Source organism: Astyanax mexicanus, chromosome 9 (genome assembly GCF_023375975.1).
Source record: "Astyanax mexicanus isolate ESR-SI-001 chromosome 9, AstMex3_surface, whole genome shotgun sequence".
Classification (NCBI taxonomy): Eukaryota; Metazoa; Chordata; class Actinopteri; order Characiformes; family Acestrorhamphidae; genus Astyanax; species Astyanax mexicanus.
This window is the reverse complement of record NC_064416.1, coordinates 37,531,489-37,675,667: the sequence shown is the minus strand read 5'-3', so window position 1 is coordinate 37,675,667 and position 144,179 is coordinate 37,531,489. Positions and strand designations below refer to the sequence as shown.

The following is a 144,179-nucleotide window of genomic DNA, read 5'->3' as shown; positions in this document are numbered from 1 at the left end:
GCCAGCAGAGGCAACAGAATAACCAGGCTTGTTGACCAGAATATATATATATATATATATATATATATATATATATATATATATATATATATATATATATATATATATATATATATATATGGATTTAGCAGCTTTTCATTGGCCATTAAATACCATTTAAGACCAGCTTAGACCATCTGAAACAAGTTACCAGCAAAAACTGGTCTTGAACTGGATTTATTTTAGCAGGGAAATGTTGTGTTGGTGAACACCTTTGGTTTGAGGCAAGTGTTTGATGATTCAGGTCTCTAAGTGGTATTGTTTGTGTGTGTGTGTGTGTGTGTGTGTGTGTGTACTCCCTCTCATCTCGTCTTTCTCTGTCTGATAGAAAGACCTAATGGAGCTGAAATGTCTCTCTGGTTTTTGATTCCTCCTGCACACACACACACACTTGAATTTACACAGTAATGTTCCACCTGCCTCTCACACTGCCGCTCTTGACCTTACTGTACACCTGTGGCTCTATTGCGGTGCTGAACACACTGAAATCTCTCTCTGTCTCTCTCTCTCTCTCTCTTTCTCTCTCTCTCTGCAGCACTAAGTGTCTCTCCATCACTCTGAGCGGCAGCAACAAGCTCCAACACTCCCACGCATCCTTTTCAACAGCGGCGCCCTAAATAAAAGCTCGGATCGATCCAGCGGGCCCGGAGCCGTGTGCAGAGACGGATAAAAACAACAGGAGATCTGCTGAACATCCTTCTGGGCTTCCTTTCAGCACAGACGATTTGAAACCTCCCACGATACAGCAGCTGGACCACTTTTACACTTTCTGATGTTCTGAATAGGTGGGCTGTTGCCTGCAGTGCTGCTGTTATCAGGCAAATTAAACACACATCACAGATCAGCTGAATTCCGTGCACTGTCAAAAGTTCAGCTGCGCTGCCATGGAGAACAAAACTCCCGAAGTAAAATATTTGTGTCAAAATCTACTTCAGTAAAAGTAAAATTACCTATTTTAAAAACGACTTTAAAAATAAAAAAAAATACTCATAAAATCTACTCAATTACAGTAATGTGAGTAAATGTAATTTGTTACTTTCCACCTCTGGTCTTTACTGCAGCTGTCTTCAGTTGTTGCTGGTTTGTTGGTCTTTCTACCTTTAGTTTTGTCTTAAATAGGTGAAAAGCTGCTCGATCGGGTTCAGATCTAGTGACTGACTCTTCAACTGCAGAATATTCCACTTCTTTACCTTAAAAAACTCAAAGGTTGCTTACTTAGTATGTTTTGGTCATAGTCCATCTCTCCAAAGAAGTGTCGTCCAGTCAACCTTGCTGCGTTTGGTTGAATTTGTACAGAAAGTAAATACCTGTTCACTTCAGAATTCATTTCATCTGTTTTTTTAACATCATCAATAAACACTAGACATCCAGTGCACAAATGCAAATTCCACAACTGGAATCAGCTCCAGACCTTTTACCTGCTTAACTGATGATGGATTAATGAGGCAATAGACCAGGGGTGTCCAAACTACAGCCCGCGGGCCATTTGCGGCCCGTTTCCTTTTTTGGAGTGGCCCGCGAGGTATTTTAGAAATAGAATGAAAGTTGACCTGCTGTTAAGCAGGTTTTTATACTGTGAGATTCAAGCGGCTAGAGTGAAGTTTTAGCGCAGAAAAACAGGGCAAAAGAGTCTAAAGGTGGAGAGGGTGCGCATTTCTAGTGCAGAAAAACGGGCCAAAGAGTCTAAAGGTGGAGAGGGTGCGCATTTCTAGCGCAAAAAACGTGCCAAAGAGTCTAAAAGCAGAGAGAGTGCGCAGTTTTACCACAGAAAAGGGCAAATGAGTCTAAAAGTTGCCGTAATTAAGGAGTTTAATATTAAGAGACATCATGAAATGAAACATCAATTTGAAAAATCTTAGTTTACACAACACTGTCAAAGATAAAGAGATTAAGTCAAGTAAAATGGTGTGTAAATGAAATAATCAGGAAAAATGTATTATTTAAAGTGGTATTTTTCATTATTTGTTTTATTACAGAGTGTGGCCCGTGACTTCAAATATATTTCTCCTTCTGGCCCCCAACAAAAAAAGTTTGGACACCCCTGCAATTGACCATCCAATCTATAAAATATCTTTAATTAGAGTTAATTATTCTGAATACTTTTTAAGCCCCCGAAATGATGAGATTTTGTAGAAAAATGATTATATCCTGTAAATGCTTCATCACTTCATGATCATTTACATACTGAAGTGCTATGGTTTTTGACATGTAGCTTTGTCGGTGTAGCTATGCTGTAAAATGTTGCTTTCCAATGAAAAAACGTGTATCTTAAAAACAGCAGCTTTACAGGAGAGAAATAAAACAAAGTCAAAATATATATATATATATATATTTTATTTTTATTTTGTAGTTAGTTAGACTGACTTAGTTTGACTAACATTGCCTTTCTAGTCTTTTAGGGGCAGTTTTACAGACAGGGATTAAGCCCAGAGTGCACCCGGCTCTTAAAGGAAATGGCATGTGTGTGACACACTGATTGGTTTATTTCACGTTACAACCAAAACACACCAATGATTAGTTAATAAGAGATTTTATACATTCCTTTTGCGCATACTTTTCAAGTACGTACTGTACTCAAGGAGCAGTTTTTGCATTTTTAGGAAACAAAAGACACTCTGACACGCCCTAAATCAAGCTGAGCGGTTAACTGCTTCCCTACAGATCTCTAAAATTAGGCTAAAACTACAGTTTAGAAAATAGGTGGCATGACCAGGCTACCCTCTGACCCTCTCTCTAGCACAGCACTTCTCCTGCCCTCATCAGTCTCATTTCCTCCCTCCTCTCTCATCCTGTTCCCTTCCCCTCAGAGAAAAAGAGAAGTAGCTACTCTTCATTGCACCCAGCCCTGAGCACTCACACTGACCCCACTGTGACCTCTGAAGGAACTCCAGGTTAAAAAACAGCCACCCCAATGCAGCGTAAACGACTGCACAAAAACACCTCCACGGCGGTGATAAACGTGACATGCATTTCTATACTTTGTAAATTTAGAAATATGCTAAATGAGCTTCACTGTGTGGACAAAAATGTTGGGACATCTGTTCATTCATTGTCATCATTTTTTCCCCAAAATCAAAATGATTAAAAATGAGTTTATGCTGCTTTTGTTGGAGTAACTGTCTCTACTTTCTAGGAAAAGCTTTCTACTAAATTTTGAAGCATTGCCATGGAGATTTGATTGGTTCAGGCAAAACATATGCATTACTACACTGTAAAAAACAGAGGTATGATATAAGTACTTAAAGATACACTCTTCATAATTGTACATGATCAGATTTGTTCCCTTTGAAATACAAAGTGTTTTCCAACAGCAAAAAGTACAGATTTGTACCATTTAACCAGCCAAAAGGTACATTCAGTATTCTGTATCACTGCACTGATAAACTATATGTATATTTTAATTGCACATTTTTCATTTGAAAGCCAGACAATTTTGGGTCATCAAGTTCTTGACACATATTCAGTTAATGATAAAGTTATAATCTTTATAACAATAAACATGGGTACAAAAAAGGACTTTCACTGAAAGGCACTTTTTTGTACCTCAATATAAGATACAGCCCCAGCGACAAGCTTTATACTCTTTTAAGTACAAATCTGTACTTACTTTTCTTAGTGTGTAAGGTCTGGATGTTACCCCCAACTCCCCAACTCATCCAATAGGTATTGAATGGAGCACCATCATCAATCCAGCACAGTTCCATTGCTCTACAGCTCAATACTGGGGGCCTTTATACCCCTGATAGCTGCTGGCCAAAACATTTGCAAAAAAAAATGGCTCTGAATTGTTTTTCTCATGTGGATGTTAAGAAATCATTTGGAGGTAATGTGTGGGGTAGGAGTCATTTAGTCTACATTAAACACAGAAGATAAATGTCGCCCAAATCTGGTAATTTTTTTAACGCCATATGTGACACAGTTGTGTCGTTTGTGTGGCTGTGTAAACAAAAAAAAAACAGACTGAATCTGACATTTTTCATTCATATTGAATTTTGGTCAATATGTGGTACTGAAATCCTATACATATGCAATTAACGGCAATGTGACAGTGTCTGAATGGCGTTCACAACTTTTAGGTCAAACAGTGGAAAAAATGACTGCAAGGAGAACAGAAAGTTACTGTGAGTTGACAGGAAAATAGACATTCGCGCTGATTTGAGGACTTAAGTAGTGGAAAACGAGATAACAGACCTCACAAACATTTGGACTGTGTTTCTTCTAATAATATTAGAATGCTTGTGTCACAGCCACTGATGTCAATAATGTGTTCCTTAGTAACTTAGTTACTTAGTACCACCATACTCTAATCTGATTTTTTTATTTTTTTTTAGTAACGAGTAATCGAGTAATCTACTTTTTCCAATCCAGTAATCAGATTAAAGTTACTTATCCAAGTCACTGTGCATTATTATTTTTCTTATTTTCTTAGTAAAAAGACGTATTTGCATCTCAGGGAGTGTTGTCTGCCTATGCAGCAAATAAATCATGTTTTCAGCAGGAGGATGACTGATGTGAACCACGTTTTCACTTAAAATCCTTTCATTTTACCAGTCAGGTTGTAAGAAGCAGTAAAGCCACTTTGCCAAAGTACAGAGTTATTAAGGAAATTCAGTTTAGTTCACCAGCACTGAGACTGGAGCAGTATTAGCATTAGCCACTAACTGTGCTAAGTGCTAGCTCTTTTGCCGTTCAGAGGTGAGGTTTATCGGCCTGTAGCCTGCTGCTAACCCTGGATAGCACTGCTGGAGCAGCATTAGCATAAACTCCTAATTAATCAGTAATCAGAAATTACTGCTAACTAATCAGTGAGAGAAATTCGATTAAATTAGAAGGTAGATTTGCCATCACTGGTTATGCAGTGTTCCTAATGAACTGGCCAAATGTGGCTAATTTCTGGTCTATTTTCATACATAAGGTGCACCGGATTATAAGGCGCACTATGCAACATTAGTAAGGATACCTACATCGATGTGAGCAAGGGTGTCGCCATGTTTCCCTTCTAATGGGGAAGCTGGGGGAAGTTAACAAAACTGTAATTCTTAAAAAAAACATTTTCTTTCAAACAAGTGCTGGATGTTAATCTACACAGATTTCTCTTCTGAAAACTGTTTATTTGGGTGAGTAAATCGATTATGTGTATTAACTTTTAATTTCTTTTTGGTATACTTTATTTAAAAAGTATCACAGAAGAACACAACACACATGCTTACAATATCAATATGCAAAGAGATATAAATTGGCACCAGAGCATCTAAAAAATACAGAAAAGAGGAAAAAAGGATAGGAAGAGGAAACAGGCCAACATACGCATTACAAAGAAGTGGTGACATGTCACATGAAGTATTAGATATCAAAGTGAGACTGGTATAAAACTAGGACCCTTCCAGATTATTAAGAAATGCTCCCCAAACACTCTGGAACCGTTTTAGAGACACTGCAACGTGACCTGTCCGCTTGTATGATAAATAACATTTAATTTAACCACGTCTTGCCACTGGGGACTTCCATGATAGAAATATGACTTTTTTAGCTGCAACCATACCCGCCAGTAGAGCTTGCTGTTGTGCAAATGAGAAAGAAACAGAGCTTTCAAAATAGCCGAAGATAGCAATTTTGTAATCTGGGACAATGTCCACATTTAAAGCTTCTGAAAACCACTTGAAGATATCAACCCAGTAGTCATGTAACACGGGGCAGGACCAAACTAGATGTGACAAGTAACCTTCAGAAGTTTGACAACGTTGATTCTTTTGGTTTAACTGAAAAAGAGGGTCTATTTTTTTAACATAGTGTCTGAGCTGCAAATATCGAAAGAAGTGAGAAAGCTTAGATTTCTAATATTTTGTCTAAGGATGAGTTTTTAGTAAAGTTTTTCCACCCGTTAACTGTAGTAGTAGCAGATGTAAATGCTGCCCGATAGTGATAGACGTAGCTTGTTGAAACGCAGGCTACAGTCAATATACTCTACTCTGAATGGCGCAAGAGCTAGCGCTGTGTTTAACGGCTAATGCTAATGCTGCTGCACCCAGCCTTAGTGCTGGAGAAACTTCACTGAAAACTCACCTTTATAACCCTTTACGTCAGCATAGTGGCTTTACTGCTACTTACGACCTGACTGGTAGAATTCATACATACGGCGAACCTGATTATTAGACACACTCTCCATTTTTTTAAGTGCACCTTACAGTCCAAAACATACAGTATCCTCAGTTAGAATTAATCATATAGTATTAGACACTATATATTTAATACTGTAACTGCAGTGTAAGAACTCAATGTAAACAGACCAGAATGTTAGATAGTGTGTAGGTGCCGTGCTGCTGTGGTACTGCTAGTAGATGAACCATTTGCAAGAAATTCCTCTGTTCTCAGTTCAGCTTTCATCTGCCGCCGCCCGTAAAGTTCATGACATCTTTACTGCCATGAACTTTGACCTGGAAGAAAGGTCAGCACCCTGAGCCTACACAGTACATCAGACATGCTTCAAGTGAAGTGATCAGAGTGTGTGCATTTGTGTGTGTGTTTAAGTAAGAACAGGAATGAGGTGAGAATGACGTGAACTTGATAACCCTCATCAGCTGTCTTCCTTGTGCCTTTCAGAGTTTGACCATGAGTTTATCAAACAGGTCATCCACCTATCCACCTATCAGAGCAGCAGCATGTGGGCATGCGTACACTCTTTATCAGCTGAATATATCAGAGCACACGCCATCACTGAAGCTCCTCAGAACCGGCAGAACAAGGAAATACAGTCAGAATAAATATGCTTTCATTTCCCCTGCGTTTCATCCTTTAACCTTATCAGATCTCAGGTACAGAAATCGTCGGCTCTCGGTTTCAGTCCTTTAATGAAGGAATGAAGGAAAGAATGAAGGTTATGAATTGATTACAGTGAGGTGAACTGATTGTGATTACAGAATACAAATGAATAGAATATCTTTATTTTCCAGTCACAGGAGTGAATGCCAGTAACAGTTTAGAAACCTTGTACAAAATTAAGTAAAGCTGCCTGAGATTGACTAGTACATGTTTTGAAATACTTAAATACACATGTTATTAGATTAAAAAAAATATGTTTAATTTCGAAGAGTTTCGGTGGAATGGGCCATTTACATAAAAAAATAACAGTGACTCAAACAAACTAGATACAAGTAAATAAAGTGAGTTTTGACAAAACTGTTATGTTGGGGCGGCACTTCAAAGTAGCTAAGTTACTTTTTAAAGGGGTAATCAGCAATCAGATTACTTTTTCAAAGTAACTATGCCATCACTGGATGTCATAACCCACCATAGAAATAATAATATTTCAGGAGATAGTAATGTGTCACAAATGATTGTGTAGAAATTACATAAGTAGTAAATAAAATTTATTAGTGTTATAAAATGTGTCATAAATCCCAATTCATGTTTAATGAGTCACTAATGAAAACTACATTTATATGAGGAAAGTAGTGTACAATGAGAAGAGTGTATGAGTGATGTGTGTTCATTTTGCACGCTGAGAAGATCTGCTAACCCCGGCCATGCTGAAGTCCTTCCCCTGCTTTCCTCTCTCCAGCTGTTTCCAGAGAAAGCTTCGCTTGACCTCCACTGTCCCGCTCAGAGCTGAAATCTTCAGCCCACATCTGTGATGGTGAAACAGCAGCGTTCACTCCTACAGGGACATGAAATAGCCTGTTTTGCAACACTGTACGGATCTTGTGTCATCTGTTGAAACACTTATTTGAGCCTAAGCCATGAGCTGAGCAGAGTTCAGAACAGGCCGAAAGACTGACTGCTGTGACTTGAGCACAACCTCACTCACAAGATAACACCTCACAACTTATACAGGTGTGGGTGTCTTAATGTTTCCTACTGCTGTCCCATGACTTTTAGTAGACATTTTAGTATAAAACAATTAACTTTAACTTTAATTCCCAAATAATGGAACATGCTACATGCTTGTTTTGCGTGTGCAGGTCTAGGGGTATGTGTCTTTTGCGCGTTTCGCGTTCTTTAAGGCCTGCGTTTGGTGCCCTAATGATACCCAAAAAGACACAGAGACACGTCCTAAATTGACGTCTTTCCTATAGATTGCTAAAATAGGGCCCCAATTAAATCCCCCCCTTCTAATAAATGCATTCACCTATCTTGACCCCGCCCTATAAATTGTCATTTTGAGCCCGAACCCGAAATCAAAGCCCGAAATCTGTTCAGAATGATGTTAATTAACATTGCAACACTTAAGAAACATAGACCTATTATTTAAGAAGAATGCTTATTAAGAACAGATCTCCGAAAGATTAAAACATGAACAAAGCGAATAATGATCACAGGCTTAAAGCTCCACTAGGTAGGATTAAGATTTTGTGTTTGTGGGCCCCTCCTACAGTTGTAGAGTGTAATAAATGTTTCAGGCGGATTAGTTTCTCTTTCTGGTTTTCTGGCTTTTACAGACATATTCGATCTCTTTCCAGCTTCTGCCAGAGTGTCTGTATGTTAGTTTGTAAAAAATGAGCCAGTAGTCCTTGTAGAACTGTTAGAACTAAAGGTCGAAAAGCAGGTCGCAGTTCTCGCGAGCGTTGGTCGCAGCCGCCTCGGAAAACTGGTCTGGTTTGATCTCAGAGGACACAGTCCTATGTCTATAACATATTTAAACAATACTAATATGATCACTAATTCATTCATACTTTTTACATTAGAAACTGTTTTCATGCTTTTGATGGTTAATAAAAAATCACCAGTAAATAAAATGTACTGTACTGTAATGTTATAAGTTCAATATTAAAATGTACCTTTTGTAATTTGTAATACCTGATATTATTATTTTATTTGCCCTTTTTACAGTTTTACCATTTTTATTATTTTTTATTTATTATTTTTTTTACCATTATTACCATTTTTATTTTATATTATTTCTTATCTCAATTGCTAATTTTACTTTACTTTTACTGTTTTTTTCCTTTTCCATTTTTCCTTTTTATTCTGATTACCTCTCTGTATGTACAGCACTTTGAGCTGCATTTTAATGTATAAAAGATGTTTCATAAAGAAAGTTTATTATTATTATTATTATTATTAATAATAATAATAATAATAATAATAATAATAATAATAATAATAATAATAATAATAATAATATTATTATTAAATTTTATTTGGTAAAACCAATTACAATAACAGAACAGTGTTTTTTTTTACTAATGTCTCAATTAATTATTATTATTTACAGGATTCTTAGGCATTAAAATTGAGTAATGTTAAATAATGTGTTAACTAGTGTTAATGAATAATTGGTTGAGATATTACTTAAACATTAACCAATGTTTATTACTGTCAGTATTGTAAATTGATGCTTCCTGATTGTAAAATGTATTGTTGTATTTAATTATTCTGTGTTTTTTCAGTGTAAGATCTATTGAGCAGCTGCTTCAGCCTGGGGGTCCGGCTTAGGCCTGAGGGGTGTTATGTGGGGTGTGGGGTTGCTGGTCGGGTTTGGGAGGGTAATTAAAGTGGGGGTAAGAGGATTGTAGGCACAGTAATTAGTTTGCCTGAGACGGTTCACAGCAGCGTTCACAGCAGGGCTTCTTCTCACGCTATGAGCCGCCATGACAGTGAGGTCAGTGTGAGCCAGTGTGCTGAGAGTGGACATGCTGGTGAGGGCCAGCGTCGCCCAGAAAACCAGCTAATCAGCTAATCACTTTCAGGTTAAAAGGGGAATTTTATTGTTAGTCTTAACCACACAGAACTGGTGTGTAACGTTTGCTTCGTTAGGTCTGAACTGAAGTTGAGAAGCTAACAAGTAATGGGAGTGATGTTACACCACTTAACAAAAATCAATGTTCAGTTAGTCAAATCTGCTGTAATCTCTAACCAGCAGGATTAAAAAAGACCAAATGAAGAAAAGACTGTGATCTTATCAACTACTAGTCTTCTAAATGAGGTTGTGATGTCATAAAGGATAATTCAACCAAGGTAATGTGTATAAATATATATGACAACATAAAGCGTCACTGAAGTAGATATTCTAAATAGTATTGCGATGTCATAAACAATAATTTAACCAAGCTAATGTGTATAAATATATGACATCATAAAGTAATATTAAAATAGGATATTCTAAATAGTATTGCGATGTCATAAAAGATAACTTAACAAAGGTAATGTGTATAAATATAAGACATCATAAAGCACCACTGAAGTAGGATATTCTTAATGAGATTGTGATGTCATAAACAATAATTTAACCAAGGTAATTTGTATAAATATATGACATCATAAAGTAATATTAAAGTAGGATATTCTAAATAGTATTGCAATGTCATAAACGATAACTTAACAAAGGTAATGTGTATATAAATGTAGTCATAAAGCACTTTTTAAAGGAGAACTCTGGTGTTGAAATTGACTTTTGCTGTAGTAAAACATGATAAAGAGTACTAACCCATGTTGAATAGCCCACCTCCATTCTCCCACAGCTTTCCGAGATCCAGTAATTTTATTCCGTTTGTCCAAACATGCTTTAGAATTAATTTTATGGGGCATATTTTGCCCCTGCAGAAAAATATTTTTTTACATCGTTATTCAGGCTCAAAGTAGCTCCACACCTTATTGGTAGAATCCAGAGAGCCCTGATATTTAAAATGAGGCATTAGAAACTTTATAAGTGCACAAGAAATATATTAAAAACTACTTTGAGCCTGGATAACTGTGTAAGAAATGATTTATCTGCAGGGAAAAAATATGCCCCATATAATTTATTCTAAAGCATGTTTAGACAAACTGTAAATAATTACTGGATCTCGAAAAGCTGCGGGAAAACGGAAGTGGGCTATTCAACAAAGGTAAGTACTTTTTATCATGTTTTACTACAACAAAAGTCCATTTTACTTCATTTTATTTAAGTAAATGACATTAATTGAAGTACTATTAAAATAGGCTAATCTGAATGAGAAGTTAGATAATGACTGTGATTCAGTTTAGGATATAAACGATTCAGTTACTGCTGTAAATGATTCAATGTTTACGTTTGATATAAAAAAATGATAAAATAAATTTAACAAATGATTCAGCATTGATTTCAAATGACTTATTAATATAAGAGATCCAGTCAACACTATTTATGATTCAATCTACTGTAAATGATTTAATATATGTTACAAATCGTCGCTGTCCTATAAAAAACACTTATCTTCAAAACAGCAACTTTACAGGAGAGAGAAAAAACCTTGTAAACTTTCAATGGAAGTCAATGTAAAAAGAGTTTATTTCAGGTCATTTTCTATTGGTCCGTTCATCAAAAAGTTTGGCACAGTGTAAGGGACAGTTTGTCTGTTAAAATTATGTAGTAAACTAAAAATCAACAAAAATGGAGATCATAGGACAGCGACAAAATGATCCAGTAGCTGCTACAAAATATTTGATACTGGCAATAATAAGTGATTCATTATCTGTTATAAATGTTTTAATAACTAATATAAATGACGTGGTATATATTATAAGTATTTCAGTAACTGATGTAAATGATTCAGTAATGGATGTATTTGGAGGGTGAGGAATGGAAGCATGGGGTCACAGACAGGCATTTAGACTTTAAAGGGTTAAATATGTGGGTCATCTGAGGACACTCACTGTCTCACAGCTTCAGCTCAATCCTACAGACACGAGTTTCAGAACTTCAGACACTACGAGTACATAATCAGCCCAGCATCTGAGAGAACATCTGCCGAACTGCTCACTGAACTGAAGCTGTGAGCAGAGCAGCTGATCTGAATGCACAGTGTGTGTGTAGAGTGTGTGTAGAGTGTTGTGTGTGTGTGTGTTGGAGGGGTTACACACTCTTACTGTACACACACAAAGACAGTGTTGTGCTGTTGTGATGGTAAATGCTCGACCTCACGCACAGCAGTGTGAGAAACAGAGGAACCTACTGTTAGTCTCCCTCTCTCTCTCTCTCTCTCTCTCTCTCTCTCTCTCTCACACACACACACACACACACACAGTAACACCCACTCTTGGCTCTGACAGTCTAAACATATTCCCTGCTCTCAGATTACTGAGCAACTGAAAGTGCTGAAAGTGAAAAGGTAAAACACACACACACACACACACACACAAAATAACATAAATAACATACCTACGAAGATACACAGAACTAAACATATAAACACATACAGACAAAAATACACACATACAAGCTACACAAAACAAACCACACATATAACCCCAACACATTGTTTGTGTGAAACGCATACACACAACCAATGTACACAAACCATGCAGACAAATATACACATAAACACAATATTACACAGTAGTACAAACCTCACACACACACACACACACACCCACACACACTAAATTTTAAAAATATAGTCTTGAGCTCACAATCTTACTACACACATTAGAGTTAAGCAAGTAAGAGAGAGAAAGAACATAATAATAGATAAATAATAGAGACAGAGAGAAAAAGGGGGGCCAAGAAAGGGGGAAAGAGAGATGAATAGAGGAAAAGAGAGAGAGAGAAGGAAATAGATAAAAAGAGGAAGAGAGAGAGAGGAAGAGGGAAAGAGACAGTGAGGGAGAGGAAGAGAGGGGGCAGAGGGAGAGGAAAAGAGAGGGGTAAAAGAGATAAATAGAGGAAGAGAGAGGAAGATATAGAAGAAGAAGAGAGGGAGAGGAAGAGAGGGGGTCACAGAGAAAAAGAAAATAGAGGGGGAAAGAGATACATAGGAAAAGAGAGAGAGGAAGATATAGAGAAAGAGATGTAAAGAGAGAGACAGTGAGAGATAGAGAAAGAGATAGAGGGGGGATAGATAAACGGGAACAAGAGATGAAAAGAGGAAAAGAGAGAGAGACAAAAAAAACAGAGGGACAGAGAAAGGAAGAGGGAAAGTGATGGTGATAGAGAGGAAGAGAGGGAGTGACAGAGAGGAAGAACAAGAGAGAGAAAAAATAGAGGGGAAAAAAGATAAACATTGGAAGAGAGCAAAAGATATAGAAGAAGAGAGAGAGAGAGGGACAGTGAGAGAGATAAAGACAGGGAGAGAGGATAAGGGAAAGAGACAGTGAGAGGAAGAGTGGGGTTGACAGAGAGGAAGAACGGGGGAGAGGAAAAGAGATAAATAGAAGAAGAGAGAGAGGAAGATATAGCAGAAGAGAGGGAGAGAGAGACAATAAGACAGAGTGGTAGATAGGGAGAGACAGAGGGGGTGACAGAGAGGAAGAACGAGAGAGAGGAAAAGAGATAAATAGAGGAAGAGAGAAAGAAAGATATAGAAGAGGAGAGAATGAGAGACAGTAAGACAGAGAGATAGAGACAGTGAAACACAGAGAGAAAGGAAAAGAAAGAGAAAGAGAGAGAGAGAGTGAAATAGAGGAAGAGAGAAAGATTGAGTGAGAGTGAGAGATGAGAGACGAGTGTGAATAGCTTCTTACAGTGGTTTGTGTGGTTGACCTTTCAGAGTATTTGATCATAATGACCTCAGACTTGTGCAGGTTGTTTGTCACATTGGATAATGTGTCTCTTGATCCTTAATATAAAGAGATTTTATTCATTTGTATATATATTTTTTACAATATTTTCCTATATATGCAGGTCTGTACAGGTCTGTACCCAGTCATTTCCGATTTGCACTTCACGGATCTGACTGAGTGGTTGTTAGTTGTAAGTGCACCCCCTGCTGGATGGTTACCTGTGGTGCAGCGTGGGTGTGTGTGTGGCAGGGGGGGCGTACTGATACCCTGAGGGGCTGCTCCTGCAGTGTGAAGCCCACGACACACACACACACACCTACAGACTCTGAATGTCAACCAGTGCAGGCAATTCAACACATCACTAAAAAAAAGAAAAAAGATTGAGAGAGAGAGAGAGAGAGAGAGAGAGAGAGAGTGAATGCTCAGTGAAGTCTGACACTGCGGAAACAAAATGACATAATCGTCCTGTTGACCAGCTAGAGTGTAGAATGTGTGATGTTACCCCGGGGTCAGCGCACTGAAATGAGTGGAAGGAAAGGTTGCATGGTTAGATCTGGAGTGATGGTCAGTGCATGTTAAACTATGTGTTACCATACAAATACATTTTTACTGTATAAAATGTTCAAGTAAGTTAATATTTAAGTTTGGTGATCTATGATATTTAGGGATTGCTCATTTCATTTTATAAAGTGATAACTTGCGGACATTTCCCATATATTAACCCAAAAGAACCCACGGTGAAGCTGTCCCAAGCTGTCCCTTCAAAGCTGTGTAAAACTATTTACAGCACTTCATCCATCATTTTAAATCATGATGCTCCTAAGTGAAGCTCCTGAAAGCATCACTACATGACAGGGTGCCAATGTGAGTTCTTTCATTTACTGTATTTATAGAGTGTAGGTGTGATGGATTAGAGCTGGAGACAACACTAGTTGATGTTAGTAGATGTTAGTAGATGTTAAAAGTGTATTTTTTTTTCTGCAGGTCTTTTCCAACCATTCAAACGCTTTAATTAAATGTTTTAGTTCATATAACTAGTTCTGACCTGATTTCTAGAGTAAGATGTTAAAATAAAAGAATGATTTTTTTTTGTGGTGTCATTTGTTACATCAGGATTTTTATCTTAAAATATTTAATCATGTGCCCACGATAAGCCAGGAGGCAGGCTATGCGGAGTCTATGTATATATATATATATGTGTCATTATCAGTACAATGATGGCGGTGCACGGAGCTGAAAGATAGCGCTACGGGATGTAAACAGTGGTTTTTAATAAGCTTCTTGTGCACTTTTTTAAGTTATTGATGCCTCGTTTTAAATTTCAGGGGTCCTCGGATTCTAGCAAGGAGGTGTGGAGCTACTAGAGTACAAAATTACCAAATCTCAGAAAGCTGTGGGAGGACGGAGGTGGGATATTCAACAAAGTACATAATGTTTGACTACACCCAAAGTTCTCCTTTAAGGTGGATTGATAGGCAAGTAAAAAAGCACAAAATGATCATATCTTCTAGTACGCTAAGTCTGGGAAGTGTGACGTCAAACTACGCCGCACTAGGGAACACTGAGGATGTTCTCACTGTGGCAGGCCCTGCAGTCTCACACTTCCACACAAACGTCTCAGATTCCCACAGTCATTACTCCTCCATCCCACCGACTCCATCTGCCGAGCGCCGGGCCGAGACGCTGCTGCACTGCCCCCTGTTCTCCACAGGAAGTGAGGGGGGCCGGGTGAGAATGGCGTAAAATAAAAGTGGGAGAAGGAGCGGCGGAGGGCATTCAGCTGCGTGGGAAGAGAACAAGAGCGAGAGGAGACAGACAATGTGGGAGTGAGAAACACAGAAAGAGAGAGAGAGAGATAGAGAGAGAGAGAGAGATAGAGAACAATCCAGTGCTCAGGAACAGCAACAGTACCTGCATTCTTTATGATAGACCTAAATGGCAGGTTTACTTCCATCACAGACAGGTGACTCATAGGAGAGATAGAGAGAGACAGCGGAAGATAGAAAGAGAGAGATAGAGAGAACGAAGGAGAGAGAGATGGGGGAGGGAAATGACTCACTCTCTTCTCCTCTCCCCTGAGTGAAGGAGGCTTGTTCCGCTCTTTCTTTTCTGACAGGTGATAAACCCCCCAGTGTCTGTCACGCAGACCAACATCTAAACATTCCCACTACAGCACACTGAAGCAGCGCAATCATATTATATACTCACTACTACAGGAGCAGTTCACCACTTTTAAAACTTCACCAGCATAAAACTGTGCACCGCTAGGCCTCGTTCACACAGCAGCCCTCCTCACAATGTTCAGACACCCAAAGCCCAGAAATAAAAGAGCAGATTTCATCAGACCAGTCACTGCGCCAGATCTCCTTCAGTGACTGGCAGAAGCCCCACCCACGGCATCTACTATTGGCTGATGCATGTGTGTTTTGTGAAAAGGTCAAAAGGTCATCTCTGGGGATATATGTATAAATAGACAATAGTGCATATTTTTGGTGAACTTTAGACAAGTGGATGGAAGGATAGATAGACAGACAAACAGATGGACATGGACAGAGTGACAGACAGCCAGATACACAGACAGACAGAGAGACACAGAGAGATAGACAGATGGATGGACAGACAGCCAGATAGATAGATAGATAGATAGATAGATAGATAGATAGATAGATAGATAGATAGATAGATAGATAGATAGAATATATAAACAGACAGCCAGATACACAGACAGACAGAGAGACACAGAGAGATAGACAGATGGATGGACAGACAGATAGACAGATAGATAGATAGATAGATAGATAGATAGATAGATAGATAGATAGATAGATAGATAGATAGATAGATAGATAGATTATATAAACAGACAGCCAGATACACAGACAGACAGAGAGACACAGAGAGATAGACAGATAGATAGATAGATAGATAGATAGATAGATAGATAGATAGATAGATAGATAGATAGATAGATAGATAGATAGAATATATAAACAGACAGACAGATACACAGACAGACAGAGAGACACAGATAGATAGACAGATGGATGGACAGACAGCCAGATAAATAAATAGATAAACTGATGAATAGACAAACAGACGGACTGACAGGCAGATAGATAGATAGATAGATAGATAGATAGATAGATAGATAGATAGATAGATAGATAGATAGATAGATAGATAGATAGATAGATAGATAGATAGATAGATAGATAGACAAGCAAACAGATAGATAGACAGATAATACTTTTGCATTTTCTACTATGATTTGTATTTCCTTCTTAGTAGCCCCCTCTCCTCCTTCTGATTTATTAGCTCCACCTGCAGGATGAAGGTGGTGCAGATTAATTCTAGCCCATATGAAACCTCTTCAGTGCTGCTATTCAATATTTTACTAAAACATCTATTCTCACATTCTGCCTGATCTGGCAATCATATGCAGAGGCATTTCTTTAATTAGGCAAACCTAGGCATTTGCCTAGGGCCTCGACCAAATCTGTCCTCCATAGGGGCCCCCAAATCTGACCATCCCAGCTACAGTAAATACACCAAAAACAATGTTAATTTGTTACTTATGTAAAGTAAAGAAAAAAAAAAAACATTTCTATTAAAAAACAGAAATATCAGTAGAATACCGAATTAATGTCTAAATACTAATTGTCCAAACACACATACCCCCCTCCATTGCTTTCATTGAACTAGTCCATAATATGATGACGTAGCAACGTGGCACACGACGTGACTTCAAAGCAAAACAGCGGGAACCGTACGAGACTAGAGTGACAGCTGTCACAGTGAAAATGAAGCGTTATGAGTTATGAAAGTGGTTCTGCTAAAGATTATACAAGGACGAGGACGTGAATCACTTATCTAACCAGCCTTTATTGATACCATCTAGAGGACACATGACAACATTACACTCAACTGATTCTAAACAGGATGACAGAAATCCCAGTCAAAAGTTTCTACAGCCAGTCCAGACAGAAACATGGGCCAGGTAAAAAAAAATCCCATTGACTTTTATGTTTGAAACTATTGTAGAAATCTAAAATTTAGTTTTTGGATTAATTTGATTTTTCTGATCCCAAATAGCAAGGATATGATTTTAAATGTTCAAAAAATCCTATACAAAGACCCAAATCCCAGATAGCTAGGAGAAATTTTAAAATGTGCACCAACAAAAGTCCCGGTCTCAGGAGGTTAAATAAGGATTCCAATATTGTTTAGGACACTTATTCACTTAATGCTATATCGCTAAGCCTTACATGTATATGTCCTGTTTGATATCCTCTTACTGGTCACTGACTCACACTTCCCCTCGCCTGACTTCCTGGATGTCCCGTATTTCACTTCCATTTCAGAGGCCTGGCTCAGTGCGGCGCCCCGGGCTGTTATCTCAGTCGTATTAGCCCCCTGCGCTGAGGTCAGTCTGGACACATCAAAGCACAGCTTCCTCGCTGTTTCCTGGAAAAACGCTGAAGGCATTGCTTCCTGCTGTACGGAAGAGTGTGAATCAGAGGAATATGAACACTCTTCTACTTCCTCTCTCTGAGTCTTCATGAGGAAGATGAGCACCAGTGAGGTCCTCTGTTTTAGCCTCCTGGTCCATGCAGTGCCGGTTAAGTGTTCACCAAGCTAATCAAGAGAACGTTATAAGCAGAGGTGGAAAGTAACTAATTACATTTACTCACATTACTGTAATTGAGTAGATTTTATGAGTAATTTGTAATTTTTTAAGTAGTTTTTAAATTAGGTAAGTTTACTTTTACTCAAGTTCATTTTGACACAAGTAATTTACTTCACTACTTTGGAATACTTCCTGTTACTGAGTAAAAAATGAAATGCTGGGGAAAAAAAATCTTGTTCGAATAAAAAAAAATTTGAGTTTTGTTCTCCATGGCAGCGCAGCTGAACTTTTCCCAGCAGTGTTTATTACAGTTAGCGGGAGAGACGCTGTGTAAATCAGCTGTGTAGTCTGGGGTCTGTGTGCACGGCTCGGGGAACCAATGTTCTGTCGAGTTATGCTACCAATCGATATGTGCTTTACGGCACTGCGCATGCACACACCAACAGTTTTTTTTTTGTATGATTTCATGTTTTTAATGATAATTCCTTAAGTTTTTATTGGAAACATTAAACAATCTGCTTGAATGTTAAACAAACATGTAAATAGCAGTTAAATCATAGCAATGGCAAGTTAAAAATACTAATGGACTGTAAAACTATAAAATTACAGTTTATAGTCGCCTATATGATCTAACTTTTTAACAGTAAAGAAAAAAAAGGGATCATAGAAAATTATGTCACTTGTTCTTGAAAAATGTTTTATGGGGTGGTCTGAACTAATACTGCCTGAAAGGTCCAAATTATTTAATTTAATAATTATTTAATTCATGATTTGTACTTTTTTACATCAAATAAATAAACGCAACTTTTAATCAAAGTAAATTTTAAATTGAGTACTTTTTTACTTTTACTAGAATTTTAGCAAAGTAAAGGTACTTTTACTTAATTACAATTTTTCGGTACTTTTTCCACCTCTGGTTATAAGAACATTGGCAAAATTTTGAAACGTTACAAAAATAATGTTCCAGCAATTTTCTGAAAACTTTGAAAAATAATGTTTCCAGCTAGATGAATACTAACGTTATCACAACATTAAAAGTAACATTCCCTAAACTAAAAATTAAAACATTGACACAACTGATGTTGCCGCGAAATTACCAGACGGTTTAAAAATGTTAAATAAAAATGTTTCATAAACATCCAGAATACTTGCAATTTTGAAAGTTCTAAGTAGGCCTGTCACAATGAGAATTTTTGTGACCGATATATTGTCCCAGAAATTTTTGTGATACACGAGATTTTAAGACTATTAAATGCCCCTGACATAATGATAACAAAATAGCATAAGAAAGTAATTATACATGTTTTAAAGACAGCAAAAATATAAATAATAATTTATTATAATTAGTTTGGGAATTATATTCTTATTTGTTCACCTACATTAGTCCACACTGTGTGTATGGAGTCACAGTTATTGAAGCATGACTGGCTAAAATAAAATTGTTCACTGTTATATGTGTGAACAAAAAAAATATCAAAAATGATTGAGGTAATGTTTATTTATTGTACGATAAATCGATATTGCAATTAGTGTGACAGACCTAGTTCTAAGAATGTTCACTGTAACATTCAGAAAACTTTCTATTAACCAAAAATTGTTAGCTAGGCAGACCTGGGTATTGGGAGGTACCTTTGGAGGATTTTCCTTTATGTTTCATATTTTCCATGTTTTACAAGAATTGAGAGGATGTCATTTCCATGAGAAAACCAAAACCAGTCACAATTCATTGCTGCATAAACATTTCCTGCATTTATTTTTGTAACATCACAGAATTTTTGGCAGCTTAGTATACAGTAGTTAAAAAAAAAGACAGATGGAATTTTAAAAATTTAGTGGTAGAGTAATTTTCAAATGTTTTTTAAAGGCTTTTCACAAGGTTTAGGAGTGTGTTTATGTTCATTTTTCACCATTCTCTCAGAAGCACATTTGTGAGGTCAGACACTGATGTTGGACAATAAGGCTTGGCTCACAGTCTCTGCTTCACTTCTAATTTTAGTTCAATCAGGATGAGGTCAGGACTCTGTGCTGGCCAGTCAAGTTCTTCCACACCATCCTCATACTGATATCTTGGTATTCCTTGTAAAAGAAAAGTGTATTAAGTATATTTTTTGAAAAGTATACTTAACATGGAAAAGTACATACTTTTTAAAATTAAAATATATACTTAAATACCTATAATACATACTAAATGCACATTTTTGGAACAACTTACAGCAACTTAAGTATATTTCAGTTGTAATTAAGCTATATTTAAACACAACACAAAAGCATTAAATTGTGCTTTTAAGTGTTTTATTTTGTACAACTTCTGCGAACTTAGGTAGATTTAAGTATGTGTGTAAAACACCTTTTTTAATACACTTATAGTACATTTTTGTAAATGTACTACTTTGCGTATTGATGCACATATTGTGTACACCTTGATTGCTACTGTGAAATAAATACACTAAAGTACATTTTAAGCATTAAGTATTTAATGCCACTATGTATATTTTTTCTGTCCACACAATGTATAAGTTAAAGCAAAAAGTAGGACTTTACAAGTCTTTACCTAATTTGAACATACTTTTAATGCTCTTATAGTAAGTATACTTTCTTTTAACAAGGGATGCTGAAGCCCAACCAAGCTCAACTCCTAAAAAAACAAAACTTGGCACACTTAATGCAGTCAGACAACAACCATTCCCCTGGCAACCTCCAAACCCAGACTTTGTCCATCAGATTGCTTCTTCTCCAGATGGAGAAGCATGATTCTTCGCTCAAGAGAACATGCATCCACTGCATTGCAGTTGGTGATGTAAGGCATGGAGACAGTTGACCGGCCATGGAGACCCATTCCATGAAGCTCTCCATGAACATCTTGAAAGCCGCTTGAAATATGGAGTCTGCAGAGATTAAATCTGCAGAAACTTGGGTATGTGATTTTGAGAGAGCTGTCATTCCCAGTCACTTTCACTGTGTTATAATATCACTGACAGTTGGCTGTGGAATATTTGGTGGAATATATGAGGAAATTTCAGGTTATGCATCCTATTACAGTTCACTAAGCTATGAGTCACTATGAGTGACCCATTCTTTTACTAATGTTTGTAGAAGCAGTCTGAATGACTAGCTGCTTGGTTTTATACACCTATGACCATGGAAGTGATTGGAACACCTCAGAGTAAATGCTTTTCGCAATATATTTCAGCTGGCACAGCAGCTATGAATGAATTCCTCTGAGAGTTTTGGAAAACTTTAAAATGTTATGATGACACCTGACCTTAAGAAAACAAGATGTTCTTCAAGATGGGAGCTGAAGTACTACAAATGCGTTTCTCATTGGGCCGAGATGAGGATGCAGGAGACGCTGTTGAAAGGTCAGGACTGCAATGGGAATCTGTACAGCTGGATAGAAACACAAATCAAACAGCAATATGGTCAAAGATCTTCCTCTCTATCTCTCTGTATATCTACTGTATATCCTTCCTGCAAAAATTTAGCTATTGAAGAAGGCCACCTTGATGCTTATGATGACTACTCTGCGTTAGACTGCTTGAATTGTTAAAAAGGTTGGAACAGACCTGCAGAAGTCTTATCTTAAGCTCTAATCCAGCACACATATATTCTGTGTATTAGGTCACACGATCACACATGTAGGGGGTTAAGAGTAAAGGTGGCTGAAAACTTTGCATGTCACACTTTTTTATTACATTTTTATTTGATGAAAAATTTTTAAAACATCTATCACACAATTATGTGCTACTTTGTGTTGGTGTATCACTTTGTGGTTGTAAGGTGACAAAGTGAAACAGCTCAAGGGATATGAATTCCTTTGCAAGCCAAAATCATAGAAAGTGGAACACTAGCAGAGCTCTTTCAATGGATGTAAAAGAAGCTTTAAAATTTGGTCATGTTCAATGTCCGGCATGACCAACCTCACCAAGATGCTTAACCAGCATGACCATAAAGACCAAGCAGTCCAGCCTATATCAGCCAATCAAGCCTGTCCATGCTGGTGGTTATGCATACACATACTGGTTGACCAAATCCAGTTACCAGCAGAAACCATAGAAACCGTGTGTTAAAATGTGTTGTGTGTGTGCTGCAACATCTGAATGTTGAAGGAATGTCACCATCACACAAACAGCCCAGCACACTCTCATTGATCTGTTTAACTGAGTCATTAGCATTCACATCAGCTAGTAAAAGTACAATAATGACTTAAGGGAAGCTAATTAGTGGAATTGGATTTTTTTGGTGCACAGTAGGGCCTAGATTTCAAATTAGGATCCCAAATTAAAGTCACTCTGCAGGCTTTACATGGACTGCTTAACAGCAATGTGCATCTAATCAAAAAGTTTGAAATGCAGAAGTGGACATAGCTAAAACAATAGTGGTCAGTTATCTGTAATTTTGTATATTTTTACAAACAGAGGGCCATGTCTTACACCATGCCAATGTTGATGGGCATGATGGTCTCGAAATGTGGTGTATTCAGGTTAATTTATGGTGTATTACTATCTTGGCAATGGTAAACACAAGTGCGCTGACTGAAATGAACCTAGGCAGAAATTATCAGTCAGGCGTTCATTGCTATCTTGGCAGTTAATTGTTAACAGGTGCATCCCCAACACACATACACTTACTGCTTATTACGCACACATGGACATACATGGAATATAATCAAGAGGAAGATGGAGGATCACAAGTTTTCAAGCCAAGCTGAACTGCTTAAATTCTCGCCAGGAGAGGCATAAAGTAGCGTGTATGACTGGTGGAGGAGAACATGCCAAGATGAATGAAAACTGTGATTAAAAACCAGGGTTATTCCAACAAATATTGATTTCTGAACTCCTAAAACTTTATGAATATGAACTTTTTTCTTTACATTATTTGAGGTCTGAAAGCTCTGCATCTTTTATGTTTTTTCAGTTTTTTTAATTTTCTGCAAATACATGACAAATATCTAAATGACAATATTTTCATTTGGAAATATTCTGTTGTTCATAGAATAAAACAACAATGTTAATTTTACTCAAACTTCTACCTATAAACAGCAAAATGAGATAAACTGATTCAGAAACTGAAGTTGTCTCTTCATTTTTTCCAGAGCTGTATATGAACACCAGTCCAGGCTTTGAAGAATGAAACAAAGAAACGGGAAGTCTTCTCATTGTTCGTTTGTTTGATCATTTGTCCCAACCAGACCACAAAGACCACCACTACCTCCTCCAGGCCAGTGACATCATGCTTCTCACATAGGTGTGGACTGGTCAACAGGTGTGCATCCCCACCCCCAAGCCATTTCTCTGAACAGTGAGAGGACAGTAGTACAAAGACAGGGTGACCCAGGTCATGACCCACTGCTGCTGTAGGCCTCTACTGTGATCTGAGAAGACGGTGGACAGCAGTGGTTTTAAAGGGAATAAATAAATGAAGGAGTGACTGGAATTGATTAATGAATGTGTGAGGAGCTGGTCTCATTCTACTGGATTTGTCCAGTCTAAGGCCTGCGTCCTTCGGGGAGCTGACCTTTGACCTCTGTGGGGATCTGAGGCCATGTAAGCTGGTGTGAGGAATGTAGTGTTGTTTGAATGCGTTGTGTACTCAGCGTAAAAGCGCGGCATTCCACAGTTCCAGGAAAGAATACAGTTGGATTCCTCTTCCTTTTTTGATGGACACTCAACTATCTCACCAGTACACACACACACACAAACACAGAGCTGCGGGTTCCATTCAGAAAAATAAAAGAAAAGTTCTGGTGTTGCTAGGCAACTTTAACACGCACCTCATCTCACAACAACGAAATTCTTTAAAAGAAAAGAAATGCTCCCAAAAAAACAGACCAGTGGATGTGAGGGAGTTTTTCCATGCCTCTGTAGCCACTATCACCGAGGTGCTTACTCATAAGAGGCTTGAACCCGTGTCTCTGTAAAGCTGCTTTGTGACAACATTTGTTGTAAAAAGTTCTACCGTATGTTTCGCACTATAAGGCGCACTTAAAATCCTTTAATTTTCCCAAAAATCGCCAGTGTGTCTTATAATCCGGTGCTCCTTATGTATGAATTTTACCAGTCAGGTTGTAAGGAGCAGTAAAGCCACTCCACTAAAGTACAGTGCTATACTGGAGTGTTAGTTTAGTTCTCCAGCACTGAGACTGGAGCAGTATTAGCATTAGCCGCTAACTGCGCTAAGCGCTAGCTCTTTCACCGTTCAAAGGTGAGTATTATAGGCCTGTGGCCTGCTGCTAACCCTGGCTATCACTGCTGGAGCAGCATTATCATTAGCCACTTCCCGTGCTAAGTGCTAGCTCTGTCACCATTTATAGATGAGTATTATCGGCCTGTAGTCTGCACATTTACCCTGTTAAAACAAGCTACATAGGACGAACCGCTACCAAAACACTCACAGTTCCTCACTGAAGCGCTTTTGGGCAGCATTATCTGGAAACCTAAGCTTAATCTAAATAAACAGAAGTGCTTTACTTACCCAAATAAATAGTTTTCAGAAGAGAAATATGTGTAGATTAACATCCAGCACTCGTTTGACTTTAAAAGAAAATGTTTTTTTTCAAGAATTACAGTTTTGTTAACTTAGCTTAGCTTTACTGAATTAGAAGGAAAACATATAGACACCCCTGTTCCTTACTAGTGCCACATAATACACCTTATAATCCATTGCGCCTTACAGTATGAAAAATGCAGGTACATAAATCAATTTAAATTTAAATTTGAATTTGAATCTACAAGGATGTTGTAGTCCAGAGGAAGTGCTCAAAAAGACAAACAAGAAGTCATAAAGTAGTACGGTTCTATGAAAGTAAATTATTCCTAGCTGTTTTGAAGCCTTTCTATTGGTAGAGTTTAAATCCTTTGCCCAAGCCCGTCCCGAAGCCCAACCCAAACCAAAGACTCACTGTGTTTCTTAGACTCTATTGGGTCCAAATTGCCTGTAACTGTTCTCCTGGTGATTCCTCCCTTTCTGATCTAGTATACAAATGGAATTTGAAGTCAGTTGAATTAGCGACAGTCAGTCCTCTAATTATTCATTCACTTTATTCTTGGGGGAATAAACAAGATTCTCTTGGGCACAGAGAGTTCCTTTATCCCAAAACTCAGGGTTTCCCCAGAATTTTGCAAGGAGATAACGTATTACCACTTACAAAATAAACTTGCGAAAGATGATTTTAAAAAAGGAATTATTTGTTTGGAACATTGATATAAAGATGAAGAATTTGGGTCTTTTGGAAGTTTGGATCAATAATAAAGTTTTCTTTGTAATTTACTTTTAATAAATATGGTTTATATGGCAGACATAGCTTGAGGGCATGTTTTTGCCTGTATAGTTAAGTATAACTTGCCACTTTGGGCCTGTTTTTCTAGATAAGCCTTGTAAATAAACTGGAATGTGGCCCCCGACCATTTTTATTGGGAATTTCTGCAATGGTAGCTTCATTCTACTGACTAAACTTGGGGGATGGGTAGCACTGGGTTGTCTGAAAATAAAAGAGAAAGTGTGTGTGTGTGTGTGTGTGTGTGTGTGTGAGCTGAGCTATCAGACAATTCCATTTAGTGCTCAGTTGTCAATTAACAAAGGAGACACAATATAATTATCTCCAGCTCTCCAGGACGGGTGCCTGGAGGGGCTAATTGCAATCACAGAGACAGACAGGGACCCCCAAAGGCCAGACTGGACCCAGTCACAACATTAGTTAGCACATAGATAGATAGAGGGGAATTTTTTGTTATTTAACCTAAAATTGTATGTTTAATTTGAAGGGTGGAACAGACATGAACTTGTAGTTGCTCTTTCAGTAAAGCATTATTTTCTATTCTTAACAACTAACTAAAACCTGGTCAGGCTGTTGCTGGTATCTATAGTCAGTATTATATCCAGGCATTAATTTATGCCTATTTAGGCTATTGGGAAATGCAGAGATTCTGAGAAATCTTAGCCTTCCATTTATTTATTTTTTATTTATTTTATTTTTTGGCTTTGGATCGCAAAAAAAATAGTCTAGGGTTTGGGGTGGTAGTGGATTTAGGCCCAATCCCATTGCACCCTAGGCCCTTCCACTTACCCCTACCCCTTCTTTTCAAGTGGAAGGGGTGAAATCCTCCCCCTAAGAGTTGGGACAAACCTCCAAGCACCTTATACGTCATAAGGAGCACTAAAGTTCAGTAACCAAGCTGCTGCTGGTTAACTAGTTAACTTAAGGGTTTTATTGTATGTCTTCAGAAAGAGGGGACATGGTGCAGAATTAAGCATTATTGTCCATTCCTTGATTCCTCTGTGATTGGGAGCTGAAATTAGCTTTGATTAGCTTTTATTTTACTTTATTTTTCCATTCCGCCTTAAATGCTGCAGCCCCTGCCTTCTGTTGCACCATTTAAGGTGGAATGGGAAAGTTAGCTAGCTAGCTATCTACTTAGAGAAACTACAAGAGATATTTTTTATGTTTGTTATGAAGAATTCAGCCATAAATCATTGAGAATACACATTAAACTATGGTAATATAGTGCTAATCATCACTTTTAACCAGGGAAATACTCACATTTGTGGGTTTCTTTGGTCACTTGTTCCGCCATCTTACCAGTGACTAAAAAAATCTTTGTATAAAGGGCTAACAAGCACTATTCCTTCCCCTAACTTACCCCTCCAGCCTAACAAGAATCAAGACACCCTACCCCTTGACGTGCTTTCGCAAAACAGAGGGGTAGGGGTAAGTGGTAGGGCCAAGGGGTGAAATGGGATTGGGCCATAGAGTGGTGTCTGAAATGCAGAAATGCCCCACGGTAGGCCAATTCATCTTACCATAGTGAGGATTACTGTGATGATGTGTTTCTCTCACTATCTCTCTCTCTCTCTCCCTCTCACTCAGGCTGTGGTAGGGGCCAAGGAGACGTTCCCCTGTTACTTGCTGCTTTTAAAACGCAGAGCCGCCAATCACTGTCAGAACGTACAGAGGGAGACTGATTGCAGTAGTCAGAGGAGCAGGGCATAAAAACAACAATAGAGGAGTGATGAAACAAATCTATAGGCTTACATCAATATGTGTGTGTGTGTGTGTGTGTGTGTGTGTGATGGAGGCAGAGAGGTGTGACCGGAAGAGAGAGAACAGAAGGTTGAAGTGTAGTTTAATATATAGAAGAAGAACCTCACTTTGATAAAGTTTTTCAAAACTTTGTATAGAAAGGGCAGGGCAGACGAAGCACACATACACACACACACACACACACACACACACAGCTGGTAGTTCACTATAAGGACAGGAATATTGGGACAGCTGCACATTCATTGTTTCCAAAATCGATAGTATTAGGATGCTATGAGGATTTGGTTGTAATCAGCAATAAGACTTTTAGTACTGCCAGCATAGTGGATTATCACTTCCCCACCTCATCCCAAAAGTATAGGATGAAGCACCATCATTCCAGAGGACACAGTTCTACCAGTAAGACTCCAGAGGCAAGATTCATTTCGGTAGTATTAACAATGTATTATATGTAGGAGGCAGGGGTGGAGCCAACCCCTGGGAAGTTGGCAAGACCAAACTGGATGCAGTATGAATGGGATGCAGAATAAGGTTTCAGGGTGGCATAAGGGCTTCTAAAATTAGCATATTTACCCTAGTGTGTTTTCTTGGTGAGATTGCATGCACCTAACTATGACCCCTGTACCATGACTGTTCTGTACTAATCCATAGGGTTGGGCGGTATTGAAGTTTTTCATTCCATCATACCATCCTCAGATTATATGGCAGTATACGGTATTACTGGGGGGGGGGGGGGGTGTGGGGGGAATCTGAGGATGGTATGATGGTATGAAAATCTTCAATACCGCCCAACCCTATGCATGGTGTGGTTTTTTTACTCGGGTGCGGAGAGCTCATCCACAAGTTGGAATGATTTGTCCTGTAGGAAAACGCAAGGGGTTCTGCGGGGGTCAGATTTCGGCAGCACTCTGCAGCGTGGTCCGCGGTATTACTTATATTTACAGCATAAATTCAGGGTGCAACAATACCTGACAATCCAGATCTGTTATTGGTTACTGTCAGGGATACATGCAGTATACCTACAAAATACATGCATTACTCAGATTTCTGCATTTCTGTGCATGATGTAATCACATGATGATTTTCAGTGCTGACCTGTGTGAATAAACAGCAGCTTTACAGTGAAATAGACTAATACATCATGTTCCACACCATGTGACACGCAATAAGCCAAACAATGGCTGCTTATAATTAATGTCTTATTCAGCGGTGGCCTCCAGACGCTCTGACTTTACCAAGTGGAGTTAACAACACACGCTGTTCATGCAAAAAGAGGGAGAGAGAGAGAGATAATAAGAATAAAGAAGCTACTCGGTCGTTTGAGGATAAAGACGATGACAAATTGTGTTTTTCTGGCCGGAGGGCGAATGTTGCACGTTGGAAGACGATAACTAAATCTGAACCTGGAGCAAACGGCAAATCCCTCCTTAATACTGCCATTTTCAAAAGTAACCTAAGATTACACTCTCTGCGGATATTAAAAAAAAAAAACGCCTTGTTTATATATTTACCTGTGTGGGCACCTGTTATTTATAGTGGGTTTGTTTTGCTCTGCAATGTTTTATAATTTGCATCCCTCCTTTTTATCTTCTCTTTATGGTTGTGCATTGTTTTTGTGTTATATTACTTTTATATATTTTCTTCATTATAATTGCTGTAGCATGAATATAAAAATGAATGAGCTATTTCCTGTGTGATAGTGAAAATGGGATTTAGGGAAAAGAAGGCTAACAAAACCTTTATTAGTTTGAGGAATGTGCTCTGACTAAGGAACAAGTGTGTGTGTGTGTGTGTGTGTGTGTGCTTGTCTTTACAAAAACTGCCAGTCCATCTAATTGCTCATATGGCCTTGAACACAGCCCATTTGTTTTCCTCATGAGCTTGTTAGCAGCAGATCTTAGCGGGGCGTGACAGTAAACATATACATACTCTCTCTCTCTCTCTCTGTGTGTGGAAATACACTCAGTTAAAGCCAGTCTAAAATATTAAACCTGTGTGGGTGTGTTTACTGTACAACTTTTTAGAATAACACAAATAATGTCTGTATACAAGATCATAATGACAAATATCCAATTAGATGGAACAACATTGTGATGTCTTAATTGCCACTGTCATGTTATAATGTCACTGCATTGTGATGTCACACTAGAACTCTGTTGTGATGTCATAATGGAACTCTACTGTGATGTCATAATGGAACTCCACTGTGGTGTCATACAAAAATGCTGTTATAAAGTCACAATAGAACTCCACGGTGGTGTCATATAAACCTGTTGTGATATCACAATGGAACTTTACTGTGATGTCATAATGAAGCTCCACTGTAATGCCATACTAGAACTCTGTTGTGATGCCATAATGGAACTCTACTGTGATGTCATAATGAAGCTCCACTGTAATGTCATACTAGAACTCTGTTGTGATGCCATAATGGAACTTCACTGTGATGTCATAATGAAACTCCACTGTGATGTCATACTAGAAATCTTTTGTGATGTCATAATGGAACTCCACTGTGGTGTTATACTAAAACTCTGTTGTGATGTCATACTCCTCTGGGGTGTCATAATAGAACTCCACTGTGGTGTCATAGTAGAACTTCACTGTGGTGTCATAATGGCACTCCATTGTCTTCATGGCTTTGCACTGTGATGTCATTCTAGAACTCTGCTGTGATGTGATAATGGAACGCCACTGTGGTGTCATAATGGCACTTCACTGTGATGTCATATTGGTACTCCATTGTGATGCCATTCTATAACTCTCTTGAGATGTCATAATGTAACTTCACTGTGATGTCATAATGGCACGCCATTGTAATGCCATAAAGAAACTCCACTGTGATACCATAATGGCACTCTATTGTGATGTCATACTAGCTAGCACTCCATTGTCATGCCAAAATGACACTCCACTGTGTTGTCATAATTGATCTCCATTGTGATGTCATACTAGCTAGCAGTCCATTTTGATGCCATAATGACACTCCACTGTGATGTCATAATAAAACGTCATTGTGGCACTATAGAACTAAATACCTTATAGCAACACCTTAGCAACCAACACTTACATCACAGCAACAGTGCTGCAGTCACAGCCTCTTTATCTGAAGATGACTGATCTGCAGGTAAAAGCGAGGGCTCTCTGACTCAGAGGCTGCGCCGGGGCGAGGCAGGGCAGCAGTAATTATTACCCACACTTCTTTGGGCTCTGATGAGGGTTTGAGGCAGGCAGAAAGGTGGTGAAATGAACTGAACCTGGCCAACTTATTTGCATCCACTTTCCCCGGCAGCCCACGCGCTGGATAAGAGCGAGATGCTCTCGGTACGGAGGACACAGTGTCTTAATGCGCCGTGACTCACCACTGCTGCGGTTTGGATCCGCTCTCCGCAGGCTGCCGCTTGGCTCAGACACCCAGAGTGCTGCGCTATATTTGAAGGACCTCTGAGCCTCCCCCAGAAAAGCACCTTTGAGAGCGCGGCTACAGTTAGACTGTGTAGGAGGGAGTGTGAAGTGTGTATTTCCCTCAGGCATGCAGGCCTTTGCTCAGAAACACACACACACACACACACACACATGAAGGCCCTCAGTCCGATACTAGTCAAAAGTTTGGATGCGCCTACTCATGAAAATGCTTTTTTAAAAATATAATTTATTTATTCTTACAGTGCTGTAAAATAAGAGCGAACGTATAAAACATGAAATAACACATATAGAGTTACAGTATAGACAGTGGTGCTTAAAACTTACTTAGAATCTTTTTTGGATCGGCCCCGCGAGGTATTTTAGAAATAGAATGAAAGTTGGCCCGCTGTTAAGCAGGTTTTTATAATGTGAGATTCAAAGTTTGAACGCTAGGTGTCAGAAACGGGCCAAAGAGTCTAAAAGCGGAGAGGGTGCGCATTTCTAGCGCAGAAAAATGGGGCAAAGAGTCTAAAAGCGGAGAGTGCGCATTTCTAGCACAGAACAACAGGGCAAAGAGCCTAAAAGTGGAGAGAGTGCGCATTTCTAGCGCAGAAAAACGGGGCAAAGAGTCTAATAGTGGAGAGAGTGCGCATTTCTAGCACAGAACAACAGGGCAAAGAGTCTAAAAGTGGAGAGAGTGCGCATTTCTAGCGCAGAAAAACGGGCCAAAGAGTCTAATAGTGGAGAGAGTGCGCATTTCTAGCACAGAACAACAGGGCAAAGAGTCTAATAGTGGAGAGAGTGCGCATTTCTAGCGCAGAACAACAGGGCAAAGAGTCTAAAAGTGGAGAGAGTGCGCATTTCTAGCGCAGAAAAACGGGCCAAAGAGTCTAAAAGCGGAGAGGGTGTGCATTTCTAATGCAGAAAAACGGGCCAAAGAGTCTAAAAGCGGAGAGAGTTCGCATTTCTAGTGCAGAAAAACGGGCCAAAGAGTCTAAAAGTTGCCGTAATTAAGGAGTTAAATATTAAGAGACATCATGAAATTAAACATCAATTTTAAAAATCTTAGTTTACACAACACTGTCAAAGATAAAGAGATTAAGTCAAGTAAAATGGTGTGTAAATGAAAGTAATCAGGAAAAAAAGTATTATTTAAAGTGGTATATTTCATTATTTGTTTTATTACAGAGTCTGTGGCCCGTGACTTCAAATATATTTCTCCTTCTGGCTCCCAACAAAAAGAGTTTGGACACCCCTGCTCTAAAACATCCTTAGCTTATCCTAAAAGTAAATAAAGAGAACCCAGTTAAACAAATGAGACAAAATATTTTACTTGTTCATGTTTTTATTAAGGAAAATTATCCAATACTACATATTTTTGAGTGGCAAAAGTGTGTGAACCTCTGCTTTCAGTATCTGGTCTGAGTCCTCCACCCTTTGCATCAATGACTGATCTAAATGTTTCCAGTAACTGTTGATCAGTCCTTTATTTCATTTTTTCTGTACATAACAGACTCAAGTCTCAAGTTTCCACACATTAACTGCTTCCTTCAGGCCCTTCCACAACAATTCCGAGGGTTAAGGTTAAGGACTTTGACTCATTCCAAAACATTAGGTCATTGTCTTGCTGCATGACCCACCTTCTCTGATATAATTCAGAATTCACGCTTCCATTTATGAAGGCAAGCCGTACTGGCACAAATGCAGCAAAACAGCCCCAAAGCATGACCCTACCACCACCATGTTTCACAGATGGGATAAAGTTCTTATGCTGGAATGCAGTGTTTTCCTTTCTCAAAACTGAACGCTTTTCATTTCAATAATAAAAAAAGGTTTCCCCAAGTCCCTTCTCTCCATTCCTCCTGCTTCTTCCAGAGTTAGAGAAGAGGTGTAGCAGACATTTCTGGGCTGAGAGAGAGTGGTGTGTGTGTAAGGCAGTGATGGGAGAAGAAATGTAGAGAGAAATAATGATGCCTGCCACTCAACTGAACTGTTAGTTTTGTAGGCTTTATTGGTTTGATGGATCTTATCATTGGTTTTAGCACCATCCAGTGGTAACAGTGAAAAAGTACACTGCAAAGTCATTGAGTCATTACCAAAATATTGTCTCTTGTCCCTCAAAACTTAAAATACTTTATTTATTTGACCTATCTATCGTGTATAAGCCTTCAGACTACACAGAAAGAATATTTTCCAGCTTAGTCACATTATATCCTGTTATTGGAAAGCTGAATGGCATTTGATGAAAACACGGTTCACCTAGAGATACACACATGTGGAATTGTTCATGGGAACCTTGTTCTGTTTCAAAGATACACAAGTTTTATAAAATTATCTTAATTACCCTCATTTTTACCGCAACATATTGGACAACTTAAGCTTGTATTAAAAAGTATTAAAAAGAGAAATATTAAGTGACATTAATACTTAATGATAACCATGCTGCAGGCAAGTCTTTAGGCAAAATAACAATAAGAAGATTGTGGTTTCACTGAAAGGAATTTAGATGTTAAAATAGCTTGATATCCTCATTTTCTGAGGGTGAATCAGAGACTTAAAAAGAGAACTAAATGGCTGAATAATATTGATTCTAGTTCATATTCAGTACTAGGTTATTGTTTATGAGGTTGTTTGTACTGTTTATTGAACCATAAGTATTGTCTTAAATGTGATTCTTTAATTATTTTTTAAATGTTAATGATGACATTACCCTGCTGTTTTTAATAGACTGAGCCATTGGTTTAAAAGAGACAGTTTGAACACTCATATGGGCTTTTAAGTGTTTTTGCTTGTCATGGTGGTGGTGGTATGCAAGGACAGGAGAAAGTAAATCTTAAATAAAAGGTAGGGGGACATTGGATGGTTGTAACATCTTAAATTTCTCCAATGAGAAGTACAAATCTGTAGTTATTGCACTCACTGTGCACATGTGCAATTATACTGTCCTCTTTCAAACAAAAAGGAGCCACACTTAAAACTCTGAGAAAGTGATCACTAAATGTGTTTTTTTTTTTTTTACTTTTCTATAAGATGTATTTAGATTCTGTCTTAAGATGAAATATTTAGGAATCCAAACTAGTTCCTTGTTTTTAAATCGCTGTTTTACAAGCTAAAAATATAAATGACTAACCTTTGTTAAATTAGCAGAGGGGATTTTTTTTATTTTTTTTTACATAAGGTTAAATTATGGGTGCTGATACTGGGATAGTTGTAACACCTGAACCAAGTAGTGACTTTTATTTATAGATTTTAAAAGCAAATATCAATATAAATCAGTTCATTTGTATGGAAATAAATTGGTTAATGGAACGCTCACTGTTCCCTTGCATTGCATGATCATTAAATGCTGTTGGATAAATGAAACAATATCTATTAGGCCTACATAAACTAGTGGACTACAGCATGGAGTCCTCCTCTTGGGAATTTTGACTTGATTTTATATTTCAACTTTTTTTTTTTGAGGCTGTGAATTCTATCCATTAAATAATTTGAATAATCAATCTTTTAATTTTGAGTATTTGTTTAATTATATTTCAGACATGTTACAGCCATCCCTGTACACTGGGAGTAGACACTGTAGTTATTGCATTAATGTTTATATGGTAAATTGACTATTCCAGTGTCAATGTTTTTTATTTATTGGAGAAATTAATGTTACAAGGGTCCCTGGTCTTCCCTATTGTTAGTGTATGTATGAAATTTAAACAACTATGCTGTAGGCAAAAAAAAAGTTATTAATGGATTGTTTGATAATTCACCCTGCTATAGACTAGTGCTGTGTCCAGAGGAGTTTTCTGAGAAGAGAATTAGTGATTGCAACATTTGGGATTTTGGGAGATCAAGTACAATTTTGAGTTATTATAATTAATATAATTATAATCTGACTGGCAATCAGGAACTTTCTGTTGGTCTTGATGTTTAAAATCATCCCATGCTGATGCAGACCGATGTCTATTTTAATCCTTTCATTTTCACAAATGCTAATGTTAAATAGGCAATATATAACAAAGCAATTCAATGTGAGATTTTTCCTCAATTAAAAAAGTTTCAATGACTCTTCTCAAAGTGTGGTTATGAGATTAGAGGAGACTTTTCAGTTCTTATCTGGGGAGAAAACATAACTCCAGTGTCGAAAGAGTACTAGTACACTGCAATGTCATTGATTTGTTGACAGAATACTGTGCCTTTTGTCTCAGAACCTAAATACTTTATTTGATATGTTTAAGCCTTCAGACTACACAGGAAGAATATTTTCCAATGTAGTCACATTATATCCTGTCATGCATGTGACCACCTTGTTATGGCAAGCTGAACAGCATTTAAAGAAACAAAGGCTATGCTCACATTATCAGGCTGAAGTGACTCAAATCAGATTTTTTGCTCAATGTGGTTTAGATCTGATTTTTTTTTCTGGCTGCAAAAAAAAAAAATCCATTTCCCTTTGTAACGCAACAATTCGTCTCTCAGTTGGTGAAGACGTTTATACACGCATCAACGTGCACGTGTGGTGTTTCCGGGACTGATTCATTCACATTATATCCAAAACGCTTACATTTGTGAATGAGAACCTTCAAAATAAGCACAGTAACATCAGCCTGAAATGTCATTTCTTCAACTGATCTACTTTTATGTTGCTTTGGCGGCGGTTGATGGGTGAGGGGTGGTTCTACGCAGGTTTCCTTATTGTGAAATCACAATAAAAGATATCCAAACCGTTCACAGAATCATAGGCTTTGACATCAACTGATTAAGTGTTTAAAGAAGCATTTGAGACCCTTGTGAAAATACAAAAGCATCATACAACAGGTGCATTTAAAGAAACAAGTATCATGGAAAAGTTACTTTCAGTAATTCAGTTCAAAATGTGCAACACATTATAAAAGATGTATTATACACAGTGATCTATTTTAAGCGTTTATTTCTTTTATTGTTTATTATGCTTACAGCTAGTATAAACTTGCAAAATTCACTGATGGTCAGTGACTGTTGATTTTGTATTTTATTTGAAAAAAAAAAAAGGAGTTTGGAGGAAGAGTGGAGACAGTCCAAGCTGCTTGAGGTCTCGTGTAAAGTTCTTGTATTATAGCAAGTCCAAAATCAGTGCAGTGTTCTCCTGAAAAATCTTACAGCACTCCTCTGCTGACAACTTACGGAAAAAAAAAAAAAAAAAAAAAAAAAAAAATTAATATCACTAATAATAAAGTAACTTTGCATTGATATTTAATTTTTTTGGAGATGTACATGTACATGTGGATTACACATCTAGGTTACTGGGTGGTAAATGTGTTTCTGTGAAATGGTTTGTATGTGGTTTTAGTTTGGTCACAGGTGGTATATGATCTAAAAGGTTTAATAACCACCAACAGAGATACAAACATGTAGAATAGTTAATGGGAATCTTGTTCTGTTTCAAAGATACGTTATAAATTACCCTGATATTTTCCACAACAAATTGGACAAAGTAAGCTTTAGGTATTAAGTAAGAGAAATATTAAGTGAAGTTAATATTCAATGATAAATATGCAGCAAGTGTCTCCAGGCCCTTGAAATTAACAATAAGATTGTCAGAATCACTGATAAAGGTTGCATAAATAATACAGATGTTGAAATGGCTTGACAGTTTCAGTAAAATAGCCAAATGAATCATTAGCATAGATTTGAAATATATATTTTAAGCTCTTTGTGACGGGCCACTAAGATTCAAACACTTATGTAAACATGAGCTGCTGGAGGATTTAACTACTAATCACATGTATAGTTAAAATATAAATAAAAATCACCATATTATGTTATATTATATTATATTATATTATATTATATATTATATAATATATCAGACCATGTTAAAGACTAATTCAGCCACAGTGATTTAAAGATCACCCTAAATTTATTGTTAAATATTAAATTCCTCTTCAATTACTTCTTAAAAACCTAAACAGTTAAAGACCATTGGTTAAATTACACAATTTAAATGTTTTACAATAAAACAGTTTTTAGTTCTAGGAATGCACACTGGTAAAAGAAGAGTCAGACTATAAAATAGAACAGTTTTAACAGTTTTATTGAGCTCACCAGAACTGTTTTACTGCTTTCTTCATATTTTCTTTAGGAATCACATCAGCAGTGCAGATCAGTATGTGCTGGTTTTAAAAGAAAAACAGGTCTACTGAACATGACTTTATACACATGCATGGAATTCTGGGTAATGGAACGTACTACTTGGTACATTTCTTGGGGGTAAACCAGAGACTTTAAACGAGAACTAAATGGCTGAATAGTATTGATTCTAGTTTATATTCAGTACTAGTATGTTGTCTATGAGATTATCTGTACTGTTAGTAGAACCCAAAGTATCGTCTTAAATGTGATTCTTTAAAACTTTAAAAGTGTTAATGGTGATATTACCCTGCCATTTCAAATAGACTGAGCCATTGGTTTAAAAGAGGCTGTTTGAACTCTGTTATGGGTTTTTATGTTTTTAATTTGTGATGTTGGAGGTGGTTTTACCCAAAAACAGGAAGTGTTAAATATTAGAAAATAAAAAAAGGTAGGGGAGACATGGAATGGTTGTGAAACATTGAGTTTCTTTAATATTTTGTTTGATTATTTATTTGATTAATTATGTATATTTTACACATGTTGCGACCATCCCTGTACACTGGGAGTAGACACTGTAGTTGATACATTGAAGTTTATAATATAGTAAATTTAGTAATGGCAAAACGGGGCTTTCTGAAGTACTAAAGTCTTTTTCCTAACTGTATTGAAAAAAAGGTTCATTACTTGAAGCTTTGTAACACAGTGGACATTAGCTGCATCTGGTGGCCAAAACCTGAAAGTGCTTTGTTTAGTGTATCTTTTTTTTTTTTTTAAACAGTTTTTAAAATTGTTCCAGTGCGTTAACATGACATTTGAGTTTTAAATAAAAACTGATAAAATGAAATGGTAGAATACTTTGATGTCTGGATATGTTAATACATTACACCGTAATCTATTTTAAATGTATATATAATGCACTTAGAATGTATTTTGATAAGGCACAGTGGAGAAAGTACACTTCTAAACTACACTACTTATTTCCCGTCACCATGTCATTTATCTGTTAATATATACCAAATTCTAAAATTATATTCATTATTATTATTTACATCCTCACAAGCAGAATTTGTAACATGTTTACATGCATCATAAGTCCATTGCCTGTTTTGACATTGGCAAGGCTCATGTAGATTTTATGCATGGGGTATATAAAAGAGAGAATTTCTCATTGTCTCTCTCTGTATCGCGTTCAGTGTGTAAGCACCTTAATCATTGCAGCCCTAATGTAAAGCTTAAATAAATTCAGATTTACTCAACACTAAATCATAATGGGTTGCACAACACAAACTGTAGGAGCTAGTAGCTACTGTCAAAGTTTACACCAAACTGGCTGGTTTGGAATGTCTTAAATGACAGGATTCACTTTCCCCGTTAGGTTTGTTATTTAATAAACTTGCCTTGCTTTTAGGGCTGTGCAGTGGTGTTTCCTTTTACATTTAATTTCAATTTCTTTTCTTTTTTTACTTATTTTTTATGAATAGTAAGCAGGTCTCTTCATCTTTTAAATGCCGAAATTACGTTAAACCAAATAACTAGAGATGGAACGATCGATCGGCAGTGTATCGGTATCGGCCGATTTTCAGCCAAAATACGGTATCGGCGATCGGCAGATATTCTTCTGATTTTAGCCGATCTGATTCAGGAGTTTAGGGTTAAGCAGTTTATCAGAGCTGTGTGGGGATGTCCGGTGAAACAGCTCGCTTACAGGAAGCTACAGTACCTCATCCAACCACTAGTCGGAGCTGCAGCAGTAGAACAAGCCCCGCTGTCTTTACTCAGTCAGAGCTACAGACTCAGCTCAGCCAGTCTGGAGCGTGTTTTTTTTTTTTATACAGTTTTCTTAAATTAATCTGTGTATGAAATAAAGGTTTTAACCCCACTAACCGGATAATACAGCTCTTTACAGTTCATCTTTCAGCCCAAGCAGCTAACAGCAGCAGTTTAGAGCAGCCGTCACGGAGTCACTACTCGGATTACATTAAAAACAGGTTAGTTAGTTAGCGCGCTGCTAACCTCATGATATTTATAACTACGGAGTTTAGTGGACACACCACGGCTGCAAGGTTAGACTGTTGAAGGCTACTGAAGACTATTAAAGGCTATTAGAGGTTATTGAAAGGGTTATTGGGGGCAGAAATCAGTAAAGGCTGGTTAGATAAGTGATTCACGTCCTCGTCCTTTGCTGGTGAAACTGTGAATAGCACTGTCACAGTGATGTTTATTAACGTCATTAAAACGGATTTTGTCTTATAAATATTTACACATAACTTATATCTCTCCTAAAAAGCGTTTATTTTGGTCAGTAACACTCTTGTGTTTATTTACTATCAGTGTAAATTACCAGTGTTTACTTTGGCATGGATGTAATTAGAGGAAACACGTCGTGTGGCACATTGTCCACATCATACTATGGACTAGTCCAATGCAAGCAATGGAGGGGGGTATGTGTGTTTGGACAATTAGTATTTAGACATTAATTCGGTATTCTACTGATATTTCTGTTGTTTTTTAATAGAAATATGTTTTTTTTCTTTACTTTACATAAGTAACAAATTAACATTGTTTTTGGTGTATTTACTGTAGCTGGGATGGTCAGATTTTGGGGCCCCTATGGAGGACAGATTTGGTCGAGGCCCTAGGCAAGTGCCTAGGTTTGCCTAATTAAACAACGGCCTCTGTCTGTGAGTTTACTGCACTGCTTTAAATGAATACTGTCAGAATTAAATACTTAGTAGTTCAATGGTTTGGGTCCGCATTGGACAACGTCTGTGGTCCGCCTGTTAGTGATCCCTGCTCTACAGCATCTGTAGATCTGTATCTGTCTCTCACCCTCAAAATTAAGCTCTGATTCTGCACTTGGACGAAAGTTTTTCTGTGGTCGTGTGAGTTCACGTCATGTGTTTTCTGCCGCGGTACCGCTTGCCGCGAGGTCAAAGTTGAACCGTGTTGAACTTTGACCGCGGTGAGCGCGGTGTGGTTATGGGCGGGGAAACGCGCTGCGTTCTGCTGTGCTCCGGCAGCGACGCACCGCTCTAGAAACAATTGAATCCTATAGGGGTCAGCGCACCGCGACGCACCTACCTGCGCTGCATTCCGCTGTGCTGCCGCTTGTTGAGCTTTGACCGCAGTGAGCGGTAGCGCGGTAGAGGCTCTGTTCCGCGGCAGCGACGCACCGCTTTAACTTTTTTTCAGCTGATTCACAGAAAATATGATACATGGATCTTTTCGCAAGTGTTTATAGGAGCAGTTGAGACCCAAGTGGAAAAACATAAGCATGCAAAAATGGCTTTTGCATAATATGTCCCCTGTAAAGACATTTGGTTCTATTAAATCATGACTTTAAATGCAAAGTACTAATACTTCAACATTCCCCTGTTCTTAAACCTGAGCTCTCTCTCTGAGCATGCGCATAGACCGAACCGCTCCAGCCCTGCGTGAGCCGTTCTTCACCACCAGGAGGCGCCAAACAGCCACTTTTTCCCAGCAGCAGCCGAGCTGTGACTGAATCCTGGGCTGCGGCCAAAACCACATACTGTCACACTAAACAGCACAATAACAACAGCTCACACTGCCTTTACCAGTGCTCTTATTACACTACAGTATGACTAGTGAACAGACTGACACGAATTCAACAAAGTTTTTCACACTCTATTCCACTTACCACTTATTTTTATTTATTTCTATATTTACAAATATACACTTTATATGATATATAATGATGGCATATGTGAGCAAACAGTTATGCAGATGCCTACAAAACTTGTGTAGTCCCTGTATAGAAATATTGCCAATAGAAGAAGACTCTCTTTAGATACACATGAACCCACTAGCTAACAGTAAACATTCTATAGTGTATAAAGCCCAAAGTCTGAACTATTCCTCTCAGGCTTCTTATGTCAAAATGTACAATGTTTTTGGACACCCCTCCTAATATATGCATTCCCATATTTTAAGTTGTAAACATTGCTGATGACACAGTGGCACAGATTAAAGGGGTATAAATCAGAGTTAATTACAGTATAACATAATTAAAGTATAATACTTTATTTAAACAAAGTTCACAAACTTAAACATTTTATAATTAATTAATTACACAATAACTTAATTAATTCATATTTAAAGTATAATATAAGTGTAATATAAAGTTTCCAAACAAACATTTTAGATGCAATCAATTAATTTATTTCATATATTGATATTTAAAGTGCGATGTAAGTACAATACGTAGTTCAGAATCTGAAATGTTGTATATATTTACTTATTTATTTGTTTGGTTTATTAATATTTGAAGTATGTAAGTATGTGAAGTACGTAAAGATTATAAACTTTATAGTTTTTGTTCTCCTGAAACACTGTGTACACACGGTGGTCGTGTATGGCAAGCCAAATGGGTCAGAATTCGCCTGGGTCTGACGGCGCTTAAAGCGTGCGAAATACTTAAAAAACGCCGTCCAAAACGCCGTGCAGGGCTTACTTTTACGCCTTGGAACAAACGCGAGGCGCCGCCAGGCGTTTAAGAGCGTGTGGCGGCGCCAGGCGCTTACATAACGCCACCACGCGTTTTCATAACGCCTCCAGGCGTTCCATATGCAAAAACGGACAGAATATACATATCCCCTCCTTCTCCAAGCAGTTCAGCCCTCTGACTCTGTCAGGGAACTATATCTCCTGTTAAAATAAAAGCCCCCAAGTGCTTCAAATGTCTGCTGTGTTATTAGATGTGCTAGATTCATGTATTTCTGGCTAAACTGGGCTTTGCAAAATGTAGTCCCTGATTAAAACATAACAAAATGTAATCAAATGTACTTATTTTTTATCAACTCTTTCATTGCTGGCCTATTTAGTAATCATGTTTAATTTGTCTGATGCCGCAAGACCTGAGCCAGCCAACACACACACACACACACACTCTCTCTCGAAGGCATTGGGGATTTTAATAAAACGCGCAATACAGAGACCACCACAGCATACAGAATGAATGCATAAATGGAGAAATTAGGAAATCAACCGGACACACAAAATCCAGCAACACATTTAGCAGATCTGTGTAGAGATTCTATACGTTTTAGGGTCACTCTTAAAAAAAAAAACTGTTCACTATGAGATCGTAATATTCCGAATCATTCAGTATTCAAGGTATTCCTTAATTAAATTGTTTTTGATCATGGTACATCCTTATATTATTTTTTGCTTTCTTACTTTTTAAATAAAAGCCCTTTTTGTATCGCTGCCGCTCAAACGGGCAGCGTGGGTCTAAAATGAGCCACATTCATTTTCTATGCTACTTCAAGTATGGCTGTGTGGTTCTATGATATATTTTAGCAACGCATTAATTCCGTCGTTCAGAATTTAATTGACGAATTTATGAATGAGTGTTTCTTTTGCACAAATCTTAATTTTCATTCTCCTTACACAGGTTTACACACACGGGTCAGACACAACGCACATGAATTTACCATTTCACAGCTCAGCACAGCTCCCTCAGTACTGTTTTACGATAACATCACCTTAGAAAATATTTGATGCCACTAGTGAAAGATAACTGTATATAATATTTGATTAGGATTAGGTTACCATTAGAGTGAGAATATTACCTGTCAGAAAGTTACAAGTACGTATTATTAGATGTTGACATATTCTATTTTAGTTAGCTTAATATACTGTAGTACTTTGTAGGCCATTTAGCTACAGGGTGTGTTTATAATAATGTTCTTGGTGACAGTAACTGAAATATTTTATTAATTTAAAGAATAAACATTTTTAATAAAATAAATAGTACAGTCTAATATAGGATAATGGTAATAATAATAATAATAATAATAATAATAATAATAATAATAATAATAATATTGACATTATTTTGACATATTCTATTTTAGTTAGCATTCTGAATATTTTGTAGATTTTTTTAAAACTGCACACACACACACACTTTTATTATTACTATTATTATTATTAATATAATTTGATATTATTATTATTATTATTATTATTATTATTATTATTATTATATTGATATAATTATTATTATATTGAATTAATAAATTATTTAAACAAGCCCGGAGTGGCTAATCGGGAGGATTCCCGATGGGCCGGGGCGAGTTTGGGCCGGTTGGACGGAAAAAAATTATTTACCCTCACTTCTCTAATCTTATTCTTGCATTCATTGCCATTCAACTACGTATGCACTCTCTATTCGTCTGACAACACAGCCCCTACGTCGGGTTTAACCATCTGAGGGAATTCTCCTCTCCCAAATGTTTGAGTTGGTTGCGTCCACCAGTGGTCTTTTCTGAAGCGATCAAATTAAATGCAGCAACAGAATAGCACAAAGCGTCAGACGACTGTGATGGAGGGTAAAAAGAGGCCAGGTGGAGCCGAAAAGGCCAGATTAAAAAAAGAAAGAAGATGGAAGAAGAAGCAGCCAAATGTGCAAAATTAACAAACTTGTTTTCCAGAAGACAGACTTCAGCTGCAGCCGGTAAACAGAGATATGGAAATAATCTTGAATCGTCAGCTACACTGTAAAACCCGATAAGTTCAATAAACTCAAAACTTTTGTTGTAACTGATTACCTAATAAATTTTAAATTCATGTTATATATTTTTTGAGTACAATTAACTTAATAAATATATATACATATAGATTTTAAATTAAGATTTTTCTGAACTTATATTTTTCATTTACAAAATCATTTTTCTCAAGTACTATATACTACATTGGTTTTAGTAATAATTACATAAACATATATTGTCCCCAACTTAATCTGAACACAAAATATATGATTTTAAGCAACTTATTTCTTTTAGCAAAATCTACTCAAAAGATTAAAGTGCACCAAACTCTTAGCTAATCCTAGTCAACATTATTTCAACCAGTTACTTAACAAAAATCAACTGAGTAATTAAAAAACCATGAAATTACACACATTTCAAAATAAGTTATTTATTAAAACTATAAAACTCTGCCATTTCAACGGCTGTACAATTTAAACAGACTGCCTACTGATGGCAATAACAAAAAAGCCATTTCAAAGGCAATATTACATACAACAGGCTGCCATTTCAAAGGTATAACACAAACAAGCTGCCTATATTAAAGAAAATTACACAATTTAGAGAGAAGAAAAAAAAAGGCTGCCATTATAAAGGCAATAATTGTTAGAGTTGAAATATCCCGTCACAATAACTTTGAATTACTGTTCAATAATGCCTCAATTGTTTTTCTAAACTGCATAACACCCATTATACTTTTGTAAGCAAGAAGTTACTGTTACTGCCAATCAACCCATATATCAACTTTAAGTATTATTATTATTATTAGTAGCAATAGTATTAGTTATTATTATTATTATTACTATAATATTAAGATAATTTTCTTATTGTCCAGTAAAAAAAATGTCATAATGACGGGTCCACTTCTATAATTAAATATTTAATTGTAAAATATATATATATATAATAACAATAATGGGGGGAAAAAAGCATTTAAGCAATCAGAATGGTTGCTTGGTTCAGTCCTTCAACAACATTTCAAAGGCAATGTAACATACAACAGGCTGCCATTTTAAAGGCAATATAACATAGCACAGGCTGGCATGTCAAAGGCAAATATGACATTATAAAACAGACTGCCATTACAAAGGCAATTATAACATTATAGCACAGGCTACCATTTCAAAAGGCTGCCATACAAGTCCCAATTCCAATAGAAACCACACTTACAGGCTACCAATCCAAAGGTATAACACAAACAAGCTGTCTAAATTAAAGGAAATTACACAATTCAGAGAGAAGAAAAAAAAGGGCTGCCATTATAAAGGCTATAATTGTTAAGAGTTTAAATATCCCGTCACAATAACATTATTGATTTACTGTTCAATAATGCCTCAATTATTTTTCTAAACTCCTTAACACCCGTTATACTTTTCTTAGCAAGAAGTTACTGTTACTGCCAATCAACCCATATATCAACTTCAAGTTTTTTTTATTAGTAGTAGTATTAGTTATTATTAATATTATTATTATTATTATTACTACAACATCAACATAATTTTCTGCAACTTATATAATGACCCTAATATTGTTTATCAATCATTTTTGGGGTGATATATTGTCCAGTAAAAAATTGTTATCATGACGGGTCCACTTCTATAATTAAATATGTCCCTGTAAAAATATATATAATAATAATAATAATTGAAAAAAAAAAAAAACAGCAATTAAAATGGTTGGTTGGTTCAGTTTTTCAACAACTCATTTTTCAGATTGAGCACACATGGCTTTAGTGGTTTTCCATCATCCAGCAACATCAGTACTTTCTGGACAAATGTGAACATGTGGATGAGTTTCTTTGGGTATTGTAAATTAAAAGCATAGATCAAGCCAAAGGACACAATGAATGCATCAGGCAACCTGGGAAGATCCCTCACAACAACTTCTCCCTCAACTACAAGGAAGAAGCTTTCAGAGCTGAAGTAGTTTTCACCAGTGGTGAAAAGGGCGACAGGAGTGTCGGCGATGTCTGGCTCTTCTTCATGCTGCAAAACACATGCAATAGACAGGTGTCAAATGATAAATTGTAGGGTTATTATTGCTCAAATCAGACTTGTATACAGTTTCATTGTAGACCAGTCGTGGTGCATTGTATATTAGGAGTTATTAGTATGTACATTGATATTGGTTCGTGAAACAGTTTTTAAACAATTCAGCAAAAGCCTGACTGACAGAACCATGCATGTTGCCCTTTTTAGGATCATTTTAAGTGACAGAGGCATTCAAGAATTTATAAGACAACAGGTCAGCTAGATCCCTTATTCACACATGATAAACAAGTGTAAATGTTCATGTGTCTATACTGTCCACTTGCAATCTAACTGCCCAAGATGAATTTAAAACTAAGTTTTTTTTGACACCTGAAACCTGCACCAAGGTTGATGTTTTTATTAATGCTGTGTGACTCCTGCAGTCGTATATTTCGGCACAACACTGCTTCTTTTTTTTGTTTTTTTAAAATAACTTGACCAGATTTATAAAATATTCACTGAAGTAGTAGACATGTTTTATCCCCACACAATATGGTATTTTTGCAAGTCTATCCTAACACAATTCTCACAATTACATGAAATCCTGGAAGACACATTTAAGCTTGTTTACTTTATAACGTGTTGACTAAACTGAATAAGTCTTAATTGATATATACTTGTGACACTGCTTACATTGTAAGTCTTGAAGAACTCTGAGGCATCCTCACGCAGGTAAATAGGAAGTGCACGAAGGAACAAAGTGCGTCTTGTGTTGACATCATTTTCCTCCTTGATTGACAAATCAAAATAAATAGTTCATTAAGTACAGTCTGTTTTAACAAAATCATATCTATACATCACTTATCCTCTTAATTTAATTGGGTAGTACAGTGGTTCAGATCCATATTATTCCACATTTTTGTATTAACTTTACAAATATTAAGATGATTATTTTTAAAATGATTACATAATTATGAATTCATAGCTTTTCAAGCCAACTCTTAGGAACGGTCAACATTATTAACTAACAAATTGATTGACACATTCAGCACTGTCCTTTAAACAGAAATAAGGATGAATATTTTTGTTAGACAGGGTTAATTACTTCTGTGAGACAAAATATGAGAGACCATTCCAGTCACTATCCCAGCACTTAAGGATAAGCCTTCCCTAACAATTATTTAAATATGTGCTTAAAAAAATTTGCTAACATCCGAGATGTTTAAGGAAAAAATGAAAATGTGCATTAAGACGCTGATTTTGGGTTTTCATTAGCTGTAAGCCAAAATCATCAACAATAAAATAAATAAACTCTTAAAATAGATCACTCTGTGTTTAATACATCTATACAATATGAGTTACACATTTTGAACTGAATTACTGGAATATGGTAACTTTTCAATGATTTTCTAATTTTATGACCAGCACCTGTACGTGCCAAAGCACTACACTACAGCACAGCTACAGACCATATGGCCGCAGTAATACGTTTAAAGCAGCATCAGCCAAGCATGTCAAAAGATCAAACTGGTGAAAGTGTTTGAGCCGCACTGGGGAATCCCCTTGTGCATACTTCAGTACACTCATTGAGCCAGAACTTTATGAACATGAAGAGGGCAAAAAAAGTCAAATAATTATTCAATAATTATTTATCTGCTGCGGCCCAAACAACCGGCGTAATGTTGCGTGACTGACAGCGGAGTGTGAGGAGCGTTACACACACGCAGGCAGGTACTCAAGTATGTAATGTTTCAGGCCAGAGCAAAACCACAAGGGATTAGTGGATTAATGTATAAATCATTCTCAACTGCAGCCAATCAGATGCTACCTTTTTTACTGTACAATTTTTCAGATATAAAAATAATTATACATTAGATATTAACAATTACAAAAAATAAAAAAGGTTATTAAGAGTATAAAACAAATAGCCATGATCCGATCCGTGAGATACGTGATAATCCGTTACACCCCTACTGATAATGGTGTACTGATTTGTTAGATGGCTTTGCTCTGCAATACTGTGAAAAGTCTTCACAAAAAGTGATCAATAAAGTGCTGTTTGCAAGATACATCCCAAACATACCTGGCGATCATAAGTCTCAAGTAGCTTGCGTAGCGCCAATGCCATCTTGCCGGTGTGTAGTGCCTTCTGCCTCAACAAGGCGATCAGTCGTGGTGTGCAACGGTCCAATTCCGAGTAGAACTGGTTCCTCAAATTCACGTTGGTTATGCGGTGGAATTCCGCAAACACCTGCAGGGACACAAATACGTAAGTATTCTATAAGACATGTGTCAGGCACCTAACTACTAGCACACTACAAAATTTTGGTCAAGTTTTCAGTCACTGACCTTTTCTGTTGATTACAGACAAAACACTCTTTGGTTAATAAAAAGTGTTTCTAGAGAGCAGCCAGATGAGTCTGCAATTTCTCACTGTTAAAATATTATAATGCATGAACCTATGTCATCAGTCGTGTAGTGTGAATGGCACAACACCCTGATGACTTAAGTTATATAGTGTAGACATAACTTGGCTGAAAAAAGGAATATATTAGCTATAGTTATTGTGTGCTGCAAGAAAGGTTATAACATTTAAACACAATTAAACAGAGTTTGGGTGAGATTTTGTGTAAAAAATAATAATAATTGAGTATGGCCACACTAAATTTAGTACAGTTATTACCTGTGACTCCATTCGTAGGGCTGGCCAGCTCGTCAAAATATCCTTCACCGGTAGATCTTCCTTCACAAGATCTTGCCGACGAAGAGCAAAGGACGTCTGCATTAGTTTTGCAATCAATACCTGGTTTCAAATAATTTAAATAATACTGGTTTCAAAACGTACCTTAGATGACACTGAAGGAAACTGTTGGCACACAATCCTGCAGAAGAAAAAAAAAACATTGATGAAATAAAATCTAATTTAGAGGTTTAAAAAAAATAATTTGATGCTGATATTTTATTTAATTACAAAATCCTAGTAAAGGGATGATAATGTTCATGTTAAATTGAACAAGCAAGTACAGAAATGCAGAATTTCCTGTTGTGAAAACTGAATTGGGTCTTCAAACAGAAATTCTCCACACCTAACGTTACGAACTAAAAACAAAGAAATGTAAAGTTTTGTATTTGTTTCTAACTTGTTTTAGCGCGCTGATTTGCTTAAAAACAAGCATTTTATTAATTTTCGTTGCCAATCGTTCATATCGTTGTGCATTAACTAAGTTACATAGTAGGGCTGTGCGATATAACTAAAAACTCATTCACATATCAACCATTTTATATCCCGTTAAGAATAATGACATACATTTTATCTAAATTGTAAAAAAAAAAATACTGAATTAGCTTAGCGCGAACAATTTTCTTACCGTGACTCGGTCTCAACGCGAACCGCTTAGGAGTACCTCTCTTTCGGCCAGCGGTGCAGGAAACACCGTGGTTCTTAGCGGGCCTAGCGCTCGTAGACCGTCTGTGCGTTTTGTAACTATCTGACGTTTGTAGACGGTGGTGCTGCTTGCATTGGTTGTAAACTCTTGCATGATTTCATGATCAGGTCGAGTTTTAACAAAAAATGGCAACGTTTTTCGTTCTCGAATTAGCCGCTGCAGCTAAACCGCGCCAACTAACGCGCTAGCTAGCTAGCGTTAGCTAAATAACTATCATGCTATAACCAGGGCACTTAACGATAAGGAAGGAAGCCAATTTTACATAGTTAGGTTAACATTAAAACACTTAACGGCTAATAGAAGCAGGGGTGAGAAGTTTCAGGGAAGTAAACGTATTTTTGTTGACGACTGACTGGCGAGACCTAGCTAGCTAGCTAACCTAGCTTAACTATTTCAGGAACGATATAAGTTATAGTGCTAGCTTCGTTAGCTTACAACTAATGCCACTTTTACCAAGCTGATACAGTCATATATTCAAGTTTGGAAAAACTAAAGACGCCCAAACGGTGTGTTTTCTTAATTTCCGTATAAAAAAACAGCTACTTACCCGTTTAGCTCGAGAACTTATTTCGGCTCTCGCCCGCTAACGCGCCGCCATCTTCAAGCACCGTGAAGAGTGAATCTGGGACACCAGTCGTGGTTGGTGACGTCAGGAAATGCGTAACGTCGTATACTCATAAATTATAATGTTATTGACAATCATTACTCAAAAAAGTGTACTAATTTCAAATTAAAACATAACGAAACGTTCAGACAGCTCAAAACCTTAATGCTGGGTTAACTAAATAACAAGATTTGATTGTTACACAAATAAAGTTTATTAGTTAACAATACTGTTCGGGTTTACAGTGTATTGGGCAACGTTTGCAATGTCGATTTAGCGTAGTTTATTTTGTAGAGCCCAATACACATCATTAACCTCTTAACACGCCCTGGCCCGCCGACGGGCCAGAAATATGTCATAGTTAATATCTTTTTGTGTTTATGAATAATTATTTTTTTAATTTTAAAGCCTAGAATCTCTGCTTTTCAGTATCTAGCCTATTTAGCTGTATGTCCTTTCAGGAAATAAACATTTAGGGCGAAATATGCCTTGTTTATTAGAATTAAGATTTTGAATCTGGTAAAGCTTTATATTCTGTCTTTAAGCTACTGCTTTGAGGATTCACTATTTCATTTTGATCTTTTAGAATTCGTTAGATTATATTTCTTTTAGCATTTTGAGCTTAGTTTAGTTGGTTATTTTCCTATTTTACATCTATTTTTCTGTTTTTATTAAATGTTGTTATTAGCTTATTAGCTTCTAGCTTGTTAGCATACAGAACGTTTCCCTGGTCTTTTAAATGAATATTTATTTATTAATTATAATATAATATAAGCTGTATCTAATTTTAAGCCAGACAGACACTGTGTGATTTTTTTAATCAGGTGCTGAGATCTCATTCGCATGTTTGAATGGTTTGTCCTGTACGAAAACGCACCTGATATATGCTGACACTGTAGTCTGACTGGCAGACTGAGAGACTGAATGTCATGCAGCCCCAAAGCAATAGAATTAGCGCCAGATCCCCGCGAGCCGCGCACATATTAATCCACCTGCAGAGCTTCAAACGCGCAGATGAGCGCATCACTTTCCTCAGCTGGTCGGGCTCCAGGAAATAGTCTGTGATGTCATCTGTTTTTTAATACTATTTTAATTTTATATAAAGCTATTGCATGATAATCACCATATAGCTAAGTAACCAAGTCTTATTGTTAACGAAACTTCTCATTAACTGAAACGAATAAAAACGGTGATTAAAAGAAAAAAAACTAAAACGAACTGAAATTACAGATTAAATACCCTCAGTTTCGTGTTTGTTAATTTATTTATAATTGATTTATATAAATGTGGTATATCATGATATATATCGTTATTGTGATATATATATATATATATATATATATATATATATATATATATATATATATATATATATATATATATATATATATATATATATATATATAATATTTTCCCATATCGCCCAGCACTACTTTTAAGTCAAATTAATTACCTTTTAAAACTTTATTTGATTTAAATTGGAATTAAACGTGTTTAGGTGAAGGGTGTTCTGTTAACTTACCAACATATACTTGTACTTATATGTAATAAAAAGGCATTGTAAGATCTAGCTGCTGTTTTATTTATTCAAATTCCTGCTCCATGGAAAAAATGGGCTGGATTTGGGCACGAAACTCCCGGGCTGAAAAAAGGGCCCACTCCGGCCCTGAATTAAATGTTTTACCGTTTTTTTTTTTTTGCGTAACCACCGCGGTAAATAAAGTGCGGGAAAAATTTAGTTTGCGCACTTAAACAAAGCGAAAATATTCTACTCTGCACGCATTATAAATATGTTTTGCATTTTTATTTAGGATTCAGGAAAAATATGATCGCTGTAGGACGCCTGCTCGTAAAAATGGGCACAATTGCTAAAGCGTGTTATTATTATTATTATTATTATTATTATTATTATTATTATTATTATTATTATTACTACTACTATTATTTACAAAATCCAAAAGATTTACAGATGTTTTGTTTGAATGTTCTACATAAAACGTTTATTATTGTTATTATTATTATTATTATTATCATTATCCTATATTAGACTGTACTATTTATTTTATTAAAAATGTTTATTCTTTAAATTAATAAAATATTTCAGTTACTGTCACCAAGAACATTATTATAAACACACCCTGTAGCTAAATGGCCTAACAAAGTACTACAGTATATTAAGCTAACTAAAATAGAATATGTCAACATCTAATAATAAGTACTTGTAACTTTCTGACAGGTAATATTCTCACTCTAATGGTAACCTAATCCTAATCAAATATTATATACAGTTATCTTTCACTAGTGGCATCAAATATTTTCTAAGGTGATGTTATCGTAAAACAGTACTGAGGGAGCTGTGCTGAGCTGTGAAATGGTAAATTCATGTGCGTTGTGTCTGACCCGTGTGTGTAAACCTGTGTAAGGAGAATGAAAATGAAGATTTGTGCAAAAGAAACACTCATTCATAAATTCGTCAATTAAATTCTGAACGACGGAATTAATGCGTTGCTAAAATATATCATAGAACCACACAGCCATACTTGAAGTAGCATAGAAAATGAATGTGGCTCATTTTAGACCCACGCTGCCCGTTTGAGCGGCAGCGATACAAAAAGGGCTTTTATTTAAAAAGTAAGAAAGCAAAAAAGAATATAAGGATGTACCATGATCAAAAACAATTTAATTAAGGAATACCTTGAATACTGAATGATTCGGAATATTACGATCTCATAGTGAACAGTTTTTATTTTTTTAAGAGTGACCCTAAAACGTATAGAATCTCTACACAGATCTGCTAAATGTGTTGCTGGATTTTGTGTGTCCTGTTGATTTCCTAATTTCTCCATTTATGCATTCATTCTGTATGCTGTGGTGGTCTCTGTATTGCGCGTTTTATTAAAATCCCCAATGCCTTCGAGAGAGAGTGTGTGTGTGTGTGTGTGTGTGTGTTTGCTGGCTCAGGTCTTGCGGCATCAGACAAATTAAACATGATTACTAAATAGGCCAGCAATGAAAGAGTTGATAAAAAATAAGTACATTTGATTACATTTTGTTATGTTTTAATCAGGGACTACATTTTGCAAAGCCCAGTTTAGCCAGAAATACATGAATCTAGCTCATCTAATAACACAGCAGACATTTGAAGCACTTGGGGGCTTTTATTTTAACAGGAGATATAGTTCCCTGACAGAGTCAGAGGGCTGAACTGCTTGGAGAAGGAGGGGATATGTATATTCTGTCCGTTTTTGCATATGGAACGCCTGGAGGCGTTATGAAAACGCGTGGTGGCGTTATGTAAGCGCCTGGCGCCGCCACACGCTCTTAAACGCCTGGCGGCGCCTCGCGTTTGTTCCAAGGCGTAAAAGTAAGCCCTGCACGGCGTTTTGGACGGCGTTTTTTAAGTATTACGCACGCTTTAAGCGCCGTCAGACCCAGGCGAATTCTGACCCATTTGGCTTGCCATAGTCGTGACGTCACGCTGCGCGTGAACTCTCTCGGATGTTTTGGAGTCGCGCGCAGAACTTCTTTACTCACTCCCTCAACTCTCTCTGTGTCTCACGCGCCCGCGCGCGCTCACTCACTTACCTCACTCACAACACAGAGCAGCGGAGCGCGCGCTGCAGAGCGGAGGGAGCGAGGCCAGGCGCTCGCGGGAAACTTTGTTTTGGTTTAAAGTGATTCATCTTTACAGAACCGGATTAAACCCAGACCAGAACCGGACTAACGGATTATGCGTTGAGCGAACGGAGGAGCGCGCGGGACGGGGAAGGTGCGTTATTTAGCTACGAGTTTCTTACGAAGTTTCTGGCGAAGTTTACCGGAGGAGTGTTGTGTCTGAGAGAGAGAGAGAGAGAGAGAGAGAGAGAGAGCAGCAGCGGGGGTCACGATACTCCTGTCTGAACCAGTGACCGGTAACAGTGTGTCTAACAACCCACATAACTGAACTCACTTTACCACCTTAAATACAGCTCCAGAATATAACTTCTGTCTGAGCTTTTAAGGTGAAACGGAAAATTACAGTAAGAAAGCTTGTATTTTAATACTCAAAGTATTTACCTGTAGGTTAATGCCTATAGAAACGTTACTGGGTTCTAGTAGGGGTGGCTGATATTGCAACAGTGTACAACATTGCAATACTATTTTATGATTTTTACGATGTATAATAGGCATCCTTATATTTACGTTGTAGTAAAAATTTAGTATGTTGGAAATGAAAAGAGCCATATGGCCACATATATAGCTGAAAATATATGTATAAATGTGCTTATTGTATCGACAATAAGCATATAAATATCATTAGTAGCATACTAAAAGTTCTCTTTAACTGAATGATGTGCAGCAAAAATCAATGTTTTTATGATTTTTTTACAGTGTCAGTTTAATATTGAAGACTTTTTTAAAGCTATAAAGGAACACATGCGGAATTAAACAAAATAAAACAAAAAAAAAAATGATTACCTGATTATTGTCGCTGTTCACTGAAAAACAAGTATCTCCATTTTTGTCGATTTTTAGTTTACCACATAATTTGAATATACAAACTGTCCCTTACACTGTTTTAACATTTTTTTTATGAATAGACTGAAATAAATAATTTTAAATGAACTGAAATAAACCATTTTTCATTGAAAGTGATGATGGTTTTATCTCTCTCCTGTAAAGTTGCTGTTTTGGAGATACATGTTTTTCGCTGGACGAAGACAATATGTAAACTCTTGAATTGTTAAATACTCAAGCAGTTAGCTTACATTCATTTCAGTTAACTATAAGAAACTCTGGCTCAGCTGTTAATTAAAGGGATGTTGTTGATCTTGTTTTATGGCAGCATTTCACATAACTTAAAGACCAAAGTCTAACCTGAACCCAATAGAAGAGATCAGAGACGTAATTTTGGATGGATCACCTTTGTCATGGGAGTTTGACCTAATTACACTTTGCTGGAGCTTTAGGCTTTATGAAATGAGCTCACACTCATTTGTTTTATTGTTGTTATATACAAGATTTTGCAGATGTTTTGAATTTCCAAAAAAAATAGTTTGATTGATATGTAGAGTAATGCCAGAGTAGAGTATTAAATGTAGGTAGATTATGTTCTGGTTGAGAGCTCCATTGGAAGTGAATGACAGTATGTATGATCTGGTCATGTGATAAGAGAAATGAGTTAATCTTTTTTTTTTTGATGAGTAAGTTGATGAGGAAGTCATTGCAGGTCTTTTAGTATGAGATGGTCAGAGATGTCCAAACTTGAATGAGTCTTTTAGGCTGTAGCCAATAAGATATCTTGAAGAAGAAATTTAAAAGCAACTAACTTCACAGGTACAGCATGTCGCTAGTGCACAACTGTGTTGTTTAAGTGCATCATTTTCCAAACTATTAGTGTGTCTGTACCTTCAGCTAAGAATGTTAGGAACTCACTGTACAGTTTTACGTCAGCTGTCAGTCAGTCAGAAGGCTTCATTCCAAGCTGTCAAATATACAGTGAATTATGTGTGACTTATTCTCCCACACTCTGCAGTTTATCTGTTCTGCACCCTGACTGTGCAAGCTGCAACCTTCCAGCTTCACCTTGGTTTCTGTCTGATGTTAATGGGATTTAGCTGCTTCTCTTTATATTCATTATTTTTGGTAAAATAAATATGTACGCTTTGTGTATCTGAATATAAATGCTTTGGGTATCTGCTTTCATTCACTACCACTTTGAACAATGCTGAGTTATAAATTTGCTCTACAGTGGAGCATTTCAGGTCAAATCTCTCTTATGGATTTGATTAGTTTAATTGCTGAATCATGATTAAACTTGGAAAAAAACAACAACTTTACTTTAAAATAATACCCTTTAAAGCGCAAAGTCTAGTCTGTCCAATTGCCCAATTTAAGTGAATTCAAAGGGGAAGTTCAGAATTAGTTCAGATAGAGTTCAGACAATTTTGATTTCTTTCTTAAATCAGATCTTATGAGATGACTTCTTGTCTAATCTCCATGGGTTGCTGTGATAATGGCTTATGATACTAACCTCAACAACTACATAGCCATTCAGTTGGATTTCTGCACTTTTGTCACTCTGGATTTGTTACAGTCATAGTTTATTGCATTGTAAATGATACAAAAGATACGTTAAAATCTGATTTGAGGCAGAGAGAGGTGAAGGTCCACAGTGAACGCAACACATCAAACTACTTAAACTAATAACTAATTTTTATCATAATTTATAGTGGTTCACATCTGTATTGGAGTATCCAACAGTCTTCCTCACCCAGATTCTAATATGTAATTTATATATGCCTAAAATTGAATTTTTGCTGGTAGTCTCAACATAGCCAGAGACATTGCTACTGGACCCCTCTCACTTTGAGCGTCAGGTATTCATGTTAAGAATAATACTTTTTTGTCATGTACCTCATTCCAGGTTAGCTTGCACTGTGTGACATCACCACCCCTCACCGATTACCAGTTGCAAGCCTCCCTCTAAGATGGACCTCGGCAGTGAGGTCGACCTATCCAGCGGTAGCATTGCCCCACTGTGGAAGAAGCGATCAAACGGCCATACCAAACCCAGACCCCTAAGCTACCAAATCGAGGGGCTCCTCATGACGGACTTCCCTGCGGAACCGACTGAAAAGCTCCCCGCTCCTGCAGGGGGCACTATGGTGCTGAAGCACATCCTGAACAAACCAGCTACACGCAAGGCTCGCGTGGTCCGGAGTATTAGCATTGGGCGCATTAAGGATGGACGATTTTCTTTGGTCAGGTTCGGGTCAGAGGACAGTAAGGCTTTAGTGGACAGTTCGCCAACTAAAACGCCGACCAATCCCTGTTCAAAGACTGGAAATGGCTTGAGCTTTCGTGACCCTTTGAAACGACTGTCCGGCCAGGTTACCCTCACCAGTCAGAGGGACCAGATTGTGTTCAGGGACTCACCTGACAGCCCCCAGGAGTCAAACTGTCTGTCTCAGGAAAGTCCAGGCCGGATCTCCTCTCCAGCACAGCCCAGAGAGCTTCGCGGTTCTCCTGTTGCCCTACGGACTCCATCAGCCCATAGCTCCACCTCCAGCATCCCTTCTCTCTTTTCACCTTCCTCCTCCGCCCCCAGCACCCCTTCAGAACCGGCGACGCCCCGGACCCCTTCACCCTCCGATAGTGGCAGCATGGTGCTCCTGCGGCAGTCATCAGGCTCCTCTCAGGTAAGGCAAAGTAGGGCACATTCTTTCACATTTTGTTACCTAAACCTAAATGTATTTTATTGAGATTTTAAGTGATAAACCAACACACAGTAGCACATAATGGTGAAATTGAAAATTTGAATCAAATAAGAATCTAAAAAAAGTATAACACCCTATGTCAGTACTTAGTAGAGACACCTTTCACTGCAATTACAGCTCTCAAGTCTTTTGGGGTTTGCACATCTAGAAACTGAGATTTCTGCCTATTCTTTTATGCTTCTGAGAGCAGCAACAGGATTTAGGTCACAATTACGATTGGATCATTAATATTCTTTGATATAAATCATTCCACTGTAGATTTGACTGTAGGTTCAGGGTCATTGTCTTGCTGGAAGGTGAACCTCCTTCCCAGTCTCAAGTCTTTTGCTGCCTCCAACAGGTTTCATCCAGCATTGCCCTGTTTTATTTAGCTCCATTCACCTTTCTATCAGTTCTGACCAGCTCCCTGTCTCTGATGAAGAAAAGCATCTCAACAGCATGATGCTGCCACCACCATGTTTCACAGTGGGGATGTTGTGCTCAGGGTGATGAGCAGTGTTACTTTTCTGCCACACGTAGCACTTTGCATTTAGTCCAAAAAGGTTCAACTTTGGTCTCATCTGATTTCACATTTTATCTAATCTATTTCTCGATAGGTTGCAATTGTTTCAATCAAAGTTTAAGGTTATCTTATTTTGTAAAAATCAAACTCTTACCAAAGAAATTCCCACCCATATTTTACACATAAATGAATAACTAAATATTGACATTGTGTTTTTGAAAACCTATACAGTGTTACAAAACAAAATATTGCGATACTTCGATATATCATTATTATTGTACACTCCTACTAATATCAAAATGGTTTGTGCTGTTTCAAGTGAATGTAGTTTAGCACCAAACTATTGATCATATTTCTTGATGCTTTAATAAAAATGTCACTTTCCATCTGTTGCTCAGGGCTCTGAAGGCAAGCCACCAACGCCTTCGGTGGTCCTCAGCACGCACAGTCCGGCAGCAATGAAGGTGGGCACCCAGCAGCTTATCCCACGAGGCCTGGTCTCAGAAACGCGACCCAGCAAGTCGTCCCAGGCAGGACCTGAGCGCCAGGGTCTCGGGAGTCTGCTGGACCCCTCCAAACGAGCTCTCCGTGCCCGCAGCATGGTGGAAACCGGTGCCTTCTTCTCTACCAGCAGAGACGATGAAGAGGACGTAGATGAAAGTCCTCAAATGTTCAAGAGAGGCCTGCGCTCCACTTCGTACCGCAGAGCTGTGGTTAGCGGAATCGACCAAGATTCCCCCACCGATTTGAAGAATCAACGCTTGTCTCAGCCTGTGCTCAAAGGAGTAGTGGAGGTCAAGGAGGGGCAAGGCAGCCCACAGGCAGCTAAGAGCAAGGTGAGTACAGCTTCATCTTGCTCCAGATTACGTATCATGAAGTAGACTGTGTATGTAATTGGATGAAATGAGCAGAACATACATTATTTTTTTAAACGTAAAGTGAAGAAACCCAAGAAGCAAATTTGTCATGTCCACTCCGGTCACACAAAAGATACAGAGAAAATTGTTTATTCCAATTATTCTACAACATTCACAGAAAAGCTATGTGATAGTTACAAAAACAAATATTAGAGTATATAAACCTGATAACAGGGATCGCAGCAACAGGTTTAGCTGAAAATATTCTATAGTGTAGTGTTTTAGCGTGCTGTATAACTTGCTGTTGCAATTTTCTTTTGTCCATGTTTATATGAAATTGTCATATAGTTATAGAATTTCAATTTAAGCAAACAATTACAGATTACACTATCATTTAGCACATTTTGAATATGGTCAAGTGTGTGATTATTATTAGGGTTTACAGCATTGTCCCAGTTCTTAGAGGGAGCATTTTTCCCCGTTCCCTTGTAACTCTGTTCCCTACCCAAATCTAGAAGTAGCAGTACAAAAGACAAATAGAATTGGGCCAAATTATTTCAGTAAAAGTGATATATTATATTTCAATATATATTATTTACAGCATCACTGAATATCTGACTAACTGACATTTGTTAAAGAGCACATTTCATGAATTGACACATTAATCTTGTCAGGTTTTCCAGGTACAGACATCTGTTCTGTGTATTTTTGGCAGTTTTTCTTTGACCTTCTGTTGTTCATATTTTTAACAGACTCAGACTGGTTCAGATTTAAACTAAGAAATATTTTGTGATATGAATTTTGGCCATATCGTCCAGCCCTGGTCTGCTCCACTGTGGAGCTGTGGATCTGAGTTCACTTTAATAAAAAAAAAAACTAAAAGAAAGCCTTCACTGGTCAGTAGAGACCGGTATCTTCAAAAAAGAAGGATACACTCTATGTAATAGCCTTTATTTTAGAAGCAGGGTTCATACGGTCATAAAAAAAACTTTTTGGAAAAGTCATGGAATTAAAAAAAAAAATAGCGATTTCCAGGCCTGGTTAAGTTTTGGAAAAATAAAAATACCCAGAAGATTTTGGAAAAGTAATGGAAATTTGGTCTATAAACATTTGTGTTTCTGTTTTTATCGATGAAGAAAATCTATTTTGAGCTAACAAATATATCAGCTCAGAGTTAATTCAGTAATTTAGCCCTACACAATAGATCTCTCGCACAATAGATCTGACACGCGTTTTGGTCAGATTCTTTTTAAGCCTACTATAATCAATTTCGATTATAGTTTTAGTTTATTTTTTTGGTTTTATTTTCCACTGTTTTTTTTTTAAATCGTATGGTCTTGAAAATCATTGAAATTCACTGGTAAAAAGTGTATGAACCCTGTAGAAGAAACAATGAACAAGCGGCTGTCCCAATATATATATATATATATTCTCCATATATTGTACCACTAATTCAGACACCAGGCATGCCCTGGTAAAATGCTTAGGGAAACATGTACATTGTGTTCTTCTCCATAGAGTAACTGTAACTGAAACAGGGGCTACTCTGTGATCATTGGTTGGAAATATAATATACAAACAGTTTAAGTAGTTCTGCAAGTCCATGATAACAGTGTTCAGAACTACACTAAAGCTTAGCTCCAGTTACACTGCCACAACATGTCACATGACCAGCAGCATGTCTGTAATATGTGCTTTACAAGCAAGCTTACTGAACGTGCCTTTCGGGCATTAGGTGTGTCCTCCCCGTGTGATTGACTGCTTGCTCTGAGGTTGCCAACTAAAGACACACACCTTTTGTAATTATTTTACATTTACACATATATGGACAAAAGTATTGGGACACCTGCTTATTTGTTTTCTTGTTTTTTCTGTTTTTTTTTTCTTTTTCAAAATCAAGGCACGAGTGTTAGATCAGGTGAGATCACCACCACACCTCACCCACTACTCATTACCAACTTAATATAAAAATATATAATTCCAGAGAACACAGTTTCACTACTGCAGAGCTCAATACTGGGGGGATGTATACCCCACTAGCTAGGCAAAAGTTTGCCAATGTGATGGATATCATGATAGAGGGGTAATGATTCAATATATTGTGATTATATTGCAAATACTGTAAGCAAGACAATATATTAACAATAAGGATAGATTTTATGCATAAAATAAGTCTTTGCATGTAAAAAATCAATCAAGAATCAACTGTCGCACATCATCTTGTAATACTAAATATCTTTTTTTAATATATATATATATATATATATATATATATATATATTTAAACTAGGGCTGCCACAAACGATTATTTTTATAGTCGACTAATCACCGATTATTTTTTATGATTAGTCGACTAATCGGATCATACGTTAATTGAATATAAAACACAGTTTATCACAATAGAATGCAGCTGCTATTATACAACCATCATTAGATTTCAGCTATATGCTAACTAAAAATAAAAACAATTAAAATCATAGTTCATTAAACCTTTAATGAAATATGCAGCTTGTTGTAACGGACAATTATTTTACTGTTTAGCATAAAGTGTAAACAACTGTGTAAAATAAGGATAAGGCACTGGCATTTATGAAACATCTCAACCGTGAGGTTGTTTGAACTATTATGAAAAAAAAGTATATTAATAAAAAATGCCTCTCTGTCCAGATATTGTGTACATTACCGTCTCTCTGTCGCACTCAGTGTGTCTTTAGTTTCTGCCCGATCTTGTTTTTCTGCCAGTTCTTGGGCTCCCTATCTCTTTATAAAGGCGTTTTTCCCCGTCCGCGTCCCAATTCACTAGCCAGGGCAGCGGTCTGCACAGATCTGATTGGCAGAGGAGAGCGTTTGGTGATTTTATACCACACATGACTGATCTGTGAGTTTACTGCACCGAAAAGCACTGAAAACAGAAGCCACTGTCAGAATGAAATCCTTCTCTGTAGTTTATCGGTTTGGGACGGCATTTGTGACAACGTCTGGGTCCGGATCCGGATCGCGGTCCGCCTATTAGTGACCTCTGTTTTAAAGCTATCAAGATGAGTAAGTTAAGTACTAAGTTAACGCTCTGTTTACGCTAATTTTAGCAGCTAAATAGCAATTTAGCTTCTTCGTCATTTAATCAGCCACAACATGCCTCCTTTTCAGGTGCTCGTGCATCGCGGTTGTGCTGCCGAGGAAGGAAAGTTCTTCATTGCAGATGCACGCGTTTCACTTTTATTTTCTTGGTGATCCCACACTTTTGAGTTCTGTAGCGGGGTAGCCATGAAACCAGAGCCTGTCTGTATAATGTCCTGAGATGTCGTCCACTACCTACCCCGGTTTCCACTACTGCGCATGTGCGTCCAGGACAGAAAGGCAGTCGCAGCAGTTTGGAGAGAAAAACAAAGAAAAAAAAAAAAACGACTAATCGACTATTAAATTAGTCGTCGACTATTTTAATAGTCGACATAATCGTGACTAGTCGACTAATCGTGGCAGCCCTAATTTAAACCCTTACCTCTGGCCCACACCTGTCATTAGGCATAAAACATGACCAATAGTCATGTTTATCTGCTTCTGAGAGTCCTATTCTGTTGGCAATACTTTTTTTAAGGCATAAGACAAGCTGTTTGTTTGTGTACATTTGCACATCTGTGTCAGCAATGTACAGGTACATCGCAAAAAATGAGAATTTCGTTGGAAAGTTACTTTATTTCAGTAATTCATTTAAAAATGTGAATTGCATATATTATATAGATGTTTTACACACAGAGTGATCTATTTTAAGTGCTTATTTATTAAGTCCAAAGTCAGTTCGGTGTCAACCAGGAGATTTTACAGCACTTCATGCTTTCCTCTGTTGACAACTTTTATAGAGAGAATGAGAATGAGAATTTCATTTTCCAGCAGGATTTGGCACACAGCCAGAAGTACCAATTGGTCTTATATAATATTCTTATTTTCTGAGGGACTAATGTTTGGGTTTTCACTGGCTGTTAGTTATAATCTACAATACATTTATATAATATATTCACTATATATTCACATTTGAACTGAATTACTGAAATAAAGTAACTTCAATGATATTACATTTTTTGAGATGCACCTGTATTTTAGGTTATTTTACTTTTTTTATATTCATTTTCATTTTATATATTTTATATTCTTTTTTTATTTATTTTGTAAACAAATTACCAAATAATTACCAAGATGGATTTTTTTTACTGTTTCAAAATTATGACGATATTATTGTGTACATAAACATTTGGACATATATAAGGTACAATGTTTATAAAGCCAGCTGAGGTATATTCAGTTTAATTCATATAAAAAAAAGAGATAAAGTAGAACTGTGGGACAGTATGAGAGGAAAGAACTGACTGGAAAAGTGGAAGATTTCTGGAGTGTGACTCTCCTCAGGGACGTGCCAGATGAAGGACACTGTTGTTTTTAACCACTCCAGGGTCACTGTCCTCCAATTAGCCCTGTCAGGCACTTCCATGCATGGCAGAAAGCTTGCCTTAGGGGTCAGAGAGGTCAGAGGTTGCGAGCGAGTGGAAATTGCCCGTGTCCACTAATGCTCGTCTCTCAGAATGTGACAGGCCTGTGTGAACAGCGGCTATTTGAGCTGGAAGCAGAAATAGACCTTTTGTGTTTTTGTATTTTGCCCTGAGTCAGAGGACAAAAGTCCTGTAAGTTGATGGATACAGGTGCCAGCCTGTAATTGATTGTTTTTCAGTAATTTAATGCTGGATGTTGAAAAAAGTGTCTGAACAGCTGCTGTTAAGGTTAATATTAACAACATGTCCCAAAATAATGTAAATACTTTGCTTAAAGACATTATTTTCTGCCTCACTGCATTCTTGTGTGTTTTGTTTTTAGAATATAATTATCCAACAAAGCCACTGTGAATGTCAAACGTGTCTGTCTAGACAAAAATGAAAACATGGAAAATAAAGTAAAACAAAAAAAAAAGGTTTAAAAGGGAAATAAAAGAAAAAATAAATAAATACCATTAAAAACTTAAAGTAAAATTAGTTAAAAAATAGGGAAAACATACATGAAAAATAAAATGAAAATTAAAAACAGTAAAAAATAAAAATAAAATAAATGCTATAAATGCTCAAACTGAATTTCACTAATAGGCCGGTCAGTTAGCACTGTGGCGATGAGGTCAGTTGAACTGATCCCTGATGTTGGAAATTGTGTGCTGTTAGTCACGCTTGAGTCATGTTCAATTAAATGCCACTTTTCATCAAAGTCACACCAGTTTTGTTGCTTATTTGTTTTCTGCAGAGTGGAGAAAAGAAGAAAGGTCTGCAGCCCCAGAGAACGTTCGACAGTGAAGGTAGGAACATTTACACTATTTATTTAAAGTAGTTTTGAACAATAATAGGATTTATGGTCTGATATCTTTATTCAGGAACTTTCATACAGTGTGAAAAAAATATTTATTTATTATTTATATTAATTTATCAATTATTTATATTACTAATATGTTCATTATTTTTAACAAAACTTCTCCTAGTAATGATGCTACCAGGCTCCACTATATGTGTTTTGTTTTGTAACGTCACCTCTTTCACTGCTCATGAGATTTTGCCTGAATAAATAATTATTTAGCATTGCTTTTATTTAGGGGTGAGACATATCGTATTGTACGCAAAAAAAAAATTATATATATTTTTTTGTAAAGTAGCTAAGCCATAGACTTGTTTATCTTTGGAGAAACTAATATGTTTTTACATATTTCTTTTTTAAACCTGTTGCTGTGTGCTGTGATGTTTGTGCAAACTGGCAGGCTGAAATTTTTAGTTTGCTGAAGGAAACTAGAATGGCATCCAAACATGAAATGGAAAGCTCATATTTCAGGTGCTCAGGTTTCGAGACAAAAGAAAGATGTGTAGGCGGTTGGCCTGTGTCAACTATTTATTTTTTTTACACTATTTTTTTTGTTATCATTTAATGTCATAGATACAGCATCAGTGGAAAGTTTGGACACACCTCTTCTCATTCAGTTTGACTTTATTTAAACTATACAGGAACCAAAACCAGAATACTGGTACATCTAAAAGAATTAGATTATCTTTGAACTCTGATCTATTTTACGTGTTTATTTCTTTTATTGTTGATGCTTATAGCTTACAGCCAATGAAAACACACAAATCAGTGTCTCAGAAAATTTTAGAATAGAATATTATATATAATAGAATATTATATAAGACCAATTTGTACTTTTGGCAGTGTGGGCAGTGTGCCAAGTCCTGCTGGAAAGTGCTGTAAGATTTTGTGGGAAAACAAAACTGCACTGACTTTAGACTTGATAATAGAACACAGTGGACCAACACCAGCAGATCCATCACTGACTGTGGAAACTTCACACTAGACCTCGAGCACCTTGAACTGTGTGTCTCTCCACTCTTCCTCCAGACTCTGATCTCTTGATTTCTAATGGAAATGCAAAATTTATTGATGATCAGTGATGGTTTGGCGAGACGTGTCATCTGTAAAATATGTATATATTGTGATCATAATGCAGTTATATCTTTTTGAAAAGAAAAGAACATTGAAAACCCAGGCATTGGTATGGGGATTTAAAAAACAAAAAAATCCTAAATAAATACATATAACATCATAGTCTTGCATTTCTCACTTTATATTATAAATATTTGATAATGTCTGGTGTTATATTTGTACTGTGAGGAGTGTCAGTTGTTTAAACTGCTCTAATGTGGCTTATAAGAGTGGTGTGATGTATAGGATTGGTGTGTGTCTTAAATGGTCTTTGGTGTGTTTACACTAGCTTGTCTTTATCCAGATTCATGGTCCTTAAAGTAAAGATGCAAGATTCATGAATTGAACAGGTGTAGATGGGGTCAAATATATTTGATTTGCTACATTTGGGGCAATTGAATTAGATTTTATTAGATTTTATTGTTTTTTTCTTCTCTAAACTGATATTATAAAAGCTTTAGAAGCTTTAGGAAGTACAAATCTAGCCTAATAAAATGATATTGTATAGAATACACCACATGCTTTCACCGGCTCTTTAAAACTGATCCAACAAGCTCTAAAAAGCCCTATCTTGATTTGTCACTGCCTAGCAATCAGTGTAATCTACATTTGCAGTGGCTTCTCTAATAGATAATAGTAATGGACAAGCACGGACAGGTGGGGTTTATGTTGCTACTTAATGGAGCTGCTTATTAGATTTCCACTAATATAAATCTTAATTGGACTCTTCTCGCTTTTATTAGCTTAATAAATTGCTTCTGACCTTTTAAAATGAGTGTCATTTAATCATGTTACTGGAGCTTCAGTCCAGTTCTAAGACACATTTATCACAAAACTACAGATGTGGCTGCACCTTACGAAACATTTCTAGATGAATGGACCAATAGAACTTCTCCAAAATTACCTAAATTAAATTATTTTTACATTGACTTCTATGGAAGTTAAAGTTAAGAAGGGGTTATATCTCTCTTCTATAAAGTGGCTGTTTTGAAAGACGTATGTTTTTCATTGGACAGTGACTATATGCACTCACACCAAACATTTGATCCATGCAGGCTGAAAGCAAGGTGCTAAGCTTCTATCGGAAATTGACCTAGTTTGGACTTTCTCTGTTTGCCCGTGATAGTAAGAAGAAGCTGGTAGAAGAAGCTCTGTTTCTGCTTTATCTGACTCATGCTATGACTTCTTAAACAGATCCTAATCTCTTTATCACTGCTCTACGAGTACAAATCTCAGTGTTAATCTTTGCCCGTGTGTTCTGTGTGTGTGTGTGTGTGTGTTACAGAGGACGAGGTTCTGTATCAGAACTATCAGGAGAAAGCACTGCACAATGACTCAGACGAGGATGCTGAGTCCAGAGAAGCCAAACCAGAAGACCGGATTGTGGTCCAGAACAAACTCATCCGAACCTCGTGGAGTCAACTCAGTGTGGTGAGACAGAAACAAAGATACACACAGACATACAAACACACACACACACACACACACACATACAGTGGTGCTTGTGAACCCTTTAGAGTTTTCTATAGTTATACATAGAGCTGGGCAATAAGACTCAAAAAAATAACCTTCGATTAAAAAAAAAGAAAAAAAAAATCTGATTTTTTTCTTTTTTTAGTTTAATTGATTTTTGTTTTCCTTCTACAAATCAAACTACAGATGATAAAGTAATGGTTAAAAACAAGTTTTTATTTTTTTGTTTTCACTTAAATTTCCCTTTTGTGGTTAAAGAGCAACCAGAAACAAGCAAAAAAAACTATTGTAAACAGTGAGAACATCTAGTAACTTTTAGAAAGCTTTTCCCACATTGTTTAGGTACTGACACAATGCACCCTCAAACTGAAAAAAATAATAATAATAAAAAAACAACCTTAAAAAAACAAATTGAAATAAATAAAATTGTGCCATTTTTGATAAAAACAACAAAATAGAAAACAAGTACAATTTAATATGCCATTAAGTAAAGATTTTCCTCATTGGGCTTGACTTGCAAAACAAAGCTTTAAAATAAGTGCCAGTGGGGGGCGCGCGGGAGGGAGGGGCTAAGCTCACTCTGAACTACGGGAGCCCACAGGGGAGTGTCGGTGGTGGAAATTCAGAGAAAATCGATTTTCATAAAAACACATCGTCCTTAACTGTAAATTCAAATTAATCGATTAATCGCCCAGCTCTAGTTATAACATATAAATATGACCTAAAACATCACCAGATTTTCCTGCACACTATTGTTGTTCAGTGTTCTCATGAACATTATTAAATGTAAGAGGGGACTTCAGTTGCTTAGAAGTTACCCTAGGATCCTTTGTGACCTTGCCAATCATTACATACTTGGCTCTTGAGTCCAAACTTTTCCAAAAGACCAAGTATAATATTTTTGTCTCATTTGCTTAACTGGGTGAACATACCTCAGGGGATGGCTTCTGAACACCCACACCTGTATAAGTTGTCAGCTGTTATCTTGTGAATGAGGTTGAACACTGCCCATTCTACTCATGTCAAGATGGCCTGAATAATGGTAGTTATTGGGAGCAAGGCTTGTTAGTGGGTGCAGATGGATGGTATATTCTATTTCTGAAGTTGTGTGGCTATTTAACATTCCTTGATCCACATCATAGAAGGCATTGCCACCCACAGTGGACAGCACAGTGGACAACCACTCTGCTAGACAAATACAACTATAGGTGTGTTGTGACACAAATAATAAACAAACAAAGAATAAGAACTCAAATACCTTTGTCCATATAGTAATTGAGTAATTAGAATAATTTACAAGAAATTACACGTTACATAGATTGTTTTTATTGTTTTGGGTCTGTTCAGCTTTTTAATCACTCTACATTTACCTTTTCATTATCAAAGTGTTAAAAAAACAACAGTCATTTTATTCCAAAACCTTGTTTAATACTATTGTAAAACAGTATTATAATTGATATATTGTCCTACATTTTTAAAGGTACAACTTACCGTGAGGAAACTTTTAAAGGAATTTTAAAAGGAAACTTTTTATGACTTGTTCCATCCACCACCAGTGTAAACAGAGTTCTAAGATGTTCTAGAATAAAGAATGGTACATCAAACCACCCTGACTGACTGACATTGTTTACGTCTTAATGATTTAATCATACTGGAATTCGTAAACATCATTAAGTCGTTGTAAATGGACATTTGGTTTGAGGAGGATGCCATACAGACCACTCTACATGATCCCTTAAACTCATAATTACATCATTTTCATCAGTGTCACATATGTTACAGAATAATTTATAGTATAGATGGAATAATATGAATTTCATATCATTTCATATTTCATGACTTTAAGATCTAATCATGCCAGTCATTCACATGAAACACTGAACTCCTAAAGACATTTTTATTTTCATTCTACGATCCTGAAAACACACGCACACAGTTTAATGTTTTTACAATTCACACACCTACCAGCACAAACACACTGCAGCGGAATTGAGGAATGCTCATTATGTGGGGAATGCGGTCCTGTCCGGTTGTACTCCGGTAACCACCCTGCAAAAGAGAGAGAGAGAGAGAAAGAGAGATTAAATAACAGGAAAAAAAATCAGACTGAACTCAAGGTTAAACTCTAATAGGTTACCACAGTGTATAGTATGTTAATCAGCATTGTGGTGGCAAAGTCATTGTGGTGATCCATCTGTTACTCTGTCACTGTGTTTAAAAAAGGCAGAGCTTCTTTGAAGTTGGGTAATGTAAGGAGAGCAAGAGCATGAGAGTTAAACTAAGAGAGTTACAGGTATGTTTAGAGAACTAAAGAGCTGGAGAGCTTGAGCTGTTGTGTAAGAGAGTTGAAGGAAGAAAGGTAGAGATAGAGCTAAAGAGATTGAGCTAGATACGTGAAGATAGAGAGGTAGAGCTAGAGAGCTGGAGCTACAGAAATAGAGAGAGCTGAAGAGTTGGAGATAGAGAGAGTATGATAGAGGTAGAGATAGAGTTAGAGAGGTCGGGATAATGCTAGAGAGGTAGAGATGGAGCTAAAAAGATTGAACTAGAGAGGTGAAGATAGAGAAGTAGAGCTGGAGCTAGAGTTGGAGCTAGAAATGTACAGAAAGGGCTAAAGAGTTGCAGCTAGAGAGGATAAGAGATGTAGAGATAGAGCTAAAGAAATTGAGCTCGATATCTAAAGACATAAAGATAGAGATGGAGGTAGAGCAGTATAGCTAGAGAGTTGAAGGTACAGAAATGGAGAAAGCTAAAAAGTTGGAGCTAGAAATGGTGAGATAAAGGTAGAGGTAGAGAGGTTGAGATATAGAGCTAAAAAGTTTGTGATAGAGAAGTGAAGATAGAGAACTAGAGATACAAAGAGAGACAAAGTTGGATCTAGAATTATAAAGAGAGAGCTTAAGAGTTGGAGCTAGAGCAAGTAAAAGAGGTAGAGATAGAGCTAAAGATACTGTGCTAGAGAGGTAGAGATCGAGAGGTAGAGAGAGAGCAAGAGAGGTAGGGTTATAGCCAGAGTTGAAGCTGGAAATGTAGATAAAGAGCTAAAGACATGGAGCTAAAGGGGGTAAGATATAGTTGGAGATAGAGCTAGAGAGGTGGAAATGGAGCTAAAAAGATTTAGCAAGATAGGTGAAGATAGAGCAGTAGAGATGGAGCAAAAAGAGTTGGCGCTACAGAAATAGAGAGAGCTAAAGATTTGGAGCTAGAGAGGGTAAGATAGAGGTAGAGATAGAGCTAAAAAGATGGAGCTAGAGAGGGTAAGATAGAGGTAAAGATGGAGCTAGAGGGGTAGAGTAAGAACTAGAGTTGGAGCAAGAAATATAGAGAAAAGGTTTGAGCTAGAGACGGTAAGGTAGAGATAGATTTAAAGATATTGTGCTAGAGAGAGGTAGCGATAGAGAACTAGAGATGGAGCTAGAAATGCAGAGAAAGAGCTAAAGAGATGGAGATAAAGAGGGTAAGATAGAGTTAGACATAGAGATAGAGAGGTGGAAATAGAGCTAAAAAGATTTAGCAAGATAGGTGAAGATAGAGCAGTAGAGATGGAGCAAGACAAGTTGGAGCTACAGAAATAGAGAGAGCTAAAGCTTTGGCTAGAGAGGGTAATATAGAGGTAGATGTAGAGAGGTAGAGATAGAGCTAAAAAGGTGGAGCTAGAGAGGGTAAGATAGAGGTAAAGGTGGAGCTAGAGGGGTAGAGTAAGAACTAGAGTTGGAGCGAGAAAGGTAGAGAAAAGGTTTGAGCTAGAGAGGGTAAGGTAGTGATAGAGCTAAAGAGATGAAGCCAGAGAGGTGGAGCTATAGAGGTGGAGATAGAGAGGTGTAGACAGAGAGGTAGAGTAAGAACTAGAGTTGGAGCTAGAAAAGTAGATATAGAGCTAAAATGTGAAACTAGAAATATAGAGAGAGCCAAAGAGTTGGTGCTAGAGAAGCAGACAAATAGAACAAGAGCAAGTAAGTAGAGGTAGGAATGGGGTTTTGGAAGTACACCACTAGAGATTTGGAGCTGAAGAGGTTAATGGTAGATGTAGGGAGTTGGAGCTAGAGCTGTAGAGTTAGAGCCATGAAGCTATTAAGTTAGAGCTAGAGCTCTAGAACCAGAGCTATAGAGAGGTAGAGGTGGAGGTAAAGAGGTAACGAAGTAGAGAAGTATGACTAGAGAGCTGGAGAGTTGAAAAGGTAGAGCTTTAGATTTTGAGCTAGTGAGGTGAAGAGAGGTAGAGTTAGAGAGGTAGAGCTATAAAAGCTAGAGAGGTAGAAGAAACACTAGAGAGATAGAGAGGTAGACCTAGAAAGACAGAGAGGATAAACTCATCCTCTGGGAAATGTCAGGAAACCATGCCAGCATCTCTGTGCCAACTCCCAGAGACGTTTTCCCCGTGGAAAAGAATGGAGGGAATGCGTTGAGCTGAGGCTGCGCTGCACTGACTCCTGTTTATGGAATTATGTAATCGAGTTTGGGCCTGGAATGGAATGGCGGGAGACTTTAATGCTATTTTCCACTTTGGCGTCCTGTTCTAGGCCAGCTTAGGCAGGAATGTTCTGGAAGGGAGCTTGCACACACACAGCCAGACTGGCCCAGTTTGAGAGGGGGAGAGAAGGGGAGACTGAGAGAAAGAGAGTGAGAGAATGTGGTAGAAATTAGAGGAGGCTGAGAGAAGCTGAAACCCTGTGGTAGTTTTGGCAAGTATGGAGGAACAGATGCTGAAAAGGATGTGTAAAATTTATTTTGATTTAAATGTGTCAATTCCACAAGAGCAATTATGTGTGCATAATCTCTTTTCTAATAATTGGTTATGGGTCTCATTGTCTTAATAACAGCGTCAGTATTGGCCAGAGAGTCTGTGTTGATATTCCAGTCTGTATTGTATTACACTGCTTTTAACATGGGGTGTCTGCTTTAGTTTTTCACTTGCTTTTCAAGATTGAGAACTTTGAGAGTTTGAGGTCTGGTAAATTTGCTGGTTAGTCAAAGTGTCCCAGTTTTTATTCCTATGTTTTGTATTTGTTTTTTACAGATTTGAATCAGTGGACCCTACACAATTGTGAAATTCTTTAAAAGAATGTGACGAGAAAGCTACAGAGACTCATCTAAAGAGATGAGTGGTAGAGCTAGTTGGTCAGAGGTAGAGTTAGAGAGTAAGAAGTAAAGCTAGAGAGAGAGAGAGCGAAAGAGCTAAAGAGAAAGATATAGAGAGGTTGAGAACTAGAACTATTTTGCCAGTAATTGCTGTCCAACATGCCACAATTTTAATTAGTGCACTCCTCAATATTTAACAAACACAATATTTTTTTCTGGTAGATATTGAACGGTAAATGAGAACAATGTGCAGTTTCCTTTTGTTTTAAGCTGTAAAAAAACAGATACATTTGCCTGATTCTGAAACGATATATTCTGTAGCCCTAAGATGCAAAGAGTTGTCTCTGAGTTTCCCGGAGTCTCAGAGTGTGATATCAAAGCATGGGCTTATAAACAATGTTTTGAATCATTGATTTGAATTTGCGCTCGATTCAACTAATTCACTCAGTGAGTTGACTCTACACATAACCCATTATGTAAGTTCCTCAAAGTATCCAAACACCATGCAGATCACATCTGCGGAATTTAAAGGTTAAATATCTCTCACAGCTTTTAAATGCCTTATTTTCCGGTTTTATCTGCTTTTCACCAATTAAATTACCAGTTTTTTTATTTAACTTTGAATTTAAATGGGTGCGTGAGGGAGGCGGGGCTGATGATGTCACTGGCATTTTCAGAGATTTTCAGGTTAGGAGGGGCTCTCCTCTAAAAAGTGAACTATCAAAGAAATTATGAACTTAATATTTTCTTACATTAAATGAAGAATAAACATGCGTGGTCCAGCGTGCTATGCGCTGCCACTATGATCAGGAGATTGGTTCGAATCCTGTTCATGTAGCTTGCCATCGGCTACCAGAGACCTAAGAGAGCACAGTTGGCCTTTCCCCATATCACTCCAAAAGGTGATGTCTGCAGCACAAGGCGTCTGTGAGCTGATGTATCTAAACCGAGTCGCTGTGCTTTCCTCCGAGTGTGCTGTGATGCTACTCAGCAATGCTGACTTCACATGTATTGGAGGAGGCATTTGCTAGTCTTCACCCTCCTGGTGTGTTGGGGCATCACTAGTGATAGTGATCCTAATGATGGGTTGGGTAATTGACCGTGAAAATTGGGGAGAAAATGGGGAAAATATTGAAATAAAATTATTTTTTATTTTCTTTTATTATTAATAAAACAAAAACTTTTTAGTTCCATGTTCGATCTTACAGGTATTGTATTGAAAGTCATAATTTGGTATTGTGACCATACTAATAGCTAGAGATGTAGAGTTTGAGCTGAAGAGCGAGCGAGGTAGCGTTAGAGAGACCGAGCTAAAGGTAGAGAGCTACACAATTAAAGATGTAGAGTTCGAGAGAGAGAGATTTAGAGAAATGGGCCTAAAGTGTTAGAGCTAGAGAGCTAGAGTGATGAAGCTAAAAGAATATAGAGAGGTAGGGTTAGAGAGCTAGAAGTACAGAACTGAAAATTAGAGAGGTATAACTGGAGGGGTTTGGAAATAGAGGGAGAGAGCTAGAGCTAGAAAAACTAGAGCTAGAATGGTAAATAACTTGAACTCCGCAGTGCCAAACTCCAAAAGTTTTTTCCCAGTGTAAAATAATGAAAAAAATTGAAATTGAGGTTGGGCCTTACAGATTTGTACCTGTGGACTCTAGCATTGTCATCTGGGACATGAAGCCTGAAGATAATGGATGAGTGGCCTGAAATGTACACAGACTCTCAACAAAATCTCAAAAGACTGGTGTAATCCTACCTGACAGGATTAATGTGGTCATTAAAGCTCCAAGGAAACTAAGTAGGCCTCTAAGTAGGCTAATCTTGCTCCTGAGGGTAAACAATACACTTGTACAAAGAATGACCCTTTTATTGGTTGGTCCTCCTGTTTTAACTTATTTTAATATTTTTTGTCTGTATGCATTGCGGTGTATGAATTTTCTTAACCTTTTTAATCTATTTAGTCTATTTATTTAATAATACACAGTATATGTGAGATACAGTAAAGTCTTCACCACCAACTGCATGTGTAGAAAAGCCCACACCTGTATACGTTGTGAGGTGTTATCTTGTGAGTGAGGATGAGCACTGTCCAGCATGCTAATGGCAAAGTTACATGAATAATCAGAGTTTGAATGAGGCCTGATAGTGGGTGCCAGATTGAAGTGTCATTACATTTCCAAAGTTTTCCCACAGTTTAACCCACAGTGTCACATGTATAGCAGGTATTCATCATTAAAGGGATTATCACTAAAATGAAGCACAGATTTGATCCAATTAGTTTCTTTACTGGGTCACTTTTCAAGCGTAGATTTGAAGAAAGGAATAAAAAGGAAAAGGAGAAGTGAATAGGCATATCAGCCTGGTGTGTGTGTTTGACTGAGCAGTGTGTGTTCTGGCACTAGGCTTGATCTGACTTTTGTCTGTTCAGGAAGCAGAGTCTGAATGTAGAGCAGGTGTGTTTACCTGGCCACACACACACACGCGCACTTCCCCCGTGAACCTGTGTTTATATCATGTTTTCCTGTCTGGCACTGCAGGTACAGCTGACTGAGACGTGTGTAATTTTTTTATGTAGTGGATTTTTCATCTTCTGTACTCTCTAAACAGGGCAAGACACTTACGGTATGCGTTCACTTAAGCCTCAACGCATTCTAGTAATTTCAATAGAGAGAATGCTGAACACATTCTCCATGTCCAGCAAAAAAGATTCAAATTAATCTGGATCTGTGCTAAATCCAGCCAATCAGGGAGCAGTAGGCTGATAATGTTAATGATAAGTTTCTTTGATTTTACCAAACTGAAAACCTCTGGAATATAATGAAGAGAAAGATAGATGATCACAACCCATCAAACCAAACTGAACTGCTTGAATTTTTGCACCAGGAGTAAAGGCATAAAGTTATCCAAAAGCAGCGTGTAAGACTGGTGGAGGAGAACATACCAAGATGCATGAAAACTCTGATTAAAAACCAGGGTTATTCCACCAAATATTTATTTCTGAACTCTATATGAACTTTATGAATATGAACTTGTTTTCTTTGCATTATTTGAGGTCTGAAAGCTCTGCATCTTTTTTGTTATTTCAGCCATATCTCATTTTCTGCAAATAAATGCTCTAAATTACAATATGAATATTGGGACTTTGAGAGAAATGTCTGTAGTTTATAAAAAAAATAACAATGTTCATTTTACTCAAACATAAACCTATAAATAGCAAAATCAGAGAAACTGATATTTATAAAGTGTGTATATATATCAGGTTGGTTTCGTCTGATCCGAGGACGTCACAGACGTGGGATTCCCCTGCTGTCTGCTGACCTTTAGAATGCCTCGGGGAGCGACCTCGATCCCTGAACCTCATTTTTAGTTTCGTTTCTCTTGATTTCCTAGAAGCGTCTGGTTTCTCGCTTCAAAGCCTGAGCTGTTGTGTGACGGGGAAGAAAAGGCTACCTGAAGAGATCACCTGACTCTTAGAGCTGCTGTGTGAAGCAGGGTGAAGTTCAGTTTTCTGGAAGGGTGTTGCTAGGAGATTAGTTGCCGCTCCCAGCTCTCTCTCTCTCTCTCTCTCTCTCTCTCTCTCTTTCTTTCGTTTGCTCTCTCCTTCCTGTTTGTTTTGGATGTTTGCTAAAGTCTTTTAGTGGTGAGCTACATTTTTTTTAAAGGAATGACATCTAAGGCATGAAGGAAATAAATTTTTATTTACTTATAATATTTTTCCAAAAAGATACTTTGTATATATTTACCTTCAACTATCTTATCTTAAAACTTATCAACTCATATCTCCCAATCTTGTTTGGCATAGAGAGCTGGATTTAACTAAATACTGTTTGCCACTTCTCTATCAGAATGTTATGCTAAGTACAGATTCACATAGATACTCTAAAGTGATTTAAATAAACTTAAAAATCCAAGATAGCAGAAATCGCTTAGGCCATTTGCTGAGTCTCTCCGACAGGCCTTTATTAGAGTATTCCACACACTGTGCATATAGATTTCATAGGGAGCAACATGTTTTCAACATACAATCTTTTTTACTGGCTTTTCTCACATTTACAGCACTTCGTTAAAAGCACTAGATGAATAAAAACAGTCATACTATTAGGGCTGAACAGAACAGCGAGTAGACTGCTGGTTTTCTTGTCCTACAGCACCTACTGGAGTCATTAGACACATCAAAACTCATAATATAACAACATTAGAACAGTAAATACAACAGTAACTATTTCACAAAGCTTTAGTGAGAAATGGCAGTACATTATGGGGCTAGAACATTACCCACTGCTGTTTGTTATTTTATTAAACTTTCGTAGGAACATATTAGTTCAACATGTAATACCATATGAAAATAAACCCTATCTACAGCTCTGGAAAAAGTTAAGAGACGACTTCAGTTTCTGAATCAGTTTCTCTGATTTTGCTATTTATAGGCAAAAGTTTGAGTTAAATGAACACTGTTGTTTTATTCCATAATCTACAGACAACATTTCTCCCAAATTACAAATAAAAATATTGTCATGTAGAGCATCTACTTGCATAAAATGAGAAATGGCTAAAATAACAAAAAGATGCAGAGCTTTCAGACCTCAAATAATGTAAAGAAAACAAGTTCATATTTATAAAGAGTTCAGAAATCAATATTTGGTGGAATAAACCTGGTCTTTAATCACACTTTTCATGCGTCTTGGCATGTTCTCCTCCACCAGTCTTACACACTGCTTTTGAATAACTTTATGCCTCTCCTGGTGCAAAAAATCAAGCAGTTCAGACTGATTTGATGGCTTGTGATCATCCATCTTCCTCTTGATTATATTTCAGAGGTTTTGAATTTGGCAAAATCAAAGAAACTCATCATTTTAAGTGGTCTCTTATATTAAATATAAAATAAATTTATTAAACTCACTGAAAAGCAGAAGTGTAATAAAAATTAATAATTTTACTCCAGTAGATACAGATACAGAATTTTACTACTTATGTACTGTAGTGAAGTAGTTCTATAGTTTGTTATTATACATGTCTGACAGATATGCTGATAATTCTGTTTTTAATGATTAAAAAAATGTGCTTCTGAACATTTTAAGCATCCATAGTAAAGCTGGAAAGAATGCTGGGAGCTGAAAGCTGGAACAGATGGAACTCCATGTCCTCCACCTGATCTCTGTAATATTAGATTGGGTCTGAACCCCGACCTCGGCCGAGTACAGCTGGTGAAGTGCAGAGCAGGTTTTTGTTGGTAGTGAAGAGCGAGTGCAGATTTCCTTTCTTCTGCTGCTTTTATAGGCCTGTTTTTCTGCCCAGGTTATGAATTAACAGAATGCGGCTCAGGTGGCAGCGGCACTTTCTCCAGGAGAAACCCGATCACACCGAATGGTTTTACTCAAACCTGTTCTCACACACACACACACACACATACACACACACACACACACACACACAATCACTACAGTTTATTTGAGTATCGTCACACACTCTTGCTGTACAAACACAGGCACTTGTACACACACTGGCTGTGCACGGACCCCCCACACAACATCATTTAACACGGCTTTATTCCCTGCAGAGGACTGGACTCAATGAAGCAGGTTTATTTGGGAAAAATACATAAACTAAGTTTGGTAAACCCCCCTCATCCCCCGCACCCCCCTCTCCCTCTCGTTCTCAGAAACGACCCTCTGGTGAACTTTACTGAGCGTGCCCAGACCAGGTGTGTGAAGGGCTTCTTTGTTAGGGCAAAGGAGGACAGGTTCCATTCTGAAACTACTTTAATTTGCATGTATAAACTGACGTTCCACATGTCCTGGGATAAGAAGAGGAACTTCCCATGACTTTTGGCTTGTCCCTTTGAAGCTATGCTAAGCATGTGTGGGGCCTCCTGCATTGAATGTGGATGTGTTTTCTGCCAGAGTTGCTTGTCTGAATGCCGATGCTGCTGGTCACAGTAATTACCACCTACTGTGTTCTCCACTGGTACTGCTTTCTGTGATGTATACCCATTACACATGTGACACTGTGAATCATATTGAGGAATGTTAAATGACCCAAAACTTCTAAAATATTGATGGGAATATCTTATTCATCCTGAAAAACCAAAGAATTACATAGCAACATCCATAGTAGCGATCTAAGAACTTTTTAGCAACACCATGACAACTAACTGAAATCACCATAGGATATCATAGGATATCATATGGCTTCCACCTTCAGGCCTCACTACAACTCCTAATATTCATGTCGCTTTGCCATTAGATTGGTGGCCAGTGTTCAGCCTCACTCACAAGATAACACCTCACAACTTATTTGGGTTTTCCCAAGCCATTCCCTGAGGTAACACTTAGGGGTGTGCCATAACGTACTGTACGCGATATCGCCAACATTTTTATATTCTGAAATATTGTGCAATATCACCCACCCCTAATTATCACATCAGGTTACTACTTTTTTGCAGTTTTTAGTAAAAGAAAAATTGACGCTGTTCTCATTTCCCATTTTATATCTATTATAGACAGATTATATCTGTCCAGTATCATTTATTTTACTTTAATCCTGAATATATGGAGATATATGGAGTGCATTATTAGTATCATGACATTCTGGATCATTGACTTCTGTTACAAATCTTAATAATTTCTTGTATTTTTTAATATCTCAGTTAAGGATGTGACATATCATATCGTATGCCCTAAATGTAATATTCAATTTGGTGCAGTAGTGTATTCTTGAAAGAATTTTTTTAAATTCAGTGTTTTATCCTATCGCCAAGAGTATCATTATCGCGGAAATACCATGAAATATTGTGGTATTATTTTAGGGCCATATCACCCACCCCTAGTAACACAGAAATTTACATACTGCCGTCCCATGACTTAAGATTTCAGTGCATTTACCACAATATTTTTCATTTTCAATTATTTTTACATTTTCATGGTGAAATGAAGAGGACATTAAAACTCAATGCCTCTACACACACATTATATCCGTGCTGGCATCATGCCAGTTGGGCACAAATAGACCCTGACTGACAGTGGAATAAGTTGTGTGACTATTTGAAGTCTAATTTAATCTCACTCTAATCAGACTGAGCTGCTTCATCCCGTCTGCTCTTTTCTCCTCCAGGTTAAAAAGAGTGAAGCGGCAAAGAAGCTGAGCCAAGAGGAGCGAAAACGACAAGAGGTAATGTTCATCTCCTCACTACACCTCTACACTATACTTAACAACATCACAGTGACCACATGGAATACCCTAAGAACCACCTAGCAGAATAAACAACAGCAACAGCGACCATCTAACAACCACTTAGCAACACCATAGTAACCATTTGGGAAGACAAAGCCTCAATTTATCAATATTTTTAGCAGCCAACTAACAGCCACTTAGCAATACCTGTGCAACCACCTGGGCTATCAAATCAACCACCTAGCAACAATTTACTATCCTCTTAGCAACACCTTAGCAACCTTGTGAGATATCATATCAGCTACTTTGCAGTAGCCCAGCAACTAACTGAAATATCAGCGCAACCGCTTATCAACAACAATAACAGCGACCATCTAACAACCACTAAGCAACACTGTAGTAACTTGGATGCCACAATTTGTCACCACTGATAGTAACTGTTCAACAATCATTTAGCAACACCATACCAACCACCTGGTCAAACACCAAGCAATACCATAGCAACTAACCAAAATACCAAAGCAACCACTTATCAGCAACAATACCGACCATCTAACAACCACTTAGCAACATCATAGCAACCACCTGGGAGATCCTATCAAGTTAGGTGGTTGATATCAGGTTTTACTGCTCCACAGCTCAAAATGATGCCTTTCTAACTAGGATATGCATTAGGCATGGTGCCAACAGGACTAGACAAGCTGTATGTATGCATTTGCACATCTTTGTCATCAGTAAGTGAACCTTAAAGTAGCATATTGTTATATATCAGTATATCAAAGTAAATATATCAATAGTTAAATATACAACAAGCTTTTTGGTAGTACAAAAAATGAAGACTTTTTCCAGTTTTCCAAGCTGTGTGTGCATTTGCACGTTGTGTCAGCAATAGGTTTTTACCATTATGAGCCAGACAGCTGGATTTTGTTTTGTTGGGGACCACTTATGACCACTGGAGCCTGCTTTATGAGAACTGTTTGTTCATGGGACTGACACACACACACACACACACATAAAGCTATGAGAAGAGTATAAATTTGCTGCACTAAAGCCATAAATCCAACTTATTATAAACATAAGTCTGATAAAACAAACTTTCAAACCACAAGGACAGGAAGCGACACACAGTGTCCAACTAATAAACAAATCCACCCTAATATGGACACTGTGGGCAGAGATTCTCATATCCATGTAAACACACAGAACCGCAGCGGAAGTATTGTCTTATTAGCGCTTCAGTGTGATCCAGTCTTCCCTATCCAGCGCTCCAGTCCCTCCAGCATTTCTGAGCAGCAGAGGTATGTGTGGTATGTTAATGAGGCCAGCTCATCGGTAAATCAGCCCAGCCCCTCCCCGTGAATCTCCTGTATACTGTCAGCTTAATGAATTTCAGTAGTTGGGTTAGGTCAGACCTCAAAATGTATTACACAGTGGCGTAACAACGTTACAAAACTTCACTTGAACCTGTCCATGCCGGGAATGACTGACTGACTGGATCTGAATGTACTGTAAAGAATGTCAGTATTGTGCAATATAGGGGAAATTCATATCATAGAGGATTGCATGAAGTGTAAAGAGTGTAAAACGTCTTAGTTATCTGCTGACACAATGGATTTGTAATAGCAAATCTGAAAAGCGTGATCAATCTAAATCTGTACTGTTGCTTAAGATTAAAGCTGCGTATCATTACAGCAGATAATGACATCACCCAGTTGCATTGTTGACTGTGTTCCAGTTAGACATTCAGATAAAATAGCTCTATATATTTCAAAACAGTCAAAACATTTCCAAAGAACAGTTAGATTAAGACACCACACTCCACCGCCAGCAGTGCTCAGATCAGGGAAGTAAGAGGGAGGGGCAGAGCCGACAGAGAAAACCCACAAACGGCAGGTTTAAGTTCATTTTTACGCCCTCTTTACATAAATGAAACAAAATACACCATTCACCATCATTTATCATGCTTGGTATCCGTGTATTCAGTGAACTGCTTCTTTACTAACATGCTGTTTTTTCTTTTAGCTAAAAGATAAGAGCTCTACCGTATTTTTCTTAACTATTAACTATAAGGTGCACCAGATTATAAGGCACATTAGTAAGGATGCCTTCATCAAAGTGAGTGTTGAGTGTGAGGGTGTTGCCATGTTTTCCTTCAAATAAAGGACCTGGGGGAAGTGCCTAAGTAAACAAAACTAATTCCTAAAAAATAAACAAGCAATGTTAATCTAGACACACATCTCTCCTAAAATAAAAAAAATATTTTTTATTTATTTACATTACCGGTAATCTTAGATTTCCAATATTTTGTCTATGGGTTAGTTTTCAGTAAAGTTTCTCCATCACTAAGGCTGGGTGCAGCAGCTTTAGCATTAGTTGCTAACCACAGCGCTAGCGGAACGTAAATGCCGCCCGATAATGCTAGACTTCTGGAATGTGTTCTGGTAAGCCAATGTGCACTGCGGTTAGCGGCTAATGCTAATGCTTATAGTGTTGTACTTCAGCGGAGTGGCTTTACTGCTCCTTAATACCTGACTGGAAGAAATTTAATTAATTACAAAGCCTGCATTAGACAATACAAAAACACAAAAATATATATATAATATATATATATGTTGTTTTTTCTTTCAGGCGATATTTGAAGTGATCTCATCAGAGCACAGCTACCTGCACAGCCTCATGATCCTCATTCGCCTGTTTAAGGACTCTCAGGAGCTCAGCGAGACCATGACCAAGACGGACCACCACCACCTCTTCTCCAACATCGTGGACGTTTGTGAGACCAGTAAAAAGTAAGAGGACTTGACTGACATTAATACAGTACACTAATATGTCCAAGAACAGTAAAGCAGAGGCCTGGGCTGAGGAAGTGTGTGTGTGTGGTCTAACAGGTTGCTACTGTAGTATCAAGTTTGTTTCCTATGGGTGTGTGTTGAATCTGGGTGGTACACCCGTCTAAACCCTAGAGTGTGTATATGAGTGATCTGGATGACAACAGTTGAAAAGTGAAGGCCAAAAATGTTTAACCTTACTTAATTGGCTGCAATACAACTTTTATTCTGTCCAATCCCATGTAAGTAAACAGAGCAGAATTTGGCAGGTGGTGATGAGGTGATACCCAGTTGTGGGATTATGGATGTTGATGGATGGCTAAGTTTGGGCAGGAACATGGTCTCGCCTCACGTCTCTATTGTGCATTCTCTGGCTCTAATTTTCTTTTTTTACTGTGCAAGAGAAAACAAGATGACTACTTCTATTTTGGCCAACTTTTTGCTTCAAAACAACAATCTGGGTGGATAGAATGGCCCTCCCCCGGTCCCCCATTACTCAGCATGATGCTAACCAGTGGGGGTCTCTGTAACTGGCAGTTTGTGCTGTCCTCTATAAGTGTTGCACTTCAATAAATTGGCATTTGTGTGTAAATTGGCAGTTTGTAAACAACCAAAATGACTTGTACTTGGTGTCTGTTGAAACATCTCAGGGGTTAACCTTGCTTCTTTCTGCATTTTCACTGCTGTTTACTCCTGCATGTAATTCATGCTTTATTCTCTGTTTACTGAGGGCTTTGTGTGAAGGCAGATTGTATGCACAGCAGGGTGTTTTCGGAATTTGCAGGTGTTCTCCATTACAAAAGAAACTTTGATGATGTGAACCTGTGTGTAAAATGAGAGTGGCCTAGAGTTTTTTCAGCTCTGCAAGTAATACAGCATTCTCTCATTCCTGAGCCTCAGTAATTACTGTATACTAGGATATCCACATACTTTAATCTGATTTAATGACTTTAATGACTTAATGAATTCAGTTTTATTTATAGCATGAAGATTCATGTCTTTATTCTTCTGCATTATCAGAACTGTGAAAGTTACTGACCTTACTTTTCAGAAAGGAAACCTAAAAGAAATGATTCAGTTCGACAATTATTTAAACACTGACTTGCAAAAAGTTGGAATGTCTCCATTCTGATCATTTATATCATTTTTAAAGGAAGGAATAGGGTTGAAAGATCCTGATCACTGAAGTATCAAAAATGTCATGTTATGTTGTTACTCCACAAGTTCACTATGGACTCTGCTGCATGCATGCATTAGGAATGCCCATGCTGCACTCCTGCTTGCAGTGACAAGTCCTTCATGTCGTGAGTTGTGAGTGTTTTTGTGGCTGTTCGCGCGATTAGCACAGAGGCTAATCAGGCAAGCTACTTATAGACCCATCCACTACTTTCATCCACTCTTCATTTTCCTCCAAACTGTTACGAAACTGTAGGTCACTGTGCTGAAGACTCTCTCTTATGCATTCGCTGTGTCTCCTTTTTTTTCTTTCTTTGTCTCTCCTGTCTCTCTCACACACACACACATAGTGTGCTACGCTAGCATTTGTTTCTTCAGTGCAGAAGACAACACACCCATATCCTACAGGACAGTGCCATGTTCTTTCTGTATTTTAACTTTTATCAGACATGCCAAAAGTTATGGGACACTGCAACACTATACTTGTTTTCTCATGACTATGACTTTGATCATGTCATTGTATGGTGGTGGTCTTTTTATACGAATAAATGTCTGATGTTAATGAGGTATAGTCTAGTCTGTAAAACTCCAGACTCATGCATATCTAATCTAAATGTCAGGATCTTTGCAGGAACATCTGCTGAGTCAAGTCCCTCTCTGTGTAGCCTCCTCTTCCTCCTGTCTTTTTCCATAGCAGGGTATGCAGCTTGTTTAACTTCAGCCGGAGATCTGGTTTGTGTCTTCAGTTCTCGGCTGGTGAGGGTACAGTACTCCATTTACGGCTGGATTTTTCAGAGGATAGCAGTACATGATCTGATCATAAAGGGGTTTCTCAGGGAACAGCTTGGGATCACTCACACTTGTGTAAGTTGTGAGGTGTTATCCTGTGTGTGAGGTTGAACAGCGTGGTCAAAGTGCTCATGGCAAGGTGGGAGTTAGAAGGAGGCCTGATGAATGGTACATTCAGTTTATGAAACTGTACAGTCATTTAAGGTTCCTCGATACACCATGTCATGTATTGCATAGTGGAAAGCAGTGCAGTAACCAGAGGTGTCTGGCAAGAATTGTACATGTGAGCAGATAAGCAACTGCAGGTAGAAATCACTTTAACATTTAATGCAGGAGACAACAGACACAAATCCCACAGGTCAGTGCAGCATTCTTTGGCTTTTAAGAAACATGGCAACGGTAATAGAAAATGATATTTGTTCCTGTACCTTGACTTTCAGCATGTGAGTGTACATATTTGCAATATCTAATTCCTATTTATTTAAATTCAATCAGAGCACCTGAGTGATATTGAATGTCGTTTGGTTCTATGTACTCTTTGTTAGTCAGTTGCATCATAGGTACAGTAGTACTGACTGCCTGAAGTTCAGTGATTTTGAAATCAAGATCACAAGACACACACACACACACACACACACACACACTCACTCATATGCCCTGAGATGGGCACGCGCTCTCGACACACAGGATCACTATCAATTCAGCAGTCCAAATTTAGTGCTGCTGTTCCTGTACGAGGAAGTTCAGGGCCGATTCCGTGCCAGCGGGGCTCGATTAGTTTGAGCAGAGTTTGTGTAAATATTAGCAAGCCCTGAACAAAGGTTGAAGTATGGCAGGCTGACCAAGAATGGGATCGGCACGTGACCAGCAGGGAATTCTGAAAAGTAGGGCTGGACATTTTGTTCACATGAAATAAACGTGATTTATTGATTATTTCAGATGCCAGTCAATCAACCACAGAATGTCTGACATTCAGTATGTGCTTTTTTTTGGCTATAACAGGAAATACTAGATTAACATTGCCAGGTTAACATATGTTAACCTGCAATAATACTCTTGATTAACATTTCTTAGGTGAACCAGCACAAAAGTTAGATGCATCCACATTTTATTTTAATAATTAAAAAAAAAATCTAATTTTTACCCATTTTCTCCCCAATTTACACGGCCAATTACCCAACCCACTCATTAGGACTCCCCCTATCACTAGTAATTCCCCAACACACAAGGAGGGTGAAGACAAGCACATGCTTCCTCCGATACATGTGAAGTCAGACACTGCCTCTTTTCGAGCTGCTGCTGATGTAGCATTGCCAAGCAGCCAGCGCAGCGACTCGGTTCTGATACGTCAGCTCACAGACGTCCTGTGCTGCAGACATTACCCTAGGAGTGATGTGGGGAGAGAGCATCATCTACACACCCAGAGGAAGCAGGGCCAGTTGTGCTCCCTCTGAGCGCCGGCAGCTTGATGGCAAAGCTGCATGAGTGGGGGTTCGAACCTGCGACCTCCCGCTTATAGTGGCAGCGCCTTAGAAATTTATAGTAATTTATTTAAAGCACTTTAAGTGAGGTAAAAAATATTTTTAATATCTCAATATCAACCCCTGTTATTCTCCTAGTCTAACAGACTGATTTTTCAATGGAAATGACTAATGGTTAACTAGTGATGCTAATAGTATGTCCGTTTAGTCTTCAGCAGGTTCTGTGGTTTGATAGTATATCTGGATTGTAGTACATCTGTGTGTATGTTGTTGAACCACAGGATGACTTTTATAGTCGCACCAAAGATTTTATTTGGGAGCACCATTGAGAAATTAGGTTAGACATGTGAGCCCTGTATTACCACCCTTTGAGCTGTCCACTGTGGGTGCACTTTGAGCATACTGGCCATTGTTCATCCTCACTCAATAGATAACACCTCACAACGTATACAGGTGTGGGCATCACACTTGAAACCATGATAAATCTATATATTGCTGTCCAATGACTATTTGTATTTCAGTGTAGAAAACAAAACAATTCATTTAGGGCAACTTACATTTGTTTAACATGTGTTATTCAGTGTTTAACTACATAAATAAAGTGTAATCAGAATCAGATGATCAGTTTATGATGGATGAACTGATTTCCTGCAGAATTGTGATCATTTTGAGTTAGTTTGATGTCAGAGATTCTGAGGCTACAGTAGAGGCAGTGTCACTGACTGACAGTTCTGTGATTGTTCCCAGGTCACTGATTAATGGGGATTATATAAGCACAGTACATGAACTTGTGCTGCGAGTGTCTGCTCTGCAGCAGATCATGACCTCACTGTTAGATAAGCTGTGCTCGTGAATTGCGTGTGTGGGCCTGTGTGTGTTTGTGTTGGATAAATAAAGCTAGGATAATTTATAATTATAGATTCTTACAGTGATCATGCATGAAAACATTATGAATATAAACTTAACATAGTCATACTATGTGTATTCATTTGTAATGCATCATCATGCAGATTATCATAGAATAACTATTATATGTGATAATCAGTAATTAACTGTGATTATCCACATTTTTTGAAAAGCTGAGTTAAATTGCACCGACCACACCCAGGAATGTTTAATCTGTTGAATAAATGAAGGACATAAATAGACAAAATGAAGCAGGATAAAATATCTCAAAAAGCAGCACATTATGCCCAAATCTGAAGAAATTCAAAAACAGTTTTTGCTGCCATGGGTGGCACAACCAAGTTTTTAGGTTTAGGGGGCAACTTAAGATCATGAGTTTCTTTGATTTTACCAAATTGAAAACCTGGAATATAATCAAGATGAAGATGAATGATCACAAGCCATCAAAGCAAGCTGAACTGCTTGAATTTTTGCACCAGGAGTAAAGGCATCTATCCAAAAGCAGTGTGTAAGACTGGTGGAGGAGAATATGCCAAGATGCATGAAAACTGTGATTAAAAACCAGGATTATTCCACCAAATATTAATCTCTGAATTCTTAAAAATGAATATCAACTTGTTTTCTTTGCATTATTTGTTGTTTTAGCCATTTTGTCATGCAAATAAATTATGCTCCAAATTACTATTTCTTTTTGGAATTGGGAGAAATGGTGTCAGTAGTTTATAGAAGAAAACAATAATGTTCATTTTACTCAAACATATACTTATAAATAGCAAAATCAGAGAAACAGATTTAGGAACTGAAGTGATCTCTAAATTTTTTTTCCAGAACTGTGTATTCTAGTCCATTAATAAATGAGGACTTCTACATTTTATTTATTTATTTTTTTTCTGAGGGCCGGTGCAGCCTCTATTCTTTCTGTCTGACAATAGAGATTATTAGATTTGACTCAGTTTTGACAAATTGTTTTTACTTTAGTTAAAACAGACCACTTCAGTCAAACAAAAGGAAGAGTTGAACAAATGGTATGTATGTTTATACAGTGTGTGTCTGGTAGTGTATACTAGGTGTATGTGTATTACTTCTGTCTGCACTCATGCAGATCTTGTTGCACTGGAGCACATATGCATACACAGACACACACACACACACGCGCACATGCCCATTCGCACAGTGATGAGTGACGGTTCTGCTGAATGCCCCATTGACCCTGTGGAAGAGGACAGGGCTGATATTGTGTTTTGGGGAGACGATGATGCTGTCACCGGCTGCACTCGCCCCGCTCTGCTCGATATGTGGGAAATGACAGCGCTTAACTGGAAATCATGTGACCCTGAAAAGCGGGAACACTCTCTTCCATTCGGAGCTGAAGCCGGGCTGGTTCTCATTAACTGGCTGAGGGGGCTGAAAATAGCCTGAGAGTTCTGACTGAAGACAGGAACTGGGTGGGCTGGAGCCCAAAGATCGTCTGCTGGGTTCCACTGAGCCATTCCTGTGATAAAAGATTTATTACACTATTCAGCATGGAGACGGATACTCTGATGGAAAGACGATTCATGCCGAAACTTTGGGCACTTGAAGAGTGGCATAAAACTTTTGGATACCATGCCTCAGAAATGTAGAAACTTATAGATTTACTGTCTGAGAAAAATTACACACAGCATTTTCTGTTTTCCACTAAATTCAGTGATGCTCTGATCTTTTTAATCCCATCCAGATACACATCCCAACACACGTTCCCCTAATAAACTAATCAAATCCATATAGAGCTGTGGGTGGTCCGGGTGGGAATTAAATCACAGCCTGGTCTTGGACTATGCTTGGACTAGGCTTAATCATTGTCCAGGAAACCATGATGATATGATGCCAAGTTTATTGCCGAATAACTTCACAGCTTACTCGGAAGAAAGCACAACGACGATACGGTTCCGATACATCAGCTCACAGACGCCTTGTACTGATCGACATCATAATTTGGTAGGATGAAGGGAGAAGAGAGCACCATCTACCCACACAGAAAAATTCGGGATTCGAACCAGCGATCTCAAAATCATAGTGGCACCGCCTTAGAGCGCCAAGTCACACAGTTCCTAATAAACTATAAAGTAGTGAGGTTTGAGCTTCCAGTACATATTATCATGATTTGGCATGAGCTGGAGCTTCACATAATGAAGGAAAAGCAGCAACTATTATTCAGCACCTCCAGAAACTCCTTCAAGGCACTGAGAAAATTATTCCAGGTGACTCTTGCTCATGAAGACACTGAGATTAAAATACATCAAACATAAATGTGCTACATAGAAGAATCTAAAGTATGAACTAAATGTATAAAATTTCTAAAAAAATATATAAAATTTACAATGTAAAAAAAAAACATCAAAAGAATGAAAGCACATTGAATGAGAAGAGGCGTGTCCACACTTGTCACTTGTACTGTACACAGCATACTTTACCACAATCGGCATGTCTTGGCATAAATACATTTGACATAAGAAGAAAATGATGCACATTTGATTTACTGACTGTGGCTTTAGGCGAGGTGGTCCCTGCACTGTTTTCCAGGGGAAAATGAGCCTTGTTTCTCGACAGCCCTCGCTAAACTGGTTTTATGAGTGTAAAAGAACTTCTTTATTTGGTACAATTGTCGTATTCCGGTCCACGATTACATCATTGCAATTTCACAAGAGCAGGAGTGTTTTTTTTTTTTGCCCTGTGGGTAAACTGTTGCTGTATGTGCGTGTCTGTGAGTCTGTGTTTCCCGTTTAGATTCAGATTGAGGGAGATGTTCAAAACCTGTTGGGAACATGAGCACATGTTCCTACAGAAGCTGCAGAATGCATAATGTATGAAGTCTGGACACACACTCAGCCATGTGTCTACTACAGTATGCGTTCAGACATCTTTGGCACACACACAGACCCCGCTGTGTGTCCAAGAACATTATGTCCACTTCCGTGGTCACGCACAAGTGATGAGAGCGTTTGTGTGTGCGTTAAAGGAGATATTCTCTCATGTTTTCATGTTATCTAGTCTAGGTCTCTTTCCCTCTCTCTCTCTCTCTCTCTCTTTTTCTTTCTGTAGACACACATCAGTAGTGATGCTAAGTCTGACAGTTAGATCTTCACTTCATCTTCACAGCAGTTAGAAGTTCACTTTCTGATTTTTAAATTATTTTTTGTTTAAATGATCACTATATATGTTGGTATTGTGCATAAGGTTTAATCATAAGGCTGAAATATACCACAGCATGTCAAAAAATATTCACAAATACTCTGAATTTAAATGTATATATGGCAGAAATATATACCTGGACTACAGGTATGCTCCAACAAGCTGCAAAATTCAATTAAAAAGTAAGCTGCTACTTTTGTAATCACTTTAGTCTGTAAAGTTTCTGATAAACTTCAACTCATTTCTGAAAATCTGAAGCAGGTGCCCGATTTAAATGGTTTATTTACTTGCTTTACTTACATTACTTACAACCACTTTTCAGTGTTTTCAGACTAAAATATCTCCAAAAAAACGACATTTGATTTCTCAAAAGCTACAGCTTATGCTATTTCCTTACTGAGGCTTTGTCTGCTGCGGTTCATAGTAAGATGTGGACTGGAATATGGATCAGTGACATGTCTCTGTTATATTACGGCAGGTTAAGGTCCAGTGCAAATTGTAGCTTGGAATCTGGATAAGTACCATATTTTTCGGATTATAAGGTGCACTATCAATAAACATATATTTTCTGGTCTATTTTCATACATAAGGCACACCGGATTATAATGCACATCAAGAAATACTAGTAAGGATTCCTACATTGAAGTGAGCATCGATGTTTCCCTTCTAATGGGGAAGCTGGGCAAAGAGCCTAAGTAAACAAAACTGTAAATTCTAAAAAAAAAAAACAATTACTTTCAAAAGTCTAAGAATTGCTGGATGTTAATCTACACAGATTTTCCTCTTTAAAAAAATCTTATATTTGGGTAAGTAAAGCGCTTCCGTTTTTTACAGTAAGCTTAGATTTCCAGATTTTCTGTAAGGGTATGTTTTCAGTGAAGTTTTCAGTTCAGTTCAAAAGTGCTTTATTGGCATGAATGTTACAATCAACACTATTGCCAAAGCATAAAACTGAAAAAAAAAAATAATAATAATAATAATTAATAATAATAATTAATTAAAAGATAGATTACATACATATAATTACAACAACAACAGAACTTATTGTTATTTACAGGATTAACACTTATAATTATTATTAGTGATAATTCAAATAGAATGAAATGAGAGTGTGGATACTTTATAAATGTGTAATAATAAGCAGTAAATCATTAATATTAGAAATAAGTTATAGTAATTTATATTGTGTGGTTTTGTCCACACTGGTTTTCCCTCAGGTTGTGACAGTCTGTAACATATCGAGCTGCCTGAGTGAAGTTTCTCCAGCACTAAAGCTAGGTGCAGCAGCATTAGCTGGTAACCTCAGCGCTAGCGGAACGTAAATACGGCCTGATAGCTCTAAACTAAGGAACCCCGAGTGTTTCAGTAACCCAGGCTGCTATGAGCTACTGATTCATCCCTAGCTTGTTTTAATACAATAGAGACTACAGTCCAATATACTTTTTTTATATAATTTTAATTCTGATTTTTCCCCATTTTTTTCCCAATTTGAATATCCAATTGTCCCACCCCTTTATGTGTCCCCAGCACCGGTGACGCCCGTGACCCTTGGAGGATGCGGACGAGCACACGCCTCCTCCGACATGTGTGAAGTCAATCACCCCTTTTTTTCGAGCTGCTGCTGATGAATCATTGCCTGAGCAGCTAGCGCACTCAGAGGAAAGCACAGCGGCTAGGTTCCGATTCATCCGCTCACAGACGCCTCGTGCCGCCCAGCCCGTGTGGTGGGGAGAGAGCGCCATCTACCCACTCCAGAGGGAGCAGAGCCAATTTTGCTCCCTCTAAGCACCGGCAGCTGATGGCAAAGCTGCATGAGTGGGGGTTCGAACCTGAGACCTCCCTCTAGTCCAATATACTTACCTCTGAAAGGCGAAAGAGCTAGCGCTGAGGTTAGCGGCTAATGCTAATGCTGCTGCACCCAGCCTTAGTGCTGGGAAAACTTTACTGAAAACTCACCCGTTTAACTCTGTACTTCTGCAGCATTGCTGTACTGCTTCTTAATACCTGACTGGTAGAATTCATAGACGAGGCGCACCGGATTATAAGGAGCACTGACGATTTTATATGCGCAGTATAGTCTGAAAAATACAGTTAATTGATTGGCCCTGTCTGTCCGATATCTGACCTTAGACTGAGGACCTTAGGTTTGGTTCTCTAGTTGAGTCAACAGACTCAAACTTTTAATTGAGACAAAACCTTTATAGTATTTATAGTAAAAAACTTGATTTGATTTTAACTACAAATCTTTAGTGTAGACCCTGCATCTGCAGTGTGCAGAAGGCAACGGTGGAGCCAGACCACTGGACAGGCAACTGGACAGGACCAGTCTGGTGGTAAAGGGCAGAATGGAGAGGAGACATAAATTGACCACTTTTAAAAGCAGGAATACAGGTGTAATTAGAGGTGTTTTAAAGACAGGTGGAAGTGATTGGTGATTGGTTAAAGTATGGTGATGTAGAGTAAGAGTCTCCTAAGCGGAACTACGCTTAGTTTACATTTCTACGAGCGTGTATGAGCCGTGAAGTCAGACGAGACAGAGAGAGCCTGGGGACAGAGCAACAGGGTCAGACTCATTAATGCTGAGCTTACCGGCACTTTACTGCATTTCTATACATTTGTAATGCAGCTCGCAGGTATCTGGCATCGTGCCCTGAACCAGTAAAAAATAATGAACTCGCCACCGGTGAGGAAAATGTAACATGGGTGGAGGTGAATTTTAATGTGATGAATCAACTGCTTGTGTTTTAAAGTGCTACAAAACAATAATGCTAGTGTTTTTAGCTCTTTTTCAGGGCTATACCCCACCACCACACCCACCAGCAACATCAATGAGAGCTTATTTTTGATTTTCTATATATTGTGCTATGGTGTAAAGCCCTTAGCATACTTCCTGTGGAGACCGTGTTTGCCTGGCTTTAGCAAACAATGCAACATGATTGTGGAAAGTAAAACTGAACAAGAACAGATATTGTTCAGATGCTTTGCTCACTGTGTTGCGCTCATAAAAAAATTGGAAAAACTCCATGTACAAAGACATTAAATTAAGTAAAAAGGTTTTGTCCAATGTAGTCAGATAAAGCATATGGTTTTGTATGCTTGGCCACACGACCAACAAAGCTAGCTGGAAATAGTTGGTGGATTAGCGTTCTAGTTATGTTAATAATACTGCTGTCAATGTTAATCTGGAACCTTTAACACATGGATTTTTTTTTTTTTAATGCAAATTAAGCACATTAATCTCATTTACAAGCCTGTTGGTGTATTAGCAGTTTTATTTGGCGATGTAAACACAGCCTCACTACTGTTGAGTTCTAAAGGTAGATTCCTTTTTTATTCATGGTAAAATATGAATTGATCCTCTTGTCTTCACCCTCCTGGTGTTGGGGAGAAAATGGGGAAAAAATGTAAATACATTATAAAAAAAAAAAAAATACAGGGAAATACCAGCCTTTTTTTATCATGATTTTAATCATAATCACAGAATGTGATTTAAAGTGTGCTCATCATTAAAGTAATGGTACTAAATAAATGGGGTGTTGTAAATTTCTTTTATGACGAATTGTGAATATACTCTTTAAGTATGTCATTTTGGACTGACATTTAGAGAACGTGAGAAGAGATTTAAAGTCTCTTCAGACAGAGAAATGTGGAGTGACAGAGTTGTTGCTGTTTAAATCGTTGTACTCTGTGTCTAAGAATAAGTGCTGCAGGGTGTTCAAGAAATTCCTCATAAACTATCAGATTAGATCAGAGAGAAAAAGAGAGAGAGAGGCTGTAAACAAGTGCATCTTCAATTTTAGCATCTGTCTATAATTGTGTCTAAACTCTATTTTAAACTGTATGGACAAAAGTATTGGGACACTTTGTTTATTGTTCTTTCTTAATTAAGGGTATTAAAATGTGATTATACTGCTTTACTGCTTTTAGTGTGCATTAGTGTGGTTTAAGTGTTTTGAATCACCCCAAAAGTTTTAGGCTACGTTCACATTACCAGGCTTAAGTGACTCAGATCTGATGTTTTGCTTAATGTGGCTCATATCTGATATTTTCATGGCTGTGTGAACGTGCCAAATCAGATTTTTTCAAATCAGATTTGAGTCACTTTCATATGTAGTGCTAAATCGGATACGTATCCGATCCATTGACACACGACTGTGAACAGTCAAATCAGAATTCATGCTTCTTTTTGCTGTAATGAATGCGCTACGTGCTTATCTGTTGTATCCACATATCTCTTGGTGCAGCTGTGAATCTATAACTGCAAAAAAAAACAGCAAAAGCAAACCACCTGGCCTTTTTTCACCTCCTCGACCTGAACATGAACTTTAGACCAGCTGTTTTCTCTCCACTCCAGCAAAAGATGCTCCACATATGAGCTGCTACTCATACATTTTCCTTTATAAAACTATGAGTCGTCTCTCAAATATAGCGTTTTTTTTGTTTGTGAAGAGGGTGACGTTTATACAGGTATCAATGTGCGCCTGTGAGACGTTACAGGAACAGATTTGTTCACATTACATTATTCAGATGCAGATCACTTAGACACAGATACATTTGTGAATGTGAACCATCAGGATAGCCAAATCCGATCTGAGCAAAAAATTCGATTTGAGCAATGCGGCTTGTAATGTGAACCTAGCCGTCGTTGAAGCTTAATCATTCCGGAGAACCTAGTTCCTCTGCTCCACAGCTCAATACTGGCAGCCGGGCTTTATATCCCATTTAACTCACACCTGGCACTAGGCATTAAAAGATACAGTAGGTTTATGTTTATTATTATATCCACTCCAGAGAGTCCAGTTCTTTTGGCAGTTCTTCTCTTCAGAGACTAGACTAGACATGCTGTGTGTTTTTGTGTGTTGCTGAATGCATTCATTAGAATGGATGTATTATAAATTATTCGTGTGTGTATGAGTGTGGGTTTTCATGCACCTGCATATTCTGGATGGAATTTAACCCACATCCTGAATGATTTAATGTGTGTGCATGTGTCGGTGTGTGTGCCTGTTTTCTGTCTTGTGAAATAAATGATGAAATGACCATTCACTCCTCTGGTCCAGCAGTCTTTCTCCAGTCAACTTAATCACTCAACACAAAAACAACGTATTTACTACTAATAGTTTTCATTAAACTGTGTGTGTGTGTGTGTGTGTGTGTATGAGAGAGAGCACGAGTTCACAGTCAGCAGAAGCCTGAGAGACTGGTCCAGGCACATACCTCATCCTCATTGGCAGTGCAGGACTGGCGTGCATGTTTTTTCTGTTTTTTTTTTTTTTCTTCATTTTTTTTTAAGTATGTGTGTTTGTTACTGTCTGTATTCTCAACAGCCGACTATTAAAAAAGAGTCAGACAAACAGTTACTGTTATTACTCAGCAACGTGTGTGTAGTGTGTGTGTGTGTGTGTGTGTGTGTGTGTGTGTGTAGTGTGTGTGTGAGTGTGTGTGGGCGGGTGTTGGACATTCAGTAACACATTTGTTGGACAGCAGAGCTGTTATTGCTTTGCCTCAGTTGTTGGAAATCCAAGATCTTTCTCTCTCTCTCTCTCTCTCTCTCTTTCTCTTTCTCTCTTTCTTTCTCTCTGTCTTTCTCTCTTTCTATCTCTGTTTCTTTCTCTCTTTCTTTCTCTCTGTGTCTTTCTCTCTTTCTATCTTTCTCTGTTTCTTTCTCTCTTTCTTTTTCACTATCTATCTATCTATCTATCTATCTATCTATCTATCTATCTATCTATCTATCTATCTATCTATCTATCTATCTATCTATCTATCTATCTATCTATCTATCTATCTATCTATCTATCTATCTATTCATCTGTCTAAAGTCACTATCTATCTATCTATCTATCTATCTATCTATCTATCTATCTATCTATCTATCTATCTATCTATCTATCTATCTATCTATCTATCTATCTATCTATCTATCTATCTATCTATCTATCTATCTATCTATCTATCTATCTATCTATCTATCTATCTATCTTATGATGATTGCTCATAATGGGTCTGAGTTCAGTAGTGATGTCATGGTCAATGTTTCTCCTGAAAGTTATTGTGGTGGCATAATGATCCTGAATTCTGCAGTGATTTTTAAGCTGTGTTTATCAATCTTCCTGAGAATGATTGTGATGTCATAATGATTCTGAATTTAGAAGTAATGTCCTTTGTATTTAGTATCTCTTTTCAAAGTTAGTTACTAGTTCAGTAGTGATGTCATGGTCAATGTTTCTCCTGAGAGTGATTGTGGTGTTATAATGAGTCTGAATTTAGCAGTAGTGTCCTTTGAGTTCAATGTTCCTCCTGAGAGTTATTTTGATGTCATAATCTTTATGTATTCTGCAGTGATTTTGATGCTGTGATGCAGGTGTTCTTTTTGAGAGTGATTATGGGGCTGAATTCAGCAGTGATGTCATGTTCAGTGTTGTTCCTGAGAGTGTCATAATGTCATAATGATTGCAGCAATTTTGATGCTGCGTTCAGTGATCTTCCTGAGAGTGATTGTGATGTCAAAATGCATAATAATAAACTGCCTGGCCAAAAATATTTTGTTGGATATTTAGATAAGCTTCTACAGTGTCTCAAGATTTATTTGAATCCAGTCCTGCATTCATTTTTACCAATATCTTGAATTCATGATGACCACTGCAAAAAGCCTTCTCCAGCACATCTCAAAGATTCTCAATGAGGTTAAGGTCTGGACTCTGTGGTGAACAATCCATATGTGAAAATGATCTCATGCTCTCTGAACCACTCTTTCACTATTCCAGCCGCATGAATCCTGGAATTATCATCTTGGAATATGGCCGTGTCATCAGGGAAAAAAAGATCCATTGATCCAGGAGTAACCTGGTCTATATTCAGTATATTCAGGTAGTCAGCTGACCTCATTCTTTCAGCACATACTGTTGCTGAACCTAGACCTGCAGACCAACTGCAGCATCAACCCCACATCATTTGCTTACTTAAATCCAGGTAGTGACTTTTTTTTGGCCAGACAGTGTATTCTCTTTACTGTTTGTGAGTGCATATTTGGACATTTGTGTCAGCAATGGTTGGAATTTAAAAAATGGTAATTCATGGTGAAGAAAATAGGTATCTTATGGAAGCTGCACAAAATAAACTAATATTAGAGTTGTTATTGTGTTTTTTTGGGTTTATTTAAGAAAAGCTGATACTGGAATAGTCTGGTTCAGATGCCTTCAGCTGAATGATTTCAGCATTCCTTTCTAATGAGGCTCGCTAGTCCATTCAGCTGGTTGTGCTCAGCAGTTGTCCTGCAGTAAACCCGTGTCCTTCAGTAACACAGAGGCTCTGGAACACCTTTTAGGAAGGCCGTAGGGTTGCGACCCCAGCGGGGACATTCCGTATTTTACCTCCCTGACATCATCACCTCCAGAAATAACTGCCAGGTCTGGCCGGTCTGAGGGTCCGGAGCGAGGTGATGGAACCGGAGGTCATAGCAGGTTCCTCCACAGATGGTTCTGCAGTGTTTCCTCTGCAGCACCGTGCAGCAAAGACTGTTCAGGAACCCCATGGAGGGTTGTAATCCCACACAGCTGTGTGTCCGCTTAGGAAACACCTCACCTTGTGGAAGTGTGTGTGTGTGTTTGTGCAGGTGTTTGTTTTTAATGTTTTGTGGGGACCAATTGTCAGTTCACTTCAGCTCAACTGTCTTGTCATTATACATGGTATGTCATTAATGTTGGGTTGTAACTTGTACAATACTATTACAGTAAAACACTGTATTAAAAAGGCTTATTTTCAGTGTAAAATAATGGACAATAGTGCAAAAAACAACAGAATAGACTCAAATTCAAGTGGGATGCACTTTTTTGTGCTCAGAATGTTAAAAAAAACATTTTTCTGGTGCCAATCAGGATTAGTTAGTTAACCAAACTTAAGTGTGGTTTCTAAGATTGTATATGTTGTGTACCTCAGTCACATGGTTTCACAAGTTAGTGAAAGTCCTCACAAACACAATAACAGTGTGGAAAGAGATGTGTGATCCTGCTGTACCATATTGGATGACAGTTTAGGGCCTTTTGGGACTTCCTGTGCAATGAGGTGGCCGTATGGGAGCTTCCTGTCTTTGTGTGAATGTGTGTCAGTGAGTTTGTGGCTGAAACTGGTCAAAAGTAGAATTTTATAATTCTATAATTCAATAACATTGGAGTTGTAAAGGTTCCGTGAGGATGTCCTGCAATAATCCAAGAGCTGAGTCAGTGCCGAGCACTCAAAACCTGAGGGAAACGGCAAAACAACAGCAATCGGCCCTTTAATCAGGCATTTAAATGGCTTTTTAAAAGGCAAATTAGAGCGTTTTTTTCTGGGATTAAAAGCGTGAATTCAGCTGTAACTGGAAATATCTGCACAAAACTGTGCTGGACTGAGGTGTATCGCCATGCCGTTAAGTCGTGTTTACTCCTGCCCCCCCCACCCCCCCCCCCCCCCCCCCCCCGAGCTTCTCAGGCAGCAGCAGCCTGTCACTCACACAGAGACAGCGCTGTGTATCTACTTCTAGTGTCAAGAATCAAACATTGCTGTTTTGATTTAATTGCCTTAAGTGGCATCGCACGTTCTGCGATGCAACTATTGCGCATGCACACATCGCGATGCCGATGCTTATATGATATATTGTGCAGCCCTAATGTGGTTGGTGTGGCGCAGTGGATAACACCACTGCTTGCTTGTGAGCTAACACACCATGTGGGAGACTGGGGTTCAATTCTTGGTCTGGTTGAGTATGCTTGGCCAAACTCAACCGTAATAGAAACAACCATGTAAGTTGCACTGGATAGATAAGTGCATCAGCTAAATGCTATAAATTGATTCTAACACAGCTCCTGCAGATTTTGCTGTAGGGATGAAGTGTTGAAGCATTTTGTAGCATCTCACACATTTTTTAAATTCTGGTTTAAATCTAGAAATGTGTTTGGCCATGGCATAGCATCTGTGACCTTCTTCAAGGCAAGCTCTTGAGACGTCAGCAGTGTGCGGACGAGCATGTATCTATTTAACATCTCTCTCTCTCTTTCTCTCTCCTTTCCCCCACTCTGTAGGTTCTTTAAAGAGCTGGAAGACAGACACCAGCAGAACATTGTGATCGATGACATCAGCGACATCGTGATCAGACACGCCCAGTCCAACTTTGAGCCCTATGTGACGTACTGCTCTAACGAGGTGTATCAGCAGAGAACACTGCAGAGGCTGCTGTGAGTATGGAGTCATATTTGAAACTTTGGCCCAGTTATTACAGTTTGACACTAAAGGTACTGTGCTACACAGAAAGTATTGATCACAGTGGAGCCAGTATCTGTTTTTTTGTTTCTTTTTTTAATACATGTCACCTCAGTAACAGTTAAAAGAGACATCTTAGCCTGCCTTATGTCTTAGCGTGCAGTATAGATGATACAATTTTTTTTTCTATTTGGAGAGCTTAGGGGACTTTTAAAATATTGCAGAGAATCTGGTGATACAATCTATATCACAATACAGGACTTGCAGTTGTTTAAATAACATTTTAGGAAACCTTTCCTGTTGGGGGTGTAACGATGAACTCTGCTCACAATTTGATTCGATTTACGATTCTGGATTCACGATTAGATTCAAACTAATTTTGAATAATAAAAAATAGAGATACTTTTTCTTCTCCTTTTATTTTTTAAGTATATAAACAATAAAAAATGCACCTTATAAACCTATAAATGCTTCCTGTACTGATCTATGCGTGAACTACTAAATCTACTGTGCTGTTTTATTTCTCAGTTAATCACTTTATTACGCTATTTATTTAGGCGATCTGCAGTGAAAATATAATTTTCTAAGTGGACAGCAACAAAGGAAATATCTGAAACTCATTACTCATTATTAGTTCTTTTTATTTTGTATTTTTACTAAATTATTTCTGTTTTTTTTGTGACTTTTTATTTTAATTTGCCTGCACTTTTTACACTACATTAGTGGGAATCTGTCATCCTTTTTGTCGTTCCACTCCCCACATAGAGAATAGGGAAAAAGTGCTTGTGTGATCAGCTTCAGTCAAAAATGACGGACACATCCTCTTCCTTTTGCTTACGCCCACTTACGGAACCTCTGTAGTTCTAAAAATGTAAATGCATAACATTTCAAAAACAGAAAATGGAATTAAATATTCCCACAATGCACATCAATGTCAAAGTTTTGCATCATTAATGCTTTGTTACACCACTAATTTTATGGTATAAAACACAATATCATATTTAGAAATTCTGAGTAAAATTAATAAAATGTACTTGTATCCAATCAGTTCAATGGGATCTAACAGCAGAGTACAACATTGATATCTAGTGCTTAATTTATTTACAGTGGCCATAAGCGAAACTGTTGATAGGCTCTGGAAGAGTCACTCTGGCTTTTCCTTATGAAAAACTTATAACACAACCTGCTTGCCTTCTGTACTCTCTCTCTCTCTCACACACACACACACACACCCAATTACTCATAAGAACCTTTATCTACTTTCATGACTGATTATGAAACGATCTCTGTTAGTCATCAGTACTGCCTGACTTCTGACCTTTCAGTTCTGCAGAGATCACCACTTTCTCCAGCTCCTGCTGTTAATCATCTACTACTGAATAGAAGGACACAATAGTCCTGTTAAAACCACGACTGTACTGAACATATTAACAATCAATTTCATACTTGAATAATTAAATAAAAGCCCTTCCAGTGAATATCAATATATTGACTGTTTTTATTTTAGGAGAAATCTTTTATTCTTTCTTTTTATTTTTAGTTTGAGAACAGGTCCTTTACTTAGAATTACTTTTCCTAAAAATGAGAAATAGTTGATTTATAATTATTCATTGAATGAGCTCAGTTGTAAAGATGTAGAATACTATGCTCATGTAAAAGATCACTGAGCATTCATGTTTAATTTTCATTATGTAAAAGATCTTCATTTGTGAGTAGCAGCTAAATATAATTTTAGTGTTTAGTGAGCTTTACACTGACATGCCGGAACTTAAATAGTTAGTAGGTGTTTCCAAACCACCCCCTGATGTAACACTTCATGAACAATTTACATACTCTTTTACCATGACCCTTAAAAATCACACAAACTAAGTTGTTTTAAGAACATCTGCAGATGTTTCCTTGCAGAGGCTTCATGTGTTCAGTGCTGGTGTTCTCCCAGGTCTTGCACAATCAATCAGTTCCTCATTTTCTCATTTTCTCTGTTTTTAACTTTTAAGTTTTATGATTTCCATAATTTTTAACAGAAAGTCCTTTTTTCACTTATTTTCATTTGTCTTTTTCCAACTTGTACATAATGGTTGATTTAACAGGAAATCCCAGAAAGTGCTAAAACAAGATGTAAAACAAGGGAAATCACAGCTAAAGGCAATAAAAGCAGAACATTAAAACAAGGCAATGTATTAATTCTCTTCCCATGTCTTCTGTAACTTGTCCTCTACAGAAGTAAAAATCCATCCTTTAAGGAGGTCCTGAATCGTATTGAAACCCACTCTGACTGCCGGAATCTCCCCATGTGCTCTTTCCTGATCCTGCCCATGCAGAGGGTGACACGCCTTCCTCTGCTTGTGGATGTAAGTAGTGGCCATGTTTTCTTATCACATCTTAAACCTGTGTTTAGAATCCAGTTATGATACTATCATGCTATTTCATAGACCTGCACAACAAACATATATATATATATATATATATATATATATATATACACTGTGGAAAAAATGAAGAGACCACTTCAGTTTCTGAATCAGTTTCTCTGATTTTGCTATTTACAGGTATATGTTTGAGTAAAATGAACATTATTGTTTTATTCTATAAACTATAAACTTTGGATTTCTTCCAAATTCCAAATAAAAATATTGTCATTTATAGAGCATTTATTTGCAGAAAATGAAAAATGGCTGACATAACAAAAAGATGCAGAGCTTTCAGACCTCAAATAATGCAAAGAAAACAAGTTCATATTCATACAGTTTTAAGAGTTCAGTAATCAATATTTGGTTGAATAACCCTGGTTTTTAATCACAGTTTTTCATGCATCTTGGCATGTTCTTCTCCACCAGTCTTACACACTGCTTTTGGATAACTTTATGCCTTTACTCCTGGTGCAAAGATTCAAGCAGTTCAGTTTGGTTTGATGGCTTGGTATTATCCATCTCCCTCTTGATTATTTTCCAGAGGTTTTCAATTTGGTAAAATCAAAGAAACTCATCATTTTAAAGTGGTCTCTTTTTTTCCCAGAGCTGTGTATATTACCACTCTTCCACTCTCACACACAACTGCTTTCCCTCCCAGCACCCTGTTTTCACCTTCAGTTTGGTGTGTGGTAATTAGTAGATTGGATAAAGCCACTGCCGTCTTTGTGACTCTAGTGCTGTGACCTGGAGGACTTCCTGTTGCGTAACTCCACAATTTAAGTTAATTAAGCCTCCCGCTTTTCCATTTGTTTTTCTTTCTCTCTCTCTCTTCCTCATTACTTCATTACACTTGGCTTATTTGCTTTCTGCGTCCCTTACTGTGTCTCATTTGATCAAAGGGATTATTTTTTGGGTTGTTTGAGTTCAGTGTGTAGTATTGTACGTATCTGTGATTGTTAGTGTTTATAGTTTACTGAAATGATACTCCTGAATCATGCATTTTTATTGTATTTTTTCTTTTCTTTCAATTGTTCTTCGAGAACTCCATACATTAAGTGGCTGCCACTTGAAAAGGGGGAGTGTTGTTTGAAGAACATTAAGGAACATTAAGTATGGCCTACAAAGAGCCAGTTCTCAGCCTTTGGCATCATATCTCATCTCTCACTCTCTTTGCTCGCTTTGTCTTTCTCTGTTTGTGTGTCCCCTGAGCTTTGTCATGGGTTTTTGAGGTCGGGGAAAGTGGAATGGAACAGCTTGACTGTTTCATAGGCTGAGAAAGTTTGGTTTGGGCTTTCTCCATCATCCCCCTCATCCTCCCTATTTTATCCGCTGCAATAGGATTGGAACAATCAGCGATGCTCAAGAGAGAGTTTTAAACGAACCATGCTATGATGTTTCATAGCAATGTCTTTACAAAAAGAGAAGCATTATGTAAGAATTATACTTTAAATCATGTAAATCATGCTTTGAGGGTAAATCCTGCCTTGTAGCCCACATGCATTTCTGAAGCTGAGAGAAATACAGGATCATCACTGAATGTGAGAAGCAGCATTTGGACTGGGCCAGTAGAGTAATATTACAGGATTTTACACGAATGTGCTGTTGGTTATGCAACATTACACAGTTTTGGCAAGCTCTGTCCTGTCCACTTCACCAAGTTACATTTAATAAGTGCATTTAGTAGCAGCCTTGAGTGGCAATGACCGATGCCACAGATTCCCACTGTTTACCATATTTTTCGCTGTATAAGTCAAATTTAAAATCCTTTAATTTTTTTAAAAATCAACAGTGCACCATATAATCCAGTGCACCTTATGTATGAATTCTATCACTCAGGTTATAAGGAGCAGTAAAGCCACTCTGCTGACGTACAGCTTTATACAGGAGTTTCAGTTTACTTCTCCAGCAGTATTAGCATTAGCTTCTAAACGTGCTAAGCGCTAGCTCTTTTGCTGTTTAGAGGTGAGTATTATACACCCTGTAGCCTTCTGCTAACCCCGGCTAGCACTGCTGGAGTAGCATTTGCTTTACCCACTAACTGCACTAAGCACTAGCTCTTTTGCTTTTGCTATTATTGGCCTGTAGCCTGTTGCTAACCCCACTTGGACTGCTGGAGCAGCATTAGCATTACCCGCTAGCAATTAGTTGCTAATGTTAAATCTCCATCTTTATTGGAAATCTGGAATGTGGTATGACTCATCTGAATTTGTTTTTATTTAATTATTTTTTAGCTTAGCTTTTGACCTGCTGAATTAGAAGCAAAACATGGCATGGCGACACCCCTGTTCCTGATTAGAGTCATATAAAATGCTCCTTACAATCCGGTGCACCTTATGTACAAAAATAGACCAAAAAATAGTTGTTGATTGATAGTGCACCTTATAGTGCCAAAAATACAGTAAAAATCAATGTTAGAAATTTTTTTTATTATTATTTTTTATTATTTCTGATTGCTGTGTTTCTATTGCCACAAAAAAAAAACTATTAGTACAAACTTAGTTTCAGTATATGATAAATAAATATCTGAATTCATAGTCAACTAAGTATTTAGATTAGGTCTCAAGTTGTGGTATCTGTATTAAAAGAGAAAATATGGTGTTAGTGTGTTCTGTATAATTATTATGTTCTTTTTCTTGTAGACCATTTGCCAGAAGACACCAAAAGACTCTCCCCAGTATGAGGAATGTAAAAAAGCTCTTCACTGCGTCAGCAAGGTAAAGCAGCGCACCTTACTTCACCTTATCTCCTGATACCATGTGATTTTTAAATCAGTTATGGCATTTGTGGCTTTTGTGTTTGTGTGCAGCTCGTTAGGAAGTGTAACGAGGGAGCTCGTAAGATGGAGCGGACGGAGATGATGTACACCATCAACTCACAGCTGGAGTTTAAGATTAAGGTGAGTGAGACATGGCCAAATCCACTGCAAAAGTCTTAATTTATTTAAGAAAAAAAGGTTTTTATATTCAGCCACCGGTCACACAACTTCTGGTTAATATTTAGTGCACACTGTTGGCATGCAGAACCCTGTTCCGGTAGTTTTGTGGCTAATGTAGTTCACTACTGTTCAAATGCACAAAATAACTATAACCAAATACATAGCATTTATTTATTTATTCCATACTTTACAAAAGCCTAATTCCAACATTCTTAAGCAAATGTTGACCTCAGCATTTCCCAACATTCACCTCAACTCTGATCCCAAATTTACCCAACACTGATCCCAATATTCTCAATTTAACAGTAATATGAGCACTTCCAAACACGTTCCAGTGTTTAACAAGCATTGATTACATTATTCTTTACCAAGAACTGATCCCAACATTCTTCAGCAAACACTGACCTCAACATTCTCCAATGCTGAACTCCACATTCCCCAAATTTGATCCCAATATTCTCAAGCTAAAAATATTTTTAGCATGCTTAAGCACTAATCCCAACATTCCTCAACAAGCACTGATTCAAGTTCAGATAGTAGCATTCCTCAAAAAAAAAAAAAGATCTTAAAAACCCAAAAACTGATTTTAACATTCTCCAAGCACTGATCCCAATTGTCTTAAAGCCCTACCTGGGGGACGTCTGTAAAAATATTTCACCCTTCTACTCACTGATGAAACTCTTGCATCCGGACTGCAATTGAAAAAAACAGGAGGACCACTGAGTTTTTTTTTTTTTTTTTTTGGCTTTCAAGGCATGTGACATCGCGTTCAGTAGCCCCTCAATTTCCACTCGCTGTTTTGTTTACGTGGAGCTAATTTTCTAAGAGGACGTCTAAAAAAATTAAACGAATACATGGTCGTTCCGGGCGAGAATAAAATCACAGAGGACCCCCCATAAAAGAGAAAATTACCCCACGACCCCCCTGAGAAACGAATCTTGTCCGGATAGGGCAAAGTTAACAGTATTTTTGGTATGCATAAACTCTAACAGGAACTGATCCCAACATTCTGCAGTAAGCACTGATCCCAGCGTTTCTCAACAAACACTGATCTAAGCATTACATAATACTAATCCCACAATTCTCAAGATGAAAAACATTGCAAACTTAACACAAATCCCCCACATTTCCAACAACTGATCCCAACATTCCCCAACAAGCACTGATCCCAAAATTCTTCAAAATGCACTGATAACAATTCTCAAACTGATATATTTTTTTAACTTGCTCAAACACTAATCCTGAAATTCCCAAGTTCTGATCACAACATTCCATAACAAATATTGATCCCAGTAATTAGAACTAGATCTAATCCCAATATTCTATTATGCTGTATTTGTCATTCTTTAACAAAAACCTCACCATTCCCAATAAATTGGTCCGTACAAAGTTGGAACTAAAATTGGACTGTTATTAATTGTTTTTAGATGTATTTAATCGCAGAGTTTTGAGATTTTTTAGCGAGACACTGTAGCAGTGATGTGGAGATCAAGCTTGCTAAAAGACTGGCCGCTAGCATGGATGGCTACATTGTAAAACAAGTGAAGTTTAGCAAGTACTTCACAGCCTTTAAAGAAACATGCCAGCTCAGCTAAAAGCACTTCTAAAATCCATTCTGAATAAAATCTAGTAAAATATGGATCCCTTGATAAAACTTGATAAAAGGTTTAAAAGCCACCGGCTTAGAAGTTTAACATCAGAGCCGTGTACCACAGAAATCAGCTCTCCTGAGCTTTATACCTTAGAGATCTTCCTGCAGACCATTTGTTCTCCACAGATCCAGCCTGCTGAGCTGAAGACTTTAGAGATCAGAAAAGCAGAGTGGTCAGAGTGGAATGGAAAAAGAGAGAGGAACAGAAAGGAGGAGAGAGGCATTGGGGAACAGATGGGGGGAGAGACTAGCAGAAAGAACACAGGGTGTCAGATGGAATCCCAGTAATGCGCAGCTGCATTTGAGTAGCCGTGACAAATTGGAGATTGTAACGAATGTCCAAAAAAAAAAAGACTCCCTCCTCTGCTTAATGCACCTTTACCAGGCTGCAGGGTTGGGAGGCCAGCTGGGCACGAGCTGGGACAGTCCAGCATGCCCATAGTGGGCCTCTGGAGAGGGTTTAAAAGCTCTGAGGGCCGTCAACGCATCTTACAGAGCAGCAGATGGTTCTCGTGAGTGTGTGTATTGAGTGTGTATACATGTGTGATTTGCACATATGTGTGTCTAACCCCTTTACACACTTGAACTCAACACAACCCTCCTACATTCTTTGTAATCGAGAGTGTGGAAGCTGTTTCTGCTTCTGAAGTACCTGAGTGTGTTGGGAAAACATGACCTTAAGTATGTGTTTCTGTGCATGTTCTTGTTTAGGGAGTAGTTCCGTGTCCAGCTGTCAAACACTCGAGTCCTCCCTCCTCACAATCCTGGCTTTCCTATTCCTGGAACTTATGGAAGAGCCTGGTATACTGTACAGTGTTTAACAAGCACTGATCCAGGCTTTCTCCAATAGTCACTGATCCCAAACTTCCTCAGCAAACACTCAACACTCATCCCAGCATGAATCCAAATATTGTCAGGCTAACAATATTTTTTTTAGCATTCTAAAACATAAATTCCGGCTAGAGTTTAGATTCTCTGCTCGAGCCTGACCCGAGATTTCCCAACACTTTCCTTCCTTACCTTCCTTCTCCGCGTTACACACTTGACTTGCAGCGCTGTGTGTAGCTGTTCTTAATAGACATTTTTCTTAAATAGAAGGTCTATGCTTCTTCAGAGTTGCAATGTTAGCTAACATAATTCTGAACAGATTTTGTTCATTCAAACAGCCCAAAAATGTTTTCAAAAAGCTCAGTTTTATCGATCTACTTACAAAAACAAAATATCGGTTTTAAATCAGGCTTGGGCTCATAATATTAGTATATGGTCGGGTCAGGTCGGGCAGAACATTCACAGGCTTGGGCTGGTCAGGCTGGATTTTTTGGGCCCAATCTATGCTCTAAACCCAACTTTCTTAAACATTGATCCCAAATTATCCACATAACATTGTTTTTGACATTTTTTTATCCCAACATAATCCAACAGAGAACGTCTTTCATCTAGCACTCACGTCATTATTCTTAAGCACTTATCCCAACATTTTCAATGCTGTACTTGCCATTCCTCAACAATAATCCCAACATTTCCCCAGTTTGAATCTTAACATTCTCAGCAAAGAAAAACATTCTCCAACAAATGCTAAAACTGAAGCCGAAGTTCTGTAATACTATTCCCAACATTCCTTATCAAAAACTCCTCCCAAAACTGATTCCAGCATTTCTAAACAAATATGGATTCCAATATTTCTCAACAAACCCTGATCTAATTGATCCAAATATTCTAAAGATAAGATTTGTCAGTATCTAACATTAATCCCAGCATATCCAAACACTAAACCCAATGCTCTGCATGTAACACTGGTAACATGAACTTATCTTAAATATTTTTAGTATTCTGTCAAACTAATCCCAAAATTCTTCAACACAATACATCCCTTTCCTCATCAATAATCCCATAACTTTAACAACACCAATCTCACCATTCCCTAATTAACATTAACCCCAAAACTAATTCCAGCTCTTTTCAACAAACAATAAACCCAGTGTTGTCCAGGTAGAACTGGCAACATGAATTTATCCTAAATATTTTTAGTATTCTGTCATACTTATCCCAGTATTCTTTAACACGGTACATCCCTTTCCTCATCAATAATCCCACACCTTTAACAACACCAATCTCACCATTTCCTAACTAACATTAACCCCAAAAGTGATTCCAGCTTTCTTTAACAAACACTAAGGCCAACACTTCTAAACTCTGAGCCCACCATTCCTGAACACTAAGCCCAATGCTACTGATCGCTGAGCCCAGCACCTCTGACCAATAAGCCCAACACTCCTGAGCACTGAGCTCAACACCTCTGACCACAGAGCCCAGCACTACTGAAACCTGAAACTAACATTCCTGAACCCAGCATTCTTAAACATGGAGCCCAACACTCCTCAACATGTTTGTCCCAACATTCCCCAACAAATACTAATCCCAATATTCCTCAACAAACATTTATCCCAACACTGATCCCAAGTTTCCCCTAGACCACACATTTTCTAAACTGATCCAAACATTGTCCAATAGTGATCCTGGCATTGTCTACACTAATCTCAAAATGTATCCCAACATTCCCAACACTGATCCTAACATTCAACAGTGATTCTCATGAGTTAATGTTGCATAAAGAAGCAAATAATGACTAATACCAGTTAAATTAATGGCTTAGTTGGATTTAGCTGATGATTGTTGACTCGGACATCTTTACACTGATTCATTAAGTTTGGATGAACTCCAGCCACTGCTGAAATGATGAGCTCTCGACCTCACAGTAAAGCCTCTGGGGGGAAAAGCAGAGCTTTAAGTTAAATCGTGCTGTGTGGTCTGTGGCTGTTTTCTCATGAGATCAGTTTTTTTTTTAGATCAGGCTTTTATATTCTAAAGCAGCTCGTAATATAGAAGTGAATGTATACTAAAGGTGCCTGTATGATGTGTCCAATGCAAAAAGTAATAGGATGATATCAATGAATTATGCTATTAGACATACATGCCTCTGTGTGTGTGTGTGTGTTACTTATTACTTTACACTCCTGCTTAGACCTACAGGTGCTGTATGTAATCTCATTCATTTCACCACGCTGGCACAACTGTTAGAGTTGGTGTTGGTGTAGAGTGTGAGAGCGAGCGCAGTGTGGGAAAGTTCCCTTGGCGTGTATGTGTGTGTGTGTGATGTGTGTGTGCAGCAGCTGTCTGGAGGGTTGTGAATATTCAGAGAGCTTTGCCCCGTCCAGCTGTTACATCTCCAGAACTCATTACACTCTTCATGCAGTGACGTGCCCAATATACAGATACATGTACCTAGTTTAGTTTTAGTTTAACAGAAAACTTTAGGTCTGTAACTTGATTTAATTCTGAATGTGTGGCTGGCATCAGGGTGAAATGTATTTCTTTATGTGCTGTACCTCATATGCTACACATATATTTCCTTATGTGAATGTATGGGCACCCTTGGATCACAACCCTCCACTCCACAGTGAGATGCCAGTGAACTATAAAATAATTGTTTAAACATAACAGTGTGAGATACAGGTTGTACCCAATCCAAATTGTGTGTTTTGTGATTTAAATTTAAATAAGACCAATCTTTGCAGTTTTACTAAATCATAAAAAAATAAATAGCATTTTAATAAATTTTCCATCCTAATAAAGAAAGATTGAGATTTAGAACAGTCTAAGTCAAGTGTTTCTCGTTAGCCTAGCATCTTTCCTTCTAAACTGAAGAAGCACATTAGATACCAAACATCAAATACTGTCTGCTTTTGAGGCCAGAGAATTAATCTAGTTCATACGCTCATTGTCAAAGACATTGGTGCAAAAATAGTGCTGGATTTCAACTCTATCCAATAGGAATATAAAGGTTGCCAGGAAGAGTGCTGGTGCTCAGCTCACAGGGATCATGCACTCTATGTTGGCCACCAAAAAATCAGACCCATTAAAAAAATTATATTAGTGATCATAATCAGGGATGTCACTTGGCCTGGGCTTCCATTGGCCCAAAAATATTTTCAATGAGCCCTGAAAATAATATTTATAGCAAAGCCACCAATTTTCTGTTACCTTTAGTTCATCCGCTTCTCGCTCAGTGGACAGACCCATCCCAAACCACCCCCTACATCCTGTTCTGCCTCTCAAAGTGCGCTCTCTGGTGGCATCAACAACGTGCAAAGCAATAGGGCAAGAGACCTGCAATAATAAAACTAATAAAATAAAAAAATATATAAAAAAAGCTATTATTACTGACAAACATAATGTCCAGTAGAACTCTGTCACACCCAAATGGCTGGTGCCGGAATTCAGCACCCCGCTAGGAAAAGCACCCCCTCTCGGTGGCACGCATGCACGTCTTCTTGCAGACAGCAAGAAATAAGGAAAATAAATGTCATCTGCAGTCTCTCCCGAGAGAAGGTGCTTTTCCTGGAGGGGGTGCTAAATTCTGCACCATAGTAGTGTCTAAATCTGCACCCCTGCCATGAAAAGCACCCTCTCTTCTTCTTGATAAAAACAGAGATAATCCACTTTAACTTTGGTCTGGCATGGCTGCCAACAAGTTTAAATTTAGTTGATTAATGTCTTCTAGGTGCAGCCTTTTTTATATTTATAATACAGTTTATATTACTAATCTTTCTCTCTCTCTTTTTATCTCTTCTTTTATCTTCAGCCCTTCCCTCTGGTGTCTTCCTCTCGCTGGATGGTGAAGCGAGGTGAGCTGACTGCCTATTCAGAGGAGAAGAACAGCATCTTCTCTAAGAGGATGTCACGGCAGCAGGTCTACTTCTTTCTCTTTAACGACGTTCTGATCGTCACCCGCAAAAAGAGGTGAGCTCACGCAGCACAATTTAAAAAAAGCCTTGAGTGTGAACTGAGTCAGGGGTTTACACTCGAAATTTGCTACCAATAAAAACACAGAACAAAATGTGTTGGTATTTTGAGTAGTGAAAGGTCTAAAAATAATATGTGCTTATATTTGATTCTTTTCATGAAACACACGTAAACAGGCCACATATGGAAAGCGTGCACAGAAATGCTGAGAGCGAGGCAAACATGTCAAAGTGCTCTAAATTCTGGCTCTATTTTTAAAGATTTATGCACACTCCATTTCATTCGAATTGTCAACTCACCCATGCTGTACGGATACAATTATAATTTAAATGTGTCATTCTAATACTGATTCTTTTATTTACATTTAAATACCCATTGATAATTGCTTATGAAATATGTGCACTGTTTGATATTTGTCCTTAAGTTAATAAAAAAATCCTAAATGTATAGTTTACATTAATATATTGAGCAACCAATTATTAATCTTTAAGAAGCGAAGGCTAGTACAATAAAATACTTTTACAAATACATTTTTAAATTAAAAAAATATTGTTTATTATCAGTATCATCAAAATTATAGAAATTGTTGTGAATTATACCACAGTTAGTTCCGACCCTGCAACATGATTGGCTGAGAGGTGTTCTATGAGTGCCGTTATCAGCCGGTAATGCACTGTAACCAAAGCTCTCCATGTATTACTCCACCACATACAAGCAACCTAGCAACGATACAGCTCTTACAAACCAAACAGCGCAGCTACAAACAGAGCAGCAATGGAAATATTTAAACTCGCAGAGTGTTTATAACCAAACAGATCGTATTTTCTCATCCTCTTTAATTCAAAATGTTTCAATAAACAGCGATAATGGAACTGTGGTGTAATCCCAATGAAACACTTGAGGTTCATGCCTTTGACTGCAGCACAGCAGTGCCAATATTACACGTTATAGCACTACCTCTCGTGTATTATTGCTTAATTCATTTCCTTCTGGGCAGATTTTTTTCCACAGCATGTGATCCCATCAGTCAGGAAAGGGGCGAGCATTTTAACTCTTTAAAACTGAACTGCATCCAGCATTATGCTCAGGGAAAAAAATTATAGTTTTAGTTTATAGTGGTTTATGTTGTTTTTGTTTCTAATAAAGTGCCACAATCATCCAACAAGATAAAAAAAAAGGAGACTCTCTTGGTAACAGTCTGACTATGAGATTACTCACGTTAGCTGTTATGTTATATTTATTTAATGTAATATCACTTTTTGTATTTTTTTTTTGTTACAATTTTAAAAAAAAAGTATGGAAAGTATCATATCAGTATTGAACATTTTTAAATGATACCCAGCCCTAATGATGAGTGGCATTTACAGAAATTCCTGAAAGAGGCCTGACCGTGTGCAATAAGCCCACACATGTGCAGTTATTTGATTCATTTCAAAAGGAGGACTGACATTCATTGGAAAAAAATGTCAGCACTCAAGGCTAATTCCAGGTCAGTGCTGCAATATATCCTTACTGTCATACAGGTCCTCACAACTCTAAACCTTAAGTAGTTATTTTATATTTTTTTTACACAAATTTTAAGAATGACAGCTTTTTAAAATGTTTACATAACTAATAGAAATTCTTGCGACATAATTGTGCATTAATAATTGGAACATTTCTCACTGTTTTGGAGATACAGTGACAGTGTTATGTTATGACAGTGACGATATCCAGGCATTGCTAATGCATACAGTATAATGAAGACCAGCACTGTGGCTTCAGGCTGTAAAAAATTATAGCACTGTCAAATCGGAGACCGTGAGGCTGGTCAGCTCTGAAGAATTTCAGGGGTCGTATTGGGGTCATGGGATACGATCTGGCCAATAATAGGAAAGTTAAAGCCTTAAGAATCTTCGAATTTCACTTCTCAGATTATATGCCCATGTGGGGCCTGTATGAGTTCGTTTAGGTACCGAACATGTTGTCTATAAGGTAAGGTAGGCTTTAGTGATGGGGCTCTTTTAGAAAGCTCAACAAAAAAATATGGGTGTGCTGTGTTTTGTCATATACAGTAATAATACCGGTAATAATACGAAGAAGAATACGAATAACAATATTACATTTTACTATACTATACATATAAACATAAGGCACAAAGTAAAAGGCAAAATTACAACAACAATAATAAGTGACACAGTCAACAAATTGAACACAAAAATAATATAGGCGATATATACAAGTATACAAGTATACAAGTATGTACAATATATACAAGTGACAATTTATATATATAATAAAAAAACAAATATATTTTCTACAAGTTTTCTGTGTTACATTAGAATTAGCATATTTTTTTCTAATCATTAAAATCCATAACTCAATAATAACGATAATTTGTCTTGAAAGCAGTCTTTTGTATTTGTTTAGCTATGTACTGTAAAGCTTATAAGGATATATATATTTTTTTTTATATTCATGTTTGCAGCTTATGTTCATCCACAAAATATTCTGCAATTAATAGTATGGTACATTGTTTTTTTTTTTTTTTTACGTTGCATTGCTGTTAAAGTAGATTATTTATTTTGTGACATCATTATTTTATACAAAATCAAAGTCTTGCTAAGTTATTTTAGATTACAAAACACATTTTGTTTCTGTTAAATGTTTGAAACTGTTGCATTTATACTAAATAAAATGTAAGTACCAGTCAAATATTTGGATACATAGGTTTTTTTTAGTAAATAAAAGTCTTAAAAATATTCTTAAAAAAAGATTCTTTAAAGTAGCATCTCTTGTTTAGATGACAGTTTCGCACATCCAGGCTGAATTGTCTCAGTCAGCTTTATAAGAAAGGATCTCCAGGAATTCAGGCTTTCAGCTTACAGCTGTGCTGAACTTTTCAAGAGTTAATAACTTGAATTACTGTGTTTGAGAGCATCAGTTATAAAGTTTGTGAAGAGGTAGATTTACAGGTACACAGTAAATAGCTCTATTTGAGTAAAGTTCTAATACATAATATGGCAAAAACTAAGTCAACATAATGATGAAACTGGCTCTCATCAGAACTGCCCGAGGAAAGGAACTTTTGTTTTTATGAAGTATGAATCATTCATTAGATGAGCAGATGGAAGTTCCTCTGTTGCACAGGATAAGTTCATCAGAGTTAAAGCCTCAGAAACCACAAGTTACCAAGAGCTCCTAAATGATTTAGAGAGTATTTTGGTTCTTTTAACATTTTTAAGTATCTTTTCCCCTATACTCTTTTGTTCAAATCAATACAGCAAAATATAATATTGCAATACTTTGATATATCGAGATTGTCTTACACCCATGTTATATGGGTAAACCAACTGGATCCCATAAAGATTTGTCAATGGGTTTCATGTTGGTCCTCTAGCCTAGGTTTTTTAGCTCCATATGAGAAAGCTAGCTGCCCTCACTGCCCTCACTGAGGTGCCGTACCTGCTGGCATTAGAAGACAAAGGACAGGACAGAGCATGTTGGCGCTGTGGAGAAAGTCTGTGCTTATCCACTTAGTTGCTTCCAGCAGTGACCTTGGCCTCCTCTCTCCTCACTGTTTCCCACCATATTCTGAGTCTTGTTCTGACATGCAGTGTATAGTGCATAGTGACACAACCTGCTGGGTGGGCTGAATGTGTTTGTTAGATTTCTTAGAAAGCTTTTTTGTCACCTTCGTCTTTTGTTTTTATGAAGTATGATTCATCTATTATATGAGCAGTAGGGAGTTCCAGTCTTGTGGCTTTTTTTATTCTAAGTCTGGAGGAAGTGTGTGATTTCTTCACTGCTTGGGGGTGTGGTGAGGACTGGGGGGGGCGTGGTGAGGGCAATTCCATGGTATTTTCCAAATGCTGTCTGCAGCAGTTGTAGACCAGCAGTTGCTTTGGCATTGCGTGTGTCATCTTTAGGATGTTTCTCACGTGTGTGTTTTGGCACTTCAGACATTACTGGAAGTTTACCAGCAGTCTACGTTTTACTTAAAAAGCTGCAGCAGGGTATTTACAGGAATTCAGGGAGTTCAGGGAAGGAATTCACACAGGGATTCGGAGGAATTTGTCTCGGCTGACAGGATCATCTTCTCCCAATCTTATCACCTGTGTCTATAATCTACACTATCAATACAGACCCTGCGATTCTACACTGCCTTTCAAAAGTCATGCTTTTTTCTAGAGCTTCACAATATGAAAGAAATTGCATACATTCTTTTTTTTCTTATTTTTTTTATATCTCGCTTTTCTTCTCAATTTAGCTATGCTGATAATTCCACACAGTTAGCTGCACTCCCCCTATCACTAGCAATGCCCCAACACCAGGAGAATGATGAATAACACATGCCTCCCCCTCTCTTTTCGAACTGCGGCTGATGCAGCATTGCCGAGTAGCATCACAGCGAACTCAGAGGAAAGCGAAGCGACTCGGTTTCCGATACATCAGCTCACAGATGCCTTGTGCTGATCGACATCACCTTGGGAGCGATGTGGGGAGAGAGTGCCATCTACCTACCCAGAGAGAGCAAGGCCGATTGTACTCTCTCAGGGCTCCGGCAGCTGATGGCAAGCTGCAGGACCAGCATTCGAACCAGCAATCTCCTGAGCATAGTGGCAGCGGTTTAGTCTGCTGGACCACCCGCAGCCTGGCATACTATTTCTATGCCATGCTGCAACTGTGATATGTATTGCATATGTATTACACACATTTAGGGCCCTATCTTACCCGCTGTGCAAGGCATGTCTGATCACAAGGCTCACTGCTACCTTACACCCTGCTAACAGTCTATTTTCACAACATGTTCTTGCATCGTTTAAATAGCAGCAGCGCTTACGAGTATGTCTAAGCCGATGGACGTAATAGTCTGTAAGTGAGGTGTGTTTAGGTACATTTCTGGCATATGACTGACTTAAACCTTGACAACAGTGAAACATCAGTCAGATGTTTATTGCTATCTTTGTGATTCAGGTGCACCATGCGGCCCGATGTGTGTACACACACGGACAAACATCAATGCACAAATCCAACTTTTACACCAACAATAAACAGAATACAGAATAACTTGGCAATGTTTCCTCTGCTGAGAAGTGCAGAAGTGCTGCACCGTTAAAATACCAATCTGCCAAAGTCAGAGTGCACCTGGCTTTTAATGTGAGGCAAGTGGCACGTTGATAGTTTTTTTTTTTTTCAGGTTACACCCAAAACACATCCATGATTAATTAAGAGAATTAGTACATGCCTTTTTTGCACGTTTTAAGCTGCACAGGGCATACTTTTCCTGTTATTACAATAGCAAAGACACACTGACGAAGCAATCATCAACAAATCAACCATTCAGCATAATTTATCATGCTCGGTATCTGTTTACTGCCTCTTCACAAACTGGCCACAAGCCACGAGCTGTACATAGCTAGTATTGTAACATTAGTTGAGAAAACTTAGCCTTCACCTTTTTGGGACTAGATTAGCACTGCTAAGATACTGGAAATCTATGATCAGAATTCCAGTGCTGAGGTAAATTTATAACTAAAGTTGCTGTGCTTAGGTAGTGGAATGTATGACTGAGGTAGAACTACTGTAGTAAACATTTGATTAGAAAACTACTTTTTATCAGTTTGAGTAATATTAGTGTTATTTGTATTGACCTCTCTGTGTCTGTGTCTCCATGTCTGTGTTTTCCTGGTCTGGATTCTGGGAACACTGTGCTTCTGCTTTCTTTAAAAGATGTCTTGGAAGTGAGGTGGTTTTCATTTCCTCCAGCAGTGCTGGAGCACACGGCCCTACGTTCTTTGGGATTTTGGAGAAAAATAGATTTTTTTTAATCAGGAGTAAGATGAGAGGAAGGCTGCAGTGTGTGTGTGTGTGTGTGATGTAAGCTCTGGTATGTGGTGTGTTTATGTGCACTGTGGACTGTAGTAACCACCATGTCACGCTATTCTGTCTCCCACATGAGGAGAAAACAAACCCATGATCAGCTCCACTCTACTCTACTCTACTCCCACCCACTCCAGCCCACTCCCACCACCCTGCACACCCCTCTGTTCCTTCCTCTCTCTCTCTCTCTCTCTCTCTCTCTCTCTCTCTCTCTCTCTCTCTCATTCCTCCAGTCCAGAACACTTATGCAACTCCCAGATGTCTCTTCTCTTCTCTTCTTTACTTGTTGTCATTGTGTCTCTCCTATCCTCTTGTCTCGTCTCTTGCCTCGCCTTGTGTCTCTGATCTCCTCTCATTTCTCCTTGTCTCTCCTCTCCTTGTCTGTAATCTCATCTCGTCTCTTCTCTCCATGTCTTTTCACTCCTTGTCTCTCCTTTACTTGTCTCTCCTCTCCTTGTCTGTCATCTTGTCACATTACTCCTTGTCGGTTTTCTCCTTGTCTCTTCACTCCTTGTCTGTCCTCTCCTTGTATCTCATTTCGTCACGTCATCTCATCTCTCTCGTATCCGTGTCTCTTCACTTACTGTCTCACTTCTCCTTGTCTGTCTTCTTTTTTCATCACTCCTTGACTCTCCTCTCCTTGGGTGTCATCTCGTCACATTACTCCTTGTGTCTCCTGTATTTGTCTCTACTCTTCTTGTGTCATCTTGTCACTTCACTCCTCATCTTTCCTCTTCTTGTCTCTTCACTCCTTGCCTCTCCTCTCCTTGTGTGTCATTTTGTCACATCACTCCTCATCTCTCCTCTACTTGTCTTTTCTCTTCTTGTGTGTCATCTTGTTGCATCACTCATCTTTCTATTTCTTGTCTCTTCAGTCCTTGTCTCTCCTCTTCTTGTCTGCATCTCATTACATTACTCCTTGTCTCTTCACATCTTGTTTCTCCTTTTCTTGTCTCTTCACTCCTAGTCTTTCCTCGTCTTTCCTCTCCTCGTCTCTTCTCTCCTCATCTCTCCTCTACTTGTCTCTTGTTTCTCCTTTTCATGTCTCTTCACTCCTAGTCTCTCCTGATCTCTTCTCTCCTCATCTCTTCTCTCCACATCTCTCCTCTACTTGTCTCTTCACTCGTGTCTCCTCTCCTCATCTGTCATCCCATCACATCACTCCTCATCTCTCCTCCACTTGTCGGTGATCTCGTCTCTCCTCTTCTTTCCTTATCTCCTCATCTCTCCTACACTCATCTCATCTCTTTTCTACTCTCTCCTCTCCGTTCACCTCCCCTTGTTTCTCATTTCTAAACTCGCCTTGTTTCATTTTATCTCATCTTTCTCATTTCGTTTCATCTTGTCTCATTTGTTTCTTCTTATATCTTGTTTTTTTATCTCATCTATCTTCTTCTCATCTCTCTGATCTTTTTTCTTCTTTTTCTCTTTTTCTTGTTTCTACTTTAACACGGTTCCTCTTAGTGTTATGGCTCTACAGCACACAGGTTCAGTGGTGGGCTTTGAAGTGTGTTAAATGAAGGTCTCTGTGGATAATGTAGTGTAACTGTGCTTCATCAGAGTCTGGACAGCTGGACCGAGGGCCCAGAGCTGCTGTTTGATGATGACATCTTCAGAGGTGCAGAGGAGTAGTTTCTCCTACCGTTATCTCACACACCCAACATGCCTCTCATTCCAAGCCGTGTTTGTGTGTGTGTGTGTGTGTGTGTGTGTGTGTGCACACGAGTGCGTGTTTATCCCTAGAGCTGGAACATCTCCTGGCTGCTGAGGAGGAAGTCATTAGGGCTGTCGGAACATCAGATTGCAGTCTGGCTGGTTGACTCCCGTTCAGGAGTTTGAGTTATTGCCTTTTTAATAGAGAACAAAAACACCAGCAGCAGCAGCACGGGGCACTACAGGGGCAGACTGTTGAACTGGGCATGCTGCACTCACTTTTAATCAGGTTAAAACCGGAGTTCAGTGGAAAATCTCATTTGTCCTATTCGCCCTTTAGCCAAAATGCAGTCGATCAGCCGGGACATGTTTGCTGTCTGAAGTTTTTCTGCTTCAGTTTTGTGATAGTGATAGTGCTAGTGCATTAAAACTGGTTGTATCTGACAGATGGTGTGGGTCGCAGGGACCTGCAGTGTGTGTGTATGTCCGAGTGTGTGTGAATTATTGTGCAAGTGTGTGTCTAGGCTTGCACTAGGTTTAGTTAGTGGGGTTTAGCTTTAGAGCCAGAGGGATGTTCACATGATATGGGTGCGTTTCTGCTCAGTTTTTTGGTGTATATTTCATTGTCAGTCACACACACAGATATTATGAGGAGCATGTGCATACACGTGCTTTAACCTGCATGTTAACACAGGCCTGATTACCTCAGAAAACACACACACACTTAAATTCTGGCAGCTGCAATTGTTGCACACTCTTGTGTTAAAAATACACAATATTTTACCTGTAGTTTGTGTTCATAAGGCTGCTTGAGACTTACATACAAACGTTTTGCGACAGTTGACATAAATATTGGAATGGAAATATGGAGCGCATTATTAATATCATGATATGTTGGATCATTAATTTCTGTTACAATCTGGTAAAAATCACATTTAGGTAGGGATGGGAATTGATAAGATTTTTCCGATTCCCTTATCGATTCTGTGAAACGATTCGATTCCTTATCGATTCTCTTATCGATTCCAATTTGGGGAAAAAAGGAGAGCAAACAGTTTCATAAGCACCAACTTTGTTTACTTAAATATCATACGACCTTACAAACTCAACAACAAGGTCAACATGTCCACAACAATGTGCAACTGGCAATATGGAAATGTAGCAAATACTCTCTAATAATGTTGTGTGCGCAGATGTTTGTGCATATTTGGTGTATTCCCTCCCGGCGATGTTATCAAAAATTTACAATGGTTGCAAAACGCCCTGTTGCCATCCTTGTGTAGCGTGAAATGAAGCCAAACTTTCAAGCGTTTTAACCTAGTGGACGCCATTGAAAAGACGTGCTTACTGAATCATGCGTAACATGCGTAACTTGCGTGATCGTGCTGTCTGGAATCGATAAGAGAATCATTAAGCAAGGTGCCAAACGATTCTGTGGAATCGAAACACACAAAATCGATTCTCAACAGGAATCGTTTCTCGATTCCCAAGCCTACATTTAGGGGTGTGCCATATCATATCATATGCAATAATATTGCCAAATAAAATGTAGTACCCACCCACCCCTATATGTATCTATTTTTCTTCTTATAATAATTTCTGAAATATGAGCCATTTTCTTATTTGCGTCCCATTTGCTCCTACCATATGTTTATAGCATTTATTTGCAGAAAATGAGAAATGGCTGAAATAACAAAAAAGATGCAGAGCTTTCAGACTGTGAGAAAATGAGAAAACAAGTTCATATTCATATTCAAGTTTTAAGAGTTCAGAAATCAGTATTTTGTGGAATAACCTTGGTTTTTAATCACAGTTTTCATGCATCTTGGCCTGTTCTCCTCCACCAGTCTTACACACTGCTTTTGGATAACTTTATGCCTTTACTCCTGGTGCAAAACATTTAAGCAGTTTAGGAACTACAGGAGACACCAGGGGTTTATCTTGAGATGTTTTAAGATAAAATGTGTGAAGTACTTTAAACACAAACATAGTTTCAGCAAGTTACCTTTTTTGTAAAATTGTGCTTCAAATAAAGAACTTTGTGTTAAAATATTGCCTGTGTGGACAGTGATAAAAAAAACTGTTTTGTTAAATGGCATCTTGGCATGTTCTCCTCCACCAGTCTTGCACACTGCTTTTGGATAACTTTATGCCTTTACTCCTGGTGCAAAAATTCAAGCAACTTGGTTTGATGGCTTGTGATCATCCATCTTCCTTTTGATTATATTCCAGGTTTACAATTTGGTAAAATCAAAGAAACTCATAATTTTAAAGTGGTCTCTTATTTTTTTTCCGGAGCTGTATGTTTGGACAAAAATAAAAATAGTAACAGCTCCGATGATGTTGTATTTTAAGCAGGCGGTCATTTTTATTTGTAGTCTTCTGTAGTGCTGTATTTTGTGTTATTCAGCCGTTCCTGCAGGTTGTGTGTTGCTGAGTTCAGCATGTTCTTTCTGAATCACAGTGGTTTTTGTGTTCCTGCGCTCTGGAGTCGTGAGCCCTCAGTGCCTCTGCAGCATTAGACCTGCATTACCTAAACCCTCCGATTTCTTCCACATGGCGTAGGCCGGCACGCTCAGGAAGCTGCTGACGGGTCACGCAGGGAACACTTAATGAGGCCCAGGTGCTCATGGGAAATGTAGGCATGGTGGAATGTTAATACTCCAGTTTACTGTGTTTGGCTGAGTCTGTAGTTCTTAGTGAGGAGTGCTGAGTTACAAGAATGTTGTTTTCAGACTCTCTTTTTCTGTTTCTCTATTAAATTGAACAGATTTTCTTACTGGCTTATTTGTTATTTTTATTCATTCAGTTTTTGAATACATATTTATTTTTTTCTACAGTTTTTTTTTTATACAGTTCCAGTAAAAATGTTTTTTTCTTTATAAAAAAAATCTGCATTGTAGATTAATATTAAAGTCAAACAAAATATGAAGAAAAACATATGGAATTATGTTTTATATGTTATATTCTTCAAAGTACTACCTCTTGTCTAGCACATCTCTGCATTTTCTTAGCTTTATGATGAAGAGTCATCTGGAATTCAGGCTTTCAGTTAACAGCTGTGCTGAACTTATCAAGAGTTAATTACTTGAATTTCTTGTCTCTTAATGTGTTTGGGAGCATAATTTGTAAAGCTGTGAAGAGAGAGAGTTGGTATACAGTAAATAGCTCTATTTGAGTAATAGAATAGTTCTAATCCATATTATGACAAGAACTACCCAACTAAAGTAAAGAAAAACTATTTTAAGAAATGAAGGTCAGTCTGAAACATTTCAAGAACTTTAAAAAAAAGTATCCTCATGTGCAGTCACATAGACTGTTAAAACATTATGATGAAACTGGCTCTCATCAGGTTTGCCCCAGGAAAGGAAGAGCAAGAGTTCCTTCTGTTGTACAGGAGAAGTTCCTCAGAGTTTCCAGCCTCAGAAACCGCAAGTTAAGAGCTTAACCCCAGATAAGAGCACCTAAATGATTCACAGAGTATTTTGGTTGGTACTTTTTTTTTCATAGTTTGGATGAATTCAGTATTAATTTGCAATGTAAGGGAAAAGAAAGATCCTTAAGGCATCCAGTAGCAACAGCAGCACAATAAGATAAATACACTCAGAGAGCACACAGTAGTGTAGATAGAAATATCGAGGGTATAAGAGCTTTGGTATATCAGTGCAGTAGATGTAATTACACTGATTTGTAATAGGATAGGAATTATTTTTGTGTATCAGGACTTTTTCCATGTCCCACATAAGCTAAAGGACACAGCACTGATATTAACCTGCACTGTTGGGGAACTCTGTGCTGTATTAATGCAATGACTGTGCTATCCTCACAACAGTAAAGGTAAAGTGTGTAATCTCTCTCTCTCTCTTTTCTTTTCTCTTTCAGTGAGGAGAGTTATACAGTAATAGACTACGCACTGAGGGATCAGATCTGGGTGGGGTCATGTCAGCCAGAAGATCTCAACCTTTCTCCAACCCGGACCACCGCCGGCATGCTGACATCACGGCAAGGCGGAGCCAGTCATCTGTTCCGCCTTAAATTTCGCAGCAACCACTCGAAAGAAAAAGTGCTGATGATTCTGGGGGCGGAATTACTGTAAGTGTGACCTAATGCATTTTTTTTTTTTATATTTTTCCAGTTAAATATTTACAGTTAAAAAGTTATTTTGTCACATCATATTTTTACAGTGAAATTTAATATTGAAGACATTAAAGCTAAAGGAACACATGTTAAATTAATTTGTAAGAAAATAAAAATGTGGTAAACCAGAATGTTACTTTTTCTCTTACACCGACCAGCCACTTCATTAACACCACCTCCACTTAACATGCCACCACCATGCCAAATAATACCTGCCCAGCTTTAATGGTTCCCTCTACCTGCTGGGCTGTTGCTACATGATTTCTAGGATTTCTAAGATGTTGCTAGCTGGTTGCTGTGGTGTTGCTAGGATTTTGTTATGGTATCCTGTAGAGATGTACTGATCAGGCAGGCAAACTTGGTACAGAATCCCCTAATTACAGCCACGTCTGTCTAAGTAAAAACTGGGAATCAAAGCTGACTGTAAATAAAAGGGAAGCACTTTACTCATCAAAATAAACAGATTTCAGGAGAAATATATGTGTAAATAGTTTAATTTTTATAATCATAATGGCGCCGAGTGGTCCAGCGGTCTAAAGCGCTGCCACTATGAGCAGGAGGCCGCAGGTTCGAACCCCAGCTCATGCAGCTTTGCCATCAAGCTGCCGGCGTCAGAGGGAGCAAAATTGGCCCTGCTCCCTCTGGGTGGGTAGATGGCGCTCTCTCCCCACATCACTCCTAGGGTGATGTCCGCAGCACAGGTCGTCTGTGAGCTGATGTACCGGAGCCGAGCCGCTGCGCTTTCCTCCAAGCGCGCTGGCTGCTCGGCAATGCTGCATCAGCAGCAGCTCGAAAAGAAGCGGTGGCTGACTTCACATGTATCGGAGTTAGTGTTAGTCTTCACCCTCCTGGTGTGTTGTGGCATTACTAGTGATAGGGGGAGTCCTAATGAGTGGGTTGGGTAATTGGCCGTGTAAATTGGGGAGAAAAATGGGAAAAATTAGAAATAAAATTATAAAAAAAAAAAAAAAAAAAAAAAAAAAAACAATAATAATCTAACACTCCAGCTTAACACCAGCTGAGACAGTCTGTGATCAGGATTCATACGGTCATGAAAAACCTGGAAAAGTCATGAAGTTTGAAAGTAGAGATTTCCAGGCCTGGATACATTTTAGACAAAAAAAAGTTTTGAAAAAGTCATTGAAATTTGAAAATTTTGTTTCCGTTTATTGTTTATTGGTTTGGTTTAAAAAATACATGAATTTTTGGTTAAATTCTTCACATCTCTTTGCATTAATTAGCTGACTATCTGGGTCCTATTTAGACTGGAGTTTCAGCGTCAACTATAACTATAAATTTACTCAGTGAGAGAAAATGCTGTCTGGCTTCCTTCAGATACATATAAGGCAGATATACAAAATTTGTAGAAATGTTATTCAGCTTTCAATTTCAATTAATTTTAGGTCAGATATTGGCCTACTATAACCATTTTTGACATGTTATTTTTTAACATTGGATAGTGTTTATTTCTTGCCATGTCTGTACTGATGTTTTAAAGATTGCATGGTCATTCAAATTGGCGGCAAAGGCAGGGAAAAGTAAAAAAAAAAAAAAAAAAAAGTCAAAGCCAAAAAAATGTATTGGTTGAAAAGTGTATATAATTTTGTGTAGCAAATGGATGAAGATCAGAACACATTTAATGACCAATTTATGCAGAAATCCAGGTAATCCCAAAGGGTTCACATACTTTTTTCTTGCAACTGTAGATGCAATGGTATTTAAGGCAGCTGCTAGTGTGTTGTTTACTGGTTGCTAGGGTGTTGCTAGGTGGCACATTACATAAAACATTGCAATGTTGAAACAAGCCTGAATCAACCAATCAGACCAAACAGTCGGGAGCTGGACCGGTGTCGATGTCTCAAACTGCAAATGTTTCTGCACCAAAATGTAGCAGAAACAAGAATAAATCCAACAGTATTATTATAGTTACAGAACTACTTCTGTAAGTGCTTCTGTAAAAATGACAGAAACAAAAGGTGGACCTTTTTTAAGGTTTTAATTTCCTGTTGGGAATAACGTCGCCTACACACTCTCTCTAATTCACACAGTATACACACTGTGTGTACTTATTCATGCATATCAGAAATTGGAAGAAAGCCTAGAGATTGTGTTATGCCATTGCTGAGTAAACATTTGGTGATATTTGGAGGCTGTGATGGAAAGATCATAGTTACAGGAGAACTTTCTGTTCTTAAGTAGGTCATATCAGGACTCCTACTTTAGTCTGTGGTACATAATAAAAGTTTTATTTTCGCTCCCAGTTAAATATTTTGTTAGTTTCTGCACGTACTTCATACTGTGTCGGATGCAGGTTAGGGGTGTTGGAAGAATCAGTGTATTGAAGAACTGCAGTATTATGTATTATGTGTTCTGCAAAAGTGTATTGCTTCTTAAAATGCAATATGAATTTTTAACTAATATTTTAAGTGTAGTAATCTGTATTAAATACACACATAAAAAAAGCTAAATACTATTCAGTACAATGAATTATTGAACATTTAGACTGATACTGGCAGTTCTTAGGCATATTTATTGAGCTACACATACAATAGAAGTAGTGTAATGCATGTGTAACACAACATGCCAGATGTCTCACCATATACAGCTCTGGAAAACAATAAAAGACCACTTAAAAATGAAGAATTTCTTTGATTTTACCAAATTGAAAACCTCTGGAATATAATCAAAAGGAAGATAGATGATCACAAGCCATCAAACCAAACTGAACTGCTTGAATTTTTGCACCAGGAGTAAAGCAGCATAAAGTTATCCAAAAGCAGTGTGTAGGACTGGTGGAGAAGAACATGACAAGGTGCATGAAAACTGTGATTAAAAACCATCACAGTTTTCTTTACATAATGAGTCTGAAAGCTCTGCATCTTTTTTGCTATTTCAACATTTTCTCAATGTCTGTATATAAGTGCTCAAAATGTTAATATTTTTATATTAACATTACACACATTTTCATTAGGCAATAGGTCTGTTGATGCAGCTGGTCATGGTATAGCATTTGTGTCTATAAGGCAGGCTTTTGAGATGGTAGCTGTATTCCTGTTGGAACTGAACACCGTAGTATGAGATCACAAAAGATTAGGCCACTGATTTCAAGACATTATTTTGATAACTTTAAATTGAATGCAGGCCCTCCAGACGTGGTGGATTATCGCTGCAGTTGCTTTTCATGATGAGATTAGTTTGCTTTACTGCAGATGCATCTGTGTTACAGTTTTCTATCTGATAGTTATCAGTGGGTTGGCATCAGATTTCACACACTTGGAAATCCAGTTCAGTAACTGAGATTTTTCCTCATGTTTCGGGGTCAGAGAGTTTCGATGTGAGAACAGTTTCTGTTATGACCAGTGATTTGGAATAGTGATAGTTTAGTTTAGGTGTAGTCAGTTGGACAGAACATTAAACTTTACACCCATTTCACAATATATAGTGTGCATATTGATGTTTTTTTTTATCAAATATATTGCATTAAAACAGACAATCTGTTTTGATGCAAATACAATTAGTCAGATTAATCACGATGAAGCAGTGGATCTAACCTCTGTTTCTGGAGATCCTCCCCTACCTGCATGTATTGGTGCTTCCTTGCTCTCTAACAGTTGATTCAAATGATCTTCTTTTTTTTCAAAATTAAAATGTTATTTTCTATATATTTACAGGAATTTCCAGGCTTTCAAAAAAATTATTTTTCCTCCTAAAATATATAATTCATGCCGTAGAGGGTTAAGAAGCTGTTGAGCTAAACTTCACAGAAAAGCACTTAAGTAATAATAGAGTTGGGAGTGACTGTCCCAAATAAAATATAGGAGAGTGAGTCAAATAGATTGCACAACCAGAACATGCAATATTATGTGGCTAAATTATGATAACATCTTGGTCAGTCTGGGATGGTTTCAGGGTATGAGTAAGGGTGGTCAATATGTCAGTATAGTAAATTGTATCACATTTCTATCATAATTTACAAAGTAGTTTCCTGAGCATATTGTGTATATCATCACCAGTACTTAAAAGTACTTCATTATAAAGAGACTGATTAGTTGTTTTTTAGATGGGTAAGACTAACCATAATAATTTTTTTGCAAACAAAATTAACTGTACTGAGTTTTGGATAGTAATATCAGCAAAATCAGGAAAAATCTGCTGTTGTGGGTTAAAATATGTTAAATACTAATATGTGTAAAAAAGATATATTTTATAGTGATATTTATCACAATATCTTCCAACCCTAAGTAGCACTTGACTTATAGAGTTTCTGATGTATGATAACATATTAGCTCACTGAATGGTCTGTGGTTAGTGGGGGGCCCGAGATGTTTGTAGACTGAAAAGTTTTCTTTGTCCATTTTCTACGAGCACTCGTTCGTCATCACTGGATGCTGGTGTGGAATTCCTTCATCCTGTTCTCTCTCTCTCTCTCTCTCTCTCTTCTTCTTCTTCTGTCTGTTTCACGCTGTGTGCAGTTTATTACCCTGTGGTGAGCTGAGTGTTATAAGCTTTGTTGTGAAGCTCATCACAGAAGGGTGTTAATGGTGGAACCTCAGTAATTGCCCCTCATTTCCCCTTCTGACCCCCCTTCAAAGCTAACAGAGGATCAGAGACTGCATTTGTGCATCACTGACTGTGTGTGTCTAATCATGTGTGTGTATGCATCTCTAGGCAACGCTGAGTGTGCTTTATTCGGATTGATATAATAATCACTTTACCACTTTACAGTGGTAAAGAAAACAACAGATTTTCCCCAATTCACCGAAAAGCCCAGTAAAATGTGCTAGTACCTTGCAAGTTTGATGTTAAATCTATGAAGAAACAGTGTAACAGCCAACATAGACCTAAATACAACATAAAGCTAAGGCTAGTTTTCTAACAACAATTTTGTTACTTAATTGTGTTCTTCAAACTGCAGATCTCTGAATCACTGAATAGATACAGTGTATGTCCAAATGCTGACACAGATGTGCAAATGCACACACATAGCTTGTCTACTCCCTGTAGAGAAGTACAACCAATAGAATTGGGCTCTCTTAAGCAGATAATAAACATTAAACTGTTGGCACCATGCCTGATGCCAGAAGGCATAGGCTACAGGGGTATAAAGCCCCCAAAATTGAGCCATGGAGCAGTGAATTGTGTTCTCTTGAATGATAGCACTCCATGAAGTACTTTTGGGATTAGTTGGAGATGAGGTGAGGTTAGTTGAAAGCCTTCCCTAGTCAGTAAAAAGAGTTACTTCAACAACTTCAGCAGGATAAACTTTTTTTTATACTACCCTTGATTTGAAGTAAAATCAGCAAATGAGCATGTGTTTCAATAATGTTGTTTATATACTGTATATATGTTGTTGTATCTTGATATTGTAATTTTTCCAGGTCTCTTTTGTTATTTTTAATCTGGATATTTTAAGCTGTACATAGCTCTGGAAAAAATTAAGAGTCCACTTCTGTTTCTAAATCAGTATCTCTTATAGGTATATGTTTGAGTAAAATTAACATTGTTGTTCTATTTTATAAACTACGAACAACATTGCTTCTAATAAAAACAATAAAAATATTGTTTTTTTTATTAGAGCATTTATTTGCAGAAAATGAGTAATGGCTAAAATAATAAAAAAAGAGATACAGAGCTTTCAGACCTCAAATAATGCCAAAAAAATATATTAAAACAATATAATAACTCTGGTTTTTAATCACAGTTTTCATTCATCTTGGCATGTTCTCCTCCACCCATTTTACACACTGCTTTTGGATAACTTTATGCCTTTACTCCTGGTGCAAAAATTCAAGCAGTTCAGCTTGGTTTGATGGCTTGTGATCATTCATCTTCCTCTTTATTACATTCCAGAGGTTTTCAATTTGGTTTTCAAACTCATCTTTTTATGAATATATCTGTTCAGGTTCTGGTGAGTTAAATTATGTTTATTATTCATGCAGTAATGATAGCATTGAATCCTGAACTGCTGATAACAACAAGGATTGTGCATATCAGCCAATATAATATCAGACATTCAGTGTATAATTGGGGTCCAATGTGTGTGTGTGTGTCTGATCTTTCTGGAAAGCCCCTGGGATTTAGAGCATGCTTATCCCCGCTGTGATGTCATCAGATGCTTTCTTTTTTTACCCCCTTTCTTGTTGCCGTCAGACTGTAGTGTGAAACATTTAACGCATTGTTTCGGCGGTTGCTAGGCTGCAGGCCATTGTCAATTGTTCTGTTCCCACAATCTTATATAATCTTATCTAATACCTACATTACTCTACCCCCAATGTAACTGAATCCACTGTATGAGAGCGGCACCCCACTGAACCCAGAACAGTTTAACTGTCTTAACACTTTCAAACTGTATCTTAGTGACTCAGTAAACTGGTATTGGACAAGAGTGAGGTACTGGTACTCCTGCAGAGCTGTGGTACACACAGCATCACAGTGTGTACATGTGCAACAGTCACAACACTGAATATTAAATGTTATGTGTGAAATAAGATCATTTTACATTAAATCCTGCTATAGCTAATAGATACTAATGATTACAAAAAATATCACTGTTTTCTCTTTTTTCCATGACATATCTACCAAAGATCAACCAAAGATTATGAGCCTTGTCTTACACCCTTTGAAAGACGCACCAGATGCTCATTGCTATCTTACACCCTTCGCCTTCTTCCTGCGTAGTAATGCTAAATGCTGCGTAATGCTAAATGCTTACGAATATTTCTACGTCGATGGTTGTGGTGTTGTGCAAGTGAGGTGTGTTCAGATAGTTTTCTGGCACATTGCTATCTTGGCAGCAAAAAACACAGGTGCACATTTAAAGTGGCTTCTGTCTCAATACCTTACGATATCAAACTAAGCTAAATTAAGCTGCGTGGTGCACAGTTGACGGCTCGCTTATTGATCCCTAAAATAAGGCCAAATATCATTTATTTTACTCCAGTATTTGATGCACAGAGGGCGTTATTAATATTGTTGAATCAAAAGTGAAGTGAATTTTGCGTTGTTAAGTAATTACATACCATATTTTTCTCACTATAAGCCTCACTATCATTGAATATCTATTTTCTGGCTATTTTCTAGCACACGACTAGCCTACTGTTTGTGTGTGTCTGTACACATTAGCACGTCTGCACTGCTGTGTATCAGCTGGTGTTGAGGCCTGAGGCGTGAGAATGTCTGTACCTGTTGTGAGTGTGTGTGTGTGTTTGTCCACACACATGGCTGGATTCCGATGGGCCAGCTGCTCTTCCCATGCTAACTGGACCTGAAACACATGATTATTTTCACTGTTCTCACCAGAGCTGGTGATCAGAAACACCACAGAGAGTTTCAGTATTAAAGCCTTTACTGATTATTTATTTTTCCACTACTGAAATATCCTAAATATGTCTTACTTCTTAGTGAAAATGTGTTTTTAGAATTGTTTTTATAATTTATTGATCTATAAATAGGTTACGAACAGTTTTAAAAACAACACAAAATAAATGCTAAAAAAAGAGCATATATTTACATGGCATATGAAATTGCATGCCCTGCGATGTGACTACTGCGTATGCACATGTTGATACTGACGATGATACTGACACAAAATATATTGTGCCGACCTAGTTGTAGCATAACCATGGAATTAGGTGCAATATATTCATGGAATATTAAATGTAATGTAAACAAAGAAATGCATGTAAATTGAAATGATAATGGGTGAAGCATAAACATATAAAAGGACTCAGCATAATTATTGGAACGGGTTTAATATACAATTGCAAGAAAAATGATGTGAACTCTTTGGGATTACTTGGATTTCTGCATGAATTGGTCATTAAATGTGCTCTGATCTTCATCTAAGTCACAACAATAGACAAACGCAGTCTACTTAAACGAGTAACACACAAAACAATTATGTTTGCATGGTTTTACTGAACACAACATGTTAACATTTTCCACAGTGCAGGGTGGAAAATGAATATTGGAATATGAACAGTCTAACAAAAGAAATGGGTGCAAATATGCATATAAATGGATATAATAAGTAGAAAAGGCTTGTAATTGGGGGTGAAACAATTATGTTGATTGCTGACTATTTAATCTTCATTTGAAGGACTACTTGCTTACTTTTATTTGTAGCCTTTAATTTATTTATTTTATTTTTATTGTGATTACGTGTATTGATGATTGATGTTAATACTTTCAATTAGAAGCTCAAGCTCAAGTTTTTAATTAGTTTTGTCTGCCATTATTTAATTGACAAAAAAAGATGCAGACCTTTCAGACCTCAAATAATGCAAAGAAAGTTTTAAGTTTTCAGAAATCAATATTTGGTGGAATAACCCTGGTTTTTAATCAGTTTTCATGCATCTTGGCATGTTCTCCTCCACCAGTCTTACACACTGCTTTTGGATAACTTTATGCCTTTACTCCTGGTGCAAAAATCCAAGCAGTTCAGCTTGTTTTGATGGCTTGTGATCATCCATCTTCCTTTTGATTATATTCCAGAGTTGTATGTGGAATCTAACAATAGAAATGATTCAGTATAACCATGCAAATGGCTATAACTTAAGCAGGAAAATAGGTATAGTGTAGATATGGAAATGGATTCAGCCATGATGTAGTTCTACTTCAATTTTATTATCAATAAACTTCTTTCATTCATAGGCAGAGGAGGTTTGTATGAGGAATCCTCCCAAATATAGAGTTTTTCAAAACTGTTGAGGGAACAAAAACTGGATTTTGAAAGGACTCCCCACCCCAGCAGAATAATCACTGACCCACAGAGGCAGTCTGCGTCATAAAACACACAGCCTGGACCCCCACATTAAAAATAGACACTCTGGCACCTCATTAGTCCACAATTACTGAATAGATGAGTCATGTCCCGCTCATGAATGCTAATTGCAGCTGTCGTGCAGGCGTCCCAGTCGTTTTGAATCAGTTCAGAATGAGAATTAGAAAGAGATGAGCAAGCGCTGAGTCACAGCCGGCCGCTGCCGGTGGACTTCTGCATGCCGGCTGCGTCCGAGCGTTTTTTCGGAAAACGCGTACGGGCTGTGTGTGCGTGCCGACCGGAGGTTGTTTCCCAGTTCAGCACTAATGTGGTCATTGGGCTCTGTGGAAAAACAGAACAACAGAAAAACACTAGTTTCTGTGGAACTGCAGCACAACGGCAACCTGTGGCCATGACCAGATGAAAAGCTAACTGTCAGCAACACTAAATGATGATTGACTCATTTCCTGCTTTTCCTGCGTGTTTGGCCCACAGAGTTTATTTGCCTTGTTTTGCTTTTAGAATGCCAACATTGCACAGTCTAAATTATCCAATTATTCAGATAAATACACACAATTTATTCCAAATGTAGTCCCTCACCCAGGGTATGCTGGGTGTCTTAGGTTTGTTTGTATTCTGTAGGGATGCAATGGCATGTGTATTCTTTGCGAACTGTTTTGTTTGTGCAATCCCATGGAGAATACACGGTACAGGCAATCAAATGAAGATAATTCTGAACCAAAGTTTGCAGCTGAGTTGCATCTGGAAACTTTAGCTTTACATCGGTAATAAGCTCATTAGTGCAGGGGCCACTAACTACAGACTATTACATTTTTTCAGTCTTCATTTCCACCTGTGGTGCAGGAAACTTACAGACCAATCACATGCATTGTAAATGTGCCAAAGATGCTTCTTGATCAGTCCGATCTCTAAAGATCAGTGTTGGGAGTAACGGCGTTAAAACTAACGGCGTTACTAACGCCGTTACTTTTTTCAGTAACGAGTAATCTAACTAATTACTCTGACTGTAACTATAACGCCGTTACCATTTCCGACACCCCGTTACTGCACGTTACTTTAGCCGTAATTTTTTTTTACTTCGCTTTGCCCTGGTTAACCCCTCCTCTGTCCGGTGAACTTGAGCTTCTGGCCGCTGTGCTGTGGTTTGGCGTGGTGAAGTGAGGCACAATTGTGACGATTTGCGTGCTCTAATGAATTCAGTGATTGCCCTGGACAGCCCAAGTTCCGAATTAAGGACGTGAAGCTCTTTTTAGCTGCTCCGGTTTTTGTGGTGCTGCTGCTTTCTATTTTAGAGAAAGCTCCTATTAGCTCCTATTTTTTATTTTATATAAAGCTCTGGTGTGATAATCACAATGTTGCTAAGTAACCAATTATTATTGTTCACTAAAGCGAACGAAATAGCGAAAACTGAAAGTGAAAAACATTTGTGTTAACTGAATCTAATAAAAACGGTAATTAAAAGGAAAAACATAACTATCTGGAACTGTATTTTGTGTTTATAAAACTAACTAAAACGAACTGAAATTACTGATAGAATACCCTCATTTTCGTGTTTAATTTATTTATAAGCGCTGTTGTACAGCGGGCGGTTTTGTGCCGAGCGCGCGGCACCTCGTGGTCCGTTAGTTCTTGTGTAAAGCGCTTGCGCTAGCAAGCCCACCCTAAAAACTTACTGAACAGAAAAAATAAAAACAAAATAAAATTAAACTATAATAATAATGAAAACTGTAATCACGTAGCTCTGGGCGCACGTGAACGCCTCCGCGTTTGACTTGCAGCATTGTGTGTAGCTGTTCTTAAAAATTATTTAAATTAAATAATAGTTCTATGCTTTTATGTTACAGTGTTAATTAACATAATTCTGATCATATTTCGCTCATTCAATCAGCCCGAAAACAGACAGTTTATGGGGCGGATCGGGTCCGGCTCATAATGACAGTTCATGGTTCAGGCTTGGGCAGAACGTGCACGGGCTCCGGCTGGGTCGGGTCGGATTTTTTGCGCCCGATCTAAGCTCTATTCCCTTTTGGTGAAGCTGTTATATTAATACCATTTTAACGGGCATTAAATTGTTGTTTTTGTCCATTATTTTGTTTTGTTTATATATACATATTTCCTTTGAGTGTGGCTTGGTTTGTTTAATTTCATCCCCAGACGCGTTTTTCATTTTTTTCCGTTTTTTTCAGTATTACAAGTTTTAGTAATTTTCTTTGGTTGTGTGGAGAATTTCGTTTTGTTTTTTTGAAATTCGTTAGATTATATTTTTGTCAACATTTTGGGTTTATTTTTGTTTGTTATTTTTCCAATAATAATAGTAAATGCATAATTGATTTCCTTTTTTTGACGGGCGAATAATAAAAAGTAACGCGATAGTTACTTTTACTGGTAACTAATTACTTTTATAGTGGAGTAACTCCGTTAGTAACTCAGTTACTTTTTTGGAGAAGTAACGAGTAACTATAACTAATTACTTTTTCAAAGTAACGTGCCCAACACTGCTAAAGATAATGACAATTGGTGCCCACGCAGGGAAGGTACAACGTGAGAAACGGCAGCAGGAAATGGGAAGAAGGCTCATTCAAAGCTCTAAAAAAGATGGCCAAACTTGAAATTTAAATAAAGAATGAACCAAGTCATACCTGTTTATTATTCCCACAGGCATTTCCAAACCAATACACCTCCCTTGTTCTGAGACCATAGCGTTAACTAAATCAGAAGCAGTAATGGGAAACACCACTACTGATGTTAGGAGCAAGAGATATGTGTATGAAAATGCTATAAGGTGCACCAGATTAAAAGGTGCATTAAGTGACACTAGTTAGAATGCATACTTGAAGTTAACAAGGTTGTCGCCATTTTTCCCTTTTAATTCAGCAGGTTGCTGTGGTGGGGGAAGCACCTAAAAAAAAGTTTCATTCTTTAAAAAAAAAAAAAAAAAACTTTTCTGTCAAAGTCAAACGAGCACTGGATGTTAATATACACAGATTTTTCTCCTGAAAGCTGTTTATTTGGGAAGTAAAGCACTTCTATTTATTTACAGTAAGCTTAGAATTTCTTGTTTTTTTTTTTTTCCAAGGGTGAGCGCTAGCCATGTTTGTTTAGCAAGGGCTAGCCAGCTGTGGTTAGCGTTAGTAAATGGTGCCCGATAGCGGTAGACTGAGGAACCCTGAGTGTTGTGCTAACCCAGGGCACTGTCAGCTAGCAGTTCCCAGCTAGCTTGTTTTAATATGTAAACGCGCTAATGCTAACACTGCTCCAGCCTTGGTGCTGGAGAAACTCCCTTATAAAGCTGTACTTCATTGCAGTGTCTTTACTGCTCCTTACAACCCGGCTGGTAGAATTCATACATAAGGTGCTGGAGTAACTGTTTCCTGTCCAAGGAAAGTTTTTTTTTTATTTATTTTTTATTTTTTTAAACAGATTCTGAGGCATTGGGGTTAGGATTGTGATTATTTTTTTGTTTTGTTTTATTTAGAGATAAGGGCAATAGTGCAGTCAGCATGTTGGATGATCACCACCACAACTCATTCCCAAACCATTCAAAAATACCTGGATGAAGCTCAATCATTCCAGAATACACAGTTCCACTGTTCCACAGCTCAAATGCTTCATTAGACAAGGTGCCAAAAAGCTTATGGTTCATCTATTAGTTGTATTTGTCTACAGGAACTAGACAAGCTGTATGTACATTCATTAGACAGGGCATCCACAAACATTTGGACATAGTGTTATTTATTTTTTATTTTTTTCTCAGACTGAAGAGTCATAATGTCTGGAACAAAAAACAGTAGGCATTAAAAAGAACCCATAGCCATTTTAACACGTCCATAACAGCTTGATCATTACCTGACCATCATCCTGAGCATACAGGACCCTGTACTGTTCTTACTAGCAGTGCTGTGAGCTTTATCTGTAGCGGTGATTTACCCGTCAGAGTTCGCCAGCTCTCTTTGTTTCTTTGACTCTGTATTCTGAATGCTGTATTTGAATAGCGAACATCACGTATCTCCTAATAGCATCCTCCGCTTTCATATCCTCCATTAGGAAAAGGGAATGGGACGTCTTTATGTGACATCCGTGACATCTCTCTCTCGCTCGCTGCGCCTGTGTGAGAAAATAACAGGCTGTTCTGAGTGAAGCGGGACAGAGACAAAAGCAGAATTCAGCGCAGGCTTTCTTTAGCTTTCAGTGAGGCCTGGGGTCTGATTACGCTCCGTAACTCTACCTGCCACTTTCAGCCTGACCAGCGCTCACAGGAACAGAGAGAGAGAGAGAGAGTGTGTGTGTGTGTGTGTATGTGTGGAGAGAAACCAGGGAGTGGCACTGCTTGATGCGCTGTGTTAGCTGAGATCTTAGATTCCTTTTTTTTTTTTTTTTTTTTTTGGACACACCTTCTCATTTGAAGTTTTTTGTTGGAATCATGTAGTAACTTAAAAGTGTTAAACAAACCAAAATACTCAGTTGCAGCATTTAGGTGCTCTTATCTTGGGTTAAGCTGTTAACTTGCTGTCTCTGAGGCTGGTAACTCTGATGAACTTATCCTGTACAACTGAGATAACTATTGGTCTCTTTTTTTATTTTATTTTGGTGCGGCCCTGATGAGTGCCAGTTTCATCATAACATTTTTGGTGGTCTTTTTGACTGCACTTGAGGATACTTTTAAAGTTCTTTAAATATTTCAGATTGACTGACCTTCACTCTTAAGTTCTTGCCATAATCTGGTTAGAACATTACTCAAATAGAGCTTTTCACTGTGTACCAACTCTACCTCTTCACAACTTTACAACTGATGCTCTCAAACACATTAAGAGGCAAGAAATTCAAGTGATTAACTCATTAATGTAATTTGGCCATGCTTTAATATGGAAATTTAAAACCCTAGGTTGTTCACCTTTTTCGTGTTTTATTTTTTATTGCTTTGATTTTTTTTTCAGTATTTCATGCCTGATGAAGTTTCTCAATGTACTAAGACATGCCACATATTATGAAACACTAACTAGTATCGTGTCCCATTACTTTTGCCATGGCCATAGAAAGTAAAGAACTCTGCACTAGCCTGTGGGAGATTTCATGGTTATGCTGCACTGTACACTGTAGTGATCATTTAATGCCTTCAATGATATATTCTCATTGAACAAGTGACACTGTGTATCATTACTTTACATTACACTACATTACATTTGGCAGATGCTTTTGTCTAAAGCGACTTACAATATTGAAGTACAAAAGTAATAGAAGTTAAAAGTAAAAACACCTTTAGACAGGGCTTAAAGGAGGTCAAAGTGAAATAATGGGATAGAGGAGTGAAGGAGGGGAAGGAGGAAATGAGGTTAGAAGTAGTTAGTGTGTTAGAGGTGTTAGGAGAGTAAGTGCTCTTTGAAGAGCTCTGTCTTCAGGAGTTTATTAAAGATAGTGAGAGATTCTCCTGATCTGGGAGTGGAAGGTAGTTTGTTCCACCATTGGGGAACTCTGTATGAGAACAGTCTGGATTGCTTTGTGTGAGTGTTTGTTTGGTAAAGCGAGGCGACGTTCATTGGAGGAGCACAGCGGTAGCGTAAGCCTTCAGGAGTGATCAGTGCAGGTAGGAAGGAGCTGTTCTGTCATCACCTTGTAGGCGATTGTAAGAGTTTTGAATTTGATGCGAGCATCAACTGGTAGCCAGTGGAGCTCAATGAGCAGTGGGGTGACATGTGCCCGTTTTGGCTGGTTGAAGACCAGACGTGCTGCTGCATTCTGAAGTATCAAGAAGTATTAAATACCTGCACAACTTAAGAAATGGAACATCCCAACCATTTGCAACCACTATCAGAACCTCACTCCAACCCACTCACTGACACATTTATGTTATGTTAATTGGAGCATTTCTATTGGTCCATTTGTCATGAATTGTTGACGCAGTATTGAGAAAAACAGCCTCAGTCAGATTGGGAATATTTATTTATTACTGAATTCAGAGAAAAATGGTCTAAAAATGATATGTAAGTAAGCACAAGTTATAAATCTAAAATCAAATCTTTGATTTCTTTCTCTCTCTCTCTCTCTCTCTCTCTCTCTCTCTCTTTCTCTGTGCAGTAATGAGCGTGCTCGCTGGATCAGTGCACTGGGACAAAGCAACAATGAGAAGAGGAATTCTGACAGAATAAGTGAGTTTTTAAATCCTGTTTACACCTGGTCAATTCATTTGTCTTAAGTATCAGGATTATACCTAAAAAAAGTTTAAACATATCCAAGACACATTGGTGGCACAGATGCTTAGTGGTTAGCACAGTTACAACCCAGCACTGGGGGCTTGGGTTTAAGTCTCTCTCTGGGTGAAGTTTCTCTTTGTCTTGGGTAAATGTCTTAGTGCTTGGTGCAGTCCTCTAGGTGAACGGTTGTTTCCGGTTGGGAGTATGCTGTGGCTGCTGCTTCTCGCCGGTGCGTGGATGAGTGCTAAGTGTGAATGGGTGTGTGTAAAACGTGTTTGTAAAGTATCTTTGAGTGTCTAGAAAGATGCTATATAAGTGTAACTTTATTTATATTTAAAACAAGGCACTGAGAGCTTTAAAAAGAGTTTTTTTTTGCTTATTGTGATGTGTCTGTGTGCCTATAGCACAGCTGAACCTGTGAGGGCGCTACAGAGACAGAAATTACCACAATTAAAGTGTTTTTTAAAGATCAAGAAAAGGTTTTTAATTTTTTTTAAGCGGGACTGATATGTTTCATCACTTAAAAGAAACACATTTCAGCTATTAATGGAAAAAATATGATTTAGGCTTTAGTGTCTCTTTAAATAGTAATTGATTTCAGTCAACCTGGAACCCTGTCCTGCACATTTTTATTGCATTTCCTCTTAGCACACTTAACACACACCTTATTCAAATAATCAGCAGATTAACAAGTTATTTTAGGATGCAGTTGGTGTGAAAAAGCAGGGAATCTACTAAAATATGCAGGACAGTGTGACCCCAAGGCCAGGGTTGAGTCAGAAGTTTTTTTTTTTTTTTTTTAAGACAAAACTTTTAAAACTCACTTAGAGAATCAGCACCTCCTGCTGGCCATGTGGTGTACTGCAGTTCCTCAATATAAGCACAGTGTAGATAGCTTTTATTGCATTTATATATCTATATATCGTATTAAACCTCTTACCTCACTTATTCACTGCTTTATGTGCCTCACCTTCATTATAGCATTCAGCTTTTGGTTTTACTATTGTTTTTGGTAAACCTGTATTTTTGATTAATATTATAATACAATAATAGTCTTAAAAAAAGAAAGCAGATTTTTGCGTATATGTTTCTTTGTATAAGATTTAACAGGGCTGTGGTTTATTGATGTTTCTGTCTGTCTGTCTGTCTGTCTGTCAGATGCCATGCAGGTGGAAGTGATCCGGACGTATACAGCCCGGCAGCCGGATGAGCTCTCGCTGCAGGTGGCTGATGTGGTGTTGGTGTCTCAGACAGTGGATGACGGTCAGTGTTCCTTTCTATTGTCTTTAGTAGAAAATCTAACACGTCACCCCAAAAGGCTAATGCTCTTTCAATCATTTAATTAATTATTATCATGACTCTATTTAATATTGTAAGAAAAGAAAGAGCTGTAGAATAGCCCATTGATGCATGTTTGGTTGAAAACCTTTGTACTAACCCTTGGCTTAAATAAATGATAAATAAATAATGAATGGATGGATAATGAATGAGAGTTATTAAAGGCACTGAACATAGCCAGCAACAGTAGCCAGCTCTCATCAGGTTCATTTAAAGACGCTGCTTTTATAATTTCATCTGATGATAATCCCTCAGTCCTGCCTTTCAACCCTATAATTAATTCCCTCAGTATTTCATTAAGGTTGTAAACACGCAGTGTGTTGAATCAGTTCTAATCGTAATCTAAATAAAGTATAAATTATTTTTTGTTAAGGGGCCAAATTATATTTTATACATATATTTTCACATTATTAAACAAGCTTTAATATCATACATACATACCCTGAGTAAATTCAAATGATTATTTCATTTATTAAGGCAAAACACAATTAAAACCATCTTGTCTCTATTCGGAAAAATTAATTAGTGCTAATGATTCAATAATAAGAAGGAGACTGGTTGAAAATGGTCACCATGGAAGAGTTTTAAGACAAAAAACACTGCTGAGCAAAGACACGGCCCATCTCACGATTGCCAACATAAACATCTTGATAATCCCCAGGGGCCAGTTGTTCAAAGGTAATCTGATCGGATTTTGGTTATCGGATTGGATCAAATCTGGAAAACGGGTTGTTCAAAAGGGAAAGAAGCATTCTGAAATCGGATCAGATCACGTAATCCAATCCTAGTTTGTAAATGGATCAAACCTTCAGTTTCTGTTGTTCAAAACTTTTCAGTAGGATTTGGATAACTTTGATCCAAAAAAACAGGATTACCCTGATCCCAACAAGGAGTAGGATTTCAAGGGGGATTTCAGGAAGTAAATGTGGTAAAACTTTAAAATCAAAGTTTTAAAGTAAAAAAAATACATTTGTACAATTTAGTGTATATACATTTACTTCTGTTTTGCACTTGACCTGTTTAACCGTTACAGTAATAAAGTAGACATTGGCTACCAATTAAGCCTTTTACTATAGTAACGTAAAAATAAAAACAATCTTGACCCCATTAAATAAACCCCCCAAAAGATTTCAATAACAAACAAAAATAATATATTCATTTTTTCATCTACGTCACTGTCATTCATCACTGTATATTAATGTCAAAGAAACATTTATCAGATATGAAGCTGTCAAAAATTATTTCGAACAATTGCAAAGAACTCCAGAGTTTGTTCTGGTTCTTCAACAGGCTCAGGTGCATCATGAACATCACAGAGAGGGACATTGCGTCTGGTAGCAACATTGGGCAGGACAATACATGCAAGTGTTATGTTGCATGCTCCCTGTGGTTCGACTCGCAAATAGTTAAGTCATGCAAAGCGTCTCTGCAGAACTCCATTTAAACGCTCAATTGCTCGTATTGTTTTTCAATAAGCAGTATCTTGTTGCTGCAAGAAAAGGAGTCATCAACCCCTGTTGGTTCTTCTATCTGTTTTTTACATAGCTGGTAATCCGGATTAGGTAATCCTGAAAACTGTGTTTCTGGATCAGGTTGATCCAATCCAATATTGCTTTGAAAAACTGGCTTAAAAGTAAGACAGATCACCTGATCCTGGATAGCAAAAAATGTGATTACCAAATCTGTAATAATTTTGATCCGGATTACATTTTTTGAACAACTGGCCCCTGGACTTTGTGAACATATTATGTGGGCTGATGAGACAAAAGTTTAACTTTTTGAACAGTCCTGTTATATCTGGTGTAAAAATAACACATCATTTCAATAAAAAAAAAAATCATACTGAATGTAACACATGGTGGTGGTAGTGTGATGGTCTGGAGCTGCTATGCTGCTTTAGGACCTGGACAACTTGCTGTAATTGATGAAACTATAAAATTAGTTTGTCATTCTATCATATTTTGACTTTAAGCTCAGATGTACTTGGGTTCTGCAGCTGGACAATGATCTAAAACACACAAACAAGTCAAACTCTGAATGTCTCAAAAAGCAAACAAAAAAATGGTTTTGGAGTGGCCTTGTCAAAGTCTGATTGTGGTATGATCTTAAACAGGTTGTGAAAGACTTATTGCCAGTTATCACAAACGCTTGATTGCATTTGTTGCTGATAAGGGTGGCACAAACAAGGTATTAGTTTTAGAGTGCAAAGTATTATTATTATTATTATTATTATTATTATTATTATTATTTACATAAAAAAAATAATCTGGATCAAATTGAATTATTAAAGTGCAAATTCTTATTACCTAAAAAACTGTAATGAATCGGAATCGTATGATTCAATTTCAGAATTTTTAGACAATCTAAATCAAAGTGAATTGTGAATAAATCACTAATTTCCTGAAGAATCTGAATCAAACATAATCAAGTGTTTTATCCAGCTGTTATTTATTTTTCCCTCTTTATGAACTCCTCCCTTTTTGCTTGCCCACCATTTATTCCATTCCATTCCCATTATCCAATATCTATATTCCACTAATAAAAAAACCCCTCCAACTTATCTTCCTGGGCTCATCTCACAGATCAGAACATTTACCTGAGAGTCTCTGAGACTCTGAGACTGATGTGGAAACAGCTGCTCTGGCTTTTGTGTGCGTTTGTTGCTTGGGGTTTTATTGATTAGGATAAGGAAAGAAATAATTCAGTAAATAGTTAGAGCTGTATCCGGATGCGAGGGTCCGGACCAAAGGTCTTTTGTTTTTGAATCCTCTGGGTTGAGGGTCAGGCGACAGTCCCCCGTGATTGACGCTCGCTGGCCAGCTTTCATGTTGAAAGGGCACGCTGCCCAGAATAGGCCATCAAAAGCCTGCTGAATCTTTAAATACCCATTAAATATACAGCAGACACTTGAAAGCAGGATCTGCTGGGCTTTTATTTCCAGAACGTTCTTCAGGGAGAAGTACGCTTTTTGTACGGATTTCCCAGAACAGCAGAAACACAGAACTGAAATGCTAGCAGTTGTGAGTGATGTGTTTATTAATGATGCTCAGCTGCACCTGCTTTATTCTCATGCTTTATTTGGAGCTTTCACTGCAGTTGAGGTGGCTGAATTTTAGTAGGGCTGTACCGATAAATCATGCATTATTATTCCAAATGTTTGTGGACACCACTTTCTAATGAAGACATTCAACTACTTTAAGTGGTAGCCACTGCTGAAACTTGTCTAGTTTTTGTAGAGAAGTACTGCCAATAGAATTGGATAAACAATAACCTATTGGCACTATTTCCAGTGATAGATATGGGCAAGAGGGGATCATCAAAAAATCCAGACCTCACTTCAGTAAATCTTTACAGTAATGCTTCAAATTCATGTAGAAAACCTTCCCTGGAAAGTAGAGATAGTTGCTCCAACAAAAGCAGAATAAACACGTTTTAATAACCTTGATTTTCAGTGGTGTCTCAACACTTTTGTCCATACAGTGTATCCTATTGTATTGCATCAAATTGAATTTGCATCTGATTTTTTTAATTAAAGCTCTTCCCTATAATTTTAGCTTATAAAAATGTAAGGCTATTCTAAGTAGCTCTAAGGAAGGAACACACAACACACAGCGTCCTGATACCGCCCTGATACCTTATTTTATTTATGCTCAACTTTAAATACTGGCGTGGGCCGAGCAAACAGTTCAAAATTAAAATGTGCTGTGTTGTAAACATCTGTAGCAGCCTTAGATATTGGGCTGGTTTAAGCTTCTGAAGCGTGGGTTTCAAACAGACTTTTTTCAAACTGATTTTTTTTTTTGCTGAATTTGGCAACCCTGGCTGCAGAGCATGGCAGCTAACTAGCTGTTTGCTTTCTCTCTCTCTCTCTATATATATATATAGAGAGAGAGATATATATCTCTCTTTATATGTGGGATTTTAAACTATGAGCAGATGAAGGAGAATTATTCTGTACACTAAAAAGTGTTAAACAAACCAGAATATGTTTTATACTTGAGATTCTTTTAAGTAGCACATTTATCCTTGAAGGCAGATCTGCACACTCTTGGTTCATTTTAATTTCAGTGTTTTCATGAGGGAGGGTAATTTGAAATAGTTTTCTCAGCGTCTTGAAGAAAGGAGTTGCCAGAGGTGCTGAACAATAGTTGCTGTTTTTCCTTCATCAGGTTTAGATCAGGGGATTAATGTGGAGGAGAAACACTTTTATTTTTTTTATTTTTTTTGTAAGTTTACGACATAAATCTATTTGTGTTCCTTTAATTGTTTCCATGTCTTTAATATTAATCTACACTGTAGAAAATCAATTAAATAAAATAAATAAGGAAAAACAGTGATTTTGACACTTTTATTTATTCATATCATTCAACCACAATATTCCATAGTGTGAATTTAAGTCACCCATATTTGAAATTGTGCACATGTGATTTCTTCTCTTCCAGGCTGGTACGAGGGCATGCGTCTGCGAGACGGAGAGAGGGGCTGGTTTCTGTCTGAGTGCGCCCAGCCAATCACCTGCCAGGCCACCATCGAGAAGAACATGGAGAGGATGGACCGCCTGCAGGGCCTGGAGACCAACGTATGAACATGAGCTCCGTTTCCTTCACATGAACACCTACAGAGAGAGAGAGAGAGAGAGAGAAGAACAGAGCAATGCAGAGCTATAGGGCTCAGCGGGAGTTACTGGTGGATATTGGAAGACTGCATGGATCAGCCAAACTGATCTTCACATGACTGAACAGTTCGTGCTAATCCGTTCCAATCGAACCTCAGAACATGGCTGCCAACAGACCTGGAGACTAAACTCTGCAGAAACTATGGAAGCTCTATATTCTGGCTTGTGTTCAACACAGCGACTAACAACAACAGCCTGTCTGCAGCTTTAATAAAGTGATGGAAGCTCCGCCCAGTCCAGTCCAGTCCAGTACAGTGCTGTACTCACTTTAAGAGAAGCAGAACTCAACAGGAACCTGATGATCCAGACCTGGCTGAACAATTCTCTAGCATGGACCAGCAAAAATATAAATCAAACCCTTTTACGCAGCTCAGGCAGTTTAAAATGAACTGAGAATATGGACAGGACTATAAGGTTGCTAATGATAATAGCTATATTTAATAATAATCACATCTGCAGTTTACTTAATAATACTAATTAAATATCTGTTTAAAATAATGCACAAATCCAATCATCTCTACTGATGTATATACAGCTCTGGAAAAAATGAAAAGACCACTTCAGTTTCTGAATCAGTTTCTCTGATTTTGCTATTTATAGGTTTATGTTTGATTAAAATTAACATTGTTGTTTTATTCTATAAACTACGGTCAACATTTCTCCCCAATAAAAATTGCAAAAAATGAGAAATGGCTGAAAAAACAAAAAAAAATGCAGAGCTTTCAGACCTCAAATAATACAAAGAAAACAAGTTCATATTCATACAGTTTTAAGAGTTCAGAAATCAATATTTGGTGGAATAACCCTGTTTTTTAATCACAGGTTTCATGCATCTTACCATGTTCTCCTCCACCAGTCTTACACACTGCTTTTGCCACTCTTACTTTATTTCACTCCTGGTGTAAAAATTCAAGCAGTTCAGTTTGGTTTGATGGCTTGTGATCATCCATCTTCCTCTTGATTATATTCTAGAGGTTTTCAATTTGGTAAAATCAAAGAAACTCATACTTTTTAAGTGATCTCATTTGTTTTTCAGAGCTGTATATGTATAATATATAAATACAGTACCAGTCAAAAGTTTGTCATTTAACATTATCAGTCAGTTAACATTATCTCAGCACCTCTAGAACTCCCTAACACAGCTGAAGAACCATTTCAGGTTCTACCTCATGAAGCCAACTGGGAAAATCAGCCAAGAGTGGACAAAGCAGAAGGTGCTACTTTAAAGAATCTGAAGTATGAAACATATTTTGGTTTGTTTTAACACTTTTTTGTTTACAGTTGTGCATGCAATCCTTCATTGTAACTAATTACAAAAAAACAATTTATTGAGAAAGAGTGTATCCAAACTTTTGACTGGTAATATAATTTTACATATAATACAATACAATATTACAATGCTGCCATTGTAATTTTTCATCGAATTTCATCAGAATCAACGATTCAAGGAGTAGTTTTCATGTAAGATGTACTAAAATTAGCCATAGGCCCTGTCCCTACAAATCTGGGTATTTAAAAAAATATATATTTACAAAACAATGTTGAAAGCTCAGGTAAACAGAGCTTTATGTAAGCGCTGACATCACAGTGTGTTTATTTCTGCTTGAATATCAAATATGTTCTTACTCCCTGTTTCATCAGAAATCAATAATCCGACATGTCATAATATCAATAATGCACTTTGTGTAAGCAGGTATGGAGTAGAATAAACGATAGCGGGTAGATTTAATCTGCCTCTGGTTGAATATCATAGAAAATAAGAATATATTGTCATATATATCATATATGTGATTTTTCTTTTTACATCAAGCAGCAGTTCATTGATTCACTCATTAATTCAATCACCTATTCATTCATTTATCCACTCATTCATTCATGCAATCATCCACTCATTCATTCATGCAATCATCCACTCATTCATTCATGCAATCATCCACTCATTCATTCATTTATTAACTGATTCATTCATTGCAATACTCTAAGCATTGCTGGATGTTGCACTGCTTTAATTGGACAGGCCAAATGATTTGGCTTTAGCTTTTCTTTAAAGTTGAAGTCGTGCAGCTGAGTAAAACCTAAAACAACACTCACTCC

At 37.7% G+C, this 144,179-nt stretch overlaps 2 protein-coding genes across 4 annotated transcripts; one reads left to right on the top strand and one right to left on the bottom strand.

The window, feature by feature from the left end:
• Positions 1–43,591: 43,591 nt before the first annotated feature.
• Positions 43,592–49,479, bottom strand: LOC125804526 (uncharacterized). 2 transcript variants are annotated; one of them, XM_049483279.1, is made up of 6 exons: positions 49,180–49,479; positions 48,032–48,068; positions 47,870–47,940; positions 47,270–47,437; positions 45,880–45,975; positions 43,592–45,201 (listed from the first exon to the last, which is right to left on the bottom strand). In XM_049483279.1, the coding sequence occupies exons 3-6, from the start codon at positions 47,879–47,881 to the stop codon at positions 44,902–44,904; spliced, it is 576 nt and encodes a 191-aa protein (XP_049339236.1). In that variant the 5' UTR covers positions 47,882–47,940; positions 48,032–48,068; positions 49,180–49,479; the 3' UTR covers positions 43,592–44,901. The 2 variants fall into 2 exon arrangements, with proteins under 2 accessions (XP_049339236.1, XP_049339235.1); XM_049483278.1 differs by lacking the exons at positions 48,032–48,068; positions 49,180–49,479 and having other exon boundaries at positions 47,870–48,006.
• Positions 49,480–52,774: 3,295 nt separating this feature from the next.
• Positions 52,775–142,056, top strand: LOC103044275 (rho guanine nucleotide exchange factor 26). 2 transcript variants are annotated; one of them, XM_007237282.4, is made up of 17 exons: positions 52,775–53,005; positions 55,643–56,417; positions 57,396–57,833; positions 59,755–59,772; positions 63,132–63,183; positions 65,635–65,780; positions 78,006–78,062; positions 80,694–80,854; positions 97,473–97,625; positions 99,872–100,001; positions 102,701–102,775; positions 102,868–102,957; positions 109,290–109,447; positions 120,848–121,057; positions 135,957–136,027; positions 137,231–137,335; positions 141,853–142,056. In XM_007237282.4, exons 2-17 carry the CDS (start codon positions 55,707–55,709, stop codon positions 141,993–141,995), a joined length of 2,718 nt encoding a protein of 905 aa, XP_007237344.3. In that variant the 5' UTR covers positions 52,775–53,005; positions 55,643–55,706; the 3' UTR covers positions 141,996–142,056. The 2 variants fall into 2 exon arrangements, with proteins under 2 accessions (XP_007237344.3, XP_007237347.3); XM_007237285.4 differs by lacking the exon at positions 59,755–59,772 and having other exon boundaries at positions 52,776–53,005.
• The last annotated feature ends 2,123 nt before the right edge of the window (positions 142,057–144,179 follow it).

What these genes read in the sequence shown, in the direction of transcription:
- LOC125804526 (XM_049483278.1), bottom strand. Translation starts at nt 47,971, where the DNA reads ATGCAGACGTCCTTTGCTCTTCGTCGGCAAGATCTTGTGAAGGAAGAT. An exon ending in TTGAGACTTATGATCGCCAG is followed by an intron (nt 45,976 to 47,269) that starts GTATGTTTGGGA and finishes TTGTCAATCAAG; the next exon opens with GAGGAAAATGATGTCAACAC. An exon ending in AGTTCTTCAAGACTTACAAT is followed by an intron (nt 45,202 to 45,879) that starts GTAAGCAGTGTC and finishes TGTGTTTTGCAG; the next exon opens with CATGAAGAAGAGCCAGACAT.
- LOC103044275 (XM_007237282.4), top strand. Translation starts at nt 55,707, where the DNA reads ATGGACCTCGGCAGTGAGGTCGACCTATCCAGCGGTAGCATTGCCCCA. An exon ending in GAGAACGTTCGACAGTGAAG is followed by an intron (nt 63,184 to 65,634) that starts GTAGGAACATTT and finishes TGTGTGTTACAG; the next exon opens with AGGACGAGGTTCTGTATCAG. An exon ending in GTCTCAGACAGTGGATGACG is followed by an intron (nt 137,336 to 141,852) that starts GTCAGTGTTCCT and finishes CTTCTCTTCCAG; the next exon opens with GCTGGTACGAGGGCATGCGT.